The sequence below is a fragment of the Bos mutus genome, chromosome 22 (genome assembly GCF_027580195.1).
Source record: "Bos mutus isolate GX-2022 chromosome 22, NWIPB_WYAK_1.1, whole genome shotgun sequence".
Taxonomy (NCBI): domain Eukaryota; kingdom Metazoa; phylum Chordata; class Mammalia; order Artiodactyla; family Bovidae; genus Bos; species Bos mutus.
The window spans coordinates 71,585,937-71,726,568 of record NC_091638.1 but is presented as its reverse complement, the minus strand read 5'-3'; the positions used below and the strand labels follow the sequence as shown (position 1 = coordinate 71,726,568).

General features: G+C 55.7%; 1 protein-coding gene across 3 annotated transcripts; it reads left to right on the top strand.

Moving 5' to 3' along the window:
* Positions 1–73,220: 73,220 nt before the first annotated feature.
* Positions 73,221–139,679, top strand: DAGLA (diacylglycerol lipase alpha). Of its 3 annotated transcripts, none has more exons than XM_070360478.1 (20): positions 73,221–73,356; positions 110,859–110,997; positions 111,346–111,557; positions 113,090–113,191; positions 113,969–114,107; positions 117,253–117,340; positions 119,316–119,450; positions 119,997–120,074; positions 121,886–122,010; positions 127,916–128,069; positions 128,601–128,684; positions 128,806–128,883; positions 129,379–129,459; positions 130,488–130,630; positions 131,191–131,259; positions 131,603–131,675; positions 132,851–133,047; positions 133,757–133,886; positions 134,414–134,601; positions 136,211–139,679. In XM_070360478.1, the coding sequence occupies exons 2-20, from the start codon at positions 110,903–110,905 to the stop codon at positions 137,163–137,165; spliced, it is 3,126 nt and encodes a 1,041-aa protein (XP_070216579.1). In that variant the 5' UTR covers positions 73,221–73,356; positions 110,859–110,902; the 3' UTR covers positions 137,166–139,679. The 3 variants fall into 3 exon arrangements, with proteins under 3 accessions (XP_070216579.1, XP_070216581.1, XP_070216580.1); XM_070360480.1 differs by lacking the exon at positions 73,221–73,356 and adding an exon at positions 77,664–78,675; XM_070360479.1 differs by lacking the exon at positions 73,221–73,356 and adding an exon at positions 97,339–109,769.
* Positions 139,680–140,632: the final 953 nt, after the last annotated feature.

The window sequence follows — 140,632 nt, the reverse complement described above, 5'->3', positions numbered from 1 at the left end:
AGCTGTTTGGCCTTGGCCAGTTACTTGACACCTCTGGGCCTCAGTTTTCTCATCCATAAAATAGAGCTAATAGTTGTACCCCATAGGTCTGTGAGAATACACTGGGGAGATGGCAAGGCAAGGGCTAGGTGTCTTTCTTGCTTCCCTGGGGGTGACCAAGCACCAAAGACACTACTCCAAGCTGACTTCCAATAGCCCTGGGCCCTCATTCCACATCCTTGGGTCATGTCATAGGGTCAGAAACTCTCTTTGCAGAAACCTCTTCCCCACTCCCAACCCCACCCACATCCTTTCTCCCTGTAACCTCCTCCGTATCCAGATTCTGGCTCTGGATCTCTCTCCATGGTCACTCTGACACCCTTGAGGGTTGGTTCAGCCGCTCAAATCACTTGTCACCCCAAAAGATGAAAGCTAGTGCCCTTTGTCCTTGCCAGTCCCTGCTTGCCACAGCTTCAGTCAGAATCTTGGCCTTCGGCCTCTGTTTTGAGACACCCCTACCCTAGTCTCAGACAACTCTGGGCCCCTGAGACACAACCACAGGGGACCAGTGAGATGCCCTTATCTGGGTGCACTGTGGCAGCACCTTGGCTTGCCAATTACAAGCTGAGTGAACCCGAGGTAAGTGATTTGATCCTTCTGAGCCTCAGTTTACCAGTCTGTACAAGGATGTTGTTGATTTTTAGTCTTGATTTGGCCTTGGACTTCTTTGGGAATCTAATGAACTCCAAGGACCTATCTTCCCTAGGAAAACGCATATTCAAATAAAGACACAACATTCTGTCCATAAGTGGGGGGGGGGGGGGGAAGGGTCCTACAGGTTCCAAGTAAAAATCCCTGAGCCAGAGGTTTACAAGGTGGCTTCCAGCTCTGACAGTCTGAGCCCAGTTCTCTGCCCAAATCACCCTCCCCGCAGGGATTCCTGGGTCATGCTGGGGGTGGGCTAGGTTTCTCCCTTCTGCCTCAGTGGCCCCCTCCCCCCAGCACTCGGTGTGGCTGGAGCCAGTTTGCTGGCAGCTCAGACTAACATTTCAGTATCTCCTGTAGTCTACTGAACAGGCTCCACCTGCCTTTCAAGGTATTTAAAGGTTCTTTGACCAAATGCTTTTTGATCCTCCGCTGATGGGAACCAAGCAGCAGCTCTTTCACCAACGGCCCCCCTCCCCTCACATATTAGTGACTAAGAGTTCTTTTGATACTGCAGAATCCTTCTGTGGTTTGTTCAAAGCCCTGGCCCTCGCGGCCACCTCCCCCAGAGACCCAAGCCGGTCAGCTCCAGCCGCCACCGCCCACCCCCAGCGGTGGCCTAGTTAATGGGGGCCTCTCAGCGCTAGACGACTCGGCCTGCAGTGGCGTGACCCCAGTCCCCAAGCCCAGCTGGTAGAAGGTCCAGTTCAGTCAAGCCCCACTCCCCGCAGGCAGCCCCCCAGCCCCCCGCCCCGCGCCTGGTCCAGAGAGGATGGGACGGAGTAAATATCCCCCAGACTCCGGCAGAACACGCTTTTTCCCTCTCTAATAAGGCTGCATAGAGGGGCATGCGGCCCAAGGAATGGATTAACCTGTTTCCAGGGTCCAGTAAAAGATCCCTTAGTCTGAGAAGGGGAAAACGAGGCTTTCAAAAGTCTGGGGTACAGGTCTCAGTCTGTGAGGGGACAGGAGCCGGCAGCCACCGACCCAAGACCTTCGCCCCCTCCACAAGCCCCCAGCACAGCCCGTGCCACTCGCCCCTCCGCGCTCCCGTTCCTCCAGGGAGGCGCAGAAGGCGCGCCTCGGGTGGGCCCCTGCGGCAAAATCCGCGGGGGGCGGGGGACGAGGCATGGAGGTCGAGGCCGCCAGCCCCCAGCGACGGGCGCCCCCACCCAGGGCGGCTGTCCTTCTCATCAACTTGGACGGACCCACCTACAGCGCCCGCAGCAGAGTCTGGGGCCAGGCGGGGGCCGAGGCGGGGACGCGCGTGCGCGGAGGGGGCGCCGCGGAGCCCGCGTGAGCTGGTGAATTACCGAGTACGGGAGAGGACGCGTCCACGTCTGCCCTGGAGGAGGAGGCGCCGCAGGCGCGGGGGCCCCCCGGGGACTGAAACCACCCCCCCAACACCCATCCCCACGCCCCATCTGGAGTTGAAGACTTTAGTCGGGTTGGGGTCCCCTTTCTCAGCAGGTGAAACGGTTAGCCGCGCACAGAGAGCTGTGACTCTGTCCCTGTTCCACGAAACAAGACTCTGCGCTTGGGAGGGTCACGGGAGGGGCTCTAGCACTTCGGGAGCTGGGCGAGTTCAGATTGCCAGGCCCCCTTCCTCGCTAAAGGCTCTGGGGGCTCCTGGACTCCTTGGCCCAGCTAGACCGAGCGCCAGAATCCAATCCCAGCCCTGTAATAATCATAATAGCAGCAGCCACCATTTATTGAGCTCTGAGGGCTTGCCAGGCCCAAGTGCCAAGTGCATAACGCACATTATCCCTCTTAATAGTCGCAGCAACCCGATGAAGGAAGTCCTGTTGTGATCCCCTCGGGAAGGTGAAGAAAAGGCTGAAGATCACAGGGAGTGTGGCTCGTCTGAGGTCACACAGCCAGGAAGGGTGGGGGAGGGGGCAGTACCCCCTGCCGCACCTCCCCGGTTCCGACCAGCTCTCGAACCCAAGCACTCCAATCGCTGGCTTGACTGCCTTTCTTGGGAGCATTCCGGGGGCTGGGCAGGCACCAGGGTCCCTCTAGGCCGCCCCCCACCCCCACACACCTCTTGAGAAGTGAGGGGGGTAGCACTGGAAAAGAGGGAGAAGATAGGGGAACCACCCCCACCCCTCTGGAAACTCCATTTCTTCCTGGATCCCCTCTCTTTCTGCTCCTCTCCCCCCACAACTGTGAGAGTTCTCCAAGACTGTCCTCAGTCCCATTTCTTTCTCACCCAACACTCTGTCTTGCATGAGCTCATCCACTCCCAGGGCCTCAGCTTTTGCTTTAACCCAACTCCCAACTCTTGTCTCCAGGGCCCTGACCTCCCTCCCAAGCTGGCATCTGCCTTACTAATGAAGCGTCTCCACCCCGGTGGAATGAACTCCATCATCTTCTTGGGAAGCAGTCCCTCCCTCCCAGGATCACACCATACCTGTTAAGGCCTCATCACTCTCCCAGACTCCAGATAGGCGCTCCAGAGCCCCCCCTGCTCTGCCCCCACATCTAATGGGTTTCCAGATCCCTTAGATCCTTCCTCTGTGGAGCTTCTCACACCTTCACTGCAAACTTGGCAGCTGCCTCCCTCAGTTAGACACTCTCTCTAACACTGGCCCCAACATACTCTGATCTCTGGCCCCAAGGACTTTGATGGTTCCCTACTGCCAGTGGAGTCAGGCATGAGCAACTTGGCTTGACCCAGGGTACCATCCCACCGCCACCACCCCCAGTCGGAGGACCTTGCCCTTATTGTCTTGCCCAATGCCCTACCTTCAGCTAAAAACTGTTTCTGAGTTTCTGCCAGTTTCTTAAAGACCCATCTCAAATTCCACTTCCTCCGGGGAGTTATCCCTGATTCTCCCAGGTGATTCTCCTCCTCTGTAGGCCCATGGTACTTCTTTATCACTACTCCAGTGTATTTGTACATCTCTCCAGTCCTGCTCTCTGCCCACCTCCCCCATCCATGCCATGGATCGGGAGCTCTTTAAGGCAAGGTTATCATTGACCCTTCCTATTCATCCTCATCTTCCTTTCTTTGTTTTTTAAATTGATCCGTTCAGCAGATATTGTGCTACTATGTGCTAGAGACTGCACATTCACAACCCCTCTCTGGACTCATCCCCGGGATAATTGGCATACGGTGGGACGAGCGCACTAATGGAGGAATGCCCTGGGCAAGCGTGTCTCCAGGCTCCCGAGTGCCAGGCCCTGGTCTAGACAGTATTCGAGAAAGTAAGCTCGAATAAGACCAACCCCGCACTCCAGGATTGTTGATCTATAGAAACAGGATGATGTGCACACAGATGCAGGTATGAACAAAGTGCTCTGAGACCACAGAGAACAGAACGGTGACTTTGCCCTGGGGAAATTCAGAAGCTTCTCAAAGACCTAATCGTTGCACCAAGTGGGGGCTTCTTACATCTTTGCTGTATTAAATTGGATGGGAGAAGAAAGGGGAAATTATAGAGACTGAAGAAGAAAAGGAAGGTTAGGGAAGGGAGGGCAATGACTGAGCATTTTCACAACATCTGCATGGAGTGGCCCTGCCACCCATCCCAGTGGGATGTCTCGTGGACAAATTAGATCATGGATGTGCGGCATTCTGAATTCTTGGGAAGAAACGAGTTATATATATATTTCGATGACATTATTAGTCTGTCCCTGTCAGAAGGGCAAGTTCTCCTCTCCAGGAAGCCTCAGTTTTCCCCCCGGGAAAACCAGATGTACCCTCTGATAGCTTGCATCTCTCTCTGGGCCTCAGTTTCCCCATTTGCAAGGTGAGGATGTGAGATGAGGGAGTTTCCTCCTGCAAGGAGCTGCTGCTGTTGGGGACAGCTGGAGCTGACCAGGAGACGCCCTTCGTCGTCCTGTCTGGCACACCCTGGGCTTCACTCCGGAGTCCCCGTGATGACACAAAGGCCACTCCCTGTCCTGTTTTTCTTTCTGGTCAAACAAGGCTAGGCAGAAAGTGAGGCAAGTGTGGACTTTTCCACCGGAGACCGGAAGTTCTGTGAATTTAGAGGCACAGGCTTCAGACTTCTGTTCTGAAAAAGACCCCCTGGTGGACCCCTCCCTGCCCTTCCCTGGGGGGCCCATAGAGGAGCACCCCCATGGGCTGCCTTCTTTATGGCCAGAAGTGTTGGGGTATAAGATGCCCCAGTGAAGAGGGATGGAAGCTGGATCTGGAGGAGAGAAACTGGTTCTAGAAACCTCCTTTCCCCTGTGAAGTGTGATCCCGTTCCCTGGGCTTGGCTGACTCGTTATCCCATCCAACCCTGTAAAGCAGACACCTCGGCCGTGTTCCTGGGTGCCTCCCCTGTCTTCCTCACTTGCCACAGTGAGTTGGTGGCAAGGCCCGGCCTTTCCCCCTTCCTGGGTACCTCCCCAGCTTGCCCCAGACTCCCCTCTTCCCCCTTTTGGCTCATCCACCACCCTGGCCAGGGTCCTCTCGCCTCTCACCAGCTTCTTCTCTGGGTCTACTCCTCTGCCTCCAGCTGGCTCCCCTCCCACCCACCATCCATGAGCATCACAGCACAAATGTGACCATGTCACTCTTCAGCTCAAATCCCTTTCATGAATTCCCATTGCTCTTGGGGAAAAGCTCCCTCCCTGCTGGCAGGCTGGGCCCTTCCTGATCTAATGAGAGATGAAGTGTTCTTTGAGAGGGTTCTGAGTAATGGATAGTGTGGGGGGCAGGGGGCAGGGCGCATTGCAGAGAAAGCAAAAGGCAAATGCAAAGGTGGGAGGCGTGATGAGCCCAGTGGGGAAAAAAGTCTGAAACCTGCCTGAAGTGGGTGTCCAGGGGGCATTAGACACTCCTGCAGTGTGCCAACCCTCTCCTACTGCTGAGTGGACAACAGTGACCAAACAGGGAGCCCCCTGGGGGGCTGGCATCTAGCAAGCAATCAGCAGTAAGCAGAGGAAGTAAATGTCACAGTATTAGGTGTGTTAGGGAAGAAAGGAAGGGTCTGGAGAAGTAAAGGTGATCTGGAATACTGGGGATGGACTGCAGTCTTAAGACAGGGTAATCAGGGACTTCCCTGATGGCCCAGTGGTAAAGAATCCACTTTGCAATACAGGGGACGCAGGTTCAATCCCTGGTTGGAGAACTATTTTAAGGCCCCACATGCTGTGGAGCAACTAAGCCCATATGCCACAACTACTGAGCCCGTGTGCCACAACAAAGAAACCCTACGTGATGCAACAAAGATCCTGAACACTGCAACTAAGACTCGAGGTGGCCAAATAAGTAAATAAATGTACAAAAAAAAAAAAAGACAGGGTGGTCAGGGCAGGATGTGTTGACAAGGTGGCATCTGAGCAAAGACTTGAGGGAGGTGAGAAATTCAGACCTGTGGGTGTCTCGGTAAGAGTGAACCAGGGATTGCAAACAGCCAGTTCAAAGGCCCTGGGGTGGGATGGTGCCTGGAGGGTTTGCCAGAGGCTTGTGGGGCTGGAGCAAAATGAGTGAGGGAGAGAGGAATAGCAGAGGAGGGTCAGGAGAGGAAGCGGGAGTGGGGAGTGAGGGCCATTGTGAGAACTTTGGGAGATGGGAAGCTTCTGCAGAGTTGGATGAAGAAGAACATGAGTTGACTTATATTGTAAAAGAATCGCTCTAGCTATATGTCAAGGGAGCAGGAGCAGGGAGACCAGGAAGTAGGTTGTTGCTATAATCCAGGCAAGCAATAAGGCAGCTCAGATCAGGGTAGCTGCCATGGGGATGGGGGTGTGAGTGGGGGGAAGTGATTGGTTTCCGGATCTATTTTGAAGAAAGAACTAACGGGATTTCCTGATGGATTGGATGTGGGTTGAGACAAAAAGGGAACAGGCCACATCACTCCCAAGGTTTTGGCCTGAGCAGTGGAAGGAGGGGCTTGCCATCCGCCAGAATAAGAAATCTGTGTTACAGCAAACCCTCTTTCTCAGCCTTTTAAAAAATTATCATCTACCCGAAGAAGGCTTTGCAGACTCTTCCCCTATAATCACCCCCTCCGTACAAAATTGTAATTCCACAGCTGTGATGTATATATGTTTATGTACTTTGGCCCTTTGGAGAGTCAAACCACTGCAATATTTAAGAGTTTTTGTCCCCCCCCCGCCAAATTCCCCCTCCTTGGGGGAGATGGTACCAAATTCCCCCTCCTTGGGGGAGATGGTACCCCCATGGAGAATGCATGTGTTAGAGCAAGTTGGGTGACCCTAACCCTCACTCTAACCCTAACTGCAAGGTCTGGGAAAAGAGAAAGAACCAGCAGCGGAGACCAAGGAGGCATACCCAGATAAACTGGAAAAAAAAACAGGGGAGCACAACAGCAGGGGGAGGGCTGCCCAACAGTCCCCTGCTGAGGGGAGGGCTAGTATGGCCACAATGAGCTGGCTGCTGGGTTTAGCCACTCAGAGGCCATTGAACAGGAGTACTTCCCGTGGAGTGATGGGAGGGGAGGCCAGATGGGTGATTTTGAGAGAAGCAGGAGGAGAGACATGGATGATAACAGAACAGATACAATCAACTCTGAGCAGTTCTCCTGGAGAGGGGAGCAGGGGAGTGGCAGTAGCTGGTGGTGGGGGGGTCAGGGGAGTAGGATCAAGATGGCAGGAAAACAGTTTGTTCATCGACGGGTGGAAAGGATCTGATGATGCGAGAGCGGGGAAGGATGAGCTTGTGGAGTGGAGAGGCTTGCCGGAGTGGTGTCCTTGAGCAGAGCAGAGCTTGGGCTCTGGGTGGCACAGGGAGCGTGGGTAGTCGAGTCTCCTAGGATGAGGCAGGGCGAGTGGGTGCAGATGCTGGCGGGGGCGGCTGTGCCCCTGCGAATCTGGAAGTACTTCTGAGCGGCTGGATTGTCTTGGGGGAGTGGGAAGCAAGGTCACAGCTGAGAGTGAGGGTGGGGGAGGCGGGGGTGGGTGTGAGGAGAGGAGATCGTGAGAAATAGTGCCCCCTGCATGCACGGGCCGGGGGTGGCAGATAAGAAAACAGCATTGAGGCTTCCTGCCCCACCCCAGGCTCAGGTCAGCTGCCCATCCCCTCAGCTTTCCCTGGCCTCCCCTCACGCCCCAGGATTTTAGGTGTTTTCTGCTCTGTTTCCTTAGCATTCCCATTACCAGCAAGGGCTGTGCAGTCAGGCAGCCAGCATTTGAATTCTCTTCCCTGACTCACTTGCTGGGTAAAGGTGGAGAAGAATTTTAGTGTCCCTATGCCTCAGTCTTCTCATCTGTGGACTGGGGGCAGTGATAAGAGTTGTTGCTGAGCACGGAGCAGGGCTCAGTGCATGAAAGGTGACGGCCTGGTGAGTGAGGGGAGGGGAGTTTGCTCTGGGCCCCTGCAGCCCAGGAGTGGGGAGAAGAGGGCTGGTGTGGGATCTGTGCCTCCTGCTGACGGAGGATTCAGTCCCATCACCCTGCCCAGCTCCCACCGTGTGATCTGAGGGTCCTGACCTAACTCTCGGGTGGGCAGCGGTCAACTGGGGACAACCCTCCCACACCCGGCTTAACCCAGGACAGTCCCTAACTCAGCCCTCGACCAGGGCCACGGTGGCCACTCCCCAGCGCCTCTTCCCCTGGCCTGGCCCCACCCTCAGGACTTCCTGCCCAGCCAGGCCCTTCCTGTTTTTCCTCCCTGGCTCCTGGAGGCCATTTCATCTAAGGAAACGTTCTTTACGAACTTTACTTTCTCTCTCCAGAGCCCAGAACTTTCTAGACTTGGCAGACTTCCAGGTGTGAACCTTCAAGTTCCCTGGAAAATAGTCCACTGGCTAGTCCCTCCGCTGAGGCTATGATGTGGGCGGAAGGGCTCTGCTGAAGGGGTGTGTGTGTGTGTGGAGGGAGAGGATAGAAGGATTCATGTGGGGCAACACACCAGGGAAAGACTTCGGGATGGGAGTTGCCCTGCCTAGGCTGGGGCTCATAGCCCTGACACTGGGGCCCGCTCTGCCCAACCAGAGCCTCTTGGCTCCTGGACTTTCACTCATCCCCCCACCCCCTTGCAACCTGGAGGCAGACACCCTCACGGAGGCAGGTAGCAAGAGCTAATGGCCAGAATGGGCTGTGTAGTCTATTAGGAGCCGCAATGTTCCTTACATTCCCAAATGCCTGGTGGGGAGGGAGCTGCTAAGTGCAGGTGGTGGTAACACTGGAGTGGAAGTGGGGGCCCATGAAGTGCTCAGCTAGCGCTGCCCTTCATCCCTCTAATGAACCAGGCAGCATCCACCATCAGCTTGGTTCTCAGGCCAGACTGATGCCTGGCTCCTCTGATCACTCGTGCATCCTACAAGCAGGCAGCCTAATACAGTCTAGGCTCCTGAGAACCTCGCAGGCTGGCTCCTGCCTCTTTCCCATCCCTTGTGTCCAGTCTGACCCTCAGTTCGTGCTTAGGGTACCCCAGAGAGTCAGGGTCAGTGCCCTCAGGCAAGGCCATGGTGCAAGCTCAGGAACAGTTCCTGGAGCTGGAGGCCTTCAGTCATCACTTAGCAATGTCCTCCCTGTACTGTGGGAAGGGACCAAACAGAAGGGCTGGGACCTGCCTAAGCGGGCACTGCCGTTCTTCCTAGGATCCTGGCTACTTTCCTGTACTGCAGCCAGATTCCCCCACTTCCCTCCAGGGGACTTGAGAGTTAAAGATGTCAAGCCACAAGCAGTATAGTACACGGTGATGATAACTTTTCCCTTTTATTGAGGGTGTGCCATGTGTCAGGGTGCTGGGAACACAGCTGTGAATGAGGCCAAGTGTGTCCTTGTGAGGCTCTTGTCATGCCATTAAATCCTTATAGTACCCTATGTGGTCAGTATTGTTATCCCTGGCTTACATGGGGATGGAGAAACTGAGGCTCGGAGAGACTAGGGAGTGAAGTGAGGCCCCATAGCCAGTGAATGGCAGAGCTGGCATTCCAGCCCAGGTCAATCAGCCTCCAGCCGCAGCCCAGCCTCTTAACCACTGATATACCAGGATAGCTTGGACTAGGGGACAGGAGGCGTGCATTGGCCACTCATTGCGGTCTGGGCTTTGAGACAGTCTTCTCCTCCCTGGGCTTCAGTTCCCATATCCATAGGTGATTCAGAAGGTTCCTTCCAGCATTTCTTTCATTCTGGAATTTTGAAAGATCTGGAAGTCTGGCTTCCTGGAAAATCGAGGCAGGAATTCTTTTTCTCCCTGCCATTCACCTCAGTTGGTGGGACAGGAGCCCAGCCCACCTATGGACAAACCTTTTCAGCATAGGGAGGCATAGAAGCTGTGGTCAGGCTTGGATTCTGGCCCCATAGCAGCCTGGCCTGGCTGTGTCACAGTCCTCAAGGGGACCCTGCTTTCCATCCCAACTGCTGGTCCCCGTCCCGGACTGGACTCTGAAGGCTCAAGGTCTAGTCCTGACTCTGCCTCATTTAACCTGCTATGTTACCTTGGAAAAGCCCAGGCTCCCCCTGGGCCTCAGTTTTCCCATTTATTGATGTTTATGTGCTCAGCCATGTCTGAGTCTTTGCAACCTCATAGACTATAGCCCACCAGGCTCTTCTGTCCGTGGAATTTTCCAGGCAAGAATATTGGAGCAGGTGGCCAGTTCCTGCTCCAGGAGATCTTCCTGACCCAGGGATCAAACCTGCATCTCCTGAATTGGCAGGCAGATTCTTTACCACTGTACCACCTGGGAATCCCATTTCTTGGATGAGACCATTCCTGCTGCCCGCCGACTGTGCCCATCTGATTCATAAGCTTATCAAGTCGTTCATGGGGGTCAGGCTTTCCAGGAATTGAGCCAGGCTCAGTGTGTCTGCTGGTCGTGGACTCCACTCCCTCCCCTTACTCCCCCTATAAACCAGGGGGGGAAGAATGGCCTGTGTGAAGCTGGCCCTAGGGCTCCCCCCTCACCCCTCTGTCCTTCTGGCCCCCACACCTAGGTTCCCGGTCCCCAGCCCACCATGAGAGATGCCTTTTCCACCCCTCCCCAGGCCGTCTGGGGGCGTGCAGCCATAAGATCACGACAGGTAGGGTTGGGTGGTATTGAGGGCTCAGCTGGAAGGCATTTCTCATTATGGGCACGCCTGCCAGGTGGTGGGAGGACCATTTCTTTCTTTTCTTTTTTTATCCCCATCGAAAGTGGCTGGGAGAGAGGAGGGGCCAGGAAGAGAGCCTTCTGAGACAGGGAGACTCCATAGCCTGGGCTCAGACTGGTGGGCAAGATCTCCCTGCATCTGACCCCTGCAGATTCAGTCCCCAATCTGGGCTGCACCCCCTGGCCAGGCCAGGAAAGGACTGTGCCTGCTCTGTTTTCCTTTGGGTCTCTCAAAATATTAACCATGTGGGCCAGAGGGCCCCAGCCCATTTAACAGATGAGGCAGCTGAAGCTCAGAGTGGAGAAGTGACTGGCAGCTCAGGGGGCTTGGGGCCAATGGTCAGCCTCTTGGGAGTCCCCTGGTCTCTTCAAGCAGGGAGAGGAATTTGGGAAACTCAATCCATGGGAGAGAATGATCTTTCTTTTGTTGATATTAGAGGGGTGGGAAAGAGCCAGGCAATCAGGAGGCTAGCCGAAATACTTAGTTTCCAGAATTAACCACGCTTCCTCTACACTCCAGACTCTGCCTCAGCTGCTCCCTCTTCCAGGAATCCTTCCCTCCACTGGCTAACTTCTACTGATTCTTCAAGTCAGTTTCGATGTTGCCTCCTCCAGGGAGCCTTCCTTGGCTTTCCCAGGGTCAAGTACACCCTGTTGTGTGCTCCCAACTGCTTCCTGGGCTTCCCCTGCTAGTGCGCGAATCACCTGCTATGTAGTTGTGTTTCTCAGCAGCAGACTTGGAGCTCCTTGAGGGTAAGGAGCGGTGCCTTATTAGCTTTTAATATCCATATCCACTACCCAGCACGGAGCAGGGTATAGTTTGCCCCAAGCGATGTTTGTTGAACGACTGAATGGACATCTATAGAGATCAACTATGTCCCAGGCTTGTGTAGGGCATTCAGCCCCAGCTCCGTGGAGCACCCACATGCACAGTGGCCCAAGACACTGTCCAGGGTGAGCCTAGACAGGGTGTGCTGGGAGCTCAGAAAACAGAGGGGCAGCAATGAAGAAGGGATTCTAGGAGACTCTGCCCGGAAGAGATGGGAGGATCCTGGAATGATTGCTTGGGCCAAGGGTTAGGGCTGGGGGTGGGAGGGCTGGCTTAGTGACCCAAGAATGGGTTACTTTGTCTCAGACTTGGGGCTGCACCCAGGAGTGGACTGGCGAAAGGGCTGCTAGACAGAGAAGCCGGGTCACATTATGGAGAGCTGTTTCCAGGTGAGACCAGAAAGGGCAAGCCTTGTGCTCAAAGGAACACAGCTGGGTAGTGGCTCCCAGCCAGGGCTCTGTGCCACCCACTGCCCCTGCCCCCTGACCTGGCAGCATCCTGGTTCCTGGCAAACAAGCTGCCCCAGGACCTGGGGATACAGCACCAGAGGGAGGTGACAATAAAAGCTTATCAAACAGCATGTAGGAGGCAGCCACAGATTTCAGCGGCTAAGTAAGCTGTGTCTAATGTTCACTTAGCCAAGAGCGAGCCTCCAAAATGTCAGTGCCCGCGGTCTGACCCTGCAGCGGCCGAGGCTGTTGAAACCGGGGAAATGGAGTCACTTGGCGTTTCAAGAGCTCTCAGCTGGGCTGCGGTGGAAGTGGGAGAGTTTTCCGATGCCAGACTGTACTGGCAGCCTTAGCTGGCTGCTCCCTGGGGAGCACCTTTTGATCTTGGGGAGGCCATTCAGGAGCATGGAGTTAGAGCTGCCCGTTCACAGATAGGGAGACAGAGGAGGCTGGTCTGGCAACCCACCGTGGAACGACTGCAGAGCCTGGTTTCACCCAGGAGTCTCTGCTGCTGCCGAGTACCGGGAGCCCCTCCCCCAGGAGGCAGAGGAGAGGGGTTCTGTACTCATCAGTCCTATATCAGGACTATAGAAATGAGGCCCCATACAGACCCCACCCCCAGGACTATAGAATGAGGCCCCATAGGGACCCCACCCCCCAGGACTATAGAAATGAGGTCCCATACAGACCCCACCCCAGGATTATAGAAATGAGGCCCCATAGGGACCCCACCCCCCAGGACTATAGAAATGAGGCCCCATATAGACCCCACCCCCAGGACTATAGAAATGAGGCCCCATAAGAACCACATTGGAGTCAGCCTTACCTCTGAGCCCACACACATGGTCTTGGGACCTGCCTCTGCCCTGTCTCCCTGTGTAACCTCAGGCAAATGCTTAGCCCTCCAGTGCCTCAGGTTCCCCATTTGTCAAGTGGCTGGAAAGTACTCCAGGATTTCATTTTTCTACACTATCTTTCAAATGATGAATAAAGTGACTGCCCCACACCCTCCCTTACCCTGCTCTGCTTTTCTTGTTCCCCAAAACACAGGGTTGTGTTTTGCTGACTGCAGTATCCCCAGCCCTGCATCTGTAGCTGTCACATTGTAGGTAGTCAAAAAATTGAAACTCCCAGCAGGCATGTCTCTTCCTGATTAACTGCCCCTTCCCAACCCCAATCACAGTGAGGGTGGCTCAGACCATAAAGAATCTGCCTGCAATGCAGGAGACCTGGGTTCGATCCCTGGGTCAGGAAGGTCCCCTGCAGAAGGGAATGGCAACCCACTCCAGTACTCTTACCTGGAGAATTCCATGGATAGAGGAGTCTGGAGGACTACAGTCCATGGGGTCCCAAAGAGTTGGACATGACTGAGTACATCATGAGAAACACTGGGCTGGAAGAAGCACAAGCTGGAATCAAGATTGCCAGGAGAAATATCAATAACCTCAGGTATGCAGATGATACCACCCTTATGGCAGAAAGTGAAGAGGAACTAAAAAGCCTCTTGATGAAAGTGAAAGAGGAGAGTGAAAAGGTTGGCTTAAAGCTCAACAGTCAGAAAATGAAGATCATGGCATCCGGTCCCATCACTTCATGGGAAATAGATGGGGAAACAGTGGAAACAGTGTCAGACTTTATTTTTGGGGGCTCCAAAATCACTGCAGATGGTGACTGCAGCCATGAAATTAAAAGACGCTTACTCCTTGGAAGGAAAGTTATGACCAACCTAGATAGCATATTGAAGAGCAGAGACATTCCTTTGCCAACAAAGGTCCGTCTAGTCAAGGCTATGGTTTTTCCGGTGGTCATGTATGGATGTGAGAGTTGGACTGTGAAGAAAGCTGAGCGCCGAAGAATTGATGCTTTTGAACTGTGGTGTTGGAGAAGACTCTTGAGAGTCCCTTGGACTGCAAGGAGATCCAACCAGTCCATTCTAAAGGAGATCAGCCCTGAGTGTTCTTTGGAAGGACTGGTGCTGAAGCTGAAACTCCAGTACTTTGGCCACCTCATGTGAAGAGTTGACTCATTGGAAAAGACTGATGCTGGGAGGGATTGGGGGCAGGAGGAAAAGGGGACGACAGAGGATGAGATGGCTGGATGGCATCACCTACTCGATGGACATGAGTTTGAGTGAACTCCGGGAGATGGTGATGGACAGGGAGGCCTGGAGTGCTGCGATTCATGGGGTCGCAAAGAGTCGGATACGACTGAGCGACTGAACTGAACTGAACTGAACTGAGCAACTAACACTGTCCCAACCCCCAGGTTCTGCTTAGTCCCCTCTCGGATGGGGCTCTTTGCAGACCCCTGTGCACAGGTTGATATGCAAATCTGGAAGCTTCCCTGGTTCTGTTCCACCCTCTCCTTTCCATAGTGGGTGCGTGGGAGCCAGCCATGGCTTCTTTTAGATCCCCCCGGCATGGCTAGGATGAGTGCCAGGGCCTTGGTGGTACAGCCAGTGCTCTGTAGACTTGTTTACAGTCTGCCCATGACTCACCCACACTAGCCCAGAGGAGGCTCTGCCCAGGCTGGGCCCAGGCTCGGGGAACCAAGGGAGACATGATCTGCAAAGCGTGCTGGGCTCCTGTACTCAGGGGAGCGGTGTGCACAAGGGCCCCTGGAATAGGCCTGGCCAGGGGAGCAGGCTCGGGGACTTGAGGGACCAAGGCTGGGCCAGGCTGGAACAGGACTGAGAACCTGCCTCTAGCCTGCTGATTCTCTCACTGCCAGTTGTTTATCAGGGCCTCACTCTGGGCTGGGACTGGGGGCCCGGAGATGAAACACCCAGGTCTTGGCCTTCAGGAACCTGCAGGGTAATACAGAAACTTTATGAACCCATGAACTGTAACCCGCCAGGCTCTTCTGTCCATGGAATTCTCCAGGCAAGAATACTGGAGCGGGTAGCTGTTGCCTTCTCCAGGGGATATTCCCGACCCAGGGATTGAACCCAGGTCTCCTGCATTGCAGGCAGATTCTTTATGGTCTGAGCCACCAGGCAGGCCCATAGAAGGTAGTGGGTAGTATTGGCCGTAATGGAGGCAACCGTGGAGGTTGATGTGGGGTTTCCTATGAGGTTGTCAATCATTCAGTGGGCAAGGCTGCACGGAGGAAGGGATTTCCCGGCTAAAGCACCAGCTCACGCAAAGGCACAGAGGTGGTGCTCAAACCCCAGCAAGCGGTGGGAAGCAGATTCTGTCCTCCTGGGCTGTGACCGCAGGCCACTCCCTTCCCTCTCGCGTTGTTTCATCTCTCCGAGTGGAGGTGGTATTACTTGGGTAAGTGGTTAGGGGGTGTCCGACGAGTTTTTCATGGGGCTCTTCTGCTCTGGCAGGGGCACTGTGGGAGAGAGACAGGGGTGAGTGGCTGACGGGGCAGGGATCTGGGCGACAGTGAGGTCTTGGTGGCTGGGCACACAGGATAAACAGGGCTGTGTGTTTAGGCAAGGAGGAGATCTGGGAGCAGGGCACTGCCAGCCAATTAGACTGTCTCTCCAGGCCCAGTGTTTGCTGATGGAATAAGGGAGATGGGTGTGTCAACAGTGGGGAATGAGGTGGCCCTGAACTGCACACACGCATGGGCTGTCCCTGGAGTGAACCATGGAGGTCTCTGCGCAGGGCATCAGCGAGCAGGAGCCCGGGAAGCCTGATACACCCAAGGAGCTCCTTATGCCCGCCAGTGGAGGTGCTCAGAAAATGCAGCCCAGGCTGGGTCTCTGGCCCTCTTCCTGGGCTCTGGTTCAGCCCAAGAGAGGGGCCAGGGAGTAAGGCCACCCCTCTGGGAGGAGAAAGAATCCTGAGATTCTGTCTCGCTCCACTGGGGAAGTTCCACCATTTGGGTCCAAGATTGACTCTGCCACCAATTTGATGGGTGATGTCCCTGTCCCCCCGCCCCCCAACTCAGGCCCTTTCTTTTCTGGACTTCAGTTTTACTCTCTGAAAATGAGAGGCAGGGAGAGAAGCACTTTCACAGTTTTCTAATGGGACTCCATCTTTGTTTCCACCAGAGCAGTTCTGCTTTAAGCAGTTTGCCTGAGGATTCCTTCCTGCCCCAAACAGTGGCTGGGCTGAGTGCCCCTGCTGTGCCAGGTGGGGGTACAGTTTAAAGGGACAGCCTGGCCAGGTTCCGGCTTGAGAAGGGGAGCCCCACTCCCAGAGCCCGCACTTGGGCCACGTGTAGCTCTAGGGCTCGGGAGGGGGCTCCAGGGTCACGCCAGCCGTGACTCACACCCCAAGGCTGCCATTTGCCAGCTGTGTCACCTTCTGGGGCCCTTGTGCCTCAGGCTCCTCACCTGTGGATGAGGAGAACACCTGCCCCACCCCCGTGAGGTCACCTGGCATAAAGCCTTCAAGGAGTGCACGGTGGGTGCTCCATAAGCCTCACGCATGCTAAGTCATTTCATTTGTGTTTGACTCTTTGCAACCCCATGGACCGTAGCCCACCAGGCTCCTCTGTCCACGGGGATTCTCCAGACAAGAATACTGGAGTGGGTTGCCATTTCCTCCACCAGGGGATCTTCCCGACCCAGGGATTGAACCCTTGTTTCTTATGTTTCCTGCATTGGCAGGTAGGTTCTTTACCACTAGCGCCACCTGGGGAGCCCAGCTGCTGTTGTTATTCCTGAGGGTCCTGACGGCTCCTCCCAGTTCTGGGAAGGGGCAGCCATGGAGAACAAGTCCCGTCATCCAGGCAGGGGGAGGACGGAGGGGACTGAGAACCCCAGAAGTGATGGGCAGCCTGGGGTGGGGTGGAGCCAGCAGGTGCTTCTGCCTTCATCCCTCTCCGCTGCACCCCATCCCCAGCCCAGAGAAGTCAGCAGTTCAGTGTCCTCTACTGGACCCTAACACACACAGGAGCCCCAGGAAAGACACATAGGGGAACCACCTTCACATACTAAGTCTGGCTGGCTGGAGAAGCCGGGAGGGGGCCAGACAGCCATATCACCGTGCAGATGAGATCTTGACGTTCAAGTGTCAGGGAAATGAAGCATTGATTGTCTATCAGGGGCCAGAGACAGACCCCAGCCTCCTGAGCCCACTTTCTGGATCCCTGGCCCATTGGTGGGAGGCAAAATGAGGCTCAGAGCCCCAAAAAACAGGCCAAGCAAACCTCAGGTCCACCTGCCCTTCCAGAGGCAGGAGCGCCCAGGCACACTCTCTGCAGAGCCTCCTCCCCAGGGGAAGCAGATGGTGCGGGGCCTGCGGAGAACTGGCTGTCTCGGAGCCCAGCTGTTGCACAGATGTGAGAGGTGGAGGGAAGTGGGGCGAATGAGGGTGAGGAAGGCAGGGACCCTTGGCAGCCTCGGGAGTGGTAATGAGCGGACTAGAGTTATTATAGGCGGATGACTCGGAGCGCACTAGCTCACCCCAGCAACCACCAGCAAAGGGCAGATCACCGTGACTCTGCAGCCGTCACTCCAGGCCTGCTGCGCCCCTGTCCTCCCATGACCATGACTCCGAGCCGGCCTCTGTGGCCTTCGCATGCCTCATTAGAGCCTCGTGGGTGTGCCTGCCTGCTCTCTGCCCTGACATCCCCCTTCCCCCACCTTCCAGGCTTGGCAGGGGGATCCTGAAGCCTGCCTTGGAGCATTGGTAAGTGGACACAGGATTCCTGTCTAGGGAAACTGGTATAAAGTGCCCCCATCCACTTGGAATCGGGGCAGGACAGGGTGTGGCAGAACCTGTCCTTGCCTGTCCGGTCACCTTGACCAGGCGTCTGAAAACAGAGGGGACCACTTAGATCCGGGTCATGGACACCGACGTCTGAAGTGAGGGCAGGTCCTCCCTCCCCCCTGGCTTCCTGTCTTCCCATCTGCTTCCTCCCAGAGTAGGAAGAGAGAACCAACATGTCACGTAGCTTAGGGCTGAACACCAGGGTGACAGTAATAAAAAAGAACAGCTGAGACTTAGTGCTTACTACGTTCTAACAGGTTCTGCTCTGCATGGTAGACATGTCCTAATTCCTTCTGTTGTCAGAACAGCCCTAGGAGGTGTATTACCATCATCCCCATTTTATAGACGAGATGACTGAGGCCCAGAGCGGTTAAATAACTGGCCCAAGGTGACACAGCTGGGCAGTACAGCTGGGCTTCAGTCCCAGTATCCTTACTCCGGAAGCCTCTCTTTCAGCTACCATATTCTGCTTGTCACTGTACCCGCTTCAGGGCCTCTGTTCCTGAGTTGGTGCCCACATCACCTCCTCTAGGAATCATCTAGAAAGACACTTCTCATTTTGCCTGTTCCCCCAATCAGAAACACCCTGTGGGGCCCCAGTGCTCCCATCCTGGCTTTCGAACCCCAGCCTTCCTGGCCTCCCGACCTCCCTCCAACCCCGTGCTTGTCCTCCACACTGTAGAGACCAAGCATGCATCTCACACTTCTTGTCCTCTTCATGAACGCTCCCACCTCTAGATATTTTGCGTGGACTGCGCCCTCTTCCTGGAATGCTCGCTCATTGCTATAGGTTCTAACTGACTCCAGCGCCCCTGGTCTGTGTAACTGAGCTGACCCAGGATATACAAGCCCCTCCAGAGGCACAATGAGAGAAGGTGGGGTCGGGGGGAGAGGTGGAAAAGAAATCAGGGGCTTTGAGGGGCAGTATGTGACTTCAGGGCAAGTCACCAGCTCTCTGAGCTTCAGTTTCTATAAAATAGGAATGTTCATCCCGGCTTCTCATGAGGTCTAACGACGATGGAGGTGATGGTCCCGATATAGCAGGTCTACGACCACTGGTTGGGACAGATGTAGGGTGATCCTGCCTCTATCCGTGGAGTTCAGCAAAGACCCTCTGGGGTTGGCAATGCAGGAAAAGCCATCACCCGAGGCCCTGGTTTCTAGGGAGCACCTATCCTCAGTCCTCTCTGCTCTGGTCCCACCACTAATAGCAAAGCTGGGAAGGGGTTTTGGTACCCAGTGACCAGTCCTGGTGGAGGGCCCACCCCCATCTCCGAGAGCCCAGCACCAGCCATCCCCCACTCTGGGAAGGGGTGGATGGCGCCCTTCCTCCTCCACGTTGCTGTCTCCTCAAAGAGTCAGAATCCAGGGAGACGGTCTCCTGGCAGCACGGCTTCGGCTGCTCGCCTTGCATGGGTGTCTGCGATGCTGACGCCAAAGCACTAGGGCTGACTGGACCCTGGGAGTGGGCCGGCATCCGGCCAGGGAGGCTGGAGACAGGGCCAGCCCCAGGGTGCGCACTTGCCAGGGGGGACAGGTGACAGTATGGCAGCGGGGGCAGGTGAGACGGCGGTCCTGGCTGCCCTGGGCCTGTTCCACTGGGAGGGAGAGCAGCTGGCAAGCAGGTGCTCGGAGACTGGGCAGAGCCTTCCCCGATGGATTCTGAACACCCTGGGTGCCAGCAGGGGCAGAAAACCAGGGGGGCGGGCATGGGATTTGACAGTGGCTATTGGGAACGTTCAGCGTTCAGTGCTCCCTCAGACAAGAGGCAGTGGCGACCTCAGGTCCAGGATCGTCCCACGCCTCTTCACATCCACCCTCCCCCTCCTCAGTGAGTCCGCTCAGTGCCAGCCTCCGCCGGATGTGGGCAGGATGTAACAAGAGCCGATCTGTACTCTAGGACTTTATACCAGCTTTGGGGCCATGGCTGAGCAGGTGCCTATATAGCTCCTCGGTCCTACTGTTTTCCCACCTTTGGGGCAGACTTGAGATCTTAGGCCTGGCCCATCCAGGTCCTGCGAGGTCCCATCTCACTGCCTAGGACCCTGGGCATAGCTTCTGAGGTTCTCTGGTCTCCATTCCCACCGCTGGATACACAGAACCAAAAGCACATCTAAAGCTTGGTCTCAGCCAAGAGTCTAGATTTTTTTTTAAGCCATGCCAAAAGGCTTATGGGATCTGGCTTCCCCGACCAGGGATCGAACCCATGTCTCCTGCAGTGGAAGTAGAGAGTCCTAACCACTGGACCTTGACGGAATTCCCATAGGAGAGTCTAATTTTAAAAATGAACTTTAAAAAATAATTTACCAAAATTAATTTCAAAATAGTTCACCTTTGTGTTTTTGAGTGGGTCATGAACTTACATGATTCAAAATTCAAAAGGGATGTACAAGGGAAGGTCGCTCCTGCACTCTGGCCTGCCCATTCAGGTCCCCTCTCCAGAAAGGAGTGCTTGCCAGCTCCTGTGTGTTCTTCCAGACGGTTCCAGAGAACAGTCACGTTCACACCTGTTCTCATTCGTTCTCTTTTTCAATGCATATACATCTTGCTCCGTACCTGGCTTTCTTCCCTTGAAACTATTTCTTGGCTATTGTTGTATATCAGCTGAAAACTGGTTCCCCGTTCTTATTTTATGGCTGCAGATTACTTCATTGTACGGAAGGACTGCAAATTATCTAACTGCTCTCCCATTGAAGTACGTTTAGCTTGTTTCTAGTGTTGGGTAATTACATTAAATATTATAATAAACAACCTTGTACGTGTGCCGCTTCAGATGTGTGCCAGTGAGCCTGTAGACAAATTCCAGCAAGTGGAACGGCAGGCTGGGACGTGGCTAGGAGCCTCCATGAAGAAAAGGAGGGGGTCAGATTGCCCTCGCTGAGGCTGCCTCATCCTCCCCTCCTGCCGCTCGTACCTGCATTTGCCTGTTCTCCCATAGCTTTGCCAGCACAGTGTTTTATCAAACTCTGTGAGCTTTGCCAATCAGATATTTGAATAATGGTTTGTCGCTGTGGTTAGAAATGTTAAAACAGCAATTATATCGGTGACTGTTTACTGAGCAGGAAGGCACCGTGCCAAGCACGTGCTGCATGTGACATTATGCTCGTATCTCACAGAGAACCGTTGGAAACAGATAGCAGTTGTCTGACTTTATACGGGAGAAAACTGAAGCCCAGAGAGGTTAAGTATTTCCCTAAGGTCCCACAGCCTTCAAGAGGCAGACGGGAGATTGGAACCCAGGTTGTCTGCCTGGAGCCTATGCTCCTTCCTTGTTTCTGGCTGCTGTCCAGCTCTGGGCTGCTCAGGATCTCCCAGGGTGAGGACCACCTGCTCCTAGCCCTCCCCAATCCCACCCGGGCTCTGGGCTCCCACCTCCCCAGGATGTTGCTTCCCAGGAGTGGGTGATGGACAAGACTTGGTCCCTACAGTCCTGCCCAGGGGTGGGGCCTCCCTGAGAAGGCCTCCCAGCGCCTCTGCTCTGCCCTCCTAGGGCAGAGGCTCAGCAGGAGAGTAGCTCGCTGGTCCTAAACTCCAGGCAGGTGGCATCTGAGAAGGCAGAGCCAATACCAGCTCCCACAGCAGGCACTCACGAGGGTTCATTTCCCAGCAGCAACTTCCGCGGGCAGCTCCCCCAAGCCTCTTTGTTTCCGGAGTCCTCCCCTCCTGTCCTCCCCAGGAAACCCACAGCCCCAGCGGCCTGTCCACATTTAGTGCTGGGTTCCCCGGGCCTGGCCCCTCTGCCCTCTGAGTCCGCGCCCCCAAGTGTCTCTGGCACAACCAGCAATCAGCTGGGGAGCTATTCTGGATTCTCCTTCAAGGGCCCAGAGGTGGGGGAGGGAAGGCATTGAGCCAGGGCTCACGAGTCCGCCTCACTGTGTGGTCCTGGGCTGGTCCCTCTGCCTCCCTGGCCTCACCTCACGCACACCTCCTGCAAGCGTCAAGTGCCTCCCTGACCTGCCCCTCCTCCAGGCTGGCCTCGGTCCAAGAAGGCTGAGGAGGCTCCAGCTGTCCGGGAGGGGCGAATCCCCTTATACCACCCACCAGGTGGCTCTTGGGGGTACTGTGAGCCCTTTACCACTAAGGCCTTTTCCCTACGCCACTCCCTTAGGCTCCAAACACCCAAAACTCTGAACTCTGGGCTGGCCTGTTCAGTGCAATAGAGCGGTGGAAAAGGGCTCCCCAGGGCATGGGTCTGTGTGTGTGTGTGTGTGTGTGTGTGTGTGTGTGAGGAGTAGGGACAGAGAGAGAGAATGAGTAAGTTTGCAAATGAAGATTGAGCCCTGGGAAGTGTTCTGCCTGGAAGCCTTTTGAGGAGGCTGTGGACAGCGTCCCGGGGGACTCAGAGTGGCAGGATTGTCACTCAGGCAAGGATGAGCTGTTATCAAGCACCCACGGGGTGTCAAGCTCGTCACTGGTTGCCGGGGGCACATGGAACTCACAAAGCAGAAAAGAAGGTGACTTCAGCCCCAGGGGGTTCTGGACACACGGAGGAGCGACCGACTTAGATCCCTGACTGTCGCCCTTGGGTCTCTGCTGAGTTTGAGGCTCAGAGAGACTAGGTGAAGGTCTTGAGGTTGCTCAGCAAGCCAGATATAGGTCGGGTCCTGAGTCCAGGACTCCTGGCCCAGTGCTGCCTGCAAGGCACCACCTACCATGCAGTTGAGCAGAACACATGCCCAGACTCTCAGTGCCTGATGTGGGGTGTGGAGGTCATCTTTTCAGGTCTGCTGGGCTAAGCAGATGGAGGAAGGGTGGCCGAGAATGGTGGGGGCTGAGGAAAGTATAGAGACCTGCTCGCTGCCTGTCAGAGATGATGGTGACCCAGGTCTGAGTTCCAGCCCCACCATTCCACATGCATGTGATCTTGTCAGGGTTCTTCTCTGAACCTCAGTTTCGTCTTCTGGGACAGCAGGATAACAGCATGTTAGCAGGTTTAAAGAAAAACCTCTGGCCTGTAGCAGGGCTCTACGATTCTGCCCGGGAAGGTCAGTACAGTCTTGTAGAATGGAACTGGCCCCGGACAGAATCTGGGGGAAGCCAGATAAGCAGAAAGGACGGCTGGTTGGTGTCGAGCTGTTCTTGTCTGGCCCCTAGAATCTCTCAGCCATGTAGCCAAGGGAGCTGGTGGTGGAAATTCCAGGCAGATAGCCAGAGTCCACCCAGATGGGCCCCAATCCACACCAGCCAGAGCAGCCCCCCCGCCCCCTGCCCCCAGGGGGCCAGGCCACTGCTGAGGCCCCTCCCCCATCACACCTGGGGCCTCAGTGGGGAGGTGACCGCAGCCACAGGTAATCCCAGAGCCACCCATTTCCGGGCATGGCCCAGGACATCTGCTGTGCCTGTGTTGCCCAGAACTGCTGGCTGGCATACAGACAGACAGGCAGGCTGGCCAGCGGGCACCGGGAGTGTAAATTCCACATTTGCATGGTGGATGTTCCTGGCCCCAAGGGCTGCTGACCTTTACAGCCGCTGCATGAGTCCTCCTTTTCCTGTCAAGGCCTCTGGGCGCAGCCTGGCTGGCCGTCCCTTGGATGCTGGAGTCTTCTGGAATAGCGGGAAAGGCAGGGGGGCCAGGGACTGCTGGGCAGGGTGCTTGAGAGGTGGGGCCCACCTCTTCACCCAGGCAGGGGGAGCCCACTGTCCCCTGACTCAGCGTCAGCTACCCCCCACCCCCACCCCGCCCAGTCACTGCCTGACTCACGGGCAGCTTGGGCCCCAGATTAGCAATGTCACTGAGACATCGGTCGCCCCCGGCTGGCATCTCCCCCGGGATTGCCCCGTCTATGCTGAATGACAGCAGTGCCGAGCACAGTGGCAGCTTTTCTGGGCTCAGCAGTCAGGCCTGCCCTTCTGAGGGGCAGAAACCTCTTGAGGTTTCCTCTCTACCCCTCCCAGTCCCAGAGGGCTCTTGTCACAGGTGGCTTGGTCAGGCAGCTGGCTGGGAAAATTCCCCCAGATGCATCTAAATTAAAATCCACCTAAGTGATAGTCGTTCAGTTATGTGCGACTTTTTGCAACTCCATGGACTCTATAGCCCATCAGGCTCCTCTCTCCATAGAATTCTCCAAGCAAGAGTCCATAGAATTCTCCAGGCAAGAATACTAGAGCAGGCAACTAGAGTTGCCATTTCCTTCTCCGGGGGATCTTCCTGACCCAGAGATTGAACCTGAGTCTCCTGCGTTGCAGGCAGATTACCATTTGAGCCATCTAAAGCCCTCCAAGAAAGCAGGCTTTGCCCAGCTCCCGGGAACAGTGAGTCCTGCTCCCGGGGGCTCACGATCAGAAGAGTCCATTTACTCACGTTTATCATCTACCCCACAGATCTCTCCGGAACCTGGTGCTGGGGTTGCTTTGATGAGTGTTATGGGTTGAAATATATCCCCCGCTCCTGACCCACCTCCAGAGGATACATTGAAGGCCTAACCCCCAGACGTTCGAACATGAACTTACTTGGGAAAAGGGTCATTGCAGATGGAATCAAATTGAGAGGGGATCGTACTGAAGTAGGGCAGACCTTAATTCAATATGACTGATGGTGTCCTTATCAGAAAAGGGAAGATGGCCGTGTGAAGGCACAGACACAGGAAGAGAACACAGCGTGACGGCAGGGGCCGGGACTGGGGAGATGCGTCTACATGCACAGGAATGCCAGGATTTCTGGCAACAGTGGAAGCTAGAAGAGGCAAGGGGAATTCTCCCCAACGAATTTCAGCGGCACCAGAGTCCTGCTGAGACGTTGACCTCAGACTTCTGGCCTCCAGAACTGTGAGACAATGCTTTATTACAGTTGTAAGGCACCCAGTTTGTGGCACTTTGTTACAGCAGCTCTAGGCAATAAAATACAGTAAGTGACACTGTTCTGGTTCACTGGAACTTACAGTGTAGCAAGGCGACAGGGGCCCATTAACAAACGTGTAGAATCAGGGCACTCTGCTAACAGTAGCTGACCTTTACGGAGTGTTCGCTCCCTGCCTGGCACTGTTACAAGACTTTTTATGTACCAATTTTAAGAAATATACTTATTTATTTATTTGGCTCCAACGGGTCTTTGTTCTGGCGTGCGGGATCTTTAGTGGTGGCATGTGGGATCTAGTCTCCTGACCAGGGATTGAACCCAGGCCCCCTGCATTGGGAGTGCAGAGTCTTAGCCACTGGACCGGCAGGAACGTCCCTATATAACAATTTTAACCTCCATACCAAAACTGTGAAGTAGGTGGTGCTCTTAGGATGTCCATTTTACAGATGAGTCAATTGAGGGACAGAAAGGTTGGATAGATTGCCTGAGGTTACACAGTTGGCGTATTGCAGGGAGAGGATTTGAACCCAGGCAGTTTGGCTCTGGATCTCATGCACTTCGCCACCACTCTACATCCCCATGAAGGAAACAGGAGGAAAATCAAGAATGTAGACATTGTGGGTGGCGTTTAGAAAGACAACTAAGGATCCTCTTAAATGAAGATGGGGTGGGGGAGCGGCGGGACTTCCTTGATGGTCCAGTGGCTAGAACTCTGCTCTTCTGATGCAGGGGGCACATGCGATCCTTTTGTTGGGGAACCAGTTCCCACATGCCTCAACTAAGATTCCAAGTGCCGCAACTGAAGATCCCACGTGCTGTAAGGAAGATAATACCTACAAATGAAGAAACATAAAAAACTACAAATGGGACACATAACCTCCTCTTGCTCAGGCCTTCAGTGACTTGCCTTCCTCAAAGTCCAGGCTCCCCTATGGGCCCCTCATCCATCCTTCCAACAGCCCGCAGCTGAATCAGGTGGAGGCTAAGAGGGCAGGCTCGAGAGGGAGGCAGATCTGAGCTTGAGTCTCTGTTCTGCCACTGATGAGCTGTGTGGCTTCAGAGCCTCAGCCCTTTCATCTGTAAAATGGGAATGCAAAGAGGACCCCCTGGTTGTGGGAGGGTTCCATGAGATAGTGAAAAGCGCCCGCTTGCAGCAAGTACTGCCTCCATTGTCCCCACGCCCACCGCATGCCTCTAGCTGCCCCTCCCTGGAAGTTGCAGCAAAACAGGCCCCGACAGGCTGGCAGGCCCCCATGCCTTTGCTCATGCCGTCCCTTCTGCCCGGGTACCTTTCCTGCCCTTCTTTGCTTCCTCCAACTTGAAGTATCCTCAGCCCTGCCCTCTACCCCGACCTGGACTTTGGTGTCTCTCACCGGGGTCTTCTAGGGACACCTTCCAAGGAGCCTGGAGACCCAGGCACAGGAGAGGCCCTACACCTTAGCTCACGCAATCCCCTGGCAGAGGCTGAACCTCGGTCTTGCCTCAGTTTATCCATCCTAACAGTGCTCTGGTGCCTGGAATCCTTGCTCTTCTCTCACTTGTCCATCTGCCCACCAGCTGTCCCCCCATCATCCCCTCCCTCACAAGCTACCCTGCCACCCCCCTGTCAGCCAAGTATCAGCCCCAGCAGGGGGTGGAGGAGGGGGGACCCTCCTCCCTCCAGCTGACAGGCAGATTATATGGCTGTCTCTCTCAGAAAACAGTGGGTGACAAGGGTAATTAACTGCCTGCCAGCTAGCCACCCCAAATAGCCGGCTCTGCCCCTGGGAGATGGTGACAGTAGAGAAGTTTTCCTTCACCTCCTCCTATGGACAATGTCTCCTCTCCTCCAGAAAGATTCTGGGTGCCAAAGCCTTGGGGTCCCCAGCTCCTGAGTCCTCTGATGGGGGCTTGTCAACGGAGCCATGTCATGTTGGCCAGGGGAGGTGTAAGAGTTTTGCCTGTGGCCTTAGAAGGTCTGGGTTCCAGTACTCCCTTGTTTTGCTGTGCAACCTTTGGCAAGTCGCTTCCCCTCTCTAAATCCCAGTGCCCTAGTATCCATATGGAGGGGATGAGCTTCAAGCCCCCTCCATCCTGTGACTTGTGGCAAACGCCGCTAACTACCCATATGATACCCATCCCCCTCTTGCTAACCACACTCCAATTTTGTAAAGGGTTGCCTTGTCCCCCATCCCCATGGATGGATCAGGACTAACCTGAGCTAATCATGCTCCCCAATTTCCCATGACTCTATGTCTGACCAATAAAGCATAAGCAGAAGTTAATTGTGTGGGGTTTCAGAAGAGTTTTTGCTTTTTATAATAAGAGGCAGACTGAGCTGGTCGTGTTCCTTTGACTCCAACTTCTCTTTTTCTTGCCAGGAACCTAGACATAATGCCTGGAGGTATGGCAGCCACTGTGGCACCATGAGGTTGAAAGCCAACATCTAAGGAATGCCCTTACCTTCAGATTCCTTGATATGTGAGAGGAGAAATCCCTAAAATGTTTAAGCCACAGTTTTCCGGTTTTCTTTGACTAGTGATCAAATGTTTTTCTCACCAATGCAGATTGAAATCTGTCTGTGAATGTCTCCATTGCTCTAGGCCACTGTAGGATATTTGGACCCTGTGGCACTATTACACACCTGTTAACTGACTGAGTGGATAGTAAGGATCAAGCTTATATAAGTTTATGATAATAATAATAATTGTCATATCATTATTACTATTATTATTACAACCCCATATATTGAGGATTTGCTATACCCTTTATATGAAGCATTATCTCATTTAATCCTCACAGTAACACTATGAAGCAGAACCCTAACTGTTCCCATTTTACAGATGAGGAAAACTGAGGCCAGAATGGGTCACACAGCTGGCAGATGGTGAGGCTGAAATTTATTCTGTGTCTGTGGTCTCCAGCCCATACTTTCTGTTCTCTCCTCACACTTCTGGGTCAGGGAAACCAGCTTGATCATTTTGTCTTTTGCCCAAAGAACAGGCTAGGAAAAAACAATAACAACAACAAAAAAGAACAGGCTAGGGAGGAAGAAGGGTTGCTCTAGACAGCATGGTCCTGGAGGCCCCCAGAATCTTAGCCGTCGTATGTAAAGTGCTGAGCTTGGGGAGCCGAGGTCTGGGATGAGGGCTGGAAGTCAGGGGAGGCTGAAAGAGGGCATCTGGGAGGGAGGGAGTCAGAGGGCTCCTGGTGGACCAGGTGATGAGGAGTCTGTCCCCAGGGCCCCCGGCCTCAGTGATCCAGACCATGAGGGGACCACGAGGTGCTGCCCACCTGGCCCAGACCCCTCTGGGAAGAACCCACTGTTCTCAGAGTTATCACCACAGAGGAAAAGCTTATGGAAGAAACCAGGCCCAACCCCTCTCCTGGCCCCTTGGGCTGGGGCCTCCTTGCTCAGCCAACTTGGCCAAGGGCCTGATCTGGGAAGGAGCCCTGAGCCAGGCAACAGGTCCCTGCCCTCCAAGGGCTCACACTCAGGTCAGCCCGGAGAGCTTCTATTCCAGAGGAGGAGAGCTGGGGAAACGTGAGAGCTGAGGACAGAGAAGGGAGGGAAGGAGAGTTCCAGGGAGTGGGACTTGCACGGCTCAGGCCTGTTGGCTGGGCAGGGAGGGGCTTTGGAGCTGCCGTGTGAGCGGCAGAGAAGAGAGAGGAGGATGGGGGGTGAGTGGAGGTCAGCCCTGGGGTTTGAGAAGCCACACTGTGCTACATGGAGGAGTGGAGTGTGGAGGAGTGGGCAATAAGCCAGAAACAAGGAACAGGCGTTGGGCTAGCGTTTGAAGCAGCCCCCAGGTGTCTCCTGGCTCAGACGTTCTGCGTCTCCGAAGACATAGATTAGACAACCATGCAGAATGGGTGCCAGCTGCATGGAAACATTCATGAGAATGAACCCACCCTCAGACCAGGGGGCGAGAGTCGTTTTCTGGTTCTTTTTCACGTAGTAACTCTTGGTTCCAGCAGTTCCTGTGAATTAATGCCGTATCCACAACGATGCCCATGGTGGCTGAGGAACATTTATCTTGCAATGTTTAAACAATTTCTATTACTTTTAAATCCGTACAGATAAATTTAGATATAACGTGAGTGGAGTATGATACTGATTCTTTACATTACCAAGTAGATGGGCATTGAACACTAGAATGGCTGAGAGTATTTTTTTTAATGTCTTATAACATTTAATTTTAATTAATTAAAAATTAAAATTTGACTTAGATGTTTTCTTAATTGAATTTGTATTCTGCCTTATAATGTCAATAAATAATTTTAATATGTTAGAAATATATATTTTTTGAAAAATATTAAAACATTTTTACATTTTACTATAATTCATCATTGTCGTGAAAACATATTTTGTCTCTTTAGTCTTTTCAGATCACTCCTTTTACTAGAACACAAATTAGTATTTTTGGTGAAATGAAGGCATGAACATTTTTTGTGGAATAAAACTATAATAATTTATGAATAATGCATGTCTTTATCACTTGTCCAAACACAGCCGTTCAATCAGCAGAATACCCAAACACACCAGCTTTCAAGCATATACAAAGCATAGCTTTATACATACTTTTCAATTTTACCACTATGGAGGTATATTTGTTAAGGTAAGAGAAGGGAACATATTTTATTTAACAGCTTGTTTGCTTGATTTTTAAATATTTAGGCAAATGGTGTGTGGATCTCCATTTATGCTCTTGCAAATATTAGAGATAGGTCTAGGGTGTTTTATTGATATATAATTCACATATCATAAAGTTCATCCTCTTCAAGTGTACAGTTCAGTAGTTTTGGGTATATTCAAAAAGTCATTTATCTACCCACTCACCATCTAATCCCAGAAGATGACCACCTCCCCATAGAAACACTGCTCCTATTAGCGGTCACTTCCCATCCTTCCCTGCCCCTGAGCCCCTGGAAATCACTAATCTACTTCCTATTTCTATAAATGTGCCTATTCTGGATATTTCATATAAATGGAATTATACGTGTGGACTTAGTGTCTGCCTCTTTCATGCAGTGTAATATCTTCAAGGATCATCCATGTTGTAGCATGTGCCAGAGTTCCAGCCCTTTTAAAGGCTGGATAACATTCCATCACATGGATGTACCATGTTGATATCCATTTATCAACCGATAGGCATTTAGATTTTTTGTGCTTTTTTGGCTCTTGTGAATAATGCAGCTATAAACATTCATGTACAATTTTTTGGTAGACATATGAGTTCAGTTCTCTTGGGTGTTACCTATGAGTAGAATTGCTGGATCTTCCCTGGTAAAGAATCTGCCTGCAATGTGAGAGATCCATGTTCCATCTCTGGGTCAGGAAAATCCCCTGTAGAAGGGACTGGCTACCCACTCCAGTGTTCTTGCATGGAAAATTCCATGGATAGAGGAGCCTGGCTACAGTCCATGGGGTCACAAAGTTGGACATGACTGAGAGTGACTAACACACTTTCACAGTAATCCGTATTTAACTTTTGAGGAATTGCTGAACGATTTTCCAAATTGGCTGCACCATTTTTTTTGCATTCCCACCAACAATGCACAGGGGTTCCGATTTCTTCACATCCTTGCCAGTACTTTTATCGTCTGCCTTTTTGACTCTAACCTTCCTAGTGGATCTCACTGTGGTTCCATCTGCCTTTCCCAGATGACCAATGGTGTTGGTTATTGGTGTTGTTCAACACCAATGGTGTTGTTTCCCAGATGACCAATCTTTTGTGTGCTCTTTAGCCATTTGCAGATCTTTTCTTTGGAGAAATACTTATTCAATTTCTTCGCCTGCTTTTGAACTGGGTGATTCGAGTCTGGTTTTTTCATTTATTTTTATTTTTTGGCCATGCTGCATGGCGTGTGGGATCTTAGCTTCTCTAGCAGGGATCGAACCTGCACCCCCTGAGTTGGAAGCTCGGAGTCTTAACCACTGGACCACCAGGGAAGCTCCCAGGCCAAGTCTGGTTTTAAAAGTTGTAAAGATACAGCAACAATCACTATGGATCCAACACAGAAGCCTCATGTTTTCTTTCATATTAGCCTGTGCATGTTGGGATGGGCAGACTGCCTTTTTTAGGGGGTCATACTGGGTGGCTTGCTGGATCTTTGTTCCCCAACCAGGAACTGAACCTGGGACCTTGCCTGTGAAATTGCAGGGTCCTAACCACTGGACTGCCAATGATCCCCAGATTGGCTTTTAGTCATTGCAGACCTGGTTCCTACTGCCTCCCCTTCTCACCTTCTCAGTAAAGCCTTCTTGGTAATCCTTCCCTGCTTCTCAGAGTGATAACTGACCACACTGCAGTGGGTTATTGTTGCTTGTAGCCTGTAGCTGGGAACTTGCAGCCAGCTGGCCTGGTTCACACCCAGACCCCCAAGTCTCAGCCATGCGAACCTGGGCAGCTAACTTCTTAGTGTCTCCTCTGTGAGATGGAATTGCAATGCCTTTCTCATGGCCTTGTTGGAAGCACTTGCTGAAAACACACACATAAATCCTGCTGCATGTTGTGCGTGACCCGTACTTGGTGGCTGTCCCCCTAGGCAGAGCACTGCCAATGACGAAAGGGTCACAACTTTCAGGGCAGGACTTGCCATTTATGGATGATATTAATTGGAGGAAGCTGTTGTCATTTCTGGCTGAAAATCGCCTCCCTGTGAGTCACCCCCACTGTAGGGTCCTGGGGCAGCAGCCCCTGCTTGCTGAGTCCTCCAGTTTGGGGCGAAGGCTACGGGTCCCCCAACCTTTTCCGGCCCCAACAGTCCATCCACCCCTCCCCTGCGTGTCACCCACGGCTCCTCCCTCCTTCCCGAGTGGCATGTGACTGCTCAGGGGACATGAGAGGCAGCTGGAAAGTGACACAACACCCCTAATTACCCTTGTTCCTTCTATATCCCAGCACCTAAATTTAGCCAGCAGAGCCTGGGCACTGGGGACCCGACTCCTCCCCCATCAAGCCCCCTACCCTCAGCAAAGACAGGAAAATGAGCCCCAGGACAAGGCTTCTCACCCAGCCCCTGCTCCTCACTGCCCCAGGGATGCTGCTAAGAGGCCAGCTGGGGGCACCGGGCTCCAGAAAGGGCTGTTGCTGCTGCTGCCTACAGCTGGGGCCTCGAGTCATGACGGAGCAGAGTACCACTTTCCCACCCTCTGCCCTTCTTAATGATGGGGAAGCCTGGGAGGGAGGGTCAGAGAAAGTGGTCAGAGTGTTAGGGACACAGGCTCAGAAATCAGACAGCCCTGGGTTCTTAGCTTCTGCCCTACCACCTGACAGGTGGCAAGTGTGACCCCGGGCAAGTCAGCAAACCTCTCTGGACATGTTTCCTCATCTGAAAAATCAGGACAATCATAGAATCTCCCAAGTAAGGTAATCGTGAAATTGAAATGAAAGGATGCAAGGAAAGCATGTAGCACCAAGTGGGTGCCCAACAGATGGTCTCAAGGCCCACCTCCTCCAGGAAGCCTTCCTGGATGGCTCCAGCACAGGTCCCCCCATATTCCCCATGGGCAGTGTGTGCCTGCTGCCGACCATGGCTCCCTCTCAGGCTCCAGGACAAGATCCACAGGGGGAGGGCTTGTCTGTTGCTTGTCTTCAAGGTTGCAGGAGAGAGTTGCAGTAAACTCCAAGTCACTGCTTTTTGGGATAAATGGACAAAGAGGGGGCCAGCAGGTGGGACTAGAAGGCTGGACCCCAAGGAAAGGAGTCAGCTGAGGGAAAATGTGCCTCCCCAGTTCTGCACCCCAGAGACGGTGACAGTGGCTTCACGCTGGAGCCAGGAGCCAAGGTGTCCTGGTCAGGGTAGGGGCCAGAATCAGTCAAGGTTGGGATCACCCCCATTTCTGGGTCCCTGGGTCTCAGTTCCTCATCTGCAGAATGGGACAGTAAATGCCAGCCTTCTGGGTGGAGAGAAGATGAAGTGGGGCAGCCAACTGGGCACCCACCCCGTGCCCACTGTGGAAGGGGCCTCCAGCTGGGTGGGGTGGAGCCTGAATCTCCTGTTTCACCCAATGAGACAAGTGTGGGCCCTCTGGGCAATTTCCCTGAATACAGCTCACACACACACACACACACACACACGCATGCACCGCTTCTTAGCCACCCTGGAGCTCCTGGGCACAATCCCTCAGGGGCTCGCTGGGGAACAAGGGGTGCTGGGGCAGCCAGTCCCATGGCACTGGCCTCTGGTCTCCCCACACCCTTAGCGCCAGGCTGTCATGCTGGCTCACAAGACGCTTATACCTCACTGATGAGGCACTTGCATTATCCTACATCACCATAAGGAGTTGGGGGCCCAGAGAGGTTAAGGAATGTTCCAGAAGGACAGAACTTGGGTTCAGACCCAGGCAGTCTGGCCCGAGTCTGTGCTGGAAACGACTACATGACTCTGCCGCCCTGGATGGGTTTAGCCCTTCTCCCCTGATGGGCTGGAATGATTAGACAGCTTTACAGAGTGGGAGGTGATGCTGCAAAGTGTTGAGGTAACACCTCAGAACTTAGATTCTTCACCGGAAGTTCCCTTCACTGAGAGGACTCATGGAGTTTGAGCTTCTCTCTTGCAATAGCTAATAATAATAAAACAACTAGCAGCTAATACTCTTCCAGCCCATTTCATACACTACATGCTCATCCTAAAACTTGGCATGTAACTCATTTCATCCTTATGACGACCCAAAGAGGAGGGGAATTGTGAATTTCTTCATTGTTCAGATGAGGAAACTGAGGCTCATAGATGATAAGCCACTGGGCAAATCCCAGAGCTCGTGGTGGAGCCGGGACCAAACCCAGGAGGCAGCTTGGCTCCAGTCATTCATTCATCCCTCTCCCACCCCACCAGCCTCAGCCTCCTGCCCTGTCTGCTGTACCTGGTGCAAAGCCCTCCTCCCATCCCCCATCCACCCCCATGTCGGGAAGCTGCGTCCCGACCACCAGGAGGGACCTTCCCCCAGCTGCCAGGGTACTGAGGAGTGGCCCAGGCAGTGCCCTCCCTGCCCCTCCAGCCAGGAAGGAGGGGTGGGTAGGCCCTAGGATAGTCCCAGGCCTCCCGGCAGGGCCCCTGCCAGCCCACCCCGCCTCCCTCTGGAGGTGTGGCCTGGGTAAAGCTCTGGGAGCCTCACAAGCTGCTACTGAAGGTAAACACGAGACTCAGAGACAGAGCGACCTGAGCTGCCTTAGGAGGCTTAGAAATGTTTTCCCAGCTGCCTCCCTTTCTCAACCTGGCTCCTGCCCGGGATCCAGTAAGTGGTATGAGCCTAAGAGCAGCTCCGGGGCCCTTAACAACTAATCCTTCAGCCACGCAAGGAGAAGGTTGTTCCCAGGAAGGGCTCCATTAAATCCTTAGCCAAGGGCTGTATCCTCCCTTTCCATCTCAGCCGAGGGCGGAGGCCACTTGACCAGTCCTCTCAGAGAGAGCTGAACACTTAAGGTCTTCATTAAGTGGCAGCTTATCATCATGTTCTCATGATCATTTCATCATGATCATGATGAAATACATGATCAGAGATAAAAGACCACACAACCCTGTGTGTTGAGAAAGGGGTTAAAAGGACCCACCCAGGCACGCCAAAGGGGTAACGAAAGTTTCTCTCCTGCATTTACTCCTCCAACAGTGAGTGGCTCAACCTTCTGGTGCCACTCTGGGTATGTGACTCTCTGGCAGGGGGATGGAGTACCTGAGTGACAGCATCCAGAACAGGCAGTCTGGATATGGGGCCTGGCCCAGGGAACCATGCTCTCTCAGGATGTTGTATATTATCTGCAGTAAAGATGGTACATTTCCAAGCGTTCTATTGAAACTACAGGGAAGGGAGACTGGAAAGGATCCAGTGGGTGAGGGATGATACCTGGAATAGAATTGTTTTGTGCCTGTTGTTACTGCTTAACAAGTGTAAATGCCCCTGGGGTTTTCCTTTTTCACTTGGCTTTGTTTACAGATTTATTTCAGTGGCAGAACAACTGGGTATAAGGGTTCTTGAGGTTCTCTTCTGGCCTGTGTGTTGTTTAGAATTATGTTCAGCTGAAGGAGACAGAAAAGCTCAAAGAAATAATGTGTTGAACAATATAGAATCTCTTTTCTCCCAACAAACAACATTTGGAAGTATCTAGTTCAGAGCTGATGTGGCAGTTCCACGAACATCGGAACCCAGATCACCTCCTTGTTGTTCAATCTTTATCCTTAACACGTGGTGTCTACCTCATGATCCAAGGTAGCTGCTTCAGCTCTAGCAATCACATAAACACTCCAGCCGGTGGAAAAGAAGCAGCAGAAAGGGTGAAAACCTCTGTCTTTAAATGACATTTCTTACACCCCAGTGGCAGAGGGTTATTCACGTGGTCATAGCTAGCTATAAGGGAGGCTGGGAAATATCTTTATTTCAAATGGTTATGTGCCCAGTGAAAAATCAGGAGTGCTACAGCAAAGAAGATGGGGAGCACAGATTTGGGGGAGTAGTTAGCAGTCTTTAGCACACCGTAATGTTCTTCCATTCCACTGGCCATGTATTTTCTGGCAGTGTGCTCCAGGCACCCTGGGCTCACCCTCAACTTATTCTCATGTGTCACTCTTGACTCGTCATCACAAAACCAGAACTACCCCAAGAGCAAGACCTGGCTCCCGAAACATGGCCCTTACCCTGGCATTCAAGGCTCTTGGATGTTGGGTTTCCTCACCTGCTATAACCCCTTGCTGCCTTCGCCCAGTGGCTCTGAGCCCCCATCACCTGCTCTATTAAGCCAGATTACTCCCTCTGCCTGAATGCCTCTTTTGTCAGGGGGTCCCCTATTCAACCCCAAAGACTCACCATGGAAACGTTGTCTTGTCAGTGCAGCCTCCCTAGGCCCCTCTGGGGAGAATCAGAACCCTTTCTCCTGCCCTCCCTTGGGCTTCAGGAGCCTTCCGTCATCCCTCTATTTATAGCCTGTTCAAGTCAGGTGCCCCTGGACACATTGCCCAGAGAGAGGGAGGGGCTCCAGGCTGGGAGAGCAGGTTCTGTGACCTGCCTGCGGAAGGGCTCAGAGTTTTCAGGATGGCGCCACTGGCCTGATGTCCCCACACTCATCTGTCTACTGGAAGGTGGGGGAGACGAAGTTCCCACACCTGGAGCAGCCCCATCACTGTACACGCAGATGGTTTCCTGTCTCCCCAGCTTTGCCGAGTGCCTTGGGGTCTGGGCTGTGCTCCTCTCCACCTGGAGGCTGGAGTCCAGCCCTGGGCCAGACCCTGTCTCCACCATTGCTGCCGTGAGCCACAGGCTCAGGTTAGATGTCTCCATCTAACTGGGGAGGGGACTCAGCCCTGCTCTGGGGTAGGGTCCTGGCCGAGATGCCCCGACTGGGTGGGAGGGCAGGAGCTAGCTGTAACTCTGGGGAGGCAAGGAGGCTCTCTCCCCCAATACTCAGCCTCCCCCCTGCTTTCTTGGAAGGTCCAGGCCACCCACCCTGGATGTCAGAGAAGCAGCCATGCTTCAGAAAGCCAAGCAGGGGACTTCCCTGATGCTCCACTGGTTAAGATTCTGGGCTTCCAATGCAGGTGGTACAAGCTCGATCCCTGGTTGGAGAACTGAGGTCCCATCTGCTGTGCTGTGGAGCCAAAAAAAAAAATACCCAATGAACAAAAAGGAAATAAACAAAAAACCACAGGAAGCCAAGCAGGGAAGAGAAGGGTCTTGCAGCCCCACTCAATGTCACTGTCACCTCACCCAGCCCAGCCCATGCTGTCAATGCTACACCAACTCACAGTGGATCCTGTGCGCAAGCCCCTCCCCAAATGACAGCCTTCCCACCCCCATCCCCAAAGGCCTCTCCCCAGCCCAGTCCCCTGTCAGCACCATCCCTTTTCCTCCCAGTGCCCTGACAAATCTGAATTCTAAGCCAGAGTGACCTGGGGGTCCTGAGCCCGACACACACACCCTCTGCTCCCACCCCCCGCTTCCACCCCACTTTCCATTAAAGACGCTGACACCAGCATCAAGGACAGCCACCAGCTGCCCGCTGAGTGCCCACCCTGCCCTTTCACAAGCCTCCATGCCCGTCCCCAACTGCCGGAACCGAGGGACACTTTGTCACCGCCAGGGCTCACAGGCCCAGCTGACTGGGACCTTCCTGCCTGCTGTGGGCCACGTGACAGGCTGAGCCCAGTACACCTGCCCAGAGCTTCACCTGAACCCGGGCTGGGCTCCAGTGTTTGGAACCAGACACACCTAGCGGTGTGACCTCGGGCGAGTTACTAACCCTCTCTGAGCCTCTGCCATTTGTAGCTGACCCCAATCTGGCAGGCTTCCCGGGGGCGCCGTGGTAAAAACCCACCTGCCAATGCTGGAGACACAAGAGACGGAGGTTCGATCCCTGGGTCGGGAAGAGGAGGGAGGTCCCCTGGAGGAGGAAATGGCAACCTGCTCAGTATTCATGCCTGGAGAATCCCACGGATAGAGCCTGGCGGGCTCCAGTCCATAGGCTCGCGAAGAGTCGGACAGACTAAGCCTTCACGCACATGCACATCGGCCTTCCCAGGAAGGACCTATTGGACACTGTGGGTTTGAGACCCCTCTCTTCTCTCCCTTACCTTTAGAAAGAGGCTCCACCATAAGGGGTGGGTTGCGAGGGATAGGGAGGACCAGTGTGCCTTCTGACCTTGACCCAGGAGCTGGCCCCCAGGCCCACCTAGCTCAGAGTGGGGGAGACCGCACAGGCTGAGGAGGAAGGTGCTGGTGCCCAGGAGAAAGCCTGGGGCGCCTCCTAGTGGACACAAAGGGAAGAGCAGAGGACAGTCACCCAGCTTCTAGTCCCGCCCTGTAATGAATGGCTCTCAGCTCAGAGTCGGGGTCCAGTACTGACCCATCGCTGCCAGCTCTCGCAAAAGCCACCTCTCCCCAGGGAACCTCAGTTTCCTCATCCCCTGAACGGAGCTGATGATGACAATACCACCGCATGGGGCCACAACGAGGTTTCCTTGTGCCTCGCACACAGTAATGTTTCTCAAGGGCCAGCGAGGCAGGAGCTCGCCCGAGGGGCACAGCGAGTAGTGGCCGAGTCAGGGTAAGGAGCCAGGGGCTCAGACTCCCGGTCCAGTGCTCCTTCCACTCCTGGGTGCTGTTCAGTGTGTCCTTGGACTCGCTAGGCCTTTTAATTCCTCCTTGTGTCTCTAGACGTTTTCAGATGTTTTAGCGCTGTCAGAACAAGCTTACGGCTGTGTCCAATTAACCTTCCTGCCAACCGTTATGGGACGTAATATCTTTTCCAGGGCTGGCTGGGATATCTCTGTTCCCATCTCCTTTCCAAAAGACAGAAGCCTCCCCTGAGCCCTGAGGTGGCTGTCATGTCCCTCCAGCTGGGGCCAGCTGTGACCCCACGCAAGGCTGACCCGCTCAGCCAGGGCCCAGGTGGGACCCTGTTTCTGCTCCAGGTAAGAAACTGCATGTGTATACAGGGGGGTGGGGTGGAGGTGGGGAGAAAAGAGGCCTCCCCAGGGGAGAAGAGGGGGTGCAGAAGGGGAGCCCCAGCCTCAGAGGATGAGTTAGTTTCCTTGGTCTCTAATGAAAAGGGCCCTTCCTGAAATGCACACTCCCGAATTCCTCTGTGGTGGTGATGGGGGTGACCCTGGGGACATGGAGGAGATCAGAGGGAATTTGGCCCTGCCTGGTGCTGTGTTTGCACAGTGGGCTCTCTCTTTTTACCTGGGTTTTGTGCTTATCTAGGAAATGGCAACCCACTCCAGTGTTCTTGCCTGGAGAATCCCAGGGACGGGGGAGCCTGGTGGGCTGCCGCCTATGGGGTCGCACAGAGTCGGACACGACTGAAGCGACTTAGCAGCAGCAGCAGCAGCAGGGTGGCTGGAGGGCCTCTCTGGCTCCCTCATGCCAGGTCCATATCTCTGTGGCCCCTAGAATCCCCTTTTTCAGCCTGGGAGAGCCCTGAGGCCTCACTGAGAATCTGAAGGGATTGCACTCAAACATTTGTAAACGCTCTGTGTGCTCAGCGGCTCAGTCGTGTCTGATTCTTTGTGACCCCATGGACTATAGGTCGCCAGGCTCCTCTGTCCGTGGGATTCTCCAGCAAGGATACTGGAGCGGGCTGCCATTCCCTCTCCATGGGATCTTCCCGGCCCAGGGATCGAACCCGTGTCTCTTGTGTCTCCTGCATTGGCAGGCAGATTCTTTATCACTAGCGCCACCTGGGAAGCCCGTGTGTGCTGTACACCCAGCTTTTAACAAACCACCCACAAGTACACAGATGTACAAAGAGGCAGACCACACAACCCTGAAAACTCACACACACACACACACACACACACACTGGGGCCAAAAGCTAGAGGCGGGCCCTTGGGAAGTGGACCAAGCCGGGGTGTGAGTGGATAGTTGGGACGCTGTGTGGGTTCCAAGCAAACAGAGCTGTGCCCCCTCCCAGATAGGTGTCTGTGCAGAGGGAGAACCTCACGAGGGTGTGGGACAGAGAGGACTCACTTAGGCCTGAAGCTGGTAAACTGATCCACGCTGGGGATCTGACGGCTCCATGAGGCCAGGGTGGAGCCAGCCCTGGAAATTCTCCCCTACCGATCCCAGCTGAACCAGCTCTTGCCTCCTCCCTGCTCAGCTCCTTACAGACCTTGACCCACCTCCACTTTCATTTTTCTCCCATCTCCTTGCCCCCCACTCCTCCCCTTGGGGTCACCCCTCCTGACCTTTGTTTAGCTGGCCCTTTACCCCAGTCCTTGACAGACATCAATCTGCCCTCCAAGACCCAGCATAATGCTTCCTTCTTTCTCTCTCTTTCTCTTTTCTTTTTTTTTGGCCACTCTGCTCAACTTGCAGGATCTTAGCTCCCTGACTGGGGATTGAACCTGGGCCCTCAGCTGTGGAAGCACGGAATCCTAGCCCCTGGACTGAGGGAAATCCCAACGCCTCCTTCTCAGAGAAGCTTTCCTGCCACCCTCTCTCTGATGCAGGATCAATCCCTGGCTCCTGGCACCCTGGGGCCCGTGTACACACCTCTGCCATAGCTCCAAAGGCTCCCTGGTGTGATGCTCAGAACGCACCTAACTTCTGGACTCTGATAACGGGGACCGTGCTTTTTTCTCTTCTGTACTAAGGGCAATGGGAGGCTGGGCAACAGTTTTGATGGAGCTTGTAGGATCGGATTTGTGATCTCAGAAGGTCATGAGGCAGCTAGCTGCCTGGTGGAGGGAGGCAGGGAGAGGGAGCATGGGGCTTCTAATTGTCAGGATAGGTGGCTGAGACAAGAGAGGTGAGCAGGTTCAGGAGATATTCAGGGTATATCCTCCCGCCTCCACCAACCAGTGGTCCCCAAGCCTGGCTATGCACCCGATCCCCTCGGGGAGACTTTGAAAAACAGATTCTTAAGCTTTACCCGCTGCTACTGCTAAGTCGCTTCAGTCATGTCCAACTCTGTGTGACCCGATAGATGGCAGCCTACCAGGCTCCTCTGTCCCTGGGATTCTCCAGGCAAGAACACTGGAGTGGGTTGCCATTTCCTTCTCCAATGCGTGCATGCATGCTAAGTCACTTCAGTCGTGTCTGACTCTGCAACCCCATGGACAGCAGCCCACCAGGCTCCTCTGTCCCTGGAATTCTCCAGGCAAGAACACTGGAGTGGGTTGCCATTTCCTTCTCCAAGCTCTACCTGGATACACCTAAAGAGGATCTCAGGAGTCAGGGACAGAATCAGTAATTTTTTTAAAAATTGTGATAAAAAAAGACATTACATAAAATTTATCATCTTGACCATTTCTCAGGGTACCATTTTCTCATGTTAAGTAAATTCACATTGTTGTGAAAAGATCTACAGAACTTTTCATATCTTACAAATCTGAAACTCAACACTCATTAAATAACTCACCACCTCCACCCCAACCCAGGCCCTGGTAATTACCAGTCTTCTTTCTGTTCCTTTGACTACTTTGGATGCCTCCTTTAAGTGGAATCATGCAGCATTTGTCTTATTTTTTTTTCTTTTTTCTTTATTTGGCTGTGTAGGTCTTAGTTGCAGCATGCGGGATCTAGTTCCCCGACCAGGAGTTGAACCTGGGCCCCCTGCTTCAGGAGTGTGGATTCTTAACCACTGGACTATCAGGAAAGTCCCTCTGTATTTTTTTGGATCCCCAAGTAGCTCAGATGAAGGTGGAGTGTGGCGCAGAGTTTGGAAACTACTGTCCATGTTACCCAAGCTGGAAGGACCCCTCTCCCTTTCTCTTTGCTCCTAGGAGAAGAATCAGATCCTAGCGGCCTCTGACTTTCAGAGGATGGTGTTCACTTTGACCTCTGGGGAGAATCATCTCTCAGACAGCATCCTGAAGACAACCAAAGTCAGACCAGATAATAACTCAACAACCCATGTTATTGTTCATTTTCATGACCTACGTTTATGCAGTGTTTTAGATTCTGGTTGCTCATGTCTGTTCCTAAACCAGCAGCAACAGTAGACTTGGGGCCAGTGAGAAAATGTGGGGTCTCAGGACCCACTTGGGGTTCCTCTGAATAGTAAAGTTCTAGAAGCTCAGCTTTGGGGCTTAAAGAGTGGGTGGGCTGGGGGTGGGGGAAGGAGAGGTCGCTGAGAGGCTGGGGAGGTGGCCCAGGTTGGTGTGGGCTGGTGTGTCTCTCCCACTCCACGGCCACGGTCTTGAACTTGAGTAAGTTCAGCATTCCAGGCTTAGCCCCTCAGTTACCTGCCTCCTGGTCAGCACTCTGGGGCTCAGCTACAAATTCCCAAGGCTTGGCCTCTGCGTGGGACATGGGCCGTCTTCCTCACAGCCCAGCTGTCGACCCTGCCCTTGGTTGACTCCTTCCCCAGCCTGGCCTGACACAGACCTCTCCAGCAGGGCACCAGTTCTTGTGACATTCAGCAATCCCATCAGGTCTTCGTGATGACCCTGAGAGATCATGGTCGTAACAATGGCTTACTGAACACATATTAAACTCCAGGCACTGGGAAAAGGGACTCAGGCCTCCAGGGACACCATGAGGTTGCCACAGGGGTAATCTCTACTTGGCAGATGAGGAAACTGAGGCTCAGAGAAGTTGAAATGAGTTGTGCAAAGTGATAGAACTTAGCACAAGTGCTGTAAGTGCTAGAGCTAGGATCTGAATTTCCTATAGTCCATCATGTCTGAGTTTTTGTTTTAATTAATTTATTTATTTGGCCTCAATGGGTCTTATTCATAATTGGCCATATGTGGGATGTACTGGGGCTTCCCAGGTGGCTCTAGTGAAAAAGAACCTGCCTGCCAATGCAGGAGACATGTGACATGGGTTTGATCCCTGGGTCGGGAAGACCCCCTGAAGGAGGGCATGGCAACCCACTCCAGTATTCTTGCCTGGAGAATCCCATGGACAGAGGCGCCTGGTGGACTACAGTCCACAGGGTTGCACAGAGTTGGACACGACTGAAGCAGCTTAGCTTGCTAGCTTGTGGAATGTATTAATAGTCCTCTGAACAGGGATCAAACCTGGGCCTCTTGCATTGGGAAAAGGAAGCCTCAGCCCCTGGACCACCAGGGAAGTCCCTGTTACGTCTGAGTTCTTAACCAGGATGCCTCCTTCTTGCTGTCTTCTTACAGAAGGGGACCCTGAAATTCAATTCCATAATTTACCCAAGTCAAATGGCTAATAAGTGCCAAATCTTGGACTTGAACTCAAGACCGTGTGCCCCAGACCCCAAATTCTTCACTGATGAACCTGCTCTCTTTATCCCAGCAGCGTGTCTGCGTGCTGGTCTGTCCACCCCATTTCCAGCTACATCAGACCCTTCCGCCTGGGTTGTCATGTCAGTGCTAACCAGCACGGGCGGACCAGGGTCCCTGGAGCCACAGCTGCAGCTGGGAACGAAGGGAGCTCAGCACTGCGGGCAGAAATGGAAAGTGACACTTCCTGGCCCCACGGGTCCTCGCTTGAGCGGGGGAGCAGATTGCGCACCTGGGCATGGGAGGTGGCAGAGCGCAGCAGCTGTCAGAGGATTGGGAGGTGGAGAGAACAGAACTGACAGCTCACCCACCCGGGCACTGCTGGGCACGCAGAACCACAGCTGGGTTGGAAGCTGGCGGGGGCAGGGCAGCCGAGCTCCTGGGATGACCCCTGGCTTTCAGTGGGCTCCCCTCACAGTGGCAGGAGGACCAGGGTCTGGAACGTGGATTCAAATAGCAGGTGACTCCTCACTCACTCCACAACTGCAGTGCATGCGTGCTCAGTTGCGGCCGACTCCTTGCCACCCTACAGACTTCAGGCAAGTCGCTTAATCACTCGGGGCCTGGGGCCTCCTGTATCAGATGTGGATGGTCATAGTACTTCTGGCATTGCTAAGAGCCTTAGGAGTGTCAGCATATATAAAAATGCCTAGCTCCCAGTAAACATCATCATCTGAGTTGACCAAGTCCAAGAGAAGCAATTTACACCTGGCCGCTGTGGGGGACAGATGAATTATAACTAAGAGAAGCTGGTCATACCTGGCATACGGCAAGATCTAGAGCTGTAATTGTTGCTGCTGTTGTTTAGTTGCTAAGTCGTGTCTGACGCTTTTGTGACCCTATGGACTGTACCCCACCAATCTCCTCTGTCCATGGGATTTCCCAGGCAAGAATACTGGAATGGGTAGCCATTTCTTTCTTCAGGGCATCTTCCCGACCTAGGGATCAAACTCACGTGCCCTGCTTGGCAGGCGGATTCTTTACTACTGAGCCTCCAGGGAAGCCCATATCAGCAATAGATATTATTATTAGGAGCAAGACAGGCTACATAATTTGCAGAATCCGGTACAAATGAAAATGTGGGGTACCTGTTAAAAAATGATTAAGAATTTCAAGGTAGCGACAGCAGAACATGATCCCAAGCTTGGGGCCCTGAGCTACTTGCACGAGTTATTGTTCAGTCGCTCAGCCGTGTTTGACTCTTTGTGACCCCATGGATTGCAGCACGCCAGGCTTCCCTGTCCTTTACTGTCTCCTGGAGTTTGCTCAAATTCATGTCCACTGAGTCGTTGATGCCATCCAACCATCTCATCCTCTGCTACCCTCTGGACATGTTAGACACCCAGGAAGCTGACCCTGATCAGGAGATAGGATGCCCTGGTCCTTAGAGCAGCAACGTGGTCTGTCTTCAGGAAGGTTGCCCTTCTGCTCGATGCTGAATCTAAGTGAGGGCTTCCCCGAGCTTGTCTTCCCTGGTCCCCAGATTATTCCAGAAGCACTTGTAACTGGGAGCATTCAACTTGTCCTGCATGAGAAGGAGGCCCTTGGGGCTGCCCCCTGGGCTCTGAGCCCTTCCAGACAGGCCCAGAGTCCTTGAATGTTAGGGCCCTTTGAGTTAACCCCAGGCCCACCCCAAGACAGGCAGGCCCTGCCCAAGGACACACAGGACACTGTGGCAGGGCAGGATGAAGACCCCGGCTTCTGAATTCCACCTGGGAGTTCTGTCTCAGGGAACCAGCTGAGGCGCAGTGGGTGTTCCAGGCCCGGTGGCGGGAGAAGGGTGTGTGGGGGGAAGGACGACGGGTTTGCAGCATGGGAGAGGGGAGTTTCTGTTCTCTTGGCTTCTCGGTGTTTTCTGCAATGGCACACGTTGCTTTTGTAACACCAGGAAAAAAATACCATAAATGAACCTTCAGTTAAGGTATAGCACAGCGTTCTCATAGGAACCAAGAAGATAAGCCCTTGATGCAAAGTACATTCAGAGGGAAGAAAAAAAATTTTAAATAGATTAGATCAGAGCAACTGATCTTGTTGTAATAACTCCTTAAGGCTCACCTTCCTGGTTACAGGGACTGAGATGTCTCAGTTGGGCTCTGAGATTTTGGGTGGGGGCCTGTGTGTGTGTGTAGTGTGCTGTGTGAATGACTGAGTGTGTAGGATGAGGGACAGTCAGTCCCTCCAGAAGCCAGGCCCCAGGGGAGACGAAGGCAGCAGATGGCCCCAGAGAGCATGCAGTCTCTGAAACCAGGCACAGTCGAGCCGGAATCCAGCCCCATCAACGGCTCTGGTTCTCTGAGCTGCAGTTTCCTCATTTATAAAATGGAGAAAACGATGTCTGCTTCACAGGTTTGTAGCTGTGGGGATTAAAGAAAATGAGCTGGCTCAAAGAGTTAGCACGTAGTAGGTGTTCAATCACCATGAACACCTCCCTCCAACCTTATGCTGACAACCTTATGACCCCGCCCCCTTATGCTGACATTGTACTGAGCGGTTTGAGAAGCTGAACCTCACCGTCGTTGGTGATCTGACCCCAGGGGAGGACAAGTGGGATGGACCCTCCTCCCAAGCGGACCAATGCCCGCGGAACCCTTGACGAAACTCTAGCGGAGCCATTTGGTGGAGCGTGGAGACCCCTAGTGGCCTCATGGGGGACTGCCGTCTCCTTGGGAAACCCACCAGGAGCGGAGCTCCTCTGGGGACTTTTCTCTGTGTGGCAATCTTTCTTGAGCACCTATTAAATACCAGAGCTGGCACTAGGTGCTGTGGGAGCAGAGAGAAGAGAAGCCCACCACCCCAAGGAAACCCACCATCAGGAGAGTTGCAGAGGCTGTTCCCTGCCAACTTGTACTCCAATATCCATCCACAAAGAAGAGAACGCCGGGGTCAGTCTGGGACCTAGGTCAAGACACCCCCTCTCCCACAAAGCACCTGGAATGAGCAAGATTCAACAGTTACTATGATTATAACGGGTATGAAAAGGCAGACACTTTGGGTTAGGAGTCATGCTCCCTTGCCCTTTTCCAAGCACGTTGGAAACTGCCAGATACTTGCATAAAATAAGTGCTTACTCATATGGCATCTCATCTGATCTCTGAGGAACCGGTACTAATGACTAGCCTGTGGATGAGAGAGCTGGTGCTCAGGGAGGTTTAGATAATTAAGTAAGAGTTAGGATTTGAACTCAGGTCCGCTTGGCTCCAGAATCCGTGCTTCTTTGCAAGAGAATCTGCCAAGTGGGGTAGCCAGTGACTTGCCAAGCAAACAGACTCACCTCTCTGGGCATCAGAGTCCTTCTCATACAGGCCAGATGTTTTGCTTTTTGTTGTTGTTATTGCTTTTAGGCTCACGTGGGCACTGGTTCCCAGTCCCGACTCTGCATGGGGTTCACTGGATTTCCTTGGTCTGGGTGCATCCTGGGCCTTGGGATCACAAAGCATCCCAGGTGATTCTGAGGTGCACGGAGGACTGGGACAAGACCCAGAGGTTAAACTTTATTTATTCTGCCAGGTGGTGTTAAGCTTTGGGTGGGCAGGAGGGGGCTTCCTCCATCTCCCTGTGTCCAATTCTGCTCAATTCTCTTTTATTATTTATTTATTAGAGAAAAATCGCTTCCTCTAAAGTGTGCAGTTCAGTAGGTTGTTCAGACGGTAAAGAATTCACCTGCAACGCGGGAGATCTGGGTTCGATCCCCGTGTTAGGAAGATCGCCTGGAGGAGAGCATGACAACCCACTCCAGAATTCTTGCCTGGAGAAGCCCCATGGACAGAGGAGCCTGGTGAGCTACAGTCCACGGAGTCGCAAAGAGTCGGACACAACTGAGCGTCTAAGCATACAGCACAAAGTGTACAGGTCTGTGGGCTCTAGTATGTTCCACAAGGTTGTGCAAACATTACCACATCAGATTTCAGAAAGCTTTCATCACCCCAAAAGAAACCCTGTACCTCTTAGCAATCCTTCCCCACCAGCTCTCCTGCTAGCCCCTGGCAATCTCTAATCAACTGTCTGTCTCTACAGATTTGTCTTTTCTGGACATTTCACATAAATGTGGCTTTCTGTTGTGCAGCTTCTCTCATTTACCTTTATATCTTCAAGGTTCATCCTTGTTGTAACATGTACCAATTCCATATGGCGACATCACATTCAAAAAATCCATTCATCAGTTGCCAGATGGTTTAAAGGCTCTGATGTTCTCTTGGCCGAGAGAGGTGACTGGATTTACCCAGGTGGAGGGGCCAGGGTGGCACCAGGGAGCCCAGACGCTGCCTCTCAAGCCTGCGTGAAGGAAAACCCAGAGGGGCAGGGATGTGAAAACCAACCGTAAAAAGCTCCAAGGGGCAAATCCTGAGCAGCCCTTAGAGGTAGGCCATAACTCTTCCCTCCCACTTCCATGAAGATAACCAGAGACCCGGGCAAAGTTGTATCCACAAAGCTTCATCATTGTAGCACAGCTGAACAGTGAAACACAGAAATAACCTGGGTGTCCAAGAAAATAGGGAACTCATTCCATAGCGATGCTACTTCTATCCGAGGGAATACCATGCAGTCAAATATGATGCGGTATCAGCTCACTTTTATTATAGTGCCAAAACTTGCTTGTGCGTTTCACATGTGCTGGCCCTCACGGCTCAACCCTCATGACAAAAACATGAGGTAGGTGCTCTTATGATCCCCGTTTTAAATGAGATGAAAGTAGAGAACTGTTAGGTAACTTGCCCAAGGCTTTGCAGCTAGAAAGCGGTGTGGCTAAGCTCTGAACCAGGGTCCGCTTGCTTAATATCTCTGTCCTATCACTTCTCCGAGGGTAGAAAAAAATTTACCAACATGAGAAACCATTCACAAAATATTAGTTCAGTGAATACATCAGCTTATGGAATAATATGCAGGGTACCAAGCAAGACTGGAAGGAAACACACCAGACTGTGGACAGGAGGGATCTCCGCTCAGTTGGAGCAGGGGTGATTTTTGTTTTCTGCTCTGTGTTTGTATTTTCCCAGTTTTGTACAATACAAGGGGCATGTTTTCATTTTCAGGACGAAAAGTATTTTATTTGGTTCTTGCAAAAATAAACAACATTCATATACAGATGGTGGGAATTCAATATGGAGCATTCCCTACGAAGGGCAACATTTTAATATTTATCCAAGTTGCAAATGCATTTGCCCTTGACTCAGCAATCCTGGGTGGCTCAGGTAAAGAATCTGCCTGCAATGCAGGAGATCTAGGTTCGATCCCTGGGTCAGGAAGATTCCTGGAGAAGGGAATGGCTACCCACTCCAGTGTTCTTGCCTTGAAAATTCCATGGACAGAGGAGCCTGGCGGGCTATAGCTGCAAAGAGTCGAACACAGCTAAGAGACTGACACTTTTTCACTTTTCAGCAATCCTAAATCTACATTTTATCCTATAGGTAGAGTTACTCATTGGAGAAGGTGATGGCACCCCACTCCAGTACTCTTGCCTGGAAAATCCCATGGATGGAGGAGCCTGGTAGGCTGCAGTCCATGGGGTCGCGAAGAGTTGGACACGACTGAGCGACTTCACTTTCAATTTTCACTTTTATACATTGGAGAAGGAGATGGCAACCTACTCCAGTGTTCTTGCCTGGAGAATCCCAGGGACGGGGGAGCCTGATGGCCTGCCGTCTATGGGGTCGCACAGAGTCAGACACGACGACAGCAGCAGCAGCAGCAGAGTTGTTCATAAATGAATATGAGGCTACTCCCTATACCATTGTTTATTATAACAAAAGCTTGGAGGCAAATTAAGCATGCACTGTATATAAATAATCTTTGGAAGGAATACTATACAGTTGTAAAAAGAATGAGGACGCTTTCTATTCTGCTAGGGAAAGACCACTAGGATATTTTTTCAATGAAAAGGGCAAAATTCAGAACTGTATATTCATAACAATACTTCTGTGTGAGAAAGTAAGGAAGGGAGAAAATATTTTTTGTCTGCTTGTACTTTATCATGATGCTGGCGGGCAAGGTAATAATCAGAATATTTAACAGCTGCTGCTGCGTCGCATCAGTCATGTCCGACTCTGTGCGACCCCATAGACGGCAGCCCACCAGGCTCTCCATCCCTGGGATTCTCCAGGCAAGAACACTGGAGTGGGTTGCCATCTCCTTCTCCAATGCATGAAAGTGAAAAGTGAAAGTGAAGTTGCTCAGTCGTGTCTGACTGTAGCAACCCCATGGACTGCAGCCTACCAAGCTTCTCTGTCCATGGGATTTTCCAGGCAAAAATACTGGAGTGGGGTGCCATTGTCTTCTCCAATTTAACAGCTAGCATACAACAGATTACAACTGGCCTTATAACCACTGCAGAAAGGACACCCAAGAAACTAAGAAGTGACTGACCTAAGAGACGGGAAAGTGGGGTGCACAGAACAGGGGTAGGGACAAGACTGACTTCTCAGACTCTGCCATCTTACACTGTTTAAATTTTTGATTCATGGCACTGAATTACCTGGTTGAAAAATCATGATTTCAAAAATACCACATGCAAAATCATGGCTTCCAGTCCCTGCTATCCCCCCGTCTAGGACATGGGAAAGTCTTGGAAGAGAGAGCGTGGATTGCATGAGAGCTGGGTATCAGGGCATCCTCTGTTGTTGTGGCCCAGGCATGTAGATGAGGGCATAGGTAAGGGGCGGAGGTGTTCCTCCCTCTTCAGAGATCCCTGCGGGCTTTCTGGTGAGGGCAAAGGTCTTGAAGATTCCTCAGCTGCTTCGGCTTGGCACAGTGCCTGGCGCATAGTAGGCTCTTAGGAAACATCTGTCTAATTAATTGCTCCCCTGCTGGCCTGATTATTTCACTGTTGGAGTGGTAAGCCTCTTACCTACACGGATCTGCCCTGTGGCTTAAGCCATGGAGTTGCTGGTACTCGGGGCCACATTACTTTAATCAGATAATCAGATTACTCTTTCCCCTGCATCTGGCAGAGACCAGGCATTACAGAAAGGGAAATGAAAGCATAAAGCATCCATCTCGTTGGGAGACATTTATTAAGCACCTGCCAGGCACAGGTCCTAGGCCTAGGTTCTGCCACGCAGCAAGCCCTTGGACCGCCTCTCCTGGGGCAGCCGTTCTCCCAGCACCCCTTGCAGCTAACGTCAATGGTGCAATCACATGCGGCATCTCTCCTGGTGCTTCCCCCGGCCCTGCATGGGATGCCATGCTTAGTCGCTCAGTCGTGTCCTGCTCTTCGCAACCCCACAGACTATAGCCTGCCAGGTTCCTCTGTCCATGGGGATTCTCCAGGCAAGAATACTGGAGTGGGTTGCCATTTCCTTCTCCAGGGGATCTTCCCAACCCAGGGATCAAACCCAGGTCTCCCACATTGCAGGTGGATTCTTTACTGTCTGAGCCGCCAGAGAAGCCCATGGGAAGTGCTTTCATTATTCAATGCCTATGGGTGCAAGCGACACAAACCAGACTCAAACGCATTTAAGCGAGAAGAGATTTATATTGGCTCTTACTACTGAAGGCAAGTAGGTTTCAGGTATGGTGAGATCAAGGCTCTGGCTGTTTCTGTTTTCTTTCTTCTGTAACCCCTTTGTCCTCAGACTGACTTGCCTCGTAGCTGAAAGATGTCACCAGTAAGAGGGAACAGTATATTTCCTGTCTGTATCCATCAGAAGATACACTTAGCTTTCCAGATCTCTCTCAAAAATAAGGAAGATTCTTTCCCCAAAACTGTAAAAGCTTTGAGTAAGTCTAACCTCACATCTTATTAACACAGATTGACTTAGAACTTCCCACCCCGTAATCCAATGGTTCTCAACCCTGGGGCTGTGCATCAGAATTACACAGGGAGTTTTTTGGGGGGGAAAAAAAAAGTCTGATTCCCAAGCCTTTCTACCCTGGGTCCCATTTAATCGGAAACTTTGTGGGTGGGGCCCAGGCATCAGCATTTTAGGAAAGCTTCCTGGGTGCTTCTAACGCACAATGAGGGCCTCAGGGTTAGGCTTAGGGCATTGTCTCCCAAGGAAGTCATCTGTCCCGTGACAGAGAGCTGGTCTGACTGAACCAGAAAATTTCACACCTGTGGCCCACTGCTGGCCCCCACTGCCTGTAATAGACCAGCAATTAATAATTTTAATAAATCCTATAATTTTCTTGTGAGCAGTGTAATTATATCGCTTAGCAATTTGTGTGCATGCTAAAAGCATTAATTTGCTCAATGTAAACATCTAAAATATGCCACAATTATCGTAAGCCGTGTGAGCATGTCTTTTTTTTTTTTTTTTTTTAATAAGCTGGGAGCTTCCAGAACTGGACGTAGCCCAGGGCCTCTGTGCTCATGAGAGATTGTTGCCTGATGTGGGCCCAAGCTGAGTCACTCGGCCCCGGACCCTTCCCTTCTTTGGAGGTTTGAAATTTTGATCACAATTCTCCCTTGCCCTGTGGTGGCTTTGGCACGTTACCCCTTCACAGGGGGCTCGTGGTGGGAGGGGGGCCCTTTCTGCTCTTGATTGTGAACTTGATCATGTGACTTGCTTTGACCCTTGGAGGATGAGGTGAACGGGGGTACTAAACCTGCTTTCCTGGCTGAGCTAGCCCCTCCTCCTTTGCACATCTGCCATAGCCCAAGGAAGAACACATCCAGATGTGGGCCCTTTCAGGCTGGGCCCCAGGAGGAGCCGTGCATCTGAGCTAAGCTGGACCTTCTGCGTGGAGCAGAGTCACACGGCCAAGCCCAGCCTCTCTGCAGACCCATGAGTGTGAGAAATTGTGATTGTCCTTTTAAGCTACTGAGTTTGGGGACTTGCCTGGTGGTCCAGTGGCTAAGAATCCACCTGCCAATGCAGAGGACATGGGTTCAATCCCTGGCTCGGAAAGATCCCATGTGCCATGGGGCAACTAAGCCCGTGTGCCATGGGGCAACTAAGCCCGTGTGCCCCAACTACTGAAGCCTGCAGACCTAGAGCCCGTGCTGCTCAACAAGAGAAGCCTGAGCACTGCAACTAGAGAGTAGCCCCAACTCACTGCAGCTAGAGAAAGCCCACACGCAGCAAAGAAGACCCAGTGCAGCAAAAAAAGAAAAATTAAAAAGCCTTAAAACTGGTGACCTTCAAATGAAAAAAAAAAAAGAAAGAAGCCACTGAGTTCGGGCGTGTTTTGTTACACAGCACAATTGCCGCCTTCACTGCCTGATACACCTTCCCAGACTGTGCAGTGGCCAGGCTCTTTTGGTCCCAGAGAACATTAGGGACCAAGCATAGGGACAAGAAGGGTGTTAACAGAAAGCGTTTCCCTTCTGCAATCATGAGAGCATCCGACGTCTATGAAGGTTGAGGCCAGGTCTTAGTCCAAGCCTAGTGATTATAAGCATAGGTTATTTTGGAAGCAGTTTGCCTGGGTTTGAAGCCCAGCTCCACTGCTTACATGCTGTGTGACCCCGAACAGGTCACTTAGCTTCTCTGAGCCTTGGGTGCCTCACCTGTCCAATGAAGATGTTAATAAGCTGCTTTGTCCGCTTCTGTTGTGCAGATGAAACAAATTAATTTGTCTGAAATGTGTAGAGCAGCGCCTGGCACGCATTGTAAACATTATATAAGTGTGAGCTCCTATTTTTGAGTACTGTCCATGCATTTAATTCTCTCAACAAAGCAACCAGAGAACCTTATCATTGTTTTGTGGATAAAGGAACTGAGGTTAAGAGGGGTTAAATAACTTGTCTGAGGTTATATAACATGTGAGTCACTGAGCCAAGGTATGAAAACAATTCCATCTGATTCCAAAACATGTTTTATCTCTGTATCCAGTACATTTAAACAAACGTGGTGCCTGTCAAGAAATGAGGCATGTTGACGAGTGAACAGGCGTGGCTGATGGACAGCAGGCTGGACCGTGACCAGAAGTCCTTATCCAGTGCTCTCTTTACTTCCCCCAGCTTTTAACTGGGCTGGGACTGGCTGGTGAGTGGGAAGCTCCTCCAGAATGGTGTGGGAGGATGGAGGGCCATGGAAACTGCCCTAGGTTAGGAGGCAGGGTCCCACATTCCCATCCTGGCTCTGCCCCATCCACCTGGGCATCCCTAGGCCAGCAGCTCTGCAGACTCTCTGAGACCCAGTTTACTTGCAGGTTAAAGCAGGAGCCTGCAGGAAGCAGGGAGTGGCAGGGCAGCCAATGCGAAGGTCTCCCTCCTGTCCTCCATTGCCTGCGAAAGGCTCTGTCCTCCGAGGGAAATCTGAGCCCTGCTGAGCTGGCATATTCTGGGGTCTAGACAGCTGTGTCCCTGTGTCCCACAGCGAAGGCCTGTGCCTCTGAAAGGCAAGGACAGGTGTGGAGCCTGCTCAGGGCATCAATGTGCCCTGGGGTGGACCCATAGGCTGAGTCTAGAGGGTTCCAGAGTCAGATACACCTGAAAAGGGCAGGGCAGGCAGTGCCCTGTGGCCTGGTGCAGGGGAAAGAGAAAAGACCCAGAGGCAGAGACCAGTGGTCACTTCCCAGCTCTGGTCACTTAGCCACACGAAGCCTTAGTTTCCTTGGAATGAGAGTCACAATTCCTGCATCTCGGGGCCACGTGGAAGCTCCAAGAGGGCTCCCTGGAGGGAGAGGTCCCTCCGTAAACTCTAAGGGCTTGGGCCCCAGGAGGTCACTTTCTGGACCTCAGTTTCTGCGCTAAAATGAGAACAAGGAGCTCAAGGATGCCTCAGCCCAGCCCTGTAAGAAATGGTCAGTGCAAGTCAGCATGACTCCTAGGATGAAAAGTGGCTTCTGATGTGATACTCTGCGAAGAAGACCACCGTCACCCGCTGTATACCCTCATCCAAAACGCCTTGTCACCCAAGTCCAGCATTCTTCTGGTGACACAGGAGAGAGAAGAACGAACGTAACAAGGCCAGAGGGAGACAAGGAGATGAAACCTGGAGGTGGAGCGTTTGGCAAGACAATCAGTTTAGTCCTCACAAGTCTCTGTCATGAGAAAGTTAAGTGTGAGTCGCTCAGTCCTGTCTGACTCTTTTGACCCCATGGACCGTACGTAGCCCGTGAGGTTCCTCTGTCCAGGGGATTTTCCAGGCAAGAATACTGCAGTGATGGCAGTAAGGCCGGCAACACTGATGGCCATTTATCCAGGGGATCTTTGACCCAGGGATCGAACCCTGGCCTCCTGCATTGCAGGCAGACTCTTTACTGTCTGAGCCACCAGGGAAGCCCGTCATAGGAAAAAGACTTGCCAAACCAAAAGAGACCTAAGTGCAGACAACCAGAGGGTCCCGGCAGCACCCTAGTCTACATCGGCTTAAAGGACGTTTGGGGGACAAAGAGGGATTTTGAATATGTGCTGTGCAGGTAGGACAAAAGTGTTTTGATGAGAGGTCGAGATTGTTAATGGTGGGCAGAGCAGATTACAATGCAACAAGGGCATTATGAGCTTGTCTTGATGATTATATATATCTATATGCATAAACAGAGATCTGGGAAGACAGACAATAAGATATTTGCAGTGATCCTCCCCAGATGGTAGGAATAGAAATGGTTTTGTTTTCTTATTTTTGCTTATCTATGTGTTCCAACGTTCTACAATGTACATATACAGCTTTGGCGATAATCAAAGTTTTTTAAGTTAGAGAATTTCTCTGCACAGTCCCTAACTCTGACGGTTTCCTCTGCCCTCAGCCTCCTCTCTGAGCCTCTGCCCCATCTCCAATCTGCCCTTAACACTGACCAGGCGCTGGTGTCTTCATCACAGCTTCCCTTCCTCCCACCCTCTCTCCCATCATGTTTCCACGCGGAGGAGTGTCCGTTGAATTGCAGTAATCTTCCAGCCTCTCTCTTGTAGTTCACTCCCTCCTCCTCCCCTGCAGAGAAGTGACTGATGGCCAAGTTTGGGAGGAGTGCTTGGGCACGCCCAGCCCACCCCCTTCTCTTTTAGAAGCCTTTACCGCATCCGCGCTATGCACTTGGGCCAGGGACTGGGTGGTTTGGGTGGGTGAATGTCAAGTTCAAGGGTGGGGTCATAGGAAGTGCCCTTGGCCATGGATCTGAAGTCACAGAGGGAACTATTTTGACCTCTGTCTGCACAGCTGCTGTGTGTTTCTCTTAGTGGGTTCCAGGCTTGGATGGGGAAGAGGAGGACTCTTGATTGAATTCTCCAAAACCCGACATCTTGCTCTTCCTTCCCCAGTGGCCCCTGCGCTCCTGCTCAATTCAGGCCCCAGTGGAAGCCCATCTTCTCTCAGTGGACCTTCAGGACTGAGTTTCTGCTGAAGAGGAGAATAGGACATTCCTGGTAGATGGAGCTGAGGGTGGTGGTGGGGCTCGGGGATCCAGCAGAGGAAGGAGCCTGGGCACAGGAACTGGGGCTGGATGGCAAGGTGGGTGGGAGGAGTGAGCAGAGAGGAGGCCGTATCCTGTGCCCTGGCTCAGCGAGGCCAGGCTAAGGGACTGTGACTTAAACGTGGGGCCACAGAACAGTTTTAGGTCCAGATGTGGCCTTGTCGCCTTCGGATATTGAGACCATCTCGTGGGGCCACTCTGTGAGCCTCGATCAAGAAGGAAGTGATCTGGGAGCAAGGGGACCAGCAGCGGGATTGTTAACCCAGAGCATTTACAGGGGAGAGAAGAGAGCTGCTTAAACGAATAAATGGAGACTTCCCTGGGCTCTGGGGGTTCAGAATCCGCCTTCCAATGAAAGGGACCTAGGTTCGATCCCTGGTCAGGGAACCAAGACCCCACGTGCCACAGCTAAACCTGTGTGCTCCGACGCCTGAGCCTGCGTGCCACAGTGAAGACCCAGTGCAGACAATTTTCTTTAATAAAAGGAATAAATGAAGCAGCCGCCTCCACAATCGAGTGAGTTGAGAACTTCGTTTCAGAAACAATCACTCCTGTTGGCAAGAGCTCAAGGAGGGATTTATTTTGGAGGTGGGGGGGAGGGTAAAAATTATTAAATGTTTTTAATACCTAGGTTTTTTTATGTTGATTTCAAGTATTTACTATTTAAGTGAGAGGAATAACAAGTCTGAATTTTGAAAAAAAAAAACAATGTTAATTATTGTTTGTGTGGAAAAGAATGGATTATTAAATTATGCAGAGGTGGGCCTTTGAGAGGTAGCTGGCAACCCCAGCAGACCCAAGCCCCTTTCAGAAGACAAATATTTTGCAAATATTTTAGGGCTTCACTGGCAGCTCAGCGGTAAAGTATCCGCCTGCCAGTGCAGGAGACAAACATTTGAATCCTGGGTTGGGAAGATCCCCTGCAGAAGGAAATGGCAACCCACTCCAGTATTCTGGCCTGGGAAATCCCAAGGACAGAGGAGACTGGCGGACTACTGTCCACGGGGCCAAAAAGAGTTGGATGTGACTTAGCAACTAAATAGCAACATTGCAAATATTTTGTTCCCCTGTTGCCAAGCTGAAATGGAATTCCTAAGTGATCACACATGCCCTCACACATGTTTTTTTTGAAAGCAAATCGATGTAATATCCTGACCATAGTATAAAGAAGAAATTAAAGGGAAGTCATTTATAATAAAATAATTTCAAGGTGAAAACGCACAAGCCGACTGCGGAGGAAACGGGCTGACGTAGCCCTGACACTTGCTCCTGGTGGCCCCACTGGGAACGTGACAGCCACAGAGGCAGACAGACCCAAGTGGTCCTCCTGATGGTGACTCACACACCACGAGCCGCGCTGAGGCTGGTGACGTGAAATGGGCAACGAGTCCTGGCAAAATTCCGAACAGAACAAAGGACAATCTTCTCCTTCCGTGTACATAATAGAGTTGTGTTCCTGGAAGATTCTGTGTATATTAGAAGCGTGCAAAATTACTTGGTGTTTATATATAATAACTGGTTACACACACACATTTTGACAAAGAAAAACACCCTTACAGTCTTCCCAGACCCTTCCTAATTGAGTATCATTGTCTTAGAGCCTCTTCTACAAGACAGCAGCTGAGACCAAAATGTAGATGCCCTGCAAAATAAACTTTGCACCTTCTGATGGCTAAGAGGAGGGAGGAACTGGAGAGGAGGATCTGGAGAGGGGGTTGGTGAACAGGCTCCAAGAAATGGCACCAGGTCTGGGCCAGAGGAGATAGCAGGCTGGTGGGCACTTCCTAAGATAGACAAGAGATGATAAACATGGTGAGGTCTCTGGTTCAGCTGTAAGTTGTTCTGATGCTGTACTGTGATCCCCCTCCTCGGTCCACCTTCCATAAAATCAGTTATAGGGACTTCCCTGATGGTCCAGTGGTTAAGACTCCAAGCTTCTACTGCAGAGGGTGAGGGTTCGATCCCTGGTAGGGGAACTAAGATCCCACATGCAGAGAAACATGGCCAAAAGGTAAAAAAAAAAAAAAAAAAAAAAATCAACAATAAAATAAAATCGGTTGTAAACAGTAGTACTTGGTGAAAGGGAAAGTCGCTCAGCCATGTCCAACTCTTTGCGACCTGAAGGACATTACAGTCCATAGAATTCTCCAGGCCAGAGAACTAGAGTGGGTAGCTTTTCCCTTCTCCAGGGAATCTTCCCAACCCAGGGATGGAACCCAGGTCTCCCACATTGCAGGCAGATTCTTTACCAGCTGAGCCACAAGGGAAGCCCAAGAATACTGGAGTGGGTAGCCTATCCCTTCTCCAGCGGTCTTCCCGACCCAGGAATTGAACCAGTGTCTCCTACAGTGCAGACAGATTCTTTACCAACTGAGCTACAAGGGAAGCCCTTCGTAGCACTTGGTAGGGGATGAATAAAAATGATGGCTGTGCCCCCTAACTACCAGGCACAGGAGGCTTTACCCCCATCAACTCATGTGACCGTCAACCAGCCTGGAGAGGAGAGGCCACACTTGCCCCTATTTTATAATGAGCAAATCAAAGCCCAGAGAGACAGAGAACCTTGCCCAAGGTCAGTCAGCTGTCTGTCAATGGAAGAGCTGAGCTTTGAACCTGGGCAGTCTTAGCCTGTGGTCCAGCTGAATCACCCATCAGCAAGGGCCAGGCCTGTGCTTGGGTGAAGAAATCACAGCAGCAGGTGTGTATGTGTGGTGGGGGGGATACTGGGATGAGGTTGCAGGAATCTAGACTAGGAGATACCAAGAGAGCAATCATGAGCATCCATTGGAGATACCTGGAGACATGGTGAAGGATGACAGACATCCCCAGTACGAAGAAGAAGGTCTCAAGCCACTTCACCTGGATCTTTCAAGGCAGGGCGACTGGAGGGAGGTAGAAGATTTGAAGCATCCCATGACACCCCCCATGCTTTGGTAACCTCCAAGTGGCCACCCTTGTGGCCTTGTGTCAGTGTCTCGACTGACATCCAAGGGCTTCTGATCTCTTTTGTTTTCTGAACGCTTACATTTCAGTTTGACCTATTCCCACCCCATTTATTAATAGTTGTATTTTTGTGAAGTCACGAACTGAGAAAACATAACACAAAAGATGACTGTGAATACTGAAAAGCTTTCAGTCAATTCAAATGTTATTAACCTCAATGGGATCCGCATACATTTGAAAAACATTACCTATGCAGAAGCCAAATGCCTTCCAGCTACAATGCTTGTGGAACCTACAGGCAATGCTGGGTTGACAGCACAGGTGGGAAATGAAAGCCATGATGTGTGTGTGCATTAGTCACTCAGTCGTGTCCAAGTCTTTGCGATCCCCACGTAGCTGGCTAGGCACCTCTGTCTGTGGAATTCTCCAGGCAAGAATAATGGAGTGGGTGGCCATTCCCTTCTTCGAGGGATTTTCCTGACCCAGGGATCGAACCTGGGTCTCCAGCATTGCAGGCAGATTCTTTATGGTCTGAGCCACCAGGGAAGCCCAGAAGCCATAGCAGAGGCAGGCATTAGTCACACGATCCCCCAGGTCCCAGATCACCCCATAGGGCGGGGGCGTTTAGGGTCACCACAAGAGTCCTGACCCACGTCATCTGCTCCCTGCTGATACTATGTGTCCCGAGGAAAGCCTTTGACTGGGTGGTCCTAATGCCATACTTTCTGGGATTCCTGGCCCCAGTTTCAATGTGTGTAGAAGGCTTCCTCACAACAACAAGGAATTCCCCCACACCAGCAGGGTGTCTGAGAATTCAGTTCAGTCCTGACACCGTCTGTCTGGAGATGGCATTGGATTCCATAGGTTAAAGGTTCAGTTCATCCAGACTGTCCTCCCACTGCAGGTGCCAGGCGTAAACCCAGGTTGTTACCTGTGTTTCTGACTGATCGACTGTAAATCAAAATTTCCTCCTCGGGTGCAGTAAATTTGCTAGAGCAGCTCACAAAAGAAGCCACTTCAATCACCAGATTACGGGTTTATTACAGAGGATATTAAAGAACCCAGCTCAACCGCCAGATGAAGAGGGTGCGGTCTCGAACAAAGGAGCCTCTGTCCTCAGGGAGTTTAGGGCTGGCCAGGAAGCACAATTGATGCTTTTGAACTGTGGTGTTGGAGAATACTCTTGAGAGTCCCTTGGACTGCAAGGAGATCAAACCAGTCAATCCTAAAGGAAATCAGTCCTGAATATTCATTGGAAGGACTGATGTTGAAGCTGACTCTCCAATACTTTGGCCACTTGCTGCGAAGAACTGACTCCTTGGAAAAGACCCTGATGCTGGGAAAGATTGAAGGCAGGAGGAGAAGGGGATGACAGAGGATGAGATGGTTGGATGGCATCACCGACTCGATGGACATGAGTTTGAGCAAGCTCCGGGAGTTGGTGATGGACAGGGAGGCCTGGTGTGCTGCGGTCCATGGGGTCTCAAGAGTCGGACATGACTGAGCGACTGAACTGAACTAGGTAACACACGGAAGCATTCTGGTTCCCCTACATGTCAGTTCTCGGAACCCTCACGCCTTTTGTTTTTTAATGGAGGCTTTATTACTTAGGCATGATTGATTAATGTACTGGCCATTGGCAATTGATTCAACCTCCTTCTTCCCCACCTGGAAATCAGTCCCACTCCTGTATTCATGGTGGTTCCCCTGACAACAAGCCTCCATCCTTAGGTGCTATACAGAAGTCACCTCATTAACATAAACCTAGTTGCAGTGGAAAGGGGCTTGTTGTGAATAAAAAAGGGCTCCCCAGGTGGCGCTGGTGGTAAAGAACCTGCCTGCCAATGCAGGAGAGGTAAGAGGCTCGGGTTTGATCCCTGGGTCAGGAAGATCCCTTGGAAGAGGGCTCAGCAACCCACACCAGTGCTCTTGCTTGGAGAATCCCATGAACAGAGGAGCCGGGAGAGCTACAGTCCATAGGGTTGCAAAGAGTCAGACACAGCTGAAGAGACTTAAACACACGCACACACACACACACACACACACACACACACGCATAACCAGCCACTCATTTCATCTCTATGTCTCTGAAGAGATTTTACAAACCGAGTACAAGAGACCACATATCACTAAAAAACATGTTCCCATTGATCATATTGCAAAGGAAATTCCAAGGGCTTGGGGAGCTGTGAGCCAAGAACCCTGGACGGGAACCAAATACAGGAAAAATATATTTTAGTCATATGAATGACCAAGGGTATACTTCTTTTGAATCACAGCACTGAATACTTATTATAGAATGATTCCATGGGGTGAAGCTTAGATGAACCCCCACCAGGGAGTTAACTGACCTTCTGTGCGGTCCACATAGAGGTGCCTTCAGACTGGGGGCCAGCCCAGGGCTATCAGCTCTGACCAATGGAGTCATTACAGGAGGTGGGAAAGGAGACAAATTGGGTCACATTCCTAAATTTTAAAAAAGTGGCTGGAAAGTCTATTAAAACAGAAAGGAGAGATCATACCAAGTGTTAGCAAGGATGTGGAGCAACAGGAACTCTCATACATGGTTGGCAGGACTGTAAATCGGTAGAGCCACTTTGTGAAACTGGAAGAACTGACCAAACCTAACATACATATATCCTATGACTCAGCAAATCTATCCCTAGGAAAGTATTCAACAGAAATGGGTGCACACGTGTGCTCACCAAGACCTAGAGACCAATGTTCACAGCAGGACTCTGTGCTCTGACTGCCAAGGGTCCAGGCTGAATCCCTGGTCAGGGAACTTGGACCGTACAGGCCATGTGGTATGGCCAAAACAAAACACCCCCACACACAAACAAAAAATAGAAGAAATAAAAACAAAGCAAGTAAGTGTTTCGGCAAAGCAAAATATAAAACAAGCAGAAACAAATGAGCAAATAAGTTGCCCACCAGAAAACAAGTGTTCGCATGGATGTGGAGAAACTGGAACCCCGGGGCATTACTGATGGGAGTATCAAACGTGCAGCTGCTATGGAGAACAGCATGACAGTTCCTCAAAAAGTCTAAAGTAAAATTAGCATATGATCCAGCAAGCCTGCTTCTGGGTGTTAAAAACAAGGTAACAGGACCAAAATAAAGCTGTTCATGCTAAAGCCCATGTCACCAAGCTGAGGCTGAATGACAGTTTTGGCTCTCCCGGAAATGGAATCTTAAACCAGTCAATCAGGAATTGTCTGATCAGCGTTAGTTAGGTCATCTGCCTGACTGACCCCTGCCAAGCCCGGAAGGAAAGTAGTTTTGCAATAACCAACCCACTTTCTTTGCCTCGTGTAACTTGCTTGTTCCCATTCCCTTCTGCCCACAAGTCTTTCCTTCTGTTCAGCTCCTCGGGGCTCCTTTCCGTCTGCTAGATTGACTGCTGCCTGATTTGAATCCATTTTTTTCAATTCTTAAAAAATTTAACATGCCTCAGTTTATATCTTGACGTGGATACATACCCAAAATAATTGAAAGTGGGACTTGACCAATATTTTTGTACATCCACGTTCATAGCATTATTACTACCAAAAGGTAGAAACAACTCAAATGCCCACTGATGGATGAAATGTGGTCTATATATATGACAGTATATTATTTAGCCTTAAAAAGGAAGAAAATTCTGATATACGCTACAACATAGATGAACCTTGAAAATATGCTGAGCAAAATAAGCCAGACACAGAAGGAAAAACACTGCACGATGCCATTTATAGGAAGTACCTAGTACAGTCAAATTCATCCAGACAGAAAGTAGGAGAGAGGTTGGGAGGGGCTGAGGAGAGAGGGAAATGAGGAGTCCCCGTTGAATGGATATAGAGTTTCAGGATGTGAAAGTCGCTCAGTTGTGTCCGACTCTTCATGACCCCATAGACTATACAGTCCATGGAATTCTCCAGGCCAGAATACTGGAGTGGGTAGCCTTTCCCTTCTCCAGGGGATCTTCCCAACCCAAGGATTGAACCCAGGTCTCCCGCATTGCAGGCAGATTCTTTACCAGTTGAGCCACAAGGGAAGCCCAAGAATACTGGAGTCGGTAGCCTATCCCTTCTTCCCAACCTAGGAATCAAACCAGGGTCTCCTGTATTGCAGGCCGATTCTTTATCAACTGAACTATGAGGGAACAGAAAAATTCTGGAGACGGTTGCACAATAATGTGAATGCATTTACCACCACTGAACCATACACTTAGAAATGGCTTAAAGCGTTGTTGGAAAAGACCCTGATGCTGGGAAAGATTGAAGGCAAAAGGAGAGGGGCGGCAGAGGATAAGATGGTTAGACAGCATCACTGACTCAATGGACATGAATCTGAACAAACTCCAGGAGATTATGAAGGACAGGGAAGCCTGGCATGCTGCAGTCCATAACGTCACAAAGTGACAGACTCGACTTAGCGACTGAACAACAACAACAACAAATATTTCACCACCACACACACACGCGTGTTTTTTTAAACTACTAAGAAACAGATGTCTGAGAGCAAATGCCATCCCTGAGGTTTCTGGGGTTCATCCTGCCCACTGAAGTCTGTCAGGTTCTGTCTCCTCTGACATCTACCTTCCCAGGAAGACCCATTGCAAACCTGCCTCCAGTGTCCTGCGGTGCAAATGCTTGCTTATCTTCTTGACGTGACTTCAAAAGTCAGGGAAAGCATCAAGGTCCTCCTGTATAGCACAGGGAACTATATTCAGCTTTTTTTGTTGTTGTTTTTCAGCTGCTAAGTCGTGTCCGACTCCTTGCGACCCCACGGACTGCAGCACGCCAGGCTTCCCTGTCCTTCACTCAGGAGTTTGCTCAGATTCATGTCCACTGAGTTGTGATGCTATCTAACCATCTCATCCTCTGCTGCCCCCTTTTCCTTTTGCTTTCAATCTCTCCCAGCATCACGGTATTTTCCCATGAGTCGGCCCTTTGCATCAGATATCCTGTGATTAAACCATAATGGAAAAGACTATGAAAAAGAACATTATATGTATAAATCACTTTGCTGTGCAGTATAAATTAACACAACATTGTAAATCAACTATATTTCAATAAAATAAATTTTTTAAAAGGCAGGGAAGTCTCTGAAAGGAGCTCCGTCTCTTTGGAGCCCATTGGGAAGCCATCATCATTCATGAAATTACCAAAAAGGCCATCTTCTGATTCACAGCTCAGGAAGGGACTGATGATATCGATTTGTCCAATTAGGGGGTCAGCATTGAATTCCTGCTAACTGTGTTCATGTGCAGCTTAGAATGTCGCTGGGAGCCCAGGGCAGAGGCTCTGGGAAAGCGCCTTGGCCTAGCATGTAACAGGAAGCTCAGCACCCTGCGAATCATCTTCACCACTGCCTGTCCAGGGCAATATTATTATTTTCTTGATCAGGAACCTGAACCTCAATGAGGGTCTCACATCCAGGAAAGGGGTGTGTGGGTTGGCTCTACTCGGCTCCAAATCCTGCTTGTGGATCTTCAAGCTGGGGGCTGCTCTAGGGAGAAGGAGGCTCTTTGAGCTTGGGGACAGCTCAGTCTTTCTTCCAAGGTGAGAGGAGGTAGGGGGAGGGCAAGGTCCACCCTGCAAAGCCTGTCTACACAGAAGTCTTTGCACACCTGGCAGGCCTCTTCATTGGAGTCTGTTTGGTAGAGGAGGCTTCAGCTAGAAGGACTTCCGGTGTTTTCTACAGAATACATGTCTGCTCCCACCTTTGCCTGCGTCTTCACCCACTGTCAGGGGCCCCCTGACCCTTTCCAGAAGGGAAGCCTCCAGACAGGATATAGTGTGTGTGTGTATGCATATGTGTCTGTCTGTCTGTCCATAGAAGAGCTTGAAAGGAGAAGCTGATGACTCAGAACAGGGCTGAGAGGGGTGACTTGGGCAGGAGTAGATGTGGGGGCCCTCCTGAGTGGAAAGAGCCCCAGAATGGGAATCAGAGCCTTGAGTTTTAGTCCTCACTCAGCTTGCATCCCGTTGTACAACCTGGGGGAGGTCCCTGCCCCTCTCTGTGCCTCTGTTTCCTTATCTGTACAAGGGCAGGGTAAGAATTCATAAATGCTAAGGGTTCATCCACCAGTGAACATAAATATTCATGGAGCCCCTGCTCCAGCCACCAACCAAGATCTGGGGACTGAGAAGACAGACCTGTCCCCTGCCCTCCTGGAGCTGGTCTAGTGGGGAAGATAGACACAGAGAGAAAAGTAAGCACATGCGCACTGTTTGCTCTGGGGAGAAGAATGGAGGGGCAACAGATACCCACAGCAGACAGAGCCAACCCAGCCGCAAGGATGGGGCTCAAAGAATCAGCTCAGAGAATAACCTGCTTTCTGCCTGGCCTTGACCCTGGATCCCCAAGAGGCTCTCTGGTTGCTCCAGATCCCAGTAGGGGCACATGGATCCCAGAACAGGGGTGGGGTGGGGGTGGGGGTCCCCACTCCTGCCTTCCTGTTGAGCCATGGGTAACGGGAACTGCCATCATCTGAAAGGAGAACTCCTCAGAATCAACCGGAAAGGGCTGAGAGAAGCCCAGGGCAGAAGGGCCTGAGGCACGCTGCTTTGTAAAGGGCAGCGGCTGAGACTGTGGTGGTTCCCAAGGCTCTTCCAGGAGGCAAAAGCAGAACTAACACGCCCTCAGCATCTGAGGAGCAAGCGGGTCCTGCTACACAGTGGTTCTCAACCTCGGCTGCCCGCTGGAGTCGCCTGGGGAGCTTTGAGAGCTCCTGATGCCTGAGTGCAATCCCCAGAGAGCCTGCTGTCATTGGCCTGGGGTGCAGCCTGGGCAGATAATTCTAAGGTTCTGAGTTGAGAACCAGTGTCCTGGCAGAAGGCCGGGGTCTGCTCCGAGGCTGAAGCCGGTGAGTTAAGGAAGCCAAAGAGGTCAGGTGGCCACCTCTGCCCAGGGGACAAACAGGCTCTGTGTTTTCTAGAGAGCATGGGGACTCAGGTCCCCAGATAGGCCTGTTTGGTAGTGAAGCAGGGATTAAATGCTCCCCTGCCTCCTCCCTGCAGTCCTACTCTCCACCCATTGCCAGATAAAATACAGGATGCCCAGTTAAATTTGAATTTCAGATGAACAACAATAATTATTTAGTATAAGTATGTCTCATATAACACTTGGGACACACTTACACTAAAAAAAAATTTTTGTTGTTCATCTGAAATTCAAATTGAATCGGGCATCCTGTTTTTTAATTTGCTAAATCTGGCAACCCTACGCCACCCCACCAGCGAGCTGGGAGTCAAGAGCTCCAGTTTCAGATCCCAGCTCTGATTCTAACACGTTTGTGTGGGGGGGGTGGCCTTGAGAAACTCACCACCCACCTTGGGGTCTCGGTCAGCTCCAGACTTATGTATAATACCCCTCCTTCCTCAGGGGCCAGGCCGACTGTTTCCAAGGCAGTAGGTATGAGTCACAGGTCCCTGGAAAGGCATCGAGCTGTCTTTAAAGGAATACAGGACCTTTCTCACTAAGAGATCAGCATTTCCCTCCTGTGCATTTGATTCACATGGATGGTTTTCAAGAGTCTTCTTGCCCTGGGGATGCCGGTGAAATGAGACTGAAATTGAGGGTAGAATCTGGGGCTCGATGGTCTCTGGGGTGTGTGTTTCTGTCTCTCCTCCTGTCTCCTTTCTTCCTCTTCCATCCCCCTCTCCACACTTGCTCTGACATCCTCACGGTACCCAGACATCTCCCCATCCCTATCAAACAGAAGTTCATTCATTCAACAGGGAGCCATTAGCTGCTGTGGGCCTACTATGTGCCAGGCAGTGGAGCTGTGTGCTAAGGACATGAGAGTGACCCAATCCCTATCCAGAGGGAGCTTCTAGTCTGTGGATAGGGTGCTGCGTAAGGATGGGGGGCAAACTCAGCTACTTAAATAAATTGTTGTTCAGTCACCAAGTTGTGTAGGACTCTGTGAGTCCATGGAGTGCAGCACGCAAGGAGATCAAACCAGTCAATCCTAAAGGAAATCAACCCTGAATATTCATTGGAAGGACTGATGCTGAAGCAGAAACTCTAGTACTTTGACTACCTGATGCGAAGAGCCAAGTAATTGGAAAAGACCCCTGATGCTGGGAAAGATTGAGGGCAGGAGGAGAAGGGGATGACAGAGAATAAGATGGTTAGATGGCATCACTGACTCAGTGGACATGAGTTTGAGAAAACTCTGGTAAATAGTGAAGGACAGGGAAGCCTGGTGCACTGCAGTATGGGTTTGCGAAGAGTTGCCATGACTTAGCAGCTAAACAAGAAACCTTGGGAAGTGGCCTGAAGGAAAAAACCAGAGTGCTTGGAGAGCCCATCAGTAATTGGGAACTTAACCTCCTTCCCTTGAGGAAGCATCTTGAGCCCTGATAGCTCAAGAGAGAGGGAGGGCCACCCTGGCAGAGGGAAGAGCACACGCAAGGGACACCTCTGAGGAACATCATGATAGGCTTGCCTGGCTGGAAGATGGACAGAAGAGAAGAGAGTGGCCCAAGATGTGGGCAGACATGTTGGCAGGGCCAGTCATGCTGGATGGTGGCATGAAGAAGAATCTGAGGGTCCATCCTATGATCAAGCAGTTCCACCAGTTCCACTCCTAAGTATCTACCTGTATTTTTTTTTTTGGCGGGAGGTGGTGGGGGTGGGGGGGCTTCATTGGCTCTTCATTGTGGTGCACAGCTCTCTGTTGCAATGCTCAAGCTTTCTCCAGTTGTGGCTTGAAGGCTTGTCTTGTGGAGCACAGGCTTTAGAGCGTGGGCTCAGTAGTTGTGGGGAGTGGGCTTAGTTGCCCCAAGGTACATGGGATCTTAGTTCCCCCACCAGGGATCAAACCTGTGTTCCTTGCATTGGGAGGAGGAGTCTCAACCACTGGACCACCAGGAAATCTCACATCTATCTGTATTAGCTTTCTATTGCTATAATAAACTGACACAAACTTGGTGGCTTAAAACAAATATTTATCTTATAGTTCTGAAGGTCAGAAGTCCAAAATGGGTCTCACTGGGCTAAAATCAAGGTATCAGCAAGCCTGTGTTCCTTCTAGAGGCTCTAGAAGGATAACCTGTTTCCTTGCCTTTCCCAGTTCCTTGGCTCATCTTCAAAGCCAGTAATGGCTGGTCAAGTCTTTCTCTCACTGTCATCTCTCTGTTCCTCTCACCTAGCTTCCCTCTCCTACTTATAAGGAAGCTTTTGATTACACAGAGCCCACCCGGATAATCTAGGATAATCTCTCTATCTCAAGATCAGCTGATTAGAGACCTTAATTCCACCTGCAACCTGAATTCCCTTTTGTATTATACTTGAGGGCTTCCCAGGTGGCACTAGCGGTAAGGATCCTGCCTGCCAATGCAGGAAATATAAGATTTTCAGGTTCAATCCCTGGGTAAGGAAAGTTCTCTGGAGGAGGGCATGGCAACCCACTCCAGTGTTCTTGCCTGGAGAATCCAATGGACAGAGGAGCCTGGCAGGCTATGGTCTCAAAGAGTCGGACACAACTGAAGCGACTTAGCATGCAAACACACATTATACTTAAACATACAAGTTCTGGGGATTAGGACATGGACATCACTACGGGTCATTATCCTGTCCACCCCCAACCCAAGAGAAAGAAGTGCAATATCCACTAAAGACTTTTACAAGAATGTAGCAGCCTTATCCACTAGAGCCCCTAGCTGGAAAAAGCCACAAGGCAGAATAAACAAACAAATCATAGTATACTTATCTAATGAAATATTGTTGCATTGTGGTTGTTTAGTTGCTAAGTTGTATCCTACTCTTTTGCCACCCCATGGACTGTAGCCCACAGGGCTCCTCTGTTCAGAATACTCGAGTGGGTGGCCATTTTCTTTTCCAGGGCATCTTCCTGACCTAGGGATCACACTCGCATCTCCTGCATTGGCAAGTGGAGTCTTTACTGCTGAGCCACCAGGAAAACCCTAATGAAATATCACACAGCCATAAAAAACGGTGAACTACTGGTACACATAATAACATGGATGAATCTCACAGACATAATGTTTCTCAAAAGAAGCCAGACACAAAAGAGTCCATGCTCTATGATTCCATCTGTAGGAAGTTCAGAAACAGACAAACCTAAGGTGTAGAGTCCCTTGGACTGCAAGGAGATCCAACCAGTCCATTCTAAAGGAGATCAATCCTGGGTGTTCTTTGGAAGGAATGATGCTAAAGCTGAAACTCCAATACTTTGGCCACCTTCAAATCTTCATGCAAAGGATTGACTCAATGGAAAAGACTCTGATGCTGGGAGGGATTGGGGGCAGGAGGAGAAGGGGAAGACAGAGGATGAGATGGCTGGATGGCATCACCGACTCGATGGACGTGAGTTTGAGTGAGCTCCGGGAGTTGGTGACAGACAGGGAGGCCTGGCGTGCTGCAGTTCATGGGGTTGCAAAGAGTCGGACACGACTGAGCGACTGAACTGAACTGAAGGTGTACACATACAATTAGTGTCTACATCGGGGGGTGGGGTAACTGACTTTTATGAGCACAAAGAACTGGAAATACTCTGTGTGTTAATCTGGGTGTGATCACAGGTATACACATATGGGGAAACTCATCATCTGTACACTTTACTGTATACCCAACAAAAATTGGGGTCTGTATTCTAAGAGCGATAAGAAACCACAGCAAGGCTTTAAGCAGTGACATGATGTTATCTGGTGTTCATTTATAGGAGGTTGCTTTATCTGTTGGGTGGAAAACTGGATGAGAAGTGGGAGCAGTTAGGAGCCTGTGGCAGTGGCCCTGAAGAGACGTAAGAGTGGCCCATACCTGGATGGTACTGGTAGAAATGGACAGAAGTGGGTAGTTGCAAAGATATTTAGGAGGGACGATAAATTGGACAAGATTTAGGACATAGTTGGATAGGTGGAGAGGTTGAAGAGTTGATGGACAGATAGATGAATGGATATATGGATGGATGGACTGATGAATTTGTGGATGAGTGGATGGATGGGTGGGTGAATGGAGGAGTGAGTGGGTGGGTAGGTAGGTAGGTGGGCAACGGACAGACTGGGTGTAAGAAGGTGAGTGGGTGAATGGGTAGGTGGGTGAATATGTGGGTGAAGAGGAGGTGAGAGAATAAGTGGGTGGCTGAGTGGGTAGATGGATGGATGAACACCCTCAAGGGGACTCTCTACTCTTGTTATTATTGTCCAGAAAGTGCAGATGAGTCACACTAGTCAATAAGCATGCAGTCTTTCTCCTGAGACATCTGTGTTTATAATCCCATAGCTCCTTAGTGCCCCAAGGAGAAAAACTAGTTACTACAATGCCCGTTAGGGAGCAGATACTTACAAATAGGCTGGTTTAATGAGATGCAAGGATCCCCCAATCCTCTGGGCATTACAGTGAAAGCACTAGTGATACCCAAGTGAATGGAGGATGAGGTGGGAAGCGAAAACATTTCCAGAACGACCACCTTGGAAGCCATCGGTCCTTTCTCCCCATCAACACCACCACTGGACCACCAGCACTCTCACTTCCTCCAGTATCTCCACCGTTATCACTCCATCGCCATACAGATGTGTCGAGACTCTAATTGCAAATGCTACTCACTCAGGTAAAAGGCATGGGTGGCAGGCTCCCTTCGGTGGGAGGGGACGACTTGCTTCTTGCACAAGACCTCAGCACATCCCAGTGGTAGCTGATTTTAATCTTTGTGGGTCCAGCCCCCACTTCCAGGCTATCTGCCCCCATGACCCATTCCTATATCTCATAGTATGAGGATCAAGAAGGCAGGAGAGCAGCAATTTTTAGTGGGGAAAAGGGCTGAAAATCCTGCCATGAGAAACTCTGGGTGATCCTGAGCTGGCTCAGGTGTCCCAAACCACAGTTCACATGCATTCATTCCCTAGACCTCAAAACTGGCTAATTTCTCTCCCTGTGGGAGTCTGACAGCTCAGCCTCCAGAGCTTTTCTCTCCCCTCCGCAGGTAGAGTTTGTGCTATTTGGGTAAACAACATGGCCCATCGTTGTCAGCTGTTTCCCTGGTGGTGGGACTAAGACATTCCTTCCCATCCGCCCCACCATGGGTGCCGGGATTCTGGGTGGGAGCCAGCATCCTACAACACTCAGAGATGGGGGACCCAGCACAGGTGAGTGGGCAAGGATTCCACACTGACTACTGGGAAAGTCACATTCACTATTTCACTCAGGACTTGGGCATCTGGGAACAAACTAAAGTCCCATGCCCAGAGCTGATTTCATGCCTTATCCTATACCCTGCATCCAAGCTAAAATGTAGTCATTGGATCTCCAGCAGCCATGAGCAGATATTTTATACTTTAAAACGCTGCATGCTCTGAATTCCCACTTAAGCCTTAAGCCAGTAGGCCACATTGACTTTCCCTCCCTCGGGCTGTGAGGAAAGGCAATCACTCAGTCACTGGGACCATGGGGCAGTGCAGTCAGGGGGTTGGTGCCCAGCTCAGGAATGCTGCAGTTGTCTTTCTGCAGGCAGCTCTAACCCGACGCAATCACTGGCCGAGCCATCCCACCCTGCAGCTGCTGGGAGCCGAGAGTCTGAGGCAGGGCACAGCTGTGCCAGCTGTCGGAGACAGATTACTCTACGGAGCTGGGCCGTGACTCACATTCCAGTACAGGGGAAACACGCAAAACTTAGACACCGTCTTTGGGGTGCCAAAAATCATCTTGGTTTTGTCTTGCAAGATGTTCAGCTTGCAGAGTGTAGGGCAGACGGAGGAACGGGGCGGGGAGGAGGCGAGCGAGGGGAGTAGATCTGTCTGCAGTTGACTCTGCCTGTCACACACCCTCATCGCTCTAATAACAACACTCAGCATTTAATCAGCCCCTTTGCAGAAGCAGACGATGTCACGCTCATTAATTAGTTAATCCACATACCCCCCCTGGAAGGAGGAGCCATGTTATTATCCCCACTGGGACCCAGAGGGAAACTGAGACCAGAGGGGGAATTTGGCACCGAGCTGAGGGAACACAGCCCGGCAGCTGGACCGGGACCAACCTATGGCTCGTCGCCCATCCTGAAGCCCTCAGTCTTGGCCTCCTCCCTGACTCCAGTCTGCTCACAGCTCTGGTGGCCGTCTACAAGAACACCTGGCCAGACTCTGTCAGAACCGGGGCTGATGGCTTTCAGCAGGAAGGGCAGATGGGATGTTGGAGAGGGAGCAGCCTGGTGGCTGGACCAGGTAAGGCCCCCAGGGAACATGTGCTCTGAACCAGACGTCTGGTAGGGTACATTCCTTCCAAAGGGTCTCACAACTAGGGGTGGATGCGGTGATGAGAGTTTCACCAGTGTCAAAATGTCTGCTGCCTGCCTTCCGTTCAGGCAATTCTTGAGTTTCGACTGTCTGGTGGTTTCAGAACTAAAGGGAGGGACGTTTCCACCAGGGGGCACAATAACGGTTCCGCTGAATTGGAGCCTGGGACTACCACCAGGCCACTTGGGGATCCTCATCTCACACACACACACACACACAGACATACACACACACATAGGAGTGATATGGGTGGAACGCAGGGTCCCCATGGAGTACCTCCTATGCCCCCACGCCCTACGGTAAAGGCGGACATGCTTTACAGTCAGGATCACCAATAGCTCAGGGCCTTGAGGATGGACCCTGGAGCAGGAAATGGCAACCCATTCCAGTGTTCTTGCCTGGAGAATCCCATGGACAGAGGAGCCTAGCGGGCTACAGTCCATGGGGTCGCAAAGAGCCGGACACGACTGAGCGACTCACACACAACTTCAAGGATGGAGGCTCGGTCAGTCCACCAGAAAAATGAGATGCAGGCAGGAGTTAGAGGAAAGAAGTCATAAACACCTTTTAGGAGTTTGCAAACAGTTGCAAAAATAAAGACTGCAGCCACTATCTTGTTGGTTACTGGAGTTGCTGAAGATTAAATAAATAACCCCTCCTGTTTTTCTTTTTAAACAGCAACGATCACCATTAAAACACATTTTTCATGTATTTCCTTTTCCTTTCCATCCGTATTTGGAACAGCAGCACTTCTCAAATGGCAATGTGCATACATAACACTGAGGGATCATGCCAACCTGCTGAGATGTGGGGGCCTGAGATTCTGCATTTCTCACAAGCAACCCCCCGCCATGCTGCTGTTGCCAGCCTGTGAGCATCAAGAATTCAGAGAACATGTTGGTGGTAGTTAAAAGTACCTGTTAACTCAGTTGTTAGGTGCTCAGATGGAATCACCATAACCTTGAGGAGAAATGTACATGGACATCACCTTGAAGATCTTGAACTTGGATCTTGATTATGACATCAAGTCTGGAGGTAGCTGACCAGGGAATACTGGAACACAATATTGTTTGGTGAAGATGACTCTGAATGAATGGGAGGAGGAGTGTGTGTGTGTGTGTGTGTGTGTGCGTGCGCATACATGTGTGAATCTGTATACACTGTGCAGCTAAGGGGGTGGAATGTAGCTGCTACGATTGACCACGGCCCAAGCTAGACCAACAAAACTCTTTCTTTTGGGAATCTAGAACTTTGAACCAAGGAAACATTAAATTTGGCAGTTTTGATTCTGATTCATTGCAGTGATCTAGACAGAAGGTCCCTGAATTGCTATGCTACAATCAGTCCTTAAATCCTCCCTGATACCCTGCTCTTCTTGAGGCTGGGAAGGTCCATCTCTTTCTTGAGTCCCCTAAGGTATCCAATCCAGTATTTGTCCTCCCTGCCTCCATTTTTATTTTTTTAAAGCAAACTGGAGTTTGCCTTCAAAATAACCATGGATAATACAGAACTCCTTCCAGAAGTAGCTCCCACATGCTTCAAGAGAGGAAGGCTGCCCTGGACTCAGTCTCACTTTAAAGCAAAAGTCCAGAAAATTTTCAGGAGGGTGGTCCACTTCAGTTCCCCTTCACATAGCTCCCACTTACACCAAACTGCTGTGGGTCACCCTGTTTCCTTGGGATGACAACAGGGCCCCCGACAACACTTTAGAGGCACTCCCCTCGCTGAAATATGCGGCTCCCCTCTTTGCTCTGAATTCTACTCCAGCTTTGAGACCCAGCTGGGTCCTCTTGGCCTTCAGACCTAACTCCCTCCCCCAGGGCTTGCTTAAAGGTCCGTCTAAGAGCTCCACCGCCGGCCGTCTCCGCTGAGCTCTACACCGCAAGCACCCTGTACTCTGATGGTCTGGTACCCCTGAGATCCAACTCCTGGAGGGCTGGGCCTGGGATCTGCTCATCTTTGTGCCCACTCACTCCCCCAGCTTAGCACAAGGCACGCGGACAGTGGCGCTCCCTGCTCAAGGCTGGCTCTCAGGGAAGGTGTGTTGAGGAAATGAATGGATGCGTGTGAAGCAGAAGAGGAAGGGCAATTTTCTTCATTTGCCAGGAATTCAAAATTGACCAAGAGCCCTTTTGGAAGCCAGGAGCTATGCTGGGCCCCAGCAGGGTGAAGGGCTAGAGGACACAGATGGTGAAGATGTGCTCTGACCGCCCCCCATCCCCCTTACTCCGAGGAGCGCTCTGCACCCGGAGGAGGTGGAATCCAGCTCCCTCTTTCCTCCCCACAAATGAACCAGTTCTCCAGTGATCCTACACGCTTTTTTTTTCCCCCTCTCCCACGCTAAACCCGGTCACGCGGGGCCTGCAGGAGGGGGACCCAGGCGGCTCCCTTCCCCGCATGCCGCGCGGCGGGTCGTGCCCCTCCCGGCCGCCCACGAAGCCCCAGCGGCGGCAGAAGCCCGGAGCCCACCGCCCCCACGCGCCGGGCCCGAGCCCGCGAAAGACTCCGCTCCCTCTGGCCTCGGCGCCACTCCCCTCCCTGGCACCAGAGGGCGCTGCCACCCCACGGCCGTCGCCATGGTCACCGCTGGCGGCGGAGTGGGGTTTACGTAAAGGACGCAGCGTCCCCCGGGGGGCGGAGGTGGCCTTCGCGCCGGCGCCGGCGCCCTGCGGAAGCGGCGTTAGTGAATCGGGGCCTTGGGGAGCCCAGGATGGAGGTGGCGGTCGCGGTGGTGGCGGCGGGCCGAGCCCTGAGGCGGGCTGGAGGTAAAGGGGGACGCGGGCGCGGCCGGCCGGGCCCCGGGCTCGGGTGCGGTGAGAGCGGCGCGGCAGCTGGGCAGTGTCCAGGGCGCGCGATGGCCCGCCCGACGGGTCCGCAGGCGGAGGTGCGGCTGCCGCGCGCGCCCGTGACAGGTGTGGGATCCGTGGAGCCCCTGGCACCGATGTGGGAAGGGTGACACCCGTGGCGTGGGCGTGGGCAGCGTGGGTCTGGCCCGAGCAGCGTGGTTTTCCTGGCACGGGTGTCAGAAAGAGACTCACCCCCACCTTGGTGTGGTGGTGGCCGCCCAGGTGTGAGGCGGGCGCAGCCCTCTGTGCGGGCAGGTGATGGGCAGAGCAATTGGACTCGTGCTGGGGTGGCGGTGGCCAGCTGGTGGGCGCATGGTGGTGCCCCCGGCAGGGGTGTGAGGAAGTGCTCTCATTAGTAAGGTGTCCAATGGTTCTGGCCTTGAGATGGTCTGGAGTGATGGCACCCGGGGCTTGAAGAATTTGTGTCCTCAGCATGGCAGGAGTTGCTGGCCGTGACTGTGAGAAATGGCCCTGGCACAGCATAGTGCTGGGGCACCCCGGCCCTACAAGGGGAGAATCTGTGGCCCTCAGACCCTGGTGGACGGGCAGGGTGAATGCCTGTCCTCCCACTCTGGGTATGATGAGGGGTATTGCTTCTGGCACAGAGATCCACCTTTAACGTCTGCTGGGCACACTAGGGACTGAGAAATGCAGAAGTCTGGGAGAAGGTTGGTATCCTTTAAATGGACATGGAAGAGAGGTACCAGGAGATGCTTCTACTTTGAAGACCCTGATGGTGACCCAGACAGAGATCTCTCTAGGCGCTACCATCACCCTGGGCTCATGAATTCATCCAGCTTTGGGGAAGAGGGGAGGGGTGGGTAGTTCTCAGCTCTGCTCTCTATCTCTGAACATGTGTCCTGAGACATTTGCAGAGCTGAGAGGTGGGCCATGTTGGTGGGCAGGGGGAGGCGTAGGGCTCCAGCCATCTGTGGTTCCCGGGCCCTGCCTTTTCCTTGGGGTGATGGTGTCCGTGATGCTCAGAAGCCTTTGGGTCCAGAGGATCGTTTGGAGCATGTTTGAAAGACGAGTCTGCAGCCACCAGGAGTGTTGTTGGGGTTGCTTCTGCCCTCACCGATCCTTCGGGAAGCCCTAGATGAGGGTCTCACTCAGCATCACATATGCCCTACTTCACAGAGGGGCAATTTACAGACCCACCCCCACCCCACCCGCAGAGGAGTCTTAGGATGTGGGAGGAAATTGTTAGGTCTTTATGGATCTCTTGAGGAAGTGGAATCGCAGGAGAAGAATAAATGAGGCTGGGCCTTTAGGAGTCCAGAAAGACCAGGCTGAGGGTATAGGAGACTAGGGTGGGGCTGGCAACTCATTATCCCAAGTGTGTGCTTGGAGATGCTGCTGAGCTTCCTCAAAGCTGGAGTGTTGTCCGGTGCATTTGGAGCCAGAAGACTTGAATTCCAGTCTCGCTGGTGTGACCTTGAACAGGTGACTTTACCTCTCACAGCCACATCGGAAGGTGGTCACGGAGGATGAAAGATGGTGCCCACAGAAACCCTTTGTGAAGACCTGTCCAAGGGTCAGGGATTATCCTCAGGTGAAGAGACCAGGGCGGGAGGCCGAGGAGATGGAAGCGTGGAATGTGAATGGGGAGGAAGGGCCTGTCGTAGGGAATTAGAAGCCCTGAGCGTAAAGGCTCCTGGTGGGGAAAGTGGGATCTGTTGACATTGTGAGTCAGCTGCTGAGCTGGAACCAGGCCCCAGGTCTCCTGAGGACGGTCCGAGCGTGGCCGCAGCCACTGGAGAGCCCTGCAGGAGTGGGCTGAACAAGAGGAAGCCCTTCACCAGGGCTGCAGACGCGCCTGTGGCCGCGCAGGGCTGGGAGGTGTCTGTGGCTGGCAGATCTGGGGTACCCGGGTGGGAGCAGGACTTGGACGTGTGTGTTTTCTCTTGAGAATTTACTTTGGCTCCTGGTTCAGAGGATGCGAGTGGGCAGCAGCCATATCCGTGTTTTGGGGGGCCGTGGCCTTAAGAAAGCCAAGCGGGTCAGAGTCACCAGAGAGGAGACGGGGCAGGGTGGTCCTGTGGCGGAGGTGGAGGCTGGATGGCAGGAGGCTGGGGCCCATGAGGGGTGCCGGGGGCAAGGAGAAGGGATGATGGACACCCTCAGAGCGGGCCTCTTGAGAGCAGACAGGTGTAGCAAAAATCCCCCAGGACCCACTTCTGCCTGAAGGGCCGACCCAGGTGGAGAAGATGAGTGAGGGTGGCTGCCAGGGTCTTTACTTTCTGCCACTGGGGCCCAGTTACTAATAATGGGCTGCAGAGCCTGAAATACATCCCCCACGGCTCAAAAGCTTCACACTGGCAGGCCAGATTCCATGAACCCAGGCCCGTTTCTCCAGCATTCCATAGGAGTATCTGCTGTAGCCAGCAACCCGTTTCACAAGCTTGGTCCCCGAGGCAAAAAGTTGTTGCCCTGTGTCCACGCTGCAGTGTCACGGCACGAGGGGCGGAGGAGGACACATCCTACCAGGCCCCGGATGGTCAGCTGACTTGTCCAGGCCAAGGACCGGCACTTCCCAGGGGTCGCCACCTGGACACCGCCTGGTGCTTCCTCAGCCACTTGTTTCCAGGTCATTCTCGGGGTGCCCCCCGAGGCCTCTTTCGCTGCCTCCCCAGGAGTTGCCAGCGCTTCAGCTCCTGCTTGGAATGCTGTCCTAGTGAGAGTCCATTAAGAGGAAGCCTCAGGCCTCCCCGATGTGAATATTGAACGATCATGTCCTTTAAGCACACCCGCCACACCTCTGCCTATCCTGATTGGTGGCTCAGCCTTGTGGTTTGGGGATACATAAGCCCTTTGCAGCCACCCCTTGCCATCTGCCTGGGAGGCTGGGACTCTGCACAGGCGAGCTGGGTGGCAGGTGGGGGAGATAGGAGAAGCCAACGGGTGGACCCAGCCTCTGTTGGCCCGAAGCAGAGCAGGGCTGTCTTGCAAGTCCTCAGGGTTTGAGGCCATCAGGAGCCCCACCAGTCACCACCACCCTTTGTCATAGTTTGGAGCAGATTCCAGCTAGGGGGAGAGAACTGGTAACATAGGAGTGGCCATCGAGGGCTCTCTGGAGCTGAGGTTTTTTTCAACTCGGGTCCTCAGTCCTATTCCCATTTCTTTGTCCATGTTTCTCCAAAAGTTGCTTAACTCAGCTCCTGGCAACCTTTCCACCTCAGCTGCCTCGTAAATCATGGTGCCCAGCTGCTCAGCTGCAGGGGTGCCAGGGGATCGGGCATCTCTGGACAGAGGCTTCTAGGCTACAGCTGAAGGCACAGACCCTCCCCACAGCCCCTCTCTCCAGGACCAGAGAGGGATCCCACTCAGGGTTTAATCACCTGTTGGCCAGTGCTCCATCTGAGTTCAGTTTCTCCCTGGAATTGCTTTGTCTTACACTCCAGTAGGGGCTTCCCTGGTGGCTCAGTTGGTCAAGAACCTGCCTGCAGTGTGGGAGACCGGGGTTTGATCCCCGGGTCAGGAAGATCCCCTGGAGAAGGGAAGTGCAATCCACTCTAGTGTTCTTGCCTGGAGAATTCCATGGACAGAGGAGCCTGGAGAGCTACAGTCCATGGGGTTGCAAAGAGTCAGACACGACTGAGAGACTAACACACATACCCACACACTCAAGTGGACCAGGCATGTGGCGCTGGGGAATTATCAATGAACATGCGGTCAGAGGACAATAAATCTTCTAGCGCCGTGGAGCCTTGGATGTTGTGGGATGTGGTTACATCCCAGCGGGCATGGCTGAAGGCTGTTTATCTTGTCCTTTTTCCTTTCTGATTCCGACTTTGGCTGCACGGGATCTCTCTGGTGGATGGGGCACTGGATGTGTTGGCGGGGAGGATGCAGGAAACTGTCTTCCCCGTGGGGTCCTCTGGGCTGCTGGGAGAGGGTTCCGGGGAGGTGATGTGGAGGGGAGTGGTGTGGCCACCGTCGAGGGCCAGGGGCAGGAGTACCCGGCTCCTCGGCAGGATCGTGGTGGAGACGGGCAGGGTTGGGGCCGTTCCCGCCGGGCGAGTGCACGTGTGCCAAGCCGCGTGTGCCTGTAAGCAAGTGTTTCTGTGGGAAGTGAGGGCTGAGCCGGAGGAGCGCCTGGTGGCGGGGGAGCCCGTGGGCTCCTGTGTCTGGCTGGCCTGGTGTCAGTGGGTGTGCGCGCTGGGGTGTTGCTGAGCCCCAAGAAGCAGGAGAGAACAGTGGGAGGCGGGGGGAGGGGTCGCCTTCCAGCTCGGGGAAGGGGAGCTTAACGTCTCAGTGTGATTCTTACAGGAGCAGCTTTTCTGCTTTCTCAGTATTCCTTAGAAGGAAGCCCAGGCTGGGGGGAGTGGTTCCAATGCCCATATGTGTTCGCATAACGCCTGCTTCCGCCTCCTCCCCAAGCCCCTGGGGAAGTCAGCCAGGGACAGTCCACCCAGGTGACAGAAGAGAGCACCACAGCCCATGGGCCTTAGGACTTGGGACTCTGGGATCAAACAGACCCAAGTTCAAATCCTGGTGCCTCTCTACACCTCAATTTCCCCATCTGTAAGATGGGGACAGTAGAACCTCCCACAGGGAGCAGGGATTGTAAGGACCGCATGCCTGGTGAGTGGAGGGATCCCAGTGGTGAGAAGCACACTCGGTAAGTGCTTCTGCTCCTGCATTCGGGATCTTTCCCACAAAACAAGCAGCTTCATCCTGATCTGCATATATTAGCACCAGGGGAGACGCAATAGGTTATGTCCCTTTTCTTGATGAGGAGAAATTAGCTCCACCCTACCCTCGGCATGGTTGGAATCTGGCGTATCTGTCAATAGAATCATACTCAAGATAACGTTGTGGCCCCTGGCATATGTTCCCACTCCGATGGAGCTGATGGTTATTTCTTGAGCACCTTCTGAGACCTGGAGGTCAGTGAGAGCCACGAAGATGAAGTGGACATGCGTGCATGTATGCTCAGTCATGTCTGACTCTTTGCGACCCCATGGACTGTAGCCCACCAGGCTCCTCTGTCCATGGGATCTCCTAGGCATGAATACTGGAGTGGGTTGCCATTTCCTACTCCAGGGGACCTTCCCCACCCAGGGACCAAACCCGCATCTCCTGCGTCTCCTGCAATGGCAGACGGATTCTTTACCACTGAGCCACCGGAGAAGCCAAAGTGGCCATACCAGCACCTATAAAGTATGGAATCTGGTGTTTACAACCTATTGAGAAGCTATGAGATGGACCTAGAGGTCTCCACTGTAACATCAAGAGGTGGGTGCTACCGGAGGTCAAAGGAGAGAGAGCGACTCAAACCACGGAGATCAGGGGAGACTTAAGTGGCCGTGGCCTTTAACCTGGGCCAGCCAGGTGACTGTAGAGGAAATGGCAGCAACAGGGGATATGGCTGAGAAAGCGAGGGGCTGACCTTTTGTGGTCTGGCTTGACCGTGGGAGCAGGAAATGGAAGTGATAAAAGGTAGAGAAGTGAGTTGGGGCTGGGTCCCCAAGAGCCACAGCCGTGAGGCAGAAGGTCCGGTCCTTGAATATGGCAGTCACCACAGTGTTCTGAGCGAGAGTGTGCCAGGAAGAGGTGTTGTTGCAGGTGCCAGGGACCCAGGGGCTGGGGAGCAGGAACGGGGAGGCTGGTACCCAGGCAGTGGCTGCCCTCGGGAGGCCGGGAAGGTGGAGACCACGAGGTTTGTCACTTTGGTCAGTAAGAGGGGGCGCCTGGGGCAGAGCCTCTTCTGGGACTCAGATGCGGCTCCCACACTTGCCTTCCAGCTGCTTTGACTTGGTGGGGAGGAGGTTCCAGGTTGGGGGTGCAAACAGGAGGCTGTCGGGGATGCCCTGAAGGAGGCTGTGCTCCTTCATCCCCGAGCACCCACCAAGGGGGCTCTAGTTCCTCACATTTCTTGCCAGGTGTCTGATCATTTTCTCACCACATTACCCCTTGAAGTTTTGCCTGCCCGAGTTCAGCCCAGGAGGTTACTATTCTGGGAAGTTTCATCAGAAACCCTCTTGGCGTCTGAGAGCTCTCTGAGTTGGAGGCTGGGTGGGAGGAGAGCTGGGCTTAGCTTCACCTGCGTTTGGGGAGCTGCTCCTGAGGACCAGCTCCTCCACCTGGAGATGGCCATGCTGCAGAGCCTGCAGGCCGGGGACAGGAGGGTGGGCCGTGCTGTGTAAGGTGAGGCAGTTTACCGCCCCAAAGAGGCCCCTTGTCCTTGCCTTTCCCGGAGCCATTTAATTAATTTATGATTGATGTTCCTGGACTTCCTTGAGGTTAATTTATTATTGATGTCTCTTCATTATATACAATCCGCCCTGCACCTCCCAGCACGTGGCGGCTCCCTCTGGGCAAGCCTCACGTGGGGTGAGGTCGGTGAGGCCGCTCCTCTGGCTCCCTGCCCCCACCCACCTTAGGGCCAGAGCCCCGCCCTCGGCTCTTGCCAGACCCTTTCAGGTTTGAGGGGTCGGGAGGCCTCAGGGCATCTGTCTCCAGGAGCCTTTGCTCAGCCACCAAATAACAGTAATAATAACAATAGTTTCCATTTTGTGAATGCTGGGAACTCAACCTGGGACAGCATATAGCACAGAGAGAATCCCACTAACTCCTTGTGATAAGTATCCCTCTACTTGTCCATCCCTCTCCACTCGTGTCTTATAGGAGGCTCAGAGAGGGTGAGTTACCTGCCCAAGGACACACAGCAAGTAGGTGGGAAGCCAGGGCTTGAGCCCAGGACCTTCCCCTCTCCTCCCTGAGCCCTGCCTCTCCTTCAGGCCCGCACAGTGCCCCCATCTACTGTGATGCCTTTCTTCCCCACCCCCCGGCCATCGCACACCAGGACTGTACTACCTGACGCGGTCAGGGGTTGGAGCACAGGTGCCCTTCTGAGTGTGTGTTGTTAAACGTTCATGGCTTGTTCCCCTCACTAATGCATGTTCTCACTAAAGACTAACAATGATGGCAAATAGCACTTACCGAACACGCCAGGCGCCATGCTAAGCACTTTTCATGCATTAGCTCATTTAATCCCCATGACCACCCGAGAGGCAGGTGGTATTAACCCGTTTTATAGGTGAGGTGTGGAAATGTGCTCTACGTGGTTGGCTGACAGAGGGCAGAGCCTCCTGTACTCCAGCAGCCTTGAGATACAGGGTGCTGGCCTCATGCTCCCGTAATTATCTCCTCTCTCCATCTCCCCTGGCCTGTTTATCTGATATCTGTGTATTTATCCAGCGGCCTCAAACTTTTTGCATGTCTGGTTTGATATGTTGGCCTGTGTTTGACGGGACCAGGAGCACCCATTCCAAGGGTCCCAAGATGGGTGATTTTAGGGAGACAGCAAAGCAGGTGGTGGGTGCCAGGCTTGGATCCTGCCTCTGGCTCTGCTGGGCAACTTCAGATGAGTCATTCAGCCTTTCCAAGCCTCAGTTGCCCCATTTGTATAACAGCAACAATGATATTTACTCTGTCTCCTTCTCTGGCTGTGCCCATGCTCAGAGGCAATGCTGGGTGGGAAAGACACTCTGCTGGTCAGGGGTTAGAATTGCTTGTGTGTGAGATTCAAAGCTTCAGGACCTGGCATGAAGGCCAGGAATGCTTATGACTGGGCATGCATCCGGGCCAGGGATCTACACCCACGCTGTGAGCTGCCCGCACAGACTAGTGAATTCTGTGGTTTACCAGCTGGAAGGCCTTGCATGAGGACCCTCCTGGGCCAAGAGCTGGTCAGGAGGTCCTCAAGGGGGCCAGGCCCCAGTCTGGTGTCCCAAATGGCTGACCAGCGTGCCTGGGTCCTTTGGAGGCCACCCCACCTGCCCTGGGGCCTTCGGTCATGTGGAAGTGCACGGGGCCTGCCTGGAATTCGGACCTCACCACACATCTTGTCTGCCACTTGCCCGGGCAGCCTGACCAGGTCACTTCAGGCAGGTTCAGTGCGGACAGAGGATGGCTCACCATGCCACCCTGGAGTACCTCCCCTCACCCCTCCAAGTATGCGGAAAGCCTGGTGGAGAGGTGAGCCCCGCGTCTGCTCCAGAAGGCGGTGAGACCGTCAGCTTCCCGATGGCAGGCTTCCCAGGGCGTTGGTTAGAAACCCTCTGCTTTCTCATCAGCTTTACTCCGAGCATGTCTCAGCGCTGGACTGGGTCTGGGGGCAAGGTTGGGGGTGCTCCCCTGGGCCCCAGGGAGGAGGGCAGAGGCCTTAGACTGTGGCAGGGGTGAGGCCCGCCTGGCATGGCCGTTGGAAATCTGTGGCCGGGTTGCAGCGAGGTGACGGCTGGTTTCATTTCCCAAGTTTCCGCCCTCTGCAGGCGGGGATTACATCAGACTCTGCTTCAGAGGAGCTCTACACTGCCCTGGGCCAGCTGCCCCGCTGCAGCTTCGGGCTGGCCCAGGTCCTCCCGGCAGCCCTGGGCCCAGCGGACCGTCCTGGCCTCTGTAGTCTCATTGGACATGCTGCCTCCTGGTTGGCACTGCCCACCTAGCCCGCTCGGCCCGCCAAGCCTCCCAAGACCACGCTGCCCCTCTTATTCTTCCAATCACCCAGCTCCGATTCATTCTCTCTTTAAAGTCAGTGTAACATAGGCCTGTGAACATGGACTTTAGCATAAAGCTCCATTCAAGTCCACTGCTATGTGGGCAAGCCCCTCAACTCTCAGAGCCTCAGTTTCCTCGTCTCTAAAGTGGGGGGGGGGTCTAGTGGAACACAGCACACCGGGCAGCTGTTGGGATCAAATGAGATGCCACCTCTTTGGACATTCTGCTCAATGCCAGGAGCACTGTAAATGTTACCTGCCGTCCACTCATCTGTCCCCCCAGGGGACCCCCCGCAACTTTCATGAGGCTGCATCTTGCAGCCAGGCAACCCTGGCGCTTCTCAGGGCTGGCAGTGACCCGCCAGCCCTCTGGCATCCAACCCTGTTCCCACCCCAGCACTCTCCGAGGTGGCCCGTCCCTCTTGGTTCCTCTCCTAGTTTGGTTTCCTTCCCTTTGGCGCCTCTTCCATCCGGCTGCCTTTTTTTCTTTTTTCTTTTTTTTCATCCACCTTTTCCTCCCCTGAGGTTTCTGGGAGAGGCCAGTCTTTCCTTAGAGAGTCTCTGACCCCTTTGTGCCAAGGGGCCGTCCCCCCGCCCCTCCCCCTCCCCACGACTGTGGGAAGATGGACTGTGGGTGAGACTGTGCACCCCAAGCATGGGGGTCATGACTTGGACTCACAGCCAAGAACGCTGGTGACCTTGACAAGTCCAGAGTCCCATCCGGTCCTGTCCAGCCCTGGGAGCCTGTCGGTTGGGGCAGCCTCTCCTGCGACTGGAGGAGGCCAGCCTGCGCGGCCACAGCAGTGCTTCCTGAGCCAGCAGACCCTGCTTCATCCTCCTGGGTTCCGGGCACTTGTGGAAGGAGAAGGGGAGTCAAGCCCGGGGTCCTGGAGCCAGAAAATCCAGCCACATCTGGAGTCTCTTTCCTCCTAGGAAGTCAAGGAATGTTTCTCAAGAGGTGGCTTCAGCCTCATACCTTTGAGAGAACTTGGTCTTCCGCCCGACACCGTCCCTGGGACCCAGGCCAGTCTGCAGAGCCAGGAACAGCCCCGCCACTTGTAAAACTCCCATCCACCCGCTCTCAGGGACCCTGGTCAAGCAGCTACTGCAGGCCAAAGTTCCGTGCCTGGAGCTGGGAGTAAGCAAAGTTACCACCGCTTCCTCAGAGAGTTCCCAGGTTAGGGCCGGATACATAAACAGACAATGTAACAACGGCAACAAAGAGCCAAGAATCCTCTCCCTGCTGGGTACACCTTCCTCAGTGCTCTGTCTGCCCTTAACTCATTTAATGCGAAGAACAGACACAGCTCTGGTGCAGTGGGCGCTCACCCAGTTCTGTGCTGGGACCATGCCCTGGGAGGGAGGCATGTGCGTTTGACAGCTGAGGGGCGGGTTGAGGATCTCAGCTTCCTTAGAGAACTGAAGAAACCTGCTCAAGGCCGTGTGTTTGCGGCTGGCCGGCTGGGGGACCCCCATTCATCTGGCCCCTGCTCTCGGGTCGGGGGGGAGCGGCGGGAGGTGTTCATTCTTGCTCCCCGACCTGGTATCGGGTTGGGGGACCCCTTGAGCCCCAGGAAGGACAGGTTCCTACAAAAGGAAGACCCCCAGAGCCACCCTATTGCTGAGAGGACCAGCCTCCCATCTCCTTTGTCACTGCCCATGTGTGGGCCCGTCCGTGGCTCAGACCCTGTGCCTTGACAGGCCGCTTGGGAGGGCTTCCACTCACCCCCACGCCCCCTGCCAGCCTTGCTGAGCTGCTGCAGATTGTTCTCCTTGTCGCCTGCCTGCTCCACCGTGCAGCGTAATAAATGGCTAACAGAGGGCCCCCATTCTCTGGGACCGCCTTCTCCATTTCTTGGCCCCTTCAGAGAACCTGATCCTCCCCTCCACCCCAGGTGAACCCTATTCAGCAGGCTTCCGGCAGTGGTAACTAAGCCGGGCGCCCAGCCCACCACCTGCTCAGTACTTTATAAAAGTTTAACCTTAATGGTGTAATGAACTCCCATCATAAAGCGGCTGGAGCAGTGCATCCTGAGATGTATAAATTACAGGCGCCTCTGAAGTTGTAATTGGAAATGGCAGCAAGGGGAAGGTTGAAAGGGGCCAGCCTCATTGGGCTGAGCACAGATATTCTCTGCTGCCTTTCAAAAGGCACACAGAGCTGAGTCTGGCTGCGAAGAAAGAATGTCCTCAGACCAAACTGAGCTCCTGGTAGCTCCACCCCAGTTCCCGCTTCCTGCCCCCCCAACCCCCGACCGAGTCCACAGAGCCTGTAGGTTTCAGGAGGCGCAACCCCCACCCAGACCGGGGCCACCAACACAGTGGGCCCAGAGGGAAGGATGTGGGCGTGGACACAGCAGACAGCCCACCCCCCAGCCTCGCCTGCATTTCCCGGGGAGCACTTCTGAGCAGTTGGGTTGACTCCCCTGGTCTCTGAGGTCTCACCTCTTGCCATGATTGTGGGGCTTGAACAGAAAACTGCAGGGGGTGTTGAGAGTTGGAGTGAGGAACCCGGGCTCTGGGGCTGGACTGTCCGGCTTCCTGTTGCAGCCCCTGCTGGTGGCACTTGGGAGACCTTAACAATGTCACGTAACCTCACAGCTGCAGAATCTTGGCTGTAAAATCAGGAATTGACCTGCATCAGAGGACTATCAGAAGGATGACATGGGATGACGGGGTTCAGGTCTCAGCAAAGTGCCGCTTTAGGGACTTCCCTGGTGGTCCGGTGGTTGGGACCCCACGCTTCCACTGCAGGGGTCACGGGTTCCATTCCCGGCTGGAGAACTAAGATCCTGCAGATTCCCTCTGAGGCCGAGTGGGGCCCAGACCTGCCCCCTGGGACGAGGCTCTCGGACCACACCTTGAGCAGCTGGGGCAGTGTTCAGGCCCTCAGAAGTGCTCGCTCAGTGCCTGCTGTGACTGCCCTTCCAGGCACGGTGCCCAGCACCTGCACTTGCCCACTACACTTGCTCACAGTGCCCACACCAGTTTAATTTGAGTGCTTCTGAGTGTGGCCCATGAACCAGTGGCAACGCCTGAAAACAAGTTAGAAAGGTCAGAATCTCAGGGCGCCCTTCCCCACCCCCCACTAAATCAGAATCTCCGGAGGGGGGCCCAGGACTCTGCAGTTCGAGCAGCTCTGAGGTGCCTCCTCGGCTCACTCAGGGAAGAGAAGCATGGCTGGGCCTCATCCTCTCCAGGAGGGCATCTCTCAATGCCAGGAAGCTCACCCAGCCTCAGAATCGCCTGGGGTTGACCTTGATGGCCTTGATGGGCTCAGCTGTAGGCTCCTGGGCCCTACCTTGGACCACCAGCTTTCATAATGCCTGGTGGGGCCTGGGAACCTGCATTTACCCACCTCATCTCTGCCTATTCAAGTTTGAGAGTCACTGGAAATCACTCCTTGTCTGAGAGTGGTGTAGAAGGGCAAGACCCTTGTACCCACCTCCCCACACTTCACACAAGGCTCTGCCTCTGCTGGGGGAGAAAGGACGCTAGATGGGGGTCAGGAGCCCCCAGTAGCCAGCACCACCCCACCTGGGGCCTGGAGCAGCCCATCCTTGGGTCCAGCTGTGGGGCTTTTCTCACAGCAAGAAGGGGAAACAGCCTAATGGCCACCAGTAGGAAACTGGTTGAATAGACTCACATACTGCATGCACGTGGACTGCTGTACAATAATGAGGGAAGATTGGGCTAGAAAAATGTTTAATGAGAAATATTCACCTTCTCTGGCTCAGTAAAAAAAAAAAAATGTGGCAGGTACAGAATGATCCTGTATTTGAACAGGCAAGAATGACTACACAGATCTTAATAGTTAATAATTGTCCTGGAGGGATCCTGGATGATTTCTGTTTTTTTGTTTGTTTTTGTTTTCTATGGAGAACATGTACTTTGTGATAAGAAGGAAAAAGAAGGATAGGTAATCATGTCTGGTCCAGGGTCCTTAGGCCACAGGCGCCAGTAGCAGCCCGGGACCCCCAGAACAGTGTCTCTCTTGATCAGCCTGCCTCCCCGGAGTGTCCTTCACCGTGGTCTCTTCCCTTCCCCTTCAGGCTGTGCCCAGTGTTCCCCAGTCCTTCCCACTGTTTCTCCCACTTTTTCACTTCCTCCTGTCTTTAAGTCTTCCTCTGATGATGGGAGGGCACCTCCTCCTCTTTACACAGGAAGAATGAGTGGGGAGGAGACAGCCAAGCAATGGGAGGCCCCCCGCCCCCTGGCTTGCAAGCCTCAGGGGACAGACTTCAGTTTTCATCAGAGCATCATCTAGGAAAAGCCTGAGCCTAAATTCCAGAGTCTAGGCACCTAGAATGTGCTCAAGAAGTAACCGTTGAAATGAACGAGTCTTGGAATGAAGCCAGGGACAGCACAAGGGCCCACAGCTGTGTCACCTCGGGTAGATCAGCGTACCTCTCTGGGCCTATTAGAGTCTTCACCACTAAGACTCAGGGACTCTTGAGCTCTGATTTCCCTGGGCCCTTCCAGCTCTCATCTCTGGTGAGTCACATACCTTCCCACTCTCGCTCCTTTCCCTGGTTTGGAAGCAGTTTGTGCTGTCCAGGAAAATCTCACCTGTCCGTTCTGGCTGCCCAGTGAGACTTGTGCAGAAGCAGCTGCCTGGGGCACAGCCCTCAAGGCGAGGGTGAAGGGAGGAACAGGAAAGAGGGAGACCCGTGGTGCTGGGAAAGCCACCAGTAGTCGAGGGCTTGAGAGTATCCGAGCGTTTCTGGATCTGATACTGGCCTCCCACGAGCCCTCCTCCATCACCTTTGCCCTGCCCGTGGTTCGATGTCATTTTTCATCTCCTGCCCAGAGCTGCCTTTATCCCAGTGCCTCTTGCCTGGCTTTGCAGCTGAGACTCTGTTTCCATCAGGCCCCAGCAGCCCCAAGTCTCTACCTTGTGAGCTGCTGTTTTCCAGTGAGCGCCTCAGTGGAGAGAAGGGTGGGAGAAATCCATTCAAGCCGTTTGCTTTAAAGACATTTCAGTAAACTCATGGGATTTGTGGTCACATCTCTTCAGTGCTCTTTGAAAGAAATGGATGGGTTTCTGGGTCTCTCCCTTCACCAGCTTCCCTGCCTGGCGGCAACCCAGAGGCCCGAGTTGGGAGCTAGCCCTGATGCTCAGCCCAGAGCACCTCCAGGGCAGAGGTGAGTGTGGCAGGCTGAATGCTGAGGCTGTGTTTGCCCCCCAGGGGTTCTGGGAGGCTAGTGTGTATGGGCACAGGAGAAGGGGGAGGACAAGAGTCACAAGTGCCTACCCCCTCTTTCGGCCTGGTGGTGAACTCCTACTCAGCATCAGCACCCAGCTCGAAGCCTTGTCTGTGTGCCTTGGGCTAAGCAGCTGTCCTCGCTGTGGGGTCCCTGGCATTAGAGCCCTGTATTCACTGATCCGCGTGTGGGTGTCCTCATCATTCTGCACCGTGAGCTCCTCAGGGTTGGGGCTTGTCACCTTCACGTTCACAGCTCCTAGGCTCCTTCTTAAGATCCCATTGAGTGCATTGGCTGGGGCGGGGCAGGGGCGGTGTCAGCTTTCCCACCCCTGGTCTGAGAGCCCACCTGAGGCAGAGGGTCGAGCATACTCAGAACATCTCCCTGCCCTCACCTGGGTCCAGAAATGGTCCTCCCTGGGCAGGTGTCAGGCTGGGAGGGAACGGAATGGGCGGGGTCAACAGTGAGGCACCCGCTAGGCAGGATCTTGCTCAGTGGGGCCCCCCCACCTTGGCACCCTCAGGCGACCGGCAGCAGTGAGGTGGCCGCTAACCGGTCTGGCGGGTTTGTGGGGACCTGGCTGGGTTTCTTGAGGGACAGGATGTCCTGCTGGGAGCAGGCTTTGTGCCCGTCCTCTCTGGCCTCCCTGCTCAGGCTGCTGGCCTTGCTCTTTGCTTTGCTCTGCCTCGTTTTTCCTGGACAGAGCCTTGACCCTGCCCTTCCTGGAGACCAGGACAGCTTGTGGTGGGGGTGCCCAGGCAGGAGACCGGCCAGGGCCCCCCAGGGATGAGGGAGAGATACCGAGGATACCAGGAACGCGCTCTGGAGATACCGAGACCCCTGGAAGCAGAATACCCAGAGGCCGGGGTGATGGGTGCTGGGCTGGAACTGGCGGTGGCTGTGGCGACCCTGCTCCCGCCTCCTTCCTGACTGATGCACCGAGGATGAGAGACCAGAGCCCTGAAGAGGCCGCAGAGCATGGCCCAGGCCCAGAGCTCCCGTAAAGCTTTTCTGAGCAGTCACTCCTCCCTGCCCCGCAGCCAGGCTCCCATCTCAGGGAACAGGGCTTGGGGGTGGGGAGCCTTTGGGGTGTTCCTCTCGCCCTGCGCTGGGAGGGGCTGGGCGCCCTGCTCCGGAGGTGTCAGCGGAACTGTCACCCAGCGGTGGGTGCGGGCGCTGGGATTCCCCTGGCTGACTCACTCACCCCGGCCTGCCTGTGCCTCAGCCCAGGCGGGAGCCATTTGTGAAGGTGTTGCTCACTCGGAAGGTGTCCCGGGAACCAGGGGAGCTGGGGCCGAGGGGCCCCGGGCGGCTGGGGGCAGATTTGCCCACGGAGTCCTCAGGCCTCCCCAGACCCCAGCACCCAGCTGCCTCTCCCCCCACAACCCCGACATCTCGGCCAAGCACAGGGCTCCCACTTTCCAACACAAGGGGAGCCTTGAGGCCTCGGGGGTCCTGAGCCGGGGCCTGGCTGCTCCCTGCCTCCCTGAAAGATTCCCCCCAAGGGCGATGAAATGCCTTCCCTCCGGAGAACAGAGAAGCCATTGATTCCCTTGATCCGCCCAGGCACTTCAGAGCCAGGGCGACCCGGTGGGGACTGAGAGGCAGGAAGTGGGGCCAGGGCGGTGACCCAGCCTGGGGGCCAAGAGCCCCTGGAGAAGGAGAGAAAACTGCAGGCTGCCCCCCAGAAGAGTTCACACAAGCCGGTGCACGATCTCTGGGCCCACAGATGCCCCGCGGAGCCCGTCTTCAGACCCTCTGGCCACCAACTGCCTGTGCTGCCCTCCAGAGAGCAGGCAGCGGGATGGAGGTGTTGCAATCATGGCATGGGGGTGGGGGGTTGCTGGGGGAGGACCAAGCAGACAGAAATGTGGAGCGCGCGGCTTGAGAGCAGGCCTGTGGGGGCGGCTGCAGCAGGCTGCGTGGGGTGAGCCGGGCTGGGGATGGGATGGGAGGCACAGTTCTGGGTGATTGCCCCAGAAATCCTGCCTTCCAGGTGCCGAAGGGAGGCGGGGGGTCTGTCCCCTGACCTCTCCAGGCTGGAATGGCAGGGGCCGGCAGCCCCCCAACCCCCCCACCACCCCTCCAGGGGCCGGGCTGCCAAGGGCTGAGTGAGGTCCATGGAGGGGCATTCAGAGCCCTGGCACACTTCAGTCTAGGCGGGCAGGCTTCTCCGCAGCCCACCTGCAGAAACCACCCTCCTGGTCTGGTGAGAGAAGTCGCGGGTGTGGTTGGCCGGGTGCCACGGGGCAGCTCCAGTGTCTCTGGTGAGCGGGCCACCCAGCACCCCTGCAAGCATGCCCAGCCTTGTTGGCCACATGAATCCCTCTGTGAGCAGGCTCTGGGCAGGGCGACCCAGGGGGAGGTCTAGAGCAGGCCTGGGGGCACAGCCAGGAAGACAGGCCTCTCCTTCCCTGGCTCTCAGCTCGGCCCCCACCCCAGCCCCCGCCCCGCCGCAGCCTGGGGCACAGAGGATAAGGGAGGCCTGGTCCAAACCGAGATGGGCCCTCGAGGCAGGGCCAGCCCCTTAGCCCTCCGAGGGCTGCTTTCTTTAAAGGCCAGAGGACAGCTCTGCCTGGCAGCCTGCTGAGGCCCCGGGAGCCAGGTCCCAGGCCAGGGTTCATGTCCCCAATCTCCCACTGACTGCAGGTGGCCTGGGGCAGGTCTCCGCATCCTTAACCCTTGCTTCCCTCGCTGAAATGCAGGTGTGTGACTCTGTGGCCCAGAAGGTTCCTTCTCACCCAGATGTTCTCCTGTTGCTCACTGTGCCCTCCAGCTTAGAGAATAAAGGAGGACCCAAGGACCGTCTCCTAATGGGCCTCGGTGGCCAGGTGCCCCACACCCTGGGGCAGAGCACAGGTGCTCTCCTGGACTCTCCACGTCTCCTCCCTCCTCCCTGGGGTGACAGCTGAAATGAGACCGTGGCCGCGAGCTCCCAGTACAAGGCCTTCCAGCAGGTCGTCCGGCTCTCACTGAACAGTAGTTGGTGTTGTTACCTTTGTAATCATGATGTCTGTGATGTTATTATCACTGTGATGGAGTTGTCCTCTCAGAGCCTGTGGGGGGCTCCCTGGAAGAGATGGCTCGCTTCCTGGGCTGGCATCGTCTCCCCCCCACCCCCTGGCCCAGCCTGCTTGAGAAGCAAGAGGTCAGGCGGGGGCAGCTGGAAGGTCTGTGCGGTGGGAGGGGGCCTGGCCCCTCTCGGGCTTGGCTGAGCCCATCGGCGCCCATCTGCGGAGGGGCGGCCGCCCTCTGAGAGTTGGCTGGGAGACCTCCGAGCCGAGGAGTGCGTGTTCTCCAAACATCTTGTTCACAGCAGATGGCAGCCACGACTCCCTTTCTCCCTGCAGTTCCGGCTGCACTTCCCTTCCCTGTGCTCGCCCTCCTGTTAACTTTGCTTTCTGCTTTGGAAGACGGGGAGGCAGCCTGCAGCCCCCAAAGCTGCCTCTGACTGTGGGGAAGCTTGATGCACAGGGCGTGGATGGTGTCCAAGCAGAAGAATCCTCGAGCCCCCATCAGCTTTGTGAGGGAAGTGTCTTGCCTAGGTTCCCACACGCTGCCTGAGTCTCTTTGGCCAAAAAGGCCACCGGCGAGATCTCGGAAGAACAAAGGCCTGGGCCTGGATTGATGTTTCTTGAGCAGCTGTGAGGCACCAGGCACAGTCTGGGTGCCGAGGACACAGGCAGAAGATGCAGTCCTGCCCTCTATGAGCTCCCAGCTTGGTGGGGAACCAGGGTACCTGGGACAGGAATGGAGGGGCACAAGTCGGATCTGCCTCAGGGTTGGCAGGCTTTCGCGGGCTTCACAGAAGAGGGTGTGTTTAGGCTTAGCCCTGGTAGGTTGAGGAGTTCACGGGAGCATAGGATTAGAAAAGGCATCCTATGCCATGAGAATGGCCTGTGCAAAGGCACAGAGGCATGACGAACTCTGATGCTGCAGAGCACTCAACCATGGTGAGTAATAGAGCAGAAGAAAGCCAGCTTGTTTCGCCAGCGTGTGCTCTTCAACCCCAGAGTAGGGTCTGTGAGGAGGAGCAGACAGTGACCCTCTGGCTGCTTGTGGGGTGGGGCCAGCCTGAAGCAGAAGCACTGCATGGGGGCCAGTGGGGCCCTCGGCAGCTGGAGGGAATTCTGGGATCTGACTCATGGTTGCCCTGAGTTTGGGGCCAGCAGGAGCATCTCCTGCTGTGGAGCATCCCCTGCTGTAGAGCACCTCCTTCGGGTGGAGGACCTCATTCTGGTGGAGCACCTCCTACTGGTGGAGCATCTTCTGCTAGTGGAGCAGCCCCTGCTGGTAGAGCACCTCCTTCTGGCGAAGCACTCCTCCTGGTGGAGCATCCCCCTACTGGTAGAGTGCATCCTGCCTCAACTGGTGGAGCAACCCCTGCTGGTAGAGCTGTTGTCAGAAGTCTCTCCCAGAGGCTGAGACAAGGGGGCCGTGAACTAGCATGCCCCCAGAGGGTGTGGTGCCCAGACTTCCATAGGTGTTGCCCCTCGTTCTGTGACCTGCCCCGGCTTCCCCCCACATCCATGTAGCACTGGACAGAGCCTCCATGAATCAAGACCCTAGTCGATGCCAAACCGTGCTAAGTGCTCCCACATAGGCCTCCTCCCATTTAACCTTCACAAGAGCGGTGCATGTGGGCATTGCCCCAGGTCCCGAGATTTGTTCAGAGTCACCTAGTCAGGAATTGGCCAATGTCCAGGCCCAGGTCAGCCTGACTCCCTGGCAGCCTCCTGCTTGGGGACGTACCCTGTCCCTTGGAGAAGGCTTGGTGTGCAGGGTGGGGTTGGGGTGACCCGCAGTGTTTGCTTTCCCAGCCCTGCTTTTGCCGTGCCGCCAGCACCTGGCTGACTGTTTGCCCAAGGATCTGCCCTCCAGGAAAGTGGGTGGGACTGGGGGGGGGCGGGTGGTGGCGGACGAGTGGTCCACTGCTTCTGGCATCCAGCTGTTCCGTGTAACCAAGAAGGGCTGCACTGCCCATAAGCACCACACCCTGCAGTCCGACGCTGCCCCAGCAGTGCCTGGCCTCGCCCGCCCACAGCATGTGACTTTGCACTGCTGGGCCCGGCATGCCTGGCATGCCAGGGCAGCAGCGGCAGCGGCAGATGGATGGTCAGCAAGGAGCAGGAGAGGTCCCCAGAGCCCTTGAGTCAGGGCAGCAGCGTGGAGGCGAGGCCTGGCATCAATGGGGCTTTTGTGCGGCCAGGGGCAGAGGAGCATATGGCCTAAGCTGGGAGCATCCCACCGGACACCTCTGTCCCTTCTTTTCCTGGGGCAGCTGCGCCTGTCCACGGCCTTGCTGTCCCTCCCAGTGAGGAGACTCTGCCTTGATTCAGGCCTACCCTGCCCTGGCCTCACCTCCTTTCAGATGAATCAGAACCAGAAACTACCCTGGTCCTGGGCCCGGGCCTGGCCCACCACCCTCTGCCCCACCTCTCCTCCTGAGAGTGGCATTCACCCACTGGGGAATGTGTTGGTGGCTCCCTGAAGTCACAGGTTGGATCTTTGGGACCAAGGGGAACAGATTAGGTAAACAGAAGCTGGGAGGGTCTGGCATCCCAGTGGAGAAGTAGCCGTTTCTCCTCTGAAGCTGGGACCCTAGGGAGAGGCCTAAATGAGCTGGACAGGGAGCCGGCACCCCGCTCCCTGAAGTCCTGCCTGTGGCTCGAGTCCTGGGAGAATGAGGGATCTTGCCCCACCACAGGGTGCCCACCTTGCTTTGCACTGTGGCCTTTAGCAAGCCCACTGCTGTGGCCCATGGTCACTCCACCCCTTGGTGCCTGCCAGACAAGCCGTGAGGACCAGCAGGCTGTCACCAAGTGGCTGGACTGCACCCACTACGGGCAAAGACCTCTCTAACAATGGGCAGCCAGGAGCGCGTCCTAGCTCAAGTTGGGGACGGTCTTCCCAGGTGGGCGCAGCTGTGTGCTGGGTCCAGTCACTCCCATACTGGCCCTGGGCAAGCTGGCTGTGTGTGCTGAGGCCAGGGAGGCAGCCTGGTGTCTCCACCACCACCTCTTATCTGGGGAGCAGGACCAACGTGGAAGAGGGGAGTGCTAGTCCTCTGAGGTTGTGATTGAAGTCACAGAGGCTGCCAGGCCCTGCTCAGCCTTCTCTCCTGCTGCTGGTCCATGTCAGTTTCTGCCTGGGGATGGACACAGGGTCTGCAAGCTCGAGTGGCGTTGCAGACAGCCCCATCCTCAGGCCTTTCATCTACGACTCAACTTCCCCAGCAGAAGGATGTTCCCTAACGTACATCATTTTCACGCGGTCTCTTGCCAAGCCCTCGACTGTCACCCCCGTGGGAACACTGTGAGGCTGGTACCCTGGCAGTCCCTGTTTGCAGGCTGTACTTTAACCAGCATCACTCAGATCTTATGTCCCCCTCTCCCTTTTATAGGAATCAGGGCCCCGAGAGGATGCAACTTGCCCACAGGTAGTAGAAGCCTGGTTCTCTGACAGTGAACCCCATGCGTCTGCCCCTTCTGCCCCTGACCTAAACCAAAGTGCTAATAAATGAGCCCACTGATACATAATCCATCCCACTTTGGATCCCTCTGGCTTTTTTTCTCTAAGGAGCTCCAAACACTTTCCAGATGTGATCTCATGTGTCCTCCCAAGGCCCAGAAGAGCAGAGAGGACACCAGATGCCAAAGGTGGGAGGGCCGCACAGAGCCAGCCACAGGGCCGAGACCCAGCCTGCCCGCCGTCCAGACCTGGCTTGGCCCTCTGAGTCTAGCAGGGGGACGCTGGGGCGTGTCTCCCGCTGGGCCTGCCCTCGGCCTCCAGTCTCAGTCTCCCGATTGTGCAGGAGGAGGGGGGACGCTGGGAGAATCCCGGTAAGGCCCCACAGGGGCGGGGGTGTCAAAGCCCAGGGTTCTGTCTTAAAGGGAAGTAATCATATTGTGAGGCTTTTTATAGTGCTTTCCTTCTAAGAAGCGTCCACTCTGTCTTGTTTGTTCTCCTCGCATTCCTAGGAAGTTGGCAGAGAGCAGATGAGGGTCACAGGGAGGAGGCGGAATGAGGATCTGCAGGGCAGGCCCTTTCTCCGGTCATCTCTGATCTCCCCTGCCCCCAGGCCCCCGCCAAGGAGGGAGCCACTGTTCCTGTGGCCATTGTCTGGAGAGGCAAGAGGCTTTGAGGCTCCGCAGTCATGGGCAAGTCACCGATGGCCTGGGTTTTGGCATTGGTTCTGATTGATCCAAAACACTGGGCCTAGAATGGTCATTCCCGGCCCATCTCCCGCCCAGGGCAGCCATGCGGTGGTATCAATATTTCAGCATCTTTCCTCAGCAAAGCAGAGGCTGAAGGCCTTTGGCAGGTGAACATTCAGGGGGAATAAAAAAGTGAGTCCTGGGAAAACGGGAGATCCTATGCATTGTGCGCTGAGTCGTGTCTGACTGTCTGTGACCATGTGGACTGTAGCCTGCTGTGCTCTGTCCATGAAATTCTCCAGGCAATAATACTGGAGTGGGTTGCCATTTCCTTCTCCAGGGGATCTTCCCAACCCTGGGATCAAACCTGTGTCTCCTGTGTCTCCTGCATTGGCAAGGGGTTCTTTATCAGCTGTACTACATGCTGCTGCTGCTGCTAAGTCGCTTCAGTCGTGTCCAACTCTGTGTGACCCCATAGACAGCCTCCTACCAGGCTCCTCTGTCCCTGGGATTCTCCAGGCAAGAACACTGGAGTGGGTTGCCATTTCCTTCTGCAATGCATAAAAGTGAAAAGTGAAAGTGAAGTCGCTCATTCAGTCGTGTCCGACTCTCAGCGACCTCATGGACTGCAGCCTACCAGGCCCCTCCGTCCATGGGATTTTCCAGCAAGAGCACTGGAGTGGGGGCCATTGCTGTACCACCTGGGAAGCCCCAGATGGGAGATCACTGAGGCTCTAAGAGGGGAGTCATTCTCCAGGCATTCCCTTTCCTCCAGGCCCGAGCTGGGACTCAAGGCACATGGCCAGTGGGTAGAATGGGAAGAGCCGGGGGTAGAAATCAGGAGCCTGGGTTCTGGGCTCCACTCTGCACTGGATTCCCCAAGGCTGTGCTTAGATGTGCCACCTGCCAGGCCCTTTGCTGAGGGCTGGGGACACACCAGGGAAGGAGACAGACAAGGCCCCTACCCAGGAGCCACATCCTGGTGGGAGACGTAGACCGTGATGTGCGTGCTAAGTCACTTCAGTCGTGTTCCGACTCTGTGTGACCCTATGGACTGCAGCCCGCCAGGCTCCTCTGTCCATGGTATTCTCCAGGCAAGAATATCGGAGTGGGTTGCCGCTTAGATAGTAAACACGTCGACACAGGAATAAACCAGAGAGGGTTAGATGGTGGAAAGTGCTGAGAGGGAAATAAAATGGTAATGTGATGGAGAGGGCCTTCGGGCTGCCCTGAGGCTGGGCAGAAAGGCGGGAGGAGGGATGCGTGAGCTGAGATCGGAATGATGGGGTGGGCAGGGCGGGTGGCGTGTCCAGGAGACAGGACACGCCCGGCTGTCTGAGGGACAGAGAGAAAGCCCACGTGCCTGGGGCGTGGTGAGCAAGGGCAGCGTGGAGGTGAGGGCAGGGCGGCCGGCAGAGGAAGGAGAGTGTTTTCCACGTGTGATGAGCTCTGCACAGAGACTGGAAATGGGGTGTGGGGGCGGGGGGAGGCTGGGTGACTGGCAGAGACATCCTCTCTCCAAGCGTGTTTCCCTGCTTTAGTGCAGCACACACCCCGTCCCCCGCGTGGTGGCATTTGTGGTCAGAGCCAGTGGCCAGAAGAGTTAGGAGATGAGCACGGAAGGAGGAACGCCTTTAGCCTCAGGCTCATTATGGGGGTCCCTCGGCTGTGGGAGTGGAGCCCAGGGACCACCTCTGAGTGGGTGCCTGCTGGACAAACACCCTGGCCTGCCGCACCCCCTGAGGGCAGGACTGGGCAGAAGAGCTGAGACTGGGGAGTGGGTTCCCCCGGGAGCAGGTGGAGCCAGGCGTGGTCCATCCTCCCCTGCCTGCAGGAAGAGACTGGGCAGGAAGTGCTCCAGGCAGGCAGCCCCGGGTGGTGGCTCAAGGCTCTGAGGGCTGATGCAGTGTCGGCCCCTCGGCCTGTCCGGGGGCACCATCATCGGGCCAGGGCGTCCTTGGCAGCACCCAGCCTGTCGGTCACCACCATCTGCTGCATCTCTGGTCCCCCACCCCTCTCCCCCATCACGCCTGCCTTGGCCCGGAGCTTCCTACCCAGCTCCAGGATGAAGCTGGCTCACAAGACCCCAGGAGCCTCTCCAGCACGTCCCTCCCCTCTGCTCCCGTCTGGTTGGTTCTGGTCTTCACTCCATGCTCCAGGCTCCATCCCCTCCACCGCCTGCCTGCACATGGACCTGCTGCCCTCTCCATGTGGCCACGTTACTCTGCCTTATCCTTCAGATCTCGGCTCCTGCTCCCAATTCTTAAGGCAGCTGCCCCTCAGATCTTTGCTGGGGCTCCAGTGAGGACCCCTCTTCTGAGCACAAGTCGTAGAATTTTTCACAATCGTATGTGAAGATTAGCTTCCAGCCTGTCTTTCCTTTCTGGCCTGTCGGATCTTTGAGGGCTGGCCCCACCTGGGCCTTTACTTACTGCTGTGGCCCCTTGGCACGTAGTGGCTCTCTTTGTGTTGGAGGGTGGAGGATGGCTGTGTGCGGGAAATTAATTTTGAGGTTTCACCTGTGTTCACACCCTGGGGCCCCACCCCTGGGGCTGATTCTGGCTTCCTCTCAGGTCCCAGGGCTGCCCTGAGCCAGGGAGTCTGGAACCAAACTGGTGACACGTGGGGTTTGGGGGTCCTCGAAACAGCCAGGCCTCGGGCCACGCTTTGTCCTCTGCTCCCAGCCCTGGGGTTTGGGGCCTGGGCCCGCCTGGGGTCCCTCGAGCGGGACGGGCTCATTCAGATGCCTGCCACCGACTGGACGGAGGACAGTCACAGTCGAGTCTGTCCAGGGTGGTTTCCGGGCCGCGGCAGGTTTGCAAGCTAGGTGGCGTTGCCGAGGAACCGTGGACTGAGGGAGAGGTGGGGGGCCCAGAACAAATGGCCTTGGGGCCTTTGCCCTTCGGCTTTAGGGTTGAGGCTGCAGTGGGTGGTCTCGGGCCTCCCACCTGTCTCCTCTGCAGACTGGGCAGGCCTTCAATCTTGGGGGACCTGGCATCCCTGGCGCTTGCTGTCAAGTGGTAGAAAGGATGGTGGTGGGAGACTGGGGGTGGGAAGCCGCAGCCCTCGTCCCCCTCACTGCTGGGGTCTCCCCAGCACCGGTCGGGGCTGTGCTCACTGTGGGGGTGGGCTCTCAGGCTGCAAGGACATTCTGGTCAGGCTGCCGCATCTGATGCTGGCGGGGAGGGGCACCCAGGAGGCCCCAGAGCCCACAATTCTAGGTCACCTCCTGCACCATCGGAGGCAGGAGCCATATTTATAGCAGCCAGCGGCCACTGAGGGTGGGGCAGTCAGCAGGCGCCGTGACGCAGGCCACCTCCTCCGGTCCCCTAGCTCTCGCCGACTCCCCCACCGCCACCCCCGACTCCAGAGGCTTCCTGGGCGAGCGGCGAAGGGCTGGGCCTGCTGAGGAAACAGGCCTAGTCACCCTCCTCCCCGAGCCCCGGCAGGACACGGTGCCACTCTCGGCCTAGCAGGAGCCTCTGCCCCAGTCGGTCTGGCCCAGGTCTGTCTCCTGGGCCCCAGGTGGGCATCCCGTTATAGCACTCAGCGCCCAGCCCTGCCAGCCTGTCTCCGTGGTGCCATCAGCTCTGGTTGAAAGGTCTGGGCCCTGGAGTCACCGGCAGCTTTGCCAACCTCCCTGGGGCTGCCAGGTGTGTCCCTGCTGGTGGTGGGCAGTTAATGGGGCCACGGGTGCCTGCCCCAGGTTGACGGGGCGGAGACCCTGCCAATGCCTGTCACTTCCCTGCCATGACCTTGCGAAACGGCCATAGAGTGCCACTGGGGACGGGAAGGGCGGGCAGCGGTGCTGTCTGCGGTCACCAGGGCTGTTCCTCCTTCCACCCCAGGGAGCAGGCCTGGAAGCCGAAGCCCCAGGAGTGACAGTGTGATGAGCCTGGGGCCCCAGGCCCTGAGAGTGAGTCCTCTGGGGGGAAAAGTGACACCCTACTCTGGAGCCCAGGTCGGGCCCTGCTCTCTCCCAGGCCTCACATGCCCAGATACAGAGCTGGCCCTTGGGTCCCGCCCAGGCCTGAGGAGGCAGAAGGCTGACCTCTATTTGGGGCCTGATGGAGTCACCCCCATTGTGGAGGCCAGTGCCCCCCCCCTACCATTTCCAGTCTATGTTGCCCTGAGCCACTGGGCCCATCCCCTAGCCTGGGGGGAGAAGAAGGGGGAGGCCAGGATTACCTTTTTGGGGGCCTCCAGTGTAACAGACAAGGTGAGGCAGGAGGACCCGGAGCCCACAGGATGGTGAGCTGCAACTTCACTGATGAGCTGTGGGCTGACCAACCAGGACTGAGGCTTAAGGCCGACTGTATGGGCCCCGGGCTTCGCCAGGGAGGACCCCCTGAAGTGAGCGGGTGTCCGGAGAGAAGGAAGCACCAGGCAGGGGGCACTCCACTGATGAGCAGAAGAGGGGCATGGGTGCAGGGAACGGGCTTGCCCAACAGCAGGGCTGGAGGGGCTGGTTGGTGCACAGCTCGGTAGCTAATGGTTGGGCATTGTCATCTTATTTGAGAGGAATTTAGGGGCTTCCTTGGTGGCTCAGTGGTAAAGAATCTGCCTGCAATGCAGGAGATGTGTGTTTGCTCCCTGGGTGGGAAAGATCCAGGAGAAGGAAATGGCAACCCACTCCAGTATTCTTGCCTGGAAAGTCCCATCTACAGAGGAGCCTGGCAGGCTATAGTCCACTGGGTCTCAAAGAGTCAGACACAACTTAGCAACTAAACAGTAACAACAAGGGGAATTTAGGAGTCTTAATGCACTTGTGAGGAGGGGGTTGATTTAGTTAAAACTGTAAACAGATGTGTGTGTGTGTAGCCAATGCTACCCAGCATCCCCCGTATGCAGGACCCAGCTCTCAGCACTTCACAACTTTGAACCCACTTTGTCATCTCCCACGGGGGAGGCACTGTCATCACCAGCCCCGCTTTACTGAGGAGGAGAAAGCAGTGGTTGATTTGTCCTGATGTTGAAGGTCATGGCTCAGTGCACGCCTGAGTGGACAGACACTGGAACACGAGGCAGGTCTATGCTGTTCTCCACCCAGTGGCCTTCAGAGCCCCCAGCCCTCCCTGGAGACCTGGGATCACGTGCTTGGGCCTGGCTTTGCCGTGCCCAAGGAGGTGTGAGGGGGCCGGGGGGAGTCTCCAAGCACCTGGGTGGGTCACTGTTTCCTTCGGTGCCTTGTGGCACAGGCCAGACAGACACGAGTGATGGTTGAATTAGCCTAGACCCCTGGGTGGAGGCCCCAGGCTCTCTCCTGCACCCAAACATCAAGTAGAACTCTAAAAGCCAAGGCCAGAGTGGACCTACCTGAGAGGTCAGGGTGTTTCGAGGGGGTTCTCAAACGTTTTTAAGCCCTGAGACCATTTAGCTTAAACACAATGTCATAAGGAGCCCCAGTGGGTAAAAAAGCTAAGAGCCACTCTGACCAGCATAGCGTGCAAGCCCCAGCCTGCCGTGACCCCCTCCCCTCATCTGGGGGTGCCTGAGAAACCCACTTCAGAGAGCGCTGCCATCCACTCGCTGGGCACAGGAGAGGAGGGCAGAGGGGCTGGGCCTGGGCCGAGGCCCCGGGGCCCATGAAAGCAGCACCTGCCACCTCCAGCGATGCTCCTGTGGTACAGGGGGACTCTGCAGACCTCGTCCCCTGGGAGAGAGCTTGTGTTACTCAGTCACTCGATCCCTGCCCGCTTCTGTGATGCCCAGGGAATGGTTGACGTGAAACTTGATAGCCGAGCGCAGGGCTGTGCCCTAGATGGCCGTGCTGCCTGGGGAGGTGGCCCCCCTCTGCGGATCCTCTATAGCCCATGCAGCCCCCACCCCTGGAGTCGGGAGCCCCCCAGTACAGGCTGCAGAGGCAGGCGCAATAGGACCGTGGTGGCACAGGGTATGCGGGGCGTGAGGGCGGGGTTCCCGGCAGGAAGGTGTCAGGCGAGGTGTGCCCACTTAGCAGACTCATTAACGACCTTGCTAGGGGGCTCCTCAGCTCCTCATGTAGAGGAGGGTGTGAAATCCTCTCGGAGGTGTCGCCAGCACCTGAAACAGGGAGTCTCTTCTCAGAAGCTCTGGGAAGCCCGGCCAGAGTGCTGCAGATGAACTGCCTAGTGGGGTTCCCAGTGACTGGTGCTCGCCAGAGAGCAGAGGCCCTGGGGGAGGGGAGGGGCCAGGGGGTCCACAGAGGGCACTGCTAGCAGGACGCTGGAGTGGGCACATTGGCATGAGCGGTGGGCCTCTGCCCCTCGGGGCATCCAGAGTCTGGGCTGGGAAGGGGCCTACAGGGGACCCACTGAACCTCTGAGACAGACATATGACGGGGCGTCTGCAGGAGCACGGAGTGGCCTTGGGCCAGAGCTCCCCCATCCGAGCTGATCCGTGGGATGGTGATTCTCATCTCCGTGGCTCATCTGGGGTTAAGGAGGCAGGGCTGGTGAGGCCTCAGCCAGGGCAGGTGGGACTCCTGCCATCCCTGCCCGAGAAGGTAGGTCAGGGCATCCTGTAGGCTGGCACGGGTGAGGGCAGGCATGGGTCAGCCTGGTGCCCAGGGGTGGGGAGCAGGGCCTCTCTGTTCCAGAAGCCTGACTCGCCCACAGAGATCAGTGGCCCTGCCACAGCTTGGGCGGTGAGGGACTTGGGCCATGAGGATGAGGTCTAAGCACTCTCAGGAGAAGATGATGGATAAATAATGATGGTGGCAACAAACACTTGCCAGGCCCTGAGTGCTTTCGATGAGTTATTTCATGTACTCCTCACGACTCCCGGTGAAGCGGGGAGTCCTTCGTTGTCCTCTCCTGCAGATGAAAAAACAGGGGCTCAGAGAAATGAAGGTCACAGAAGCCTAGAAGTGACAGAACCAAGATGCAAACTCAGGGCTGTCCCACCTCAGGGCTGGAGGGAAGCCAGCGGTGGGCTCCTTGGAGGAGCCCTTACCCTCCAGGTGTTTGCATTTGAGACTGCGGGTCCCAGGGGAAGGGGGACGTGGGACTACCACAGGGGCAGCGAAGGAAAGACTCTGCCTAAATAGAAGCAAACCTGGGATGGGCGCCTGCCTGCATGCACAGACAGGCGGGAGGAACTGGCCAGGGGCTGGCAGACCAGAGCCCAGCCTCTCTGGGCCACCCCAGGGCACCTCAGCCCTGGGGCCCAGAATGAGTGTGGGACAAAGGCCATTCCTAGTTTCAAGAACAGAAACCGTCTCCAGGGAAGAATTCAGAAACAAAACCTGGACTGGCCAGAGGGGAATCTCTTCTGCTCTCCAAAACAAGTCCATTCTGGCCCGGGACAAAGCTGGAGGAGAGGACCAGGGAAGACTGCAGGGTGGAAGGAGGGCCCGGCCTGACTGCCATGCCCGGGGTAAGGAAGGGTGGAGGGGTGAAGGGGGGCACATCCTGCTGCCTCTCGGGGCAGCGGCCCCCCCAACTCATCCCCCAGCAGCCAGCTTCCCTCCCAGAACAACTAGCAGGAAACGAAAGGCCTCAATTGATTCCCAGGGAGTTGGCTGGTGTCAGTGACAGGGCCTGTGGCAGATGGCAAATTCTGCTTGTTGTAGACGAGTGGAAAATAATTAGCGTGAGAATGAGAAGCTGGAGCCTCTGTGCTAAACGGAGCCCTGATGAGGGCTCATTGGGAGGGGCCAAGGGCACAGACTGGAAGCTCGCGGCCCGGCTCTCACTAGCTGAGTGACCTTGGGCAAGGGACCTAACTTCTCTGGGCCCGTTTCTTCATCTGTAAAATGGGGTTGACAATAACACGTAGCTCATAGGGTTGCTGCTGCTGCTGCTGCTAAGTCACTTCAGTCGTGTCCAACTCTGTGCATCCCCATAGACAGCAGCCCACCAAGCTCCCCTGTCCCTGGGATTCTCCAGGCAAGAACCCTGGAGTGGGTTGCCATTTCCTTCTCCAATGCATAAAAGTGAAAAGTGAAAGGGAAGTCGCTCAGTCCTGTCCGACTCTTCACGACCCCATGGACTGCAGCCTACCAAGCTCCTCCGTCCATGGGATTTTCCAGGCAAGAGTACTGGAGTGGGGTGCCATCACCTTCTCCGCACAGGGTTGCTATAAAGATGAAATTAAAGTAGGCGATACCTATGAACTGCTCACTACTGTACCTGGCATGTAGGAAACGCTATGTAAGAATTTTTTTTAATAACTGGTGGTAGAATAATGGCTGGCGCCATCTCCAGGCCCAGCCCAGCATGACTGTGGGTGTGGCCCCCAGTAAGTGGGGCTGCTTCTTTTCATCCTCTTCCCTGAACTCTGTGCCCAAGCCCCAGAGTGCTGGTTTGTGAGGCACCATGGATGCTTCTGGGCTTCCCTGGTGGCTCAGATGGTAAAGAATCTGCCTGCAATGCAGGAGACCCAGGTTCCATCCCTAGGCCAGGAAGATCCCCTAGAGAAGGAAATGGCAACCCACTCCGGTATCCTTGCCTGGAAAATTCCACGGACAGAGGAGCCTGGTGGGCTACAGTCCATGGGGTTGCAAAGTCAGACACGACTGAATGAGTAACACATGGATGCTCGTGTGTGTGGAGAGGACACCGCAGGGAGGTCCGGCTTCAAAGCCTGACTTGGCCCCTCGCTCAGTAGGCCCCTCGGAACCTCAGTTTCCCCATCTGTGACATGAAAACAGTCCTACCTACCCACAGGCTCCTAGTGAGGGGAGTAGGAGGCACCTCCCCGGGTCCTTCAAGGCTGCCCTGGTTGTGGGGGGTGGCGGTGCAGGAAAGGTGCTCATGAGCCTGAGACCCTGGTTGGGGGCGGTGCGGCGTCGGGTGGGAGTAGAGAGAGCAGCGTCCCCGCCACTGCCCCAACGCGGGCCTCACCAGGCACCTGTTTCGTCCCAGGGCTTGGGCGTGTGAGGACCCATTTCTTGCCGAAATCCGTCCCCAGCCCTGGGCAGGCTCGCCTCTGCCTTCTGCTCCGGCACAGCTGACGTGTGAAAAGCAACAGCTTTCAGGCCCCGGACTCCGGTTGCGCACACCCGGGCCCAGGCGGGCGGCCCCCGCGGCCCCCGGCTCAGGCGTGTTCACTCTCTGTTGCCTCCCTCGCTGCCCTCCCCCGCCCCTCGCCTCTTGGAGCCCAGCTTCTGCGGGACCCTCACACCTGGGAGGCAGAGGGACTCCAAGGGCAAGCAGGAATCAGACCGAGGGGCAGAGACATTGTTTTCTTTGAAGTAACTCCAGGAGGCTGCTTTGAAATCCCAGCCCTGCATCCTGATGAGGCTGGAGTAAGGGGACACATAAAGTTTCTAGCTCTGGGCCGCAGCCCACGCACCTGCAGGCAGCCTGTTCCACAGCCTCTCCTCGGCCTCAGTTCTCCTCATCTGGGAATGGGGTGGATGCTCACAGTCTCTCCCTAGTGGTGGGACCAGGAGTCTGGAGCCAGAGGAGGACCCAAAGAGTGGGTTGTGGTCCCCAAGACCCTGGCGCCTCCCTCCACCAGGTGGGGGAACATGAGTAGCCCGCTCCCAGGGTTCAGAAACACATTTAATTGGATCCTGCTCCTCTGAAGTGGCGATTAAGACATGGGCTGTGGAACTAGGCTATGTGACCCGGGGCAAATCACTTCATCTGTAAAATACGGTAATAGCAGTGCCTCCAATGAGGACTGAGTGAGTTATGTGCACAGAGGGCTTAGAGGAGGCCCAAGACTCGATAGGCAACTGACAAATGCTGGAGGGCGCAGAAGGGCTGAGTCCCCAACTCGCGCTGGGCGGAGCTCTCCTGCATCACCCGGAACCGCCCCGCAACCTCGGGAGATGATTGGTTACTGCGTGCCGCGCCCCTCCCTCTGCGGGTGCTCCCCGTTTAAGTCTCACAAGCCAGCAGGGAGGTTAACGAGCTCCCCAACAAGCCACACAGCTGAGCAGTAGTGGCCGTGCCAGGATTCCACCACCCCTGGAGCCCGTGCTCTGGACAGAGATAAAGAGGGCAGGAGGCGTCTGCCAGCCCACATAGGCCAGAGGGCGGCCCCTGGTGAGCCTGCCCCAGCTGGGACTGAGCCTCTGGGGGCCAGCACTCGCCCTGCAGGCTGCCCGGGGGCCCAACCTCCCTTAGGTCAGTCCTCCAAGTCAGATGACCGCCCTTCAAGACTAGTCAAGCTCCAGCAGCCAACACAGACAGACCCAGAGGGCCTAGGAGGCAGCAGGTCCCTTTCACCGTTTTGGGAGCATCTTCTCTAAGCCCTGTCGCGTGGGGGCATCCCATTCATTATGGGAATGGGAGTCCTGGGCCCTCCCCTCAGAGCCCCGAGGAATACAACACCTCACAGAGTGCTGAAAGAGGCCTTGCATGCATGTGCGTGCTCAGTCGTGTCCAACTCTTCGTGACCCCATGGACTGTAGCCCACCAGGCTCCTCTGTCCGTGAAATTTTCCAGGAAAGAGTACTAGAGCCGGTTGCCATGCCCTTCTCCAGGGGATCTTCCCGACCCAGGGATCAAACCCATGTCTTCTGCATCAGCTGCATTGGCAGGTGGATTCTTTACCACCGTGCCACCTGGGAAGCCCTAAAGAGTGCACACAGACTACCCAATTTTCCTTTTCACTTTGGCTACCAGGTAGCATGGAGGCTAATGCTAGTTTTACATGCAGCTCCTATGATGGGCTTTATGTCTTGTACATGTACGATGATTCCCCAGTCTTCTATTTTAATTTACTTAGTTTTTGTTCTCAAGTTTGTTTTTAAATTTATATTCCACCTTTTCATTGTTTGGGGATTCCTATATAGGCACATGCAGCCTTGGATGCAAATAAATGTTAACAAATACAAAAACATCAGCCTCCCCTTAGTCCAGGCTCCTCATTCTTCAGAAGAGGTAACTGAGGTCTGGAGGCGTGGTGACTTTCTGTCCTGGGGATGTTGCCCTTGGTCTGGGACTGGCAGCTCTGTAATGTAGCTGGACCTGGCCCGGTCACCAGCCTCAACCAGCAGGCTGTTCAGGACCCAGGGAAGGTGGGCTCGGGGCTAAGTTCTCCTCCTCTCCTTTGCCAGCTGAGCTGCAGAGCCGCGGGGACCCCACCCGCCGGGCAGTGGAGAGCTAGCCACCGATGAGTCTGCTTGAAACTGCTCAAGTGATTGATGCCTTCTTGCGGGTTGATCTCCAGCAAGGGAGCTCATGTGGATTTTGCTGCTTCCGAGAGGGTTCTGTATCCAGAATGTGAGAGAGGATCTCAGCCCAGGCTCCCTGGGGCAACACTCTACTAATGGGAGCGGCTCTCAGGAGTTGGAGAAGGCGTGTGCTGTGAGGCAGGGAAGGGCCGGGCTGGCTCGGAGACTCTGGCTGCATGTCCAGCTCCTGCTGGGAGGGACATAATGGGAAAGCTGGGAGCCTCTGGTGCCTTCCTGAACTTGCTTCCTCACCCATAAATGGGGGCCCCAGGACTGTTTCCAGGATCTCTTCTAAGCCTGACATTCCTGCAGTGGGTGTGGGCTTTGGATGGCAGGAGGAAGGACCCAAGTCTCTTGCCTGCCCAGCCTCCTGCTCCTCAGAAGGTATGGGGCAGGGTCTCTGAGCCTCAGCCTCCTCATTTTCAATGAAAATATTAGCAGAAGAGCCACATTCGCTGAGCATCTGTGACAGGTGCTGGCTTAAGTGTATGTGACTCATTTAACGGGTAGTTGCTGTTCTTAGCCCCATTTTAGAAGTAAGGAATCATGGCACAGAGAGGTTAAGTAACTTGTCCACCGTCACACAGCCATGACGTGCAGAGCCAGGACCCAGACCCATGTGCAGTGAGAGCGAGGCTGTCACCCTGCATCGCTGCTGTGAGGATGGCAGGCTATTCATCTGGGACTCAAAACGTGGAAGGTGCTCAGTTGATATCAGATGTATCCTAGTGGCCTGGACCTGGCTGTCATCCCTTCCTTCAGGCTCAACTTCCAGCCCATCCTTGGGCCCAGATGCTCAAGGCCACCTCTGCCAGGCAGGAAATCTCATGGGCTGACCTAGAGGCTGCTGGACGGGCCTCCCACAGCACATCATTCTGTCCCCTGTGGTTGAGCCTGACTCTGGTGCCCTGGCCCCGCTGCAGGCTATCGAGGTGATGTCTCACCTCCCACCAGCTCGAGCTGGAATTCTCCTTGCCTTCATCCTTCCCCTGGGAGCTCTCAGCACCCCATCAGCTGGGACCCACTGCTGAGGGGCACTTCTCCCTGAAGCCTGCTCCCAGGGCCCAGCCCAAGGGGACCTTTGGGTCAGGGGATGAGGCCCAGCTCGGGTGCTCTAAATAGCAGCCCCCCAAAGCCCATGGCAGGGCAGGGGACCCTGTTAGGATTCATGTCAGCTCAGTCCAGCCCTTTCTGATCAGCTGGAGCCAATCAGAGGCATCCAGCAACACCTGCCCAGACCCTGGCACCTATCACAGGTCACCCTGCCAGGAAGCCCCCAGAAGCCCTGTTGATACGATTCCCCACCCACCTGTGAGTGGAGCCTGGGCTCTGCCAGGACCCGTGCAGACCTCTGTGACCTTGTCCCAGCCCGCTCTCGCCGCAGCCCTCTGGGGGACCGGGGTTGTCCCCCTTTTGCAGCTGGAGAAACTGAAGCCCTAGAATAGTTAAGACAGCCAGAGGAGAGGGTGGTCCTCTGAGAGCGATCGGGGTGGGGGCGCTGGGGAGGGACCTTTCCTCCAAAGTGAAGGATTTGAGCTAAGAGGGGCAGGAGTCATGTCTCCTACCCTTATGGCAGCTGCTTCAGGAGGATGGAGCAGTGGTTTGGAGGGGCTGGGGCTGCCCAGGGGGAGAGGGGCTGTGTTTATACTCCAGGGGCAAAAGAAGCAGGGGTGTGATGTGAAGGAGAGCAGCGCTGCCTGGCCCACCCCCATCCCCACCCTCCGGGACTCTCCATTGAGCAGGACTGGGATGGGCAACAAAGAATCAGCAAGTGTAAGCCAGTGTACCCAGGGTATTGAGATGAGGGGTTCCCATAAGGGAGCGCAGCCTGTTCTGCATGAGAAGGGGTGGGGGGTGCTGTCAGGGAGGGTTTCAAAGAGGGCTGCTTTCCGTTGGCTTACAAAGATGAGTAGGATTTTGCCTGCCAGAGGAACTAGGATAAACAAAGCACAGATTCCAATGAGGTGTTTTTAAGGGAGCAGCAAGTTTGGGGGTTGGGAAAGGAGGGTGAGAGAGTGTGAGGGGGCACTGGAGTGCCTCCCCAGCCAGAAGGCGGCCCTGTGCCTGTCTGTGCCTTGGATCCCTAGGGGTTGGGGAGTGACTTCCTGCTTCAGGACTCAGAGAGGGCAAGGCCCCTGCCCAAGGCTGCACAGCCTGCCTGCCAGCTGCTGTGGCCCTTAGGTGCTGCCTGATAGGCTTGGACTTTATCCTGCAGACCCCTGGAGCCATGGACGGTATTTAAAGTAGGGATCAGCCTGTGCATTTTAGAAAAACAGTTTTGCATTTTTAGAAAGAGGAACTCCGAGGATGGTTCGTACTTAAATCAAAGGCCTGAATCCCCATCAAGGAAACTGGGCTTTGTGAGTGGAGGAAGAAGGGGCCTCGGAGCACCACTCAGGTCATTCCACCCACGTGTGGGGAGCATCCTGGGCATTCACACCTGCCTGGGCGGTGGGGGCGGTGTCCAGCCAGGGGCATGGGAGGCACCCAGCAATGCTTCTGTTCTGCCGCCGCTGAAGGGGGCACCTCCCCTCCCCTGGAAGTGCCGCTGGTCTGGATGCCCCCTGCCCCATTGAGGCCCCTGTGCCCTGGGGGAGGAGAGCCAGAGGAGATGCTTTGCGGCCTCCTCAGACCAGGAAGTAGCCTCTGCCCTCCCCCATCCTGAGACATTTCCTCCAGATGAAATCACATCCCTAGCAGGGGAACAGGCCCCCATTGTGAAGGGCTGGGGTCTCGAGAGAAAGGGCGTCTTTCAGGCCCTTAAAAATAGCAGTCCTGAGATTTATGAATCCGCATGGAGTAGCGGGGCCCATCCTTACCACCACCCCCCCAGCAGCAGCACAGGCCCTGTCATCAACACCCCCCCACCATGACCTGGTGGTGACCAGCTGGAGAATCCGCTAGCCCAGGCAGGGGAGGCACAGCTCGTCCACCCGGTTCACACGCTGTCTTGCTAAGACCGCCGCTGGCTTCGTTCAGCGCTGCCAAGGCCTCTTGTATGGTCCGCAGGTCCTTAGCAGGTGGGGACCATCGACATTTTACAGATGGGGAAACTGAGGCACAACTAGTAAGTCATACCGTGAGTGGGTGATGGAGCCGGGGTTGGGAGCCAGGCGGTGCTGGACCTGGGATTCTGCAGTGGCGAGCTCGCCCGGGGGGTTGCGGGGTGTGGCCCCCAGACCTGTTACCGGGCACCCCAGCGCAGTCAGCCCGCAGCCGCCCTGCCATGTGACCTAGGTGGGACTGGCACTGACCACGGCCATCAGCTGGGCGCCCCCCCTCGTCAAGCTTGGGGGGCAGAGGCTGCCACTGGTCGTATCACTACAGGGGTCTTGACAGATCTTCAGCCCCCTCTGCAGGGGTGCCAGGCTCCCCACCCCGCCCCCTTCTACCTGAGAGCTGGGAAGGTGGGGCCGCGTGTGAGGTTATTAGGTGATAACGTGTGAGTTGAGGGAGTTTTAGCCATTCTAGACTCTAAGAGGTGAAGGGGTGGGAGAGGAGGCAGTTGGGAAGGGTTCACTGGGTGTACCCCTGAAAGCGAGATGTCCTGGGCTCCCGGCAGGGCAGCCCGTGCCCGCCAGCCTCTCTGGGACAGCCCTCCCCTTCCTCTGCCGGGGTCTGGCCTGCTGAGAGCGGCTGCTGCACCTGCTGGGACCTCGCAGTGGTTCCACGTGTGTGAGGGACCCCCCAAGCCCAGCCCTACGTGGCTCCTCACCCTCCAGGGGCCACCTGGCGTCTGGGAGGGGCTGGCGGCTGCCATCCCAGCTGTTGGCAGCTCCGTCCTCCCCAGCCCGCCGCTGCCCACGGCGTCCCTGCCCCTCCCACCCTGCCCCTCCGGTCCTTCCAACCGAAGCCAGAGGCGGTCAGCCCCTCGTCACCGACAGGGGACTGGAAGCCCCGGCCTCCCGCGGTCCCAGACCCTCCGCCCCCGGACGCCCCGCCACGCAGCTCCGGGCTCTCCATCCTTCTCCCGCTTCCCAGAATCCGCGCTCCGACTCCTCCTTGGAGAGAGTGGGATGATGTCACTTCCTGAGGGTGGGGGGAGGAGTAGGCACGACCCCGGCAGGCTAGCACGCCCGCCCGCCCGCCCGCCGGGCCGCCACCTCGCTGGGAGCAGCCTGGCAGCGGCCGGATGAAGCGGCTGCACCCGGGAAAGGGCGACGGAGACTGGCCGGGCCGGATGTGCTGGGCCGGCCACCTGGCCCCACACCCCCCGGCCCACCCTGAGAGCCGTGCCCACCAGCCGGGGAGACTTGGCCACTTGCCGAGTGATGCTGGTCTCCACGGACGCTCTTCTTCCCTGGAGCCTTCACCGGGGAGAGGAGGACTTGCCGCCCACCAGGGACCAGGTGCCATGTAAGCCTCTGCCAGCCTGGGGGCAGCAGCCCACCAGCGCCCAGCCTCCAGTCGCTGGGGTTTCTCTGTTGAGTTGAGTGTGGGGCTACCCTGAGTCCCTCCCCGGTGTCTCCCCACCGGCCCCCTGTGGGGAGCCAGTGGCCCGCGCCACTGCCCTGGTTCCTGGGGCTCTTGGGAGGGGGGGACCGGACTCCTGGGCCCTTCTCCCCAAGCTTCCCTGCGGCTAATTTGAATTCAGCTACTTCAGAGAGTTGGGATCCGGGCAGTAGAGACTGCATGGCTCAGGGGGAGCGTGAAGGGTGGAGGGCGGCTGCCAGGAGGATGAGATACCCCCAGGGCTTGCCCACTGCCCTTCTAGCAGAGAAGCTGGGCACCCCAGCCACATTCCTGACACCTCCCCCCAACCCTGCCCCGTCTCAACCAGGTCCTTCCCTACCAAGGGGCGTCGCTGTCTGATGGGTAGAAAATCAGGTCATAGAGTGTCCTCCCAGCATTCCAGCAAAGCCCAAAACGGAAGACCTCATCCAACAGATATTTACTGAGCACCTACTATGTGCTGGGTGCTCCCATCCTCCGTGTGTGCCAGCCCCACACTTGTGCTCACCCCCCACCTTCCCCAGCGCCTTCAGCCTTCCATCTCCCTGGCTCAGCTCATGCCGGGAGACAGGCTCAGGCTTGGGCTGGGAAATCCCGACCCCACACCAAGGACTGCAGGCACTGGATATGTGGGTAGGGGTCCCCTGATCCCATGGAGGAGGATAGGAATAAGCCCAGGTCTTTAGTGGAGCTAAGCAGTTCCTGTTGGGGCAACCCCAGGCTGAGCCGATCTCAAGGGGTCTGTGCCACTCTTGGGGACAGGCAAGTCCTCAGGGGTTAGACTGAAGCCAGTGTCTAGCTACTGCAGTTTTTGATACTGGCTCCAGGGGGATGGATATGGTGGGAGGTGGGTCCTATCCAGGGATGGGACTGAAGCTCTGGGGATGTCGGACTGGAGATTGTCCCTGCTGCTGGGCCTACCTGGCCATAAGCATGGTGGCCCTGGATGTGGCCGTGGCCCGGGCAGCCTGGGGGTCCTCTGCTCTGTTTCAGGAGGTGAGCGCCAGGCCCGCTGAGCCTCCGCAGAGCCGCCAGCCATGCCCGGGATCGTGGTGTTCCGGCGGCGCTGGTCTGTGGGCAGCGATGACCTCGTCCTGCCAGCCATCTTCCTCTTCCTGCTGCATACCACCTGGTGAGTCTCCGGGCCATGCACAGGCCGGCGGGGTGGGGGTGGGGCATCACAGGCCTGGGGGAGGCCTTCTGACCCTCTGTCCTGACCCTGTCCCAGGAGTCAGTGCTGAAACATCCACCCCCTTTAGGGCAATACCCGCGTGGAGCCCAGAGACCCTGCCTGGCCACTCTAGGAGCTGACCTAGGCTTGGGCTCCCTTGTCCCACTGCCTTGTCCCTGGGCGCCTGTGTCCTCAGAGGGCCCCGCTGCCTGATGGACGGTGGTCCCCTGCCCAGATCAGTGAAGCCCTCCACCCTGGAGTCCAGGCTGGGCGGGGCCACCTAGCCCTCTCCTGTGCGCATTCCCCCAGGTTTGTGATCCTGTCCGTGGTGCTCTTCGGCCTGGTCTACAACCCGGACGAGGCCTGCTCCCTGAACCTGGTGGACCACGGCCGCGGCTACCTGGGCATTTTGCTGAGCTGCATGATCGCCGAGATGGCCATCATCTGGCTGAGCATGCGCGGCGGCATCCTCTACACAGAGCCCCGCGAATCCATGCAGTACGTGCTCTACGTGCGCCTGGGTAAGGGCCACCCGCCGTGGGCGGGGGGCTACTCCGGCCCTCCCCCTCTCGCCCCCCTCCTGTGCCCAACATTCATTCGGCCAGCACCGGGGGCCAGCAGCGAACAGTCAGACTCCCTGCCCCCACTTCTGGGCCAGGGGTGGGCAGACTGCAGCCTGAGGGCCAAATCCTGCCCACTGTCTGTTTTTTTTAAATAAAGTTTTATTGGAACCCAGCCACACTCATTCATTTAGTACTTACCGCCTCTGGCTGCTTCTGCACAACCATGGCAGAGCTGAATCGTTGTGATGGAGAGTATGACCCACAAAGTCTAAAATATTTATTCTCTGGCCCTTTACGGAAAAAGCTTGCCAACCCCTGTTCTGTCTAGGCTGTGTGTGTCTCTTCAGCTGCTTTGTGATCCTTCCCCGAACAGCCCCTCCTCCCCATCCTGGGGAGGCCCCTCAGGAGCCTAGACCAGCTCCCTAAGGACCCACCTGTCTCCTCCTCCTGGACTCATGTTCAGCTGCCTCCCCCGGTCACTCCTGCTGGACACTCTTGTGCTCCTGTGGCCTCAGCTTAGCCCTCTTCCTGTGTTAACTCAGGGAGGAGCCCTTTGTTGGTCTCATTTTACAGGTGAAGAATCTGGGACCCAGGGAGGTTAATTAGCTCCCTTAAGGTCACACAGCTAACAAGTATGCAGGTGTCAGAGATTTGAACCCAGATTGTCAGACTCCAAAGCCTGGACTCTTGGCTGCCACATGGGGCTGCCTGTGAAGCTGGGGCTTCCAGTGCTGTCCCTGGGGTGGGGGGGTGGCGTCTGTTCTCCTCCCTGCTCCCCACACCCAACCCCATGTCAGCCCTGGGCTCAGCCCTGGACAGGGTGCTTTGGGCAGCTGGTTCGCCCCTTTCCTCTTTTTGCCTCAAGTGCTAGAGGCTGCCTCCCCAGGAACAGCTATTTCCATGAAATGAACACCCTGTCCCCCAGTTCTCACAGCCCTGAACCATGGACCTCATCACTCTCATTTTACAGTGGAGGAAATGGGGGCTCAGAGATTAGGTAACTTGCCTAAGATACAGTATTAGTCGCTTAGTCGTGTCCAACTCTTTGCAACCCCATGGAATGTAGTCTGTCAGGCTCCTCTGTCCATGGGATTCTCCAGGCAAGAATACTGGAGTGGGTTGCCATTTCCTCCTTCAGGGGATCTTCCCAACCCAGGGATCAAACCTAGGTCTCCTGCATTGCAGGCGGATTCTTTACCATTGAGCCACCAGGGAAGCCCCACGTCTGATTCCAAAGTTCACAGATACAATTCTAATTCCTGAAAGAGCAGGGAAATGCCTCTTCATCATCTGCCTTTGCAGTCACCTTCTCAAAGAGGTGTCAGGGCCTGAGGGCACGCAAACCAGAGCAGGGGATGGGATGGCCACACTCCCTGGGCTTCTGCATCTCAAGGCCTGAGAGGGGGGTGGTGGGTGGTTTGCTGCTGAGGAGCCGGGCCCAGGTTCCAGGGCCTCCCCGTCCTTCAGCTGGGACCCTGCTCTGCTTGCAGCCATCCTGGTAATCGAGTTCATCTATGCCATCGTGGGCATCGTCTGGCTCACCCAGTACTACACCTCCTGCAACGACCTCACTGCCAAGAACGTCACGCTCGGTATGTTGGTCAGGCCTGGGGTGGCAGGGACAGGCCAGGTTAGAGAGGGCAGTCCCGGGGTGGAGGGGACACTGCATCCTTAACCCTGGGTTGGGGGCTTCCCCGATGGCTCAGTGGTAAAAGAATCCACCTGCCACTGCAGAAGACAAGGGTTCAATCCCTGGGTCAGGAGGATCTCTTGGAGAAGGAAATGGCAGCCCACTCCATTATTTTTGCCTGGGAAATCCCATGGACAGAGGATCCTGGCTATAGTCCATGGGGTCTCAAAGAGTCAAATGTGACTGAGTGACTGAGCACTCATGCAACCCTGAGGTGGAAGGGACATGGCCAGCCCTAACTCTAACCCTGAGATCAGGGGTCGGGGGGCCAGGTTAAAGGGTAGTAAGCTAGATACCTTGAGGAGGAAACAGTTTCTGTGAGCTTGGCTGATGGATTGGCTGGGCGAGGCTGTAGCCTTCATCCTGAGGTCCACTGTCCCCGCCTTGGGGGGCCCTGGTCTGGGGGCACGCAGCAGCAGGCACAGAGCTGACCAGGGCTCTGGAAACCCACATAGCCGTCTGCTCTGTGCCAAGGATGGGCCTGGCGGGGGGGTGGGGGGGTGGTCACAGCTCAGCCAAGGGACGGCCAGGTAGCCGGAGGCTGGGGCTGGGGCCTTTGGAGTCTGACTGTAGGGCCCCAGAAGCATTTTGAGGTAGGGAGGCCCCAGCGCCCCTTTCTTCAGGGTCAGAGAGGTGTCCCCAGTGCCATGCCCCTTGGCTTCCCACCGCTCCTCCGCAGGGATGGTCGTCTGCAACTGGGTGGTCATCCTGAGTGTGTGCATCACGGTCCTCTGCGTCTTCGACCCCACGGGCCGCACCTTCGTCAAGCTGAGGGCCACCAAGAGGCGGCAGCGCAACCTGCGGACCTACAACCTGAGGTCAGTGGCCAGGCGGGGGTGGGACTCGCTGACCCCGGGCAGGCAGAGGCCGGCCCCGGGCCTCCCTCACTGCATCTCCACCTGCGTGAGCCCCAGGTGCTGGCCCAAGGCTTCCTGGTCTGTAAAGTGGGAACGCGATCATTCCTGCCTCGTGCAGCTGCCGGGATGTTTATCAGAGTGGTGAACACTGGCGCTCACGGGAGCTTCGTGCTCAGATCATCTTCAGGACTAAAAACACGGGAGTAATAATAGGAAGCACTCAGACAAGTGAGCCCAGAAGTGCACGTATTAACTTACAGTAACTCCCTGAGGTCGCTGTTGGTGTCATCCCCATAATACAGAGGAGGAAACGGGGGCACAGAGAGGTTATGTGACTTGCCTGAGGTAGCGCAGCTGGTCAACAGTGGAGCTGGGTCAAGCTCAGTCAGTCTGGCCTTAGAGCCCTGGCTCTTAACCACTAGGCGAGGCTGCCTCTAGGATTAAGGGGGCTGCAGGAGGTTAACCAAGGCAGGCTTCTTGCCGGGGGGAGTGTTTTTCACAGTGTTTTGGAGAAGGACGGAGGCAGAGAAAATGAGGCAGGGCGTCCAGGACGGTCACAGAGTTCCTGTTTATTGAAAGAAAAAGAGCAGAAGGGCTCCCAGGGTAGGCCCCAGTGGCTCCCGCTCATTGAGCTTCTGTCCGGGGTTAGGCCCTGCACTTCCACCAGTAGTCCTTTTCATCCTTTGGCCGACTCTGGTGTGGCTGTGAGACCCATTCTACAGTTGAGCGGTCCGAGTCCCAGGGAGGGCAGGCCACGTGCCCCGAGTCAGGTTGGTGGGGGAGTGAAGCTGCCACTCCACCCCCAGCCCAGGGCAGCAGGGGTGGGAGCCCTCACCCAGAGGAGCGGGCTGCCTGGGCCCCCACCCCACCCTCCCACGCCCCTCCGTCCAGCCCCCCTGGGCCCTCCACGTCAGCTGGGCCCTGCAACCAGAGCCACACCCACGCCTGGACTGGCCACCTCCCAGCCCCAAATGCCAGGTTTGGGAGCCAAGGCCCCAGAGCCCGTTGTTCCTCCCGGTGGCGCAGCTGGCCACCACCGCCTGTCCCATTTTGCTCATTCCGAGCACGTGCCCCCACCTGACCTGGTTTCTGGGCTCCTGGGGCCCTGGCGGGGGAGGGGGGGGGCGAGGAAATTCCCCTCCCCTACTCTGGATAATTGCCTTTGGGGCCCAGGGCAGCCAATGCCTTTAAGGTGGAGGTGGTTGGTGGTGGCTGTCATCTGAATTAGTAAGTCTTCTAGCGGTTCTGGGCCCTGTGCGGGTTGTAAAAGGCCTCAAGTTCCTAGACCCCCACCTGTTGCGGATTTTCCAGCTCTTGGATGGGCTGGAGAGGGCAGCCCAGTCCATGACTGGGTTACTGTGACCACCTCTCCGGCTCTTCCCCCTGGCCCCCTCACTCTGCTCTTGGACCAACAGAAAGTTTTTCTTAACAAGGACGTTTTTCAAGCCTGCTGACCCTTCATCTGCTTCCAGGTTTGGCTTTGTGCACAAGCCGCGCTGATCCACACCGTTGGGTTATTTTAGTTTCTGGGAGTTAGGGAGCTGCTCAAGTCCTGGGCCCTTTCTCCTTCTGGCGAAATCTGGAAGGGTTTGGGATGGGTTCTTCTCACCACTGCTCCTTGGGAGCCTGACCTTGGATCTCTGCTGGAGTGTCTGCCCTCCTTTCGCTTTAGTGAGCCCCAGGGCAGAGGTGTGCCGGGTCCATGAACTTTCGGTCCAGACAGAATGTCCCTCCCCGTATCTTGGTCTCTGTAGCCCAACAGATGTATTAGGCCAAACATGTCATTGGCTCCATCTGCCCCCTGGTGGGCATAAAGTGTACTGCAGTAGAGTATACAGGACTTAATCTGCCAGAGGGAAGGGAGGAAATTGTCTTTGAATGTTTGACAGCCAGTTTGGTTAGAAAGAGTTAAAGAACGCGATGCTCTGGGTACTCAGCTTAGCCGACATGCTGTCCCTTCATCCAGCCCCCAGTAGAGGGGGGACGTTGGCTTAGGATATGAGGCTGCCCAAGTCCCTTAGAGCTGGCAGGTTCCAGAAACAGCAAGTCCCTCGCCCTGTTTCCTAACCCACTCCTGTCACCCTGATGGCCCTGTGGCTTCCCCTGTCCTTGTGGCCCGTAGCGCTGTGGCACCAGGATTGGGAGCAGGAAGCGGCTGTTAGCTGCAGAGAGGAGGCGGAGGCAGCGACCGCCTGGCCTGTCACTGCTGATGGATGCTAAGTGCCTTGCAGGCATCCAGGGTCATTCAGAGCCTGCCCCTCCTGACCACCCAGCACCAGGCTCTGAAAGGGCTGGCGGGGAGGGCGCATGTCACGAAAGCCAGCCAGCCCCTCTTGCTCAGTCTGGAAATGTACATTTTTAATGTTGGATCTGTGATCTTTATGCTCAAAACACACACTGACCTCTGGACACTCAGCATTGGAAGGGTCTCTGTGGATAACTGGCCAATCAATCACTCTTGCTTTGAGTGCAGACTCCTGGGTGTCCTGCCTCCCCATCAGAGCAGCCATACCCACTGGGGCTGGGGGTGGAGGTGGGGGAATGGAGAGGAGCCAGCCATGCAGATGAAGGGCAGGGCCCTCTCCCCTGTAATATAACGGATCTAAGGCGCTGCAGCATGCTGAACCTCATTCAGCCCCTTAAGCTTCCCCAAGTACAGAGATGAGAGAAATTCTTTCTGAGAGGGGAACAGGTCTGGCCAGCAGGTCTGCTCCCAATGTGGAATAAATCGGCAGGGAGGCCCAGCACTCTGCCGCCATCTCCCAGGGCCCTCGGTTGGAGCCTTTGGCGTGGGCTTCAGGGCAGCCCCCAGTTCGGGCTCCCAGCTCCGAAGCCCCCGGGTGTGCTGGTGTCCTTGTGAAAGAAGCTGGAAGCACAGGCCCCGGCCTCGGCCAGCAGGAGCCCCTCAGGGAGAGCCCTGCAGGCTGACAGCTCGCTGGCCCCGTGGCTTTGATCCGGCCCAGGCCTGTTGTCCCCCCAGACCCTCCTGCCGCGGAGCCCTTTGCCAGGGCCCTGAGAACAGGCTGCCCTGTTTCTGTAATGTCTGGGCCCAGCTCTTCTGGTCCAGCCCTCTGACCTCACACATACCAACTCTCCCCCACTGCAGGCACCGCTTAGAAGAGGGTCAGGCCACCAGCTGGTCACGCCGGCTCAAAGTGTTCCTCTGCTGCACTCGGACGAAGGACTCCCAGTCAGTAAGTACTGGGAAGTCGCCGCCCTGGGGCTCGGGTCCTTGGCTCTGCCAGGTGGGGCGGGGCCGGGCTTTGAGCAGGACAGGAGGTGACAGCCTGCTCCTCAGAGGACCTGTTGTCATTCACCACCCGACTCCCTCCTGCATGTGAAACAGCCCTTCCCTTCCTTTGTCAGGGGACAGAAAAATGGGAAGACCTTTTATTGACCCCCTTGGAACTTAGAGATGAGTCTAGGAGAAGAGGTACTCAAGTATCAGGGTGACCTGAAGACAAAGAAAAGCAAGCAGCATCTCAGCAGCTGCAAGGGCTTCCCTGGTGGCTCATCAGTAAAGAATCTGCCTGCCAATGCAGGGGACATGGGTTCGATCCCTGGGTTGGGAAGATCCCCTGAGGCGGGTATGGCAACCCACTCCAGTATTCTTGCCTGGAGAATCCCATGGACAGGGGAGCCTGGTGGGGTACAGTCCATGGGGTCGCCAGACTAAACCACAACCAGCTGCAAGTCCTTCTGTAAGATCAGCTGCCGTGCGGTCAGTGCGGCCCTGGCCGGGCACCGTCAGCCCTCCGCACCCACTAGGGCGCTGCAGAAGGAAGGTGGGTCAGCAGTGGGTGGCCCCTGGGTGGGGGAGGGGAGGCAGGGCCCTGGGGAGCCCTCCGTGGAGCCCCACCCCCTCCAGTGCTGGCAGGGTCCTTAGGGATCATCTAGCCCCACCCCTCATTTTGCAGATCAGGCAACTGAGGCCCAGAGAGGTGGAGTGACTTGCTCAGCGTCCCACAGCTAGGTAGTGGCAGAGCCAGTGAGGTCAGGAGACCACTCCTGCCTGAGCCAGACAGCCAGTGCCCTCCATGGAAGCCACCGGAAAAGCCTCCAGTGGCTCCTACCCACCCGCAGCCCCTGCTGAGCCATAGAGTGAGTAATCAAGTGTAAGAAAGCCCCTCCCACCCCCGGAGGTTCCCTGGTGGGTGGGAAGCACCCCCACGGGGCTCTCTGGGGGGGTCTCATCCAGGGCACATCCACCCCTCCTGGCAGGCAGATTAGGGGCTGGTGTTGGACTGGGAAAAGGCAGGGGGTTCCCCAGAAGCTGGGTCCCACCAGACACTGATGGTGATCAGGTCAGGTCAGGTCAGGTCCCGCCCAGAGTTTTGATCAGCTCACACTATGTTGCTCAAACATTTGCACTGGATGCCAGGATTTAAAAATCGGGGGCGTTTGTGTCGAGTTCAGTATTTCTAGATTCGGCCCTTGCATTAGGCGCTTGAGTTTGCAGCCCTTGATTTTTCTTCTCTCACAAGTGCCAGATACTCAGGGGCGAAACCCAGCAGGAGAAAGCCGGTTGCCATGAGTCTGTTCCCACCACAGCCTCTCCTGACAGGTTAGGGAAGAGGTTCCAGGCTCCCACTTGTCGGGAGGCAGAGAGGACTCTGCACAGGGCTGGCAGGGTTGCCTCTGTCCGCACGACCTCCTCCCAACCCCCGGCCCCAAGCACGGGTGTCCTGAGGACAGAGCTTGCAGGGCAGCTGGGGGCCAGGGGCCCTGCATCACACACCCCTTCTCCAGACACATGGTGGGGGTCCCTGAGCCTCCAGTTGTGGGCAGAAATGGGAGGGGGCCTGAGATCCTGGGCTCCAAAGGGCCTTTAGCGGGGCCATTCAGGGTCACAGCTGGAGGGAGGTGGGAAGAAACAGCATGGGAAAAAAGCAGCCAGGAGCTCATTTGGCTCCTCTGCTGGAGAGAAGGGCGGAAGGAGAAACAGGCCGAGCCTGCAGGCCTTGGTTCCTAGTCCTGGAGCAGGAAATGGCTCGGGGGTGTCAGGCCAGTGCCTGAGTGCCAAAGGAGTGCCAAGGACAGGACGGGGGGTGGGGGAGCAGGGCCGGAGAAGGGTCCCTGCGGACGCCCATCCCCGGGCATTCACGCCCGGCCTCTGTCCTCTCTCCTGCTCCCTGCCACCGCCCCCCGCCGCCTCCCTGGACCATGTAGGATGCCTACTCGGAAATCGCCTACCTCTTTGCCGAGTTTTTCCGAGACCTGGACATTGTGCCGTCGGACATCATCGCCGGCCTGGTGCTGCTCCGGCAGCGGCAGCGGGCCAAGCGCAATGCCGTGCTGGACGAGGTGAGCCCACGCGCGGGTCACGTCCCCACACTGCCCTCCACCGAGGCCGTCCCTGCTGCCCCCAGGTTCCACACTCCCCTCCCTTCCCCAGCTCACCCTCAGCTAGCCACCCAGGGCCCCTGCTAGAGCTGCTTCCCTCTGCAGGGCCCAGAGGCTGTCTCCACCCATCTACCATCTAATCACAGGGGCCCCATGACCCACCCAGCTCTGTGCTTGGGCATCCGCGCTTGCCTCATCACCCGCCCCCCTGCAACTCGCCAGTCCTAGCTGGGGTCTCTGCGCATCTCATATAAATTATGTTTTCTCCTGGCCTGGGCCGGCTCCCTCGCCTGGCATGGATGGTTTGGGTGGAAGGGAAACAACTGGAAATATGAGGAGACCTCGGATTTGGAAAGTGGGCCAGGTCGTGGAAGAGCTAGAAACCACACACCTCTTTGGGCTCTCAGGGCCTTGGGAGGCAGACAGAGTGCAGAGCCAGGGCCTGGACCCCTTTCTCGGCCGTGCGGCTGGGCCCGGGGCAGCCACCCTCACGTGCCTGTCTTCCAGGCCAACAACGACATCCTGGCCTTCCTGTCTGGCATGCCGGTGACCAGAAACACCAAGTACCTCGACCTCAAGAACTCGGTGAGTCAGGACCACCCCCAGCGCGCGCTGGTCCCTCTCTCCCTCTGCTGGGCTTACCCGAGCAGACCACCTGCCCGCGGCCCTTGAGGCGCTGGCTGCACCTGCTCCGCTCTGGGTCCCGCCTCAGTTCTCCAAGCAGCCCCCTTCTTCCCAAACACACTCTGACCTGCCCCCTCCACATTGCTTTGGTTCTACAGGCAAACCCCTTGAATCGGCTCCACTGAGCTCAGAATGTTTGGCCCTGGCCTCCTGAGATTGTCAAGTACTTCCAGGAGCTGAGCTGCTGTTATTCTTGCCATGGTTGTTATTGTTATAAAAGGCAGCAAGACGTAGCACTTGGTTTCCAAGGTTTTTTTTTGAGTAGCAGGAGCTCTTCTTAAGCGCCTTTAGTAGAAAATCTGGCGTTGTGTGTCCCAGTGAAGGAAGGGCTGGTCGTAGGCTAGGGGAGCCCCTCACCCAGGGCTGGAACTTCAGCCAGAGAGCAGACCCTGCGCTGGGAGCAAACAGATTTAATGTGCGGCTCCCCACCGGGGGCTGTGACCTTGAGTGAGTCCCTGACCCCACTGAGACTATTCCTGCAGCAGAAGCGGTGCTGGGCCTGCCTTCCACCCAGAGCCCTGGTGGGGAGGGGATGAGTGAACACTGGTGCCCGTCAGGACAGCTGGTTAGAAAGGATTCGGCCTTCACATCTGACTCCCCTGGAAACGCCGGTTCTCCATCGCGCCACCACCGCGGTCCCCCGCCGGCCCCACCCCACTCTGCAAATCGGGCGGGCGTTTGCATCCCTTCTCCAAACAGCCCATCCATAGCAGGCCCCCCGGGTGCCCGTCCCCGCCTCCCTCGGGGATGCCCGCCCGGCTCGCTCTCCCCTGCGGAGGAGCGGGGCGGGGGTGGAGCCTCCGAGCCCCCAGGTGCTAGCGCCCCGCCATCCGGCATGAGCCAGAGGTTAATTTCCTCCTCCTGCGCCTTCCTGAAGAGCAGACCAAGCGGCCCCGGGATGGTTCCACCCCTCTGGGCCCTGATTAAGGTGCTGCTTATTTCACTTCACGAGATGACTAATCACCGTCTTTAACTTTTACAAGGTGACTAATTCCCTCTAAGTGCAGGAGTCCCCCAGCGCCTGGGGCGCCCGGGACTGGGGAGAAGCGGCTTCCTTGAGACACGTGTGCCTCCTGCCTGCCTCCCTGGGCAGACTGGCTGATAACAGAAGCCACTGGCCTCAGACACCGGCTTTCAAACCGGCGCCTTTCTCAGAACGATCCCAACTGCCCCAAACGCCCTTGAGTCAAGCCAGGGTCTCCCTGAGTGCGGAGCAGGGCGGGGATGATTGGTCTGGCCCCCAGCGTGTCTGCATGTCCAGGGCCGGCCCTGCTGTTCCTGGCCTGGGCATCCTGCTCCAGAGGGGAGGGTCCAGGCCTCTCGGGGTTCAATTGCCCTTCCCGGGGACTGATGGCCAAGGTGGGTGATTGTGGCGCTCACCTCCCCCTCTCTTCCCTTCTTGGGAAACCGGCAAGGAAATCGATCCAGTGCTCTGAGTGTTTTTCTGTCCCCAAATCATTAATTCTGAGATTGGAGCAACAGGACAGGTCTCGGGAGGTTTCGTGCCCTGGTTGCACGCAGATAATTAGGGAAATGGAATTATCATCTGGAGGCACGTTCCCTCCTCCACGCAGGGTGGGGGTAGCCGTGGTCTGCAGCCTGTGGGGAGGGCAGCTCCCACCTCCATCGCCTCTATGGAGGGGAGCCCGTGGGCGCCGAGGCTACAGGCAGGAAGGGCAGGAAGTGACCCTCCTCTGCCTCTTCTCTTCCAGCACGAGATGCTCCGCTATAAGGAGGTCTGCTATTACATGCTCTTTGCCCTGGCTGCCTATGGCTGGCCCATGTACCTGATGCGGAAACCCGCCTGCGGCCTCTGCCAGCTGGCCCGGTCCTGCTCGTGAGTACCCCGGCCCCTCCTGGATCCCCGCCTATGGCGAGTGCAGAAGGGCTGAGGTCACAATGCCGGGCCAGCCCATGGTGGGGCGGGGCCTGCCACCGTGCCCGCTGCAGCCCACGCTGCTGCTCCTCTGCACCATCTCTGGGCCAGGACCTTTTTGGTTCTGCGTTATCCTGGCTGGGGTTTTGGAATCACACTTTGTGGGTTTGAACCCTTACTTTGTCACTTTCAGAGTCAGGCATGCTGCTCCTCTGCACCATCTCTGGGCCAGGACCTTTCTGGTTCTGTGTTATCCTGGCTGGGGTTTTGGAATCACACTTTGTGGGTTGAACCCATACTTTGTCACTTTCAGAGTCAGGCAAGTCAGCACACCTCTGCAAGCCTCAGTTTGCTTATCTGTGAAATGGGGATTGAAACACATACCTCCTGGAGCTGTTCTGAGAGGCTGAAATGAACCCAGCATCTGGCTGGCAGGCCACTTCCTTCCCCCTACCCCCCATCTCCCTCCCCACCCCTCTTGACCACTCCCCTCTGCCCACACCCTCCCTTCCCCCAACTCCCCTCCTGTGCTCTGCCTTTCTGGAAGAAAGGCCTTTCTGGGTAGAGGCCCAATCCAAAGAAGCCTCTGGAAAGGCAGCAAGAAGGCCCTTTGTGAACGGCTCCAATCCTCTTCACAAGGAATTGGCAAGACCTCAGCTGGGTGCCGCCCTCGGCCAACTGCAGGGGGCGGCCGGAGTGGACTCTGCCTTCCTAAGTGGGCCAGAGGAGGGCTCAGCTCCGTGAGGGCCCCTCCCCTTCTCTGGCATCTCCACCTTCTGCCCAAGCCTGACAGAAGGAGGATGGTTGCCGAGGTTCCCTGTTTCAGACAGGCTGGCATGTTGGGCGGGCAGCTTCTGTCCACCACACCCCTTCCCTCAGGGCCCATGGCAGCCACCCCCTCCTTCAGTGTCCTTTCCCAGAAAGCCGGGGGGCTCTCTGGGTTGTCGTCACCATCCCCCAGTGACTGATAGAGCCGACCAGGGTACCCCACGCCCCTCCCTGTCTCTGCCAGCCCACAGGCAGCATCCTTGGAGCCCCTGTGGCCACTGAGAGGTCCTCGGAATGAGCCCGGCTCCAGGGGTCCTGAGACCTGGGCTCCCACAGCCCTGCTCCATTACTCACTGGCAGGGCAGGGACGTCATTTGCACAGGCAGACCTCTCCTGCTGGGGCAGGATCCGGGACGGGGGCGGTGGGGGGGGGCGGCGGTGTCCCTGGCGGTCTGGGCATCTGAGGCGCTCTGCCAACAGGGGCAAGGCTGCATTCATATCAGCTTGTCAGAGCCGCCAGAAGAGGCAGCAGAAAGACCTCAGACCCGGGAGGGCCCAGCTGGGTCCCTGCTGAGAAGAGCCGGGTGCTGGAAGGTGGAGAAGAGGCGGGCCTGAACTCCCAGCCTACAGCCCAGAGGGTCAGGCTCCCTTCTCCGAGCCCAGCCTGTCCGCAGCAGCCCAGGTTCCCAGCACGGGCTAGATGAAGGACTACCCACCTGCCTCAGGCCAAGGCCTGTCATCTGGAGTGGTTTTCCCAAACCATGCAAAGCATGGCAAGCCAGGCCTGCGTATGCACCCCCCAACCCTGGGGACACCCCCATTCAGCCCCAGCCCTGCCCTGGACGTCTGGTGGTTGGTCTCCTGTGGGCAGGAGAGGCCCTGACAAAGGCCAAGCAACTGCTCAGGGCTCCCATGGCCTCTGAGCCCCTCAGCACCCAGCCTCCTCTAGGCGGGAGTGCTGGCCTCAAAGGTGCCATGGGCCTTCCCTCCCAGGCTGCTGGCCCTGCCGCTCTTGTGGTTCCCCAGGCCCCCAGATCACTGACTCGGGGGCTGCCCTCTCTGGTGCGTACCGTGTGCCAGGCTCTTTCTGCATCTTGGGCCTCTGATCTCACCCCAACCTTGTGAAGTAGCTATTGGCGCCTGTCCCCCCCAGGGCATTGCAGTCAGGAAGGGCCACCAGAGCAAGGATTCCAGCCAGGGTCTCTGTCTCCCCAGGCCACGCTGTGGCCGTCACATGCTCGGTGCTGGAGGGCCAGGCTGAAGTTGGAGAGGGCTGATAGCTGCCTGAAAACGAGAGCCTGGCCCACAGACCTAGAGCTGTGTCCACTTGGGCCAGCAGTGGCAGGGGAGAGGGGAGGGGTCTCACGGAGTAAATGGAGGTGGTTGCCCACCCCAGGCCCAGTCGCTTCCAAGACGTGGCTTGACCCTGGGTTTTCCCATGGAGGCCTCTTTCCATTGGGAGGTCTGCATCAGTCCCTCAGGGGCTGCTGCAGAAAAGACAGACCTCTCCGTATCACCTAAATCTAGGATTCTTAGTAAAATCTTAGCCGTCAAATCAGGAAAGCAGATGGTGGCTGCAGCCATGACATCAAAAACGCTTGCTTCTTGGAAGAAAAGCTATGACAAACCTAGACAGCATATTAAAAAGTAGAGACATTACTTTGCCAACAAAGGTCCATCTAGTCAAAGCTATGGTTTTTCCAGTAGTCTTGTGTGGATGTGAGCGTTGGACCATAAAAAAGGCTGAGCACTGAAGAATTGATGCTTTTGAACTGTGGTGTTGGAGAAGACTCTGGAGAGTCCCTTGGACTGCAAGGAGATCAAACCAGTCAATCCTAAAGGAAATCAACCCTGACTATTCGGTGGAAGGACTGATGCTGAAGCTCCAATACTTTGGCCACCTGATACAAAGAGCCAACTCATTAGAGAAGACCTTGACGCTGGGCAGGATTGAAGGCAGGAGAAGTGGACGACAGAGGATGAGATGGTTGGATGGCATCACCAACTTGATGGACATGAGTTTGAGCAAGTTCCAGGAGATGGTGAAGGACAGGGAAGCCTGGCATGCTGCAGTCCATGGGGTCGCAAAGAGTCAGACACAACTGAGCGACTGAACAGCAATAGGAAAGCAGGCAGATTTGGGTCACATGCTTTCTGGGTCCCTGAGCCCCATATGTTGGGCGCTAGCTCCCTCTGGTGGCGGAAGGGGTAACTGCACCCAGGCTGGGTGCCCTGCTCAGCAGCTCACCCATTCATTTTGGGGGAGCCTACTGTGTTTTGGGCAATGCCAAAGAATGTTCAAACTATCCCACTATTGCATTTATTTCACATGCTACCAAGGTAATGCTCAAAAACATTCAAACTAGGCTTCAACAGTGTGTAAACTGAGAAATTCCAGATGTACAAGCTGGATTTGAAAGGGCAGAGGAACCAGAGATCAAATTGCCAACATCTTCTGGATCATAGAAAAAGCAAGAGAATCCCCCCAAAAATTTACTTCTGCTTCATTGACTACACTAAAGCCTTTGATTATGTGGATAATCTGTGGAAAATTCTTCAAGAGATGGGAATAGCAGACCACCCTACCTGCCTCCTAAGAAACCTGTATGCAGGTCAAGAAGCAACAGTTAGAACCGGACATGGAACAATGGACTGGTTCCAGATTTGGAAAGGAGTATGTCAAGGCTATGTATTGTCACCCTGTTTATTTAACTTATATGCTGAGTACATCATGCAAAATGCCGGGCTGGATGAAGTGCAAGCTGGAATCAAGATTGCCAGGAGAAATATCAGTAACCTCAGATATGCAAATGATACCACCCTTATGGCACAAAGCAAAGAGGAACTAAAGGGCCTATTGATGAAGGTTAAAGAGGAGGGTGGAAAAGCTGGCTTAAAACTCAACATTCAAAAAACTAAGATCATGGCATCTGGTTCCATCACTTCATGGCAAATAGATGGGGGAAAAATGGAAATAGTGACAAACTTTATTTTCTTCGGCTCCAAAATCACTACGGACTGTGACTGCAGCCATGAAATTAAAAGGCACTTGCTCCTTAGAAAAAGAGCTATACAAACCTAGGAAGAGTAGTACAAAGCAGAGATATCACTTTGCCGACAAAGGTCCATAGCTTTGACTATGGTTTTCCCGGTGGTCACGTATGGATGTGAGAGTTCGACCATAAAGAAGGCTGAGTGCCGAAGAACTGATGCTTTTGAACTGTGGTGTTGGAGAAGACTCTTGAGAGTCCCATGGACTGCAAGGAGATCAAACTAGTCACTCCTAAAGGAAATCAGCTCTGTATATTCATTGGAAGGAATGCTGCTGAAGCTGAAGCTCCAATACTTTGGCCACCTGGTGCGAAGAGCCAACTCATTGGAAAACACTCTGATGCTGGGAAAGACTGAGGAGGGTAGGAGGAGAAAGGGGCAACAGAGGATGAGATGGTTGGATGGTATCATCGACTCAATGGACATGAGTTTGAGCAAACTCCGAGAGATTGTGAAGGACAGGGAAGCCTGGCATGCTGTAGTTCATGGGCTCGAAAAGAGTCAGACACGACTGAACAACTGAGCAACAACTGTGTTTTTGGTGCTGGGGAGGCACAGACATGAAATGCAGCGCTTTGGAGCACAGGAGTATTTTGGAGAAAAATTGAGCTGACTGTGTGGTCAAACTGGGGAACACTGGGCAGGGGCTAGCTGTCATATGAGGTGGCCCCAAGAAGATTTCAAAGCAGTATAAACTGCGCAGAGGCCTCAAGAAGTGAGGGATCCAGCCACACAGTATCCAGGAGGAGAATGTTCCAGGCAGAGGGAACAGCAGTGCAGAGATGCTGAGGCAGGAATGTATCCCCAGTGCCTCCAAGAGGAATGGGAGGCAACAGGCCAGAGAACAGAGCCAGATGGAGCTGGGCCCTTGGTGCTTGCTCGGACTCTGGTGTTTACACCGGGCAGGAAGGGCAGCATTGGAAGGTGTTGAGTGCAGTGATGTGGCTCATCTTATATCTTTTTTAAAAAATAATTTTATTGATTTATTTTTGGCTGTGCTGGGTTTTAGTTGCTGCACGGGCTTTTCTGTAGCTGTGGAGAGTGGGGGCTACTCTTCCTTGCCGTATGCAGGCTTCTTACTGCAGTGGCTTCTCTTGTTGCAGAGGGTGGGCTCGATAGTTGCAATTCCTGGGCTCTAGAGCACAGGCTCAATAGTTGCGGCTCATGGGCTTAGTTGGTCCAAGGCATGCGGAATCTTCCCAGACCAGGGATCGAACCCATGTCTCCTGCATTGGCAGGCAGATTCTTTACCACTGAGCCACAGCGATGCCGCCTCATCTTTTATCATAAAAGGTCACTGGCTGAGAACGTAAGGGGCGGCTGTGAGTGAGAAGGACCATTCAGGAGCCCCTGTGACACTCTGAGGCAGGGAGGCAGGGATAAGGTGGCTTGGAGCAGGGCGGCGGGGTGGGAGGCAAGAAACGGAAAGCATTTGGCATCTAGATGTGAATTTGAAGGCACAGCTGATGGATGTGCTGACTGATGATATGGGATATGAGGTGGGTTGAGGACCCGCTGGCTCTAAGTGTGGGCTGAACGCTCAGGGGTGGGTGTGGGGGACTGTTGAAGCACAGGGGGCTAGGCCCTTGGGATCTGGGGCTGAGAGGACTGCAATCCTGGGGGACATCTGGGAGGAGGGTTTTCATAGGCGGTTGAATGCGAGCGGTTCTGGGGGGCTTTTTAGCACTCAGGTGGTATTTAAAGCCCAAGAGTGGGTGAGGCCTCAGGAGCTCATGTCATTAGAAAGAAGAGGAGGTCCGGGGCTGACCTCTGGTCTCAGTGAGAAGACACGGGTGAGGAGAAGCAGTCCAGGAGAGGGGGTGCCTCCCGCCGAATGGAGAGAGTAAAAGGGGGCGGGAGAGACCCCCGGGTCACATGTTGTCAAGAGGCCGAATAAGGCAAGGATGGGGGAATGGGCTGGAGAGCTTTGCAAGAGAGGCTTTCAGAGAAGGCGTGGGGCTGGCTGCAAGAACAGGTTCCCCAAAGGATGGGGGAGACCGTGGCTCCATTAGGGGCCCGGGCTCTGAGCCCTCTGCCACCCGCCCAGGTGCTGCTTGTGCCCCGCCCGGCCCCGCTTCGCCCCTGGAGTCACCATCGAGGAAGACAACTGCTGCGGCTGCAACGCCATCGCCATTCGACGCCACTTCCTGGACGAGAACATGACCGCGGTGGACATCGTCTACACGTCCTGCCACGACGCGGTGAGGGTCCGGCGGGCTGGTGCGCAGCCTCCCCACAGCCTGGGTCCTGCGCAAGCTGCAGGGGGCAGGCAGGGCGGGGGCCCCCTCGGTGGCAGGAGCCCTCGGCCTGGCTGGCATGGCTCCCCTAGGTGGGCAAACCAGAGCTGGGCCGCCTCCTTCTCCCCACATCCTGGCCTGTGCTCACTCTGGAGCTAGGACGTGGACCCCAGCCCTGCACCTGCTGTTGGGTCTTCCTGGCTCCAGCCTTTGGGGGAAGGAATTGAGGGACATGGAGAGGCACTGGGGAGGGGAGAGGGCAGCCTCTTGGACTGGGCAGGCAGGACGTGGTACTCAGGGCGCCTGAGTCAGCGGAGTTGGGAGGGCAGGGCAGGCTGGGTGCTGGGCTGGGAGGGACCTACTGTGACCCCAGGCCTCAGGGGCTCAGGGGCCGGTGGAGCCAGAGTTAGGCCCCGAAGGGGACCTGCTCCGTCACTGCCCCGCGTCCGGCCCCAGCACAGGGCCACTGAGGCTCACGAGCTGCCCTCCTGCCAGGTCTATGAAACCCCCTTCTACGTGGCGGTGGACCACGACAAGAAGAAGGTGGTGATCAGCATCCGGGGAACCCTGTCCCCCAAGGTACGCCGCCCAGCGGCCCCGCCCGGCCCCGGCCCCTCACAGCCCCGGGGCTGTGAAGAAGAAGCCCACCTCCTTCTCCCTGTTCTCAGTCCCATGCCTCACTGTCCTCCCTGCCCTCCAGGACGCCCTGACAGACCTGACCGGTGACGCCGAGCGCCTCCCCGTGGAGGGCCACCACGGCACCTGGCTGGGACACAAGGTACCCCCCACCCGCTCTCATGGGCCCCCAGTGGCCCCCAGGTTTCTCCACTCTGCTGCCAGCAGGCACGTCTGGCCCGTGGTTGGGGCAGGGGCTCCTCCGGAGTCGCTCCTCTCACCAAGAGAGAGACGGTCAGAGCGTGTGGATCAGTCTGGAAGGTCCACTGCCCGCCACCTGCCAGGACCCCCACAGCCCTGCGCAGCCCAGACCCTGTCCCACAAGAGAGAGCTCAAGGAGGCAACGGAGAAGGGATCTCACTGGTTCCTCTTAGACCCACAATCCCTCTGGGCCTCAGTTTTCTCATCTGTGAAATGGGAATGACGTGACCAAGTATCCACCAGCACCCCCAGCCCCCCTCCAGGTTGTCCTGAGGACCCAAGGGGGACGCGGGTGGGACAGGGTTGCTGAGCTTCCCATCACTGGTCTCATTGGTCCCTGACGGGCCCCCGTGCCTCCCCATGATAGTGACACCCATCTCTGTTCCTCCTCACCCAGGGGATGGTCCTCTCGGCCGAGTATATCAAGAAGAAGCTGGAGCAGGAGATGGTCCTGTCCCAGGCCTTCGGGCGAGACCTGGTGAGGGGTTTTTCATGCCGCAAGCCCTCCCGCAAGGCGACAGGCTGGGGACAGAATGGGTGAATGATGGCGCCCTCCCCACCCCACCGCTACAAGCTGGACTCGGATACTCTCCTTCCATCGCAGGCCCCCAGCCCTCTCCTCGCTGCTCAGTCCCTCCCACCCGCTCTGGCCCTTTCTTCTTTGGTACCAGCTCCTCTTGGACACCTCTGCTCGGCCCCACCTGCATTATGGTGCCAGGCATCCGAGGCACAAAGGTGGCTCAGGTCCCGGGCTTCTGAGATGCTGAGCAGCAAGAACACAGAATGCGATTGCAGAGCAGATAGAAGGGGCACTGCTGTGGTTGGGTTGACCTGAGCCCAGCCCACTGCCCACCCCTCCCTGTGCAGGCAGGCGGCTCCCGAGGGGCTCCCAATTGTCCTTCCCAAAGCCAAGCCGTCCCTGGGCTCAGGAGACCTGGTGCAGCTGTTGGGGCCCGGGGATGGGAGCAGGTGACCACATGGCCATAATAGAGCATAATCACTCATACAAAGGTCTGTCCCGAGTGCAGGCTTCCCTGGTGGCTCAGCGGTAAAGGATCCACCTGCCAATGAACCCAGATTCAATCTCTGGGTCAGGAAGATCCCCTGGAGAAGGAAATGGCTACCCACTCCAGTATTCTTGCCTAGGAAACCTCATGGATAGAGGAGCCTGGTGGGCTACAGTCCATGGGGTTGCAAAGAGTCAGACACAGCTTAACTGACTGAACGACAGCAACAATCCCATGTACAGACGCAATGTCTTGGAGGAAGTTAGCCTCTCCTAGAAAATCAGGAAGGGCTTCTCCTCTGTGCAAGGTTTTGAAGGATGAGTAGGAGTTTGTTAAATAGTCTCTCTAAGAAGTTGCTCCATGGGTGTCTAGCTTGGTTCTTCCTCTGCCCAACACAGCACAGATGTGATCCCAGCACTCTGGGAAGCGCCCTCTGCCTCCCTGGGGTGAGCTTGGCAGGCAGCAGGGCAGGGCTCTCAGGGCTGCTCTCCGCCCCCAGGGCCGCGGAACCAAACACTACGGCCTGATTGTGGTCGGCCACTCCCTGGGCGCGGGCACCGCCGCCATCCTCTCCTTCCTCCTGAGACCCCAGTACCCAACCCTCAAGTGCTTTGCCTACTCCCCCCCAGGGGGCCTGCTGAGGTAAGCGGTCCAGGGGGCGCTTGGCTGGGGCTGGTGGGGCCAAGGGTGGGCGGTGGGGGGTGCTGGCTTGGGCCGGGGGCTACACTGGGCAGGCTGGCATCTGGTCATCAGGGAACCTGGGGACGGCCTGCAGCGTGGAAGCGGGCGCTCTGTCAAATGCCAGGCCCACCCTGGGATCCAGCCCCAGCAAAGCCTTGCTGACAGAGTAGGCGGGGCAGGGACCCCAGCCCTACTCCCCACGGGGGTCTTTTTTTTTTTAATTTCTTTATTTGGCCGTGCCAGGTCTTAGCTGTGGCACTGGAGGTCTTTGCTCTTCCTTGCGGCCTGCGAGATCTTTTAGTTGCCGCATGTCGGATCTAGTTCCCTGACCAGGGATCGAACCCAGGCCCCCCTGCCTTGGGAGCGTGGAGCCCTAGCCACTGGACCACCAGGGAAGTCTCCCCCCAGAGGGTCTCAAGTCAAGAAACTGGCTCAGGAATGCTGGAGCAGACCGCCCCCCTACCCCGGGGAACACACCGCACCCCTCCCCTGCCTTAGCGCCCCCTTGGCTTCCCTTGCAGCGAGGATGCCATGGAGTACTCCAAGGAGTTTGTGACTGCTGTGGTTCTGGGCAAAGACCTTGTTCCCAGGCAAGTCAGTCCCTCTCTCCACTGGCCTGGTCTGGGCTGTCCTCCCCCTCAGGCCCTCACCCAGGTGGCCCGTCTTTCTCATTGAGATTCCCACCTCTTCGAGGGACCCCAGAACCCCCGCCACTCGTGTCCAGGGTGAGAGGACAAGGTGGGCCCTGCCTGCTCTGCCCCCTTCCTGGGCCCACTTCCTGGCTGGGCCCTGCTGAGCTGCAGGCCCTCCTCCGCCCGCCCCGTGACCCTGATGGACAGGTCTCCTTGATCCTGGGGCTGCAGCTGCCCCTCACCCCCACCTCCCCATCCCTGGCCGGCCCTGGCTGATGTTCTGTCTTGGTCCCTCCCCCAGGATCGGCCTCTCCCAGCTGGAAGGCTTCCGCAGACAGCTCCTGGATGTCCTGCAGCGAAGCACCAAGCCCAAAGTGAGCTCGCTCCCCTCTCTCCTGCCTGGGCACCCAGGGCTCTAGTCTCCCCGACCTCCTCCTGGCCACCCCCTCTCAGCACAAAGCACAGGAGGCCCCCGCTGCGGGAGGCCAGACTAGGGTGTGATTGGTGTCTTGGGGACCTCAGGCTCATAGACTCTCAGCATCTCCACGCTGCCCTCAGCTGCCCCCAGCTGCCCGCTGCCTGTCCTTGTGCAGATGCAGAAACTGAGCCCCACAGTGGGCAAGGGGCTCGCTTTTGCTCTCAAAGCCAGTTGTAACACAGTCAGGACTGGAGCTGAGGACTCCTGAGTCCTAGCCCCTGGGCCCAGAGCCACCTATACAGTCAGGCCAAAGCAGTCCCTAGGTTTAGTGGTCCCGTGTGACCGGAAGTCCTCCTCCAAAGCCCACCGCGATCCCCCAGGCTCAGGGAGGCCGGAGTTCACCCGCAGAGGGGACCTGGGGGCGGTGAGTTCTGCTTTTGCCTGCAGCTGAGAGGAGAGGGCCAGCCCTTCCTAACCCCCACTCAGGCCCGTGTAGGGCAGGACACTGGGGGCTTCTCCTGTAGCAAGCTGGCATTCAATGTGCTAAGCCAAAGGTGGGCAGGCTGTGGCCAGGCACCCCAGGGCAGGCAGGCAGGCCCTCACTCCACTCACCTTCTCAGCCCAGCCTTGGTGCCCAGGACCCTCTGGCAGGCAGGGCGCTGGGCCAGGTCCCAGGTGCTAGGGTGGGCAGGCAGCAGAGCCTTAGGAGGAGCCTGCTTCCAGGATGTGGAGCTGCCCCTCCCAGGCACTCGTCTGGCCCAGGAGGCAGTGTGGGGGACCCGACGCTGACCTGGCCGAGTGGGTGCAGCTGGCCTGAGCTTCAGGGTCTGTTCTGCCTCTGACTTACAGCTTAGAGCAAGTCCCCTTCCTTCGCTGGGCCTGTTTCCCGTCGCTCCACAAGGGGTTGACTGGTCTTGCAGCCCCAAAATTCAGCCATCCCATGCCAGCTGTCCCTGGCACCTTTTGGCCATCGTGGCCGCCAAGCACTCTAGCCTCTGCCTCTTCAGTGGGCGCTGCCCTTCCCCTGCCCCCTCCCAGCTCCCCCGTCACCTGTAAACCCTCCTTCTGAGCACTTCCCCAGCTGGCTGGCGCTGCTCAGCCTTGACCCTGCCTCTCCCCTTGTCCCCACAGTGGCGAATCATTGTGGGGGCCACCAAATGCATCCCCAAGTCAGAGCTGCCCGAGGAGGTGGAGGTGACCACCCTGGCCAGCACGCGGCTCTGGACTCATCCCAGCGACCTGACCATCGCCCTGTCAGCCAGCACTCCCCTCTACCCCCCCGGCCGCATCATCCACGTGGTCCACAATCACCCAGCGGAGCAGTGCTGGTAGGTGCTGCCTGTGACCCAGGCCACTGGGAGGCGGCAGCGGCCGGGGCAGGGGGGCAGGGGATGGGCCGACCTTCACTCGGTCACCCTCAGGGCAGGGGGCAAAGGCTGGGCAGTGATGGGCCAGGGCCCCCACCATGGGGCTGCCCCAGCCTTGGGCCCTGGACATGGAATGACTGGCCAGCCCATGCCCCCAGCATCAGCTCTTCCCTGGTGTTCCCCCAGGACAGCTCTCCCCACTTGCATCCATTTAAAAGCAAATGCCCTGGCTGGCCCACACCTCAGCTGTCAGTTGGCGTCACTGCTGGGATCAGCTGGCAGTCAGCTGGTGGGGGCAGGAGAGAGAAGAGGAAGGGGGGCATCAGAGAGACTTCTCCCACCTCGCTCCCCCCACTCCACTCTCTCAGAGGGCTGGGCTGTGAGCTGGGACCCTGCCCCAGGGGTGGAGCAGGAATGGCTGAGACCACAACTGATCAAAGACTCTGTGAGGGTCAGGACTGAGGCCCCAGGTCAGCCTCTCTGGCTCCGTTTGGCAAAGATGTTCCTGGCGTGGGTGGGGAGCGAGGAGCCCAGGGACACAGCCCAGCTGGCCCAGCCAGGCAAGGGTCTCCAAATCCACCCAGGGCCGAGAGCAGGGCCAGGGGCCTGGGGGCCAAGGCCAGGCTGCCCCCCGCGCCCCCTGCTTCCCTCTGGCCCCTGTACCCCTCAGCTGCTGCGAGCAGGAGGAGCCCACGTACTTCGCCATCTGGGGCGACAACAAGGCCTTCAACGAGGTGATCATCTCGCCGGCCATGCTGCACGAGCACCTCCCCTACGTGGTCATGGAGGGGCTCAACAAGGTGAGCTGCGGCCCACCCCCACCCCACGCTGGCCGGGTCCGTCCCCACATCACACACAAGGGGGCGACAACACTCAGAAGCGTGCACTCCCTGGACACCCAGTGGGCCAGGGAGCCCCTTCGTGTCCTGGCCCGCACACCCGGCTCTGTCTACACCACCGTGTGGTCCTGGGGTGGGAGGGTCTAGAAGATTCGTGAGGACCTGTCCCTGAAGCAGGCTGGGCTCAGAAACCCCGAAGCCACCTGGCGCTGGGTGGATACACAGCCAAGCAGGGGCTGCCTTGGCCATCTCCCGGCCATGGAACGGCCGACCACAGGGATGCTCCAATCTGGCCCATTTGTGGGGTGAAGCTACATCATAGGGCCCGTCCCTGGCCTTCCTGGAGGAGCGGGGAACTGGTAGGAAGGATAGTGGGCCCAGCTGACCCCATGAAGGTCTGTTGGGCCTGAGAGGCCTGGCCTGCCACCCTGCGTCCACACGTGATTGTCACCCCTCAGCCACTGCCTGCTTCTCCGTCCCATCCCCAGGTGCTGGAGAACTACAACAAGGGGAAGACTGCCCTGCTGTCCGCTGCAAAGGTCATGGTGAGCCCCACAGAGGTGGACCTAACCCCCGAGCTCATCTTCCAGCAGCAGCCGCTGCCCACGGGGCCACCCGTGCCTGCTGGCCTGGCCCTGGAGCTGCCCGCTGCAGACCACCGGAACAGCAGCATCAGGTCAGTGCTGTCCCCCACCCCAGAGAGTGCGTGCAGGGGCCCCAAGTGTGCCTTCAGAGCGTGAATGCTTGTGGACCTTTGTATACACACCCTGGGCCCTCGTATGTTCACACAGCTCTGTCCGTGTGCATAGGAAGGATTGCCCCCTGTTTGGGGTCGCTCCTGCTCTGCCCCCTACTGCCCCTCAGCCTGCCACCACTGAAGCCCACATGAACCAGTGGGTGTCTAGGGATGCATTCACCCCTGGTCACAAACACAGATTCACTCATTGGCCATTTAGACCCAAACAGGTGGACACCCGTGCACTTACACAGAAACACACACATTTGTTGTTGTTCAGTCACTCAGTCGTGTCCGACTCTTTGTGACTCCCTGGACTGGAGCATGCCAGACTTCCCTGTCCTTTCCCACCTCCTGGAGTTTGCTCAAACTCATGTCCATTGAGTCAGTGATGCCATCCGACCATCTCATCTTCTGTCGTCCCCCTCTCCTCCTGCCTTCGATCTTTCCCAGCATCAGGGTCTTTTTCAGTGAGTCTGCTCTTTGCATCATGTATTAAAACTTACATTTGTATATACTTGTGTTCACAGATAGTAGCTCTGAGTGTACAAAGCTGCATACAGACAGACTTACATACAGGACACATCAAGACAGCCAACACACTTCTATGTACACAGGGCTACACTTGCACAGGCAGCCATGCATGTAAATGAGGGATGCACTATGCCCAGACCCAGCCACTCAGATACCTGGACCGGCTGATATGCAACTGCCTGGTATGCATGCTGCACACAGAAACAGAGGTGTGCACACACACCCCCCGCTTTCATGCACACTCTTTGGGGGCTCTGAGGCAGTAGCTCTTGAGGCGGGTGGGGCTCCTCCTTCCTCTCTGGGACCCTTCCTTCCCAGGTCCTGGGTCCAGGTGACAAATCTGGCTCCAAGGCTGTTGAGAAGGGTGCTGGCGGCTTCCCAGCCCTTGGTGGGCACACCTGGACCTCTCTCCCTGCTGCTGACCAGATGGGGGAGCCAGTGTCTGTGCAGCCACAGTAGCTGCTGCCTCCCCATCGCTGGTCCTTCAGTCACTCCCTGCAGGCCGGTGTGCGGAGCCCGGGGCTCCAGGGCCCCATCCAGCAAAGGGCTACACCCCCTGGGAGAGGTAGGAGGGACCCCAGGGTGAGGAAGGAAGTGACAGCAGCTCGGAAGGGACCCCCTCTGGGTGCTGGCTCGGAGGGCGCTGGACCCGGTGGATGCGGCTCTCAGCTGTGTCGCCTCCCTCCCTGCCTTCCCTCCTTCCTTCCCTCTCCTTCACCTCTGCCTCCAGGGCCCCGGGGCAGCCAGTCTCTCTGGGCCTCAGTCTCCTGGTCGGCACAATGAGACCTGTACCAGTGCCCCTCCACCACCACCGCTGCCCTGCTCGGCCCTGCATCCACCCTCCTGCCTTCTATCTTGGGGTCTCCTGAGCTGGTTTTAAAAATGAGGGTTCCCTGTCCCCAGACCGTTCAACTACCTTCCCCTCCTCCCCTCCCCAAGTTCCCTCCAGCCAGAGGAGCTGGGGGTGGGTCTCCCCGCCCCTCTGAGTCTCACCCTTCCCTGCACCCCCCTGCAGGAGCAAGTCCCAATCTGAGATGAGCCTGGAGGGCTTCTCCGAGGGGCGGCTGCTCTCCCCAGTGGCCGCGGCCTCAGCTGCCCGCCAGGACCCGGTAGAGCTGCTGCTGCTGTCTACCCAGGAGCGGCTGGCAGCTGAGCTGCAGGCGCGGCGGGCGCCGCTGGCCACCATGGAGAGTCTGTCGGACACGGAGTCTCTGTACAGCTTCGACTCGCGCCGTTCCTCCGGCTTCCGTAGCATCCGCGGCTCGCCTAGCCTCCACGCCGTGCTGGAGCGCGACGAGGGCCACCTCTTCTACATCGACCCGGCCATCCCCGAGGAGAACCCATCCCTGAGTTCGCGCACCGAGCTGCTGGCAGCCGACAGCCTGTCCAAGCACTCGCAGGACACGCAGCCCTTGGAGGCCGCCCTGGGCAGCGGGGGCGTCACCCCCGAGCGGCCCCCCAGCGCGGCGGCCAATGAGGAGCCGGAGGAAGGGGGCGGAGGGGCAGCCCCCCGCAGCGGAGAGCTGGCGCTGCAGGAGGGGCGCCTGGGGGACTCACCCAGCCCGCAGGTGCTGGAGTTCGCCGAGTTCATCGACAGCCTCTTCAACTTGGACAGCAAGAGCAGTTCCTTCCAGGACCTCTACTGCATGGTGGTGCCGGAGAGCCCCACCAGCGACTACGCGGAGGGCCCCAAGTCCCCCAGCCAGCAGGAGATCCTGCTCCGAGCCCAGTTCGAGCCCAATCTGGTGCCCAAGCCCCCACGGCTCTTCGCTGGCTCAGCCGACCCCTCCTCGGGCATCTCGCTGTCACCCTCCTTCCCACTCAGCTCCTCGGGCGAGCTCATGGACCTGACTCCCACGGGCCTCAGCAGCCAGGAGTGCCTGGCAGTGGACAAGGTCCGGACTTCTACCCCGGCTGGCTGTGGGGCCAGCCCCACCAAGCAGGACGACCTGGTCATCTCGGCACGCTAGCAGCACCCAGGAGTGGCTACCGACCGTGGCCCGGGCAGAGCAGGTGGCTCCTTCGGGCTCCTGGTGGCTGCCTCTCGGGCCGGGCAGCTTTGGGGAGAGGCCCCTCCCAGGCCAGTGTCGCCTCAGGCGTTGAGCACTGCTGCTGAGCTGGGGGGTCCGCCTCCCTACCTCAGCTTAGGACCCCCCCAGAGCCAAGGCAGCTGGGATCTGGGCCCTCCAGATAGGGAATGACAGGGAGGGCCGTGGAGCAGGGAGGAGGCTGCAGGGACAGCCTGCCAAAGCGGGGGCCAGGGCCGCACTCTGCCCTCCCAGCCTGACTGCCCTCTAACAGGGGCATCCTGGCACCCCCTATTCTGGGACAGGCCATGAGTATGCTGACTCCCCATCACTGCCCTCTGGCTGCTCTCCCAGGGCCGAGATGGAGAGCGGCCCCCTCCCCACATATTCTCATCTGTGGTCCAGGCTGGCATCTGCCCTGGCCACCCTGAGATCTGGTGCCTGCTGGCCAGCCCCATGGGGGTAAACCACCCCCCGCAAGGTGGCCCGCAGTGCCGTGTATGTTTACAGAAGCTGCTGGGCTGGGCTCAGGATGTGTCCTGGGCTTACAAGCCCCCCTCGCCCTTGCAATCACGTGTTCAGCTGCCCCTTTTTAAGCAGGCAGGGGCCAGCCTCCACAGGGCCTAAGGCAGCCATGGGGCCTGGAGGTGGCCCATCCATCTCTGCTTGATGTCCCTCATGGTGATCCCTCTGTTGATGGGTCCCGGGTACCCAGGCCTGCCTGCCCCGCCAGCCCGTTCCTTCCTGGTCTGCCTTCTACCCCCAGGATCCTGGCCACTCAAAGGGTGGAGGGCACAGGTATGACAAGCCCTGGCTGCAGAGCCAGTGCCCTGGGCAGAAGGAAGGCCCCACCAACCCCCCACCCCTTTTAATCACCTCCCCCAGGCCTCGGCACCCCAGGCCCTGGGATCTGAAACCAAACAAGCCTCCGCTCCCCGCAGCTCCCACTCCTTGCCCCTCGCCCTGGGCTCTCTCCTGGGAGCTGGGCTCTCTCCTCTCCCACCTGCCATGTCCTGTTGTCAGGAAGTGGGGCCAAGAGTAGGGTATTGTGGGACCTGGCTAGAGACCTGGGAGGGCCAGGGGCTTAGCCTGAGGCCTGCACAGCCTCCACTGGAGGGGCTCCTTCCCTGCTAGGTTGGGGAAGCATGGGGGATGGGGTGGAGACCCTGCCTATCCCTGGAGGCCCAGCAGGGGGGTGGTGCATGCTGGGGTGGGGGCGTGTGTGTGCATGTGCATGAGTGTGCGCCGTCCCTGAGGACAGGGTCAGGGGTGGCTGGGGCGCCCTCCCCACCCTCCCCGCCCTGCCTGCTGCCCCCCACCCTGGCCTGCCGAAACAACAGGCAGCGAACACGAGAGGCGCCATGCAGCAGGGGCCACGGGATGAGCTTAGCTTCTGACACATCATCCCTCTCGTCTCGCCGGCCACTCCAACCCCTGGTTTGGAAGACAGGCATGTGCCGAGGCGTTGACCGCCTGCTTGTGCCTTCATCTCCTCGGAGGCATGGTCCCCCCTACTCTGGGCCCACCCACGGCCTCCCTGGGTCGCCTAGGGCTTCCCTCACCAAGACCCCCATCTCACGATCACTGGTATCTGGGACCCCTGCCCACCCTGCCACGTGGGGACAGAGACCTGGGAGCTGGGCCTCCCTTACCCTCTGTGACTCCCACCCTCATCAGTCTCCTTCACCCACCATCAATCTCCTGCCCCTGCTGACTGCCCCCCCCCACCCCCACCCCGCACAGAAGCAAGATGGAATCAGTGGCTCTTAGAGTTTAAAAAAAAAAAAAAAGACAAATCATAAATCAGAGTAAAGTTCCAACTAGCACCCTAGCCAATAGCAGGGGGGCTTGGCATCTGGCCTTTTAATTCCTCCTCCACCAGGGTGGGCCTGGGACTTCTGAGGGGGCGTGGTGCCCACCCATGCCCAGGACTGAGCCATCAGGGACAGGCTCCCCACCCCCAAGGCTGCAGCCGCACAGGGTTGCAGGCTTGGGGCTGGGGCAGGCTCGGACTCAGCCCTGGACGCCCCCGGGTCAGCCCACCCCTCCCCACCTCGCCCCTGGAGGATGGGCCTGCTGCGTGTGTCTCCCTTCCTCCACGCACCACACTCGGGGGGGTCTGAGCCACCCCCCTCAGCCCAGCTCGGCTCAGACCGACCCCCACTCTGTCCCCCAGACCCGCAGCACAAGGTCTCCTGGACGGCACCGGCCCGTCCTCCCAGGGGCCTGGGCGACCTCCATATGCAATCATAGTGAGAGCTGGGCCCCACAGACACTCATGCACTGTTCGTGCCATCCTCCCATGACTTTTTTTGTACCTAATGTATGAAAGATCCAAACTAATATTGCTGTAAAAAAGAGACAAATTAATATAGCTTATTCTATAAATATATCTGTATATAAAGGTTTCTGTATATTGTATAGAGCTGTGTATAAACTGGATGTAGAAGCACACTGGCTGCCTGGAGTGACCTCTCTTCCCCGCAGGTTGGGTGGGGGTGGATCTCAGTGGCAGAGTGGCAGGAGAGGACCCGCCAACCGAGGTCAGCTGTCACCACTGTCAGTGCCCTGGTCCAGGACCACCCTTGGACTCGCAGTGAGAGACCAGAAAACCCTTGAAGCCCTGTTTGAATGGGGGCAGCTCCTTGTTGGGCCCTGCCTGTGTCAGACATGTGCCAGGGGATCTGTCTGACCTCATTAGGGCCCTTTCTTGCCCCTGAGGAGTCTGGGACCCAGAGAGGGTAAGGAAACGGCCCAAGACCAGAGAGGATGGGGAACCAGGCAGGTCTGACAATGCCTGCCCTTCCCCCGACCCTGACTGCTGGAAGCCAAGGGTAGGAGGTGACTGGTTGGTGAGAGCACTGAAACTCCCGATCGGGGTAGCACTGGAATGCAGGGGCCACTGGAAGTCTTTGCTGAGGGCTTCCCTGTGAAAGTGTCTAGTCGCTCAGTCATGTCTGACTCTGTGATGCCATGGACTGTAGCCTGCCAGGCTCCCCTGTCCATGGGATTCTCCAAGCAAGTGGGTAGCCATTCCCTTCTCCAGAGGATCTTCCTGACCCAGGGATCAAACCCAGGTCTCCCACATTGCAGGCAAGTTCTTTACTGTCTGAGCCACCAGGGAAGCCTGTCTTGGCAGCACTCAGACCGGAACTCGGGGTCTACCATCATGGAGACCTCCTAGCCCACCGTCCCTAGGGAGGGTGCAAAAGACCTGGTCAGGCCCAGGGACCCCCTTCCAGCCTGGCCCAGGCCAGTGAGGCCTGAGGAGCGGCTGCAAGGCCAGGGTGGGCAGGCGGCCAGGCCTCCTGCAAGCCCGGTGCCCAGGTCTGCCTCCTCCACACAGCAGATGGCGCTGTTTCTCCAGCCAGTCCGAGGGGACCTGCACCAGTGCCGCCCAAACGCTGACC

What these genes read in the sequence shown, in the direction of transcription:
- DAGLA (XM_070360478.1), top strand. Translation starts at nt 110,903, where the DNA reads ATGCCCGGGATCGTGGTGTTCCGGCGGCGCTGGTCTGTGGGCAGCGAT. An exon ending in AGGCCTTCGGGCGAGACCTG is followed by an intron (nt 129,460 to 130,487) that starts GTGAGGGGTTTT and finishes CTCCGCCCCCAG; the next exon opens with GGCCGCGGAACCAAACACTA. An exon ending in TCATGGAGGGGCTCAACAAG is followed by an intron (nt 133,887 to 134,413) that starts GTGAGCTGCGGC and finishes TCCCATCCCCAG; the next exon opens with GTGCTGGAGAACTACAACAA.